This window comes from Coffea arabica, chromosome 6c (genome assembly GCF_036785885.1).
Source record: "Coffea arabica cultivar ET-39 chromosome 6c, Coffea Arabica ET-39 HiFi, whole genome shotgun sequence".
Classification (NCBI taxonomy): Eukaryota; Viridiplantae; Streptophyta; class Magnoliopsida; order Gentianales; family Rubiaceae; genus Coffea; species Coffea arabica.
In genome coordinates this window covers 22,786,218-22,930,396 of record NC_092320.1, presented here as the reverse complement: position 1 = coordinate 22,930,396, position 144,179 = coordinate 22,786,218, and the positions used below count along the sequence as shown (strand labels likewise).

Genomic DNA, 144,179 nt, shown 5'->3' with positions numbered 1-144,179 from the left:
TGGTGGTGGTAGAAGAGAGGAGAGGTAGGATTAAAGTGCTCTTAAGGTTTCATTTTGGAAAGGGATTTTCCATAAAAAAATCTCTAAGTTTTCTATGAACATATTTTCAATCACTTTTTTATTTCACATATATCAAATCGTTACAGTACATTTTCTATAAAAATTTCAAAAAATTACAATTCAAACACAACCTAAGAATGTTAAATGTAGAAGAATGGGAGAATTGGTTGGGAAGCCATTCCCAATGGAACACCCGCGATGGTGGCCAGCCATGTACCATGCGTGAGCAAGGGCTGGCGACTAGTGAGTTGGAAGAAAAGTGAGTGAACAATTTCTGCTTTTAGAAAAAATGGTATCCTAGACCCGTTTGGCAAATGAGTTTTTTTTTATATATCATTCGGTTTATAGGTAGGGCCATACACAGAGTTTCTATTTGGCAAATGAAATTTTTGAGTGTTTATCTAAAATTTTACTGCAACTTATTGTAGAATTTGTTAAAAAAAATTTTAAAAATTCGTAAAACTTTTTATATTTTTTCTTTTCTTTTTCTTTCTTTCTTTTTTCTTTTCTTTCCTCTTCTCTTCTTTTCTCTCACCCCACCACTAATCTTACTCCCTCCCTACTGCTGGTCGCCGATGAATGTTCAGCAACAGCTGGAGGAGAAGGAGGAGAGAGAGAGAGACAGAGAGAGAGAGGAGGAGGGAACGGTGTTATTGCCGGTGGTCTTATCTGTGAGAACCCGAAAATTTTCTTATTTTTATAGAATATTACTGGAATATTTAAATGATTATTCACTCATTTTCTTCGAATTATTTATTTCGACCATTTTAAATCCATTTATATGGAATGACGCCTCTTTATAATTTTAAAGCGTTTTGTTGAAAAATTTGCTTTTCGAAAATTTGTTTAGTCCGGAACGACGGGTGCACGTTTTTCTAGGCCATACTTGAATCGGGAGTGTATTATTTATTGGAGAATTAAGAACGATCAATAATAGATTAAGAAAGGTTAATGGAGGAATTAATACTCAATTCACGTGAGGACTCGTAAAATTATTATTTTAAAATCCCTAATTTTGGCTAAATTAATTATTTATTTAGATTTTTGCCACGAATAATATTTTCTAACCTTATTAGACCTAAGTACATGGTTTTATAGTTTCGTTATATTTTTAAAGTGTCTCGTTTCAAAAATTATTTTCTTATAAGCTTGTTTAGTGAAAAGGTGAAAACGTGTCCAAACACTTTAGCCAATTGAGAATAAAATAAGTTCAAAAATTTGAGACATATACAATGGTCCTAAAATAGACAATTTTAGGTTTAAGCACACAAGTGATAGCTAGTGGTACGATCGTTATAAGAATTTATCGAAGGTTTCATTTTATTGCGCCTAAATTGGAAATACGTGTTTTCACGTGCGCGCTTAATTGAGGGACTTTGGACAATTATTTTGGAACAATTAAGAATGAATAATATTTATATGAATGTAAGTGCCCTAGAGGTTTAGTGCACTAGTGCAACAAACTTAAGGGAAATTGAACACAAAACGCGCGAGTAGGGCACTAGTTGCAATTAAATTTTTAGTACTTAAAATATTAGACGGTCGGCGTTCTTTGTACGCAAAAAGAAATCAGACTAACATGCATATCTGCAAGCTTCATGGATGGCTAGCAACTGCAGCAAAGAGCAACCGAACACTTCCACCATTTCCTCTACAAACTCCACCAAATTCAACCAAAACTTCACACACACTTAGCTCTTCACTTGGACAATCACTTGGACAAAGAAGGAGCTGCACATTCACGATTTTTCTTGGGGCTTTTGGACACCAAAATCTGACCTTTTAGCACACAAGGTAACCATGATCCACTCTTCAAATCTTGTTCATTGAAGGCCAACTCACACTTAAGAGCTTGATTATGCTTATGGGTAGCTTATTATTGTTAGAAATTGTTAAATGTGGGCTCTATGAACTCCCACTTTGAGTTGATGGCTATGATGATGTTTGATGATGATTTTATTGTTGAATTAGTGCTTAAGAGAGTAGATTAAAGGTGCATTATCGCCAGAAACTTCATTGAGCTCTTGAAGCAAAAAGTTCCTATTTTACCCCTGCTCTGTTCGGTCACTTTAATGCAGAAATTTGAGGATTTAATGGCTTGATTGTGTTGTTTATATGTTGTAGTAGTTGTGTAAAAATTTTCATTGAAAAATACTGAGTTTTGGTTGGTCAAACGAATTTATTCCCAAAGCTAGTAATCTGGAAAACGGTTTCGTCGTAATCCAGACCAGTATTCGTATTTCATCCATAACTCCGTACTTCGATGTCGAAATCAAGTGCCGTTAGCGGCATTTGAAACTAGACGTTCCCATCTTTCCAACGGTATATAATGCATGTTCTGGTTCCATGTGTGTGAACCGCACCACTCATCTGAATTCAGCTGCCCTGTTTCGCCGTTCTGCCGAAATGATTTGATGATGCTGCAACTTTAGGCTTAATTTCGAGCTAGTTGCATGCTGAAACTTAAAACGATTTCTTCTGTGAAATTATAGTCCTATGCATGTATTTTCTAACACTATCAACCATGCTCAAATCCGAGTTAAATTGAGTGAGTTATGATCAAAATACGGTGACTGTTTTGTTCTTGAAAGCCTTGGATTTGGACAGATTTGACGTGACATTTGTGGTGGTCTTACTAAATGAATTTCTTGATACTAAACACCTACCAAATGTACCATGAATGTTTCTTAAACTTTCCTTTCACATATGAACCATGATTGGAGGATTTTCTTAGCCAAACGATTGGATTTGGGAAGAAAAGGATTAAGGGCAGATTGCCTTGAGAATTTTTCCAAACTTTGGTTGATTGGTTAACCACCTTCCCGAAGGTATTTTTCCACGAAATTTGATAGAGAAATAGCCTTCATATAGGAGTACCATACTGCAAAATTTGGTGTCAATTCAAGTCCGTTTCGACACTTAACAAAAGGTCCAAAGTCGGAACCAAATCTGGAAATTTTGTAAGTCTTGAATTTTTCCCAACTTTGAGCTACCATATCTTGGTGCTCGAAACTCTGATTCTCAATCCGTTTGTTCTGCCCTAAACCTTACTTGCACCTCTAATGAGCTATAAATTTCAAGGGCTGGTTTGCAACGAGTGAATTCTGCCGAATTTCCAAAGTTAGCGAAAAACCAACCCCGGCTCAATCCTAGGTGATCTGGGACAGCAACTTTAAACTCATTTTTGAATACCTTCCATTTAGATTCGTGGAACAGTATCTTCTAAGAACTTTTAGTAATTTCCAAGAGGTTTCCAACGGTATAAATTTTTCCAATTTTAGACTTGTATCGAGTGAGATACGATTTTTCAAAGATCCATATTAAAACTGAAATTTTCCAACTTTCAAGGAAATAGAGATTTCCAAGAACTTTTTATTCTTTCGACATTATGCAAACATTTTAACCTCGATTTTCAACATAAAAACCCAAATGCTCCTGTACTTTAAGAAACTCTAATTGAATCTCGATTTACGAGTAATTGAGGTTCGATTTCGTGGAATTTCCTTCGATTGTACTAGTGTACAATCTTCCTTGATAATTGGGATATATGAATGATAATACGTTATTATTTGCCCAGGCACACACGAGGACCTTCAAGAGGATCCTACCGTGCACACTTGAACTTCCAGAAAATATTTTTTCTTGATTTGCTCGGTGAGTGTCAAGTGTATGACTACTTGAACTCTATGGACTTGATTCATGCTTGGCTTACCTGATTACATGCTTAGCCTACTTGGTTTTGAAAAATGGAGTCGAGTGTGTACTTTATCGCACTCGTTCTCATTTGAAACAAATGACTCATGCTTAACATGGTTTGCTTGATTTAGATGACCTGAAATACATGCTTAGACCTGTCAAATGCTTGAATACATGATATGGTATGCTATGGCTGCATACGTCGTTGGAGTGAATCTCCTCGACACTTACATGACACATGGGGGACGCCCAAAATCATAGGCCGACCTTGGAACTCGAGCCGGCATGGGCTTGGTCGGGAACCTCGGTGAGCCATGAGATTCACATGATAAGCTTGATCTATTGGAGAGATCTTGCTTGGCATACTCGTGGAGTATCGCCTCATAAATGTCGTGCGGGCCCGAAGTGGTGTATGGTGGACGGATGAGAAGTAAGTGGTGATCTACAGTTTGGAAATATCAACCCAGTTGACGGAGAGTCATCGCGGGAAGATATACGAATGAACTGGCAAAGCAAGTGGAACTTAGCTCTTGAGAGTTACCATATCCTTGAATCGTTTCTGTTTACATTTTGTTGGCATTGTTAATTACTTGCAAGTTATCACTTAAACTGTTACTTGGGCTTGTTACCTGAACTATGTGCCTGCATGTGTATTCTTGGCCTCACGAGCGTTTTGCTCACCCTATAGATTTGTTTTCCTTAACAGATTTGAACTCGGAGGCGTACTGGAAAAAACCTCCTGATGAGTTTTTGTTTAGAATTTCTATTATATTTTGGCTATGCCCTTGGTTTTGGGTTGTACTTTTGGAATTGAAATGTAACTTTTGGGGCGTGAGGTATATTTGGGAATTATGATGTACTTTGAACACCCGACGTTCGGGCTGGATAATGGATGACTATTGTTAAACTTGAACGCTTTCGCATTTTCTGTATTTAAGTTATTTACGTGTGTTAGGTAGAGCGATAATAAGCTTGAATGGAATTACTTGAGTCCTGGCGAGAGCTAGACAGGCGTCCCGCGGATACCCTTTGGTTCGCCTTAGGGAGAAGTGGGGGCGTCACATTATCACTGGTGTTGGTCTGGTGAAGCGAGGAGCTGAAATCCAAAGGAACTCTAGCGCCACTCTTTTCGCCTTTGTTTTCGCCGGTCTCCATCGGGTTTTGATGCGCGCGCACATTTTAAAGTTGAAAGTGACCTAATCCAAGAGGGATTCACTTCTAGCCTCTAGAGGCTATGTATAGGAGTTATTTAGGTCATTTTAATGGGGTGGAAACATTAGTTTTAGCAAGAAAAACACTTTCTTTCATCTTCTCTCACAGTTCCTCTTAGAGATCAAGAAAAAGCATGAGAGAGGGAAATCAAGAAGCACGAGGGAGAGAGTTGGCAACGAGCACTAAGAAATTCTTCTTCCCTCAAATTTTCACCTTTGTATTACTTCTTGAATTGCTGGTTTAATTTCTTAATTATGTTGCACTAAATTTATTCTAGGGTTAGGGTTCTTATGGAGGATTGATTAATCCTTTCAATTAAAATTCTTACCTTTTGCTATGATCTATTTATCTTGTTTTTAATTACGTGTTTATACTTGATCACTATGAACATGACTTTAGGGTTTGTATTGCATTGAGAAAGGAGATACAACCATGCACTAGATAGATAAACATACTTAGCCTAATCACAAGAGCAAGTTAGGATTTATATGATGCACTTATATCATCAAGGTTCTTAAAGGGTTTAATTAAATATTTGCAATCTCGAGAGAAACGTAGAATTTGATTAGGCACAATTTAGATGTATTGAAAGATAATCTAAAATACAATTGTGTGATGCGTTCAGAGCTTGACAAGAAAACAATTGGGAAATTAAGTCAACTTTTTGGATTAAAACCTGAACCCTACACTTGTTTAACTATTGTTTTCTCACTTCTTATCACTTTAATCAAATTAATTGCTTGTTCTTCTATGATCATATAAAATCTCGTCTCGTTCATTCTTTTGTGAGAATAATCAAAGTAGAGAAATTTGATTCATCTCTATGGGTTCGACTCTGGAATACTTCAGGTAAGTTATTACTACTATCAACCCTATGCGCTTGCAGGAATTCATCGATCACCACCCTGACACACGTGTTTCTAATTAGACAATAGATCAGAATTTCAAAGCTTGCTACCAAGGCGATCCATCAATTTGGCTCCACTATGGCCATAGGTCGATTTATTAGGCCTTACTTGCGAATTGGAATCTCTCCATCTTAGGCAAGACCCAGGAATCTCGTTTGGATTGTTATTTTATGAAACGATTTGATATATGTGACATAAAAAAGTAATTGAAAAATATGTTCAAGAAAAACAAAATAATTTTTAACAAAAGAAATTTCCAATCCAAACATTATTGTGTCCCATGAGTTGGATTTGAATGAAATTGCAATTTGGCCCTAACATTCAAATTTGAAAATGATATGGCGCTCCCTAAAAAAATGATATAAGGCACAATAGTATTTGATGACAAACATTATTTTCTATTGGTAAAATGAGAAAGCTAATAATTATGCTATATTAACTTTTTGAATGTGTTTTATATTATGGAATATACAAAAAAAAAGGTAGTAACAAAGGGATGGAGGAAATTGTGTGTTTGGATAGAGATTATTTGCAAAAAAAATATATATATATATTTGTTTGTATCACAATACATTTTTTAATTAAATATATTTTTTATATTCAACCACCTTTTTATCTCACATTACATCATATTATAAAAAGGTGCTACAGTAATTATTTCAAAAAAATGAAAATAATCTTTAGTCAAAACACAATAATTCTATGATTTTGAACATCCCAAACATGAAAAAATATCATTTGCGACCAAATTAAGGGGTATCAAACTTGTTATGCAAGTTGATACTCTAACCAAAAGAAAATTTTAAATAAAAAATCAATAACGAGAACTCTCACGGCCAAAAATAGTTACTCTTGTTATAGCATATCAATAAATCCATCAATTATTCAAAATTTGCTTCAGATTAGTAATATTGGGACTAAATTTGTTCTTGCCAAAATTTTAAGAATTAAAATTGCACAGGAGCTAAACATGAGGACTAAAACTGCATTTTTCCCATATATTTTTGGTCAGCATGGCAATTAAGAACATTTCTTTTCAAGTTTAGTAGAGTAACTACAGAGATTTTTGCCCATAACTTCTAAATAATATGTGTCAAATGCAATAGGATTTACCACGAAGTAGTGAAAAGATTGGGAAGGGCAAAGACTTTTTAGTTTGATCAACTACGATTACACAAAGGCACGTATAATTCATATTGGTCATCAAATTTTGGTAGTAATCTGGAAATTGACAAAGTTAAAACTTACAAGCAATTTCCATTCTCATTAACAAGAAGAAAGTTTGTTCTCATGTGAATTATTATCCAAAACAACTCTCTCAACTTGATGATTTTTCCATGCCAAACTGTGCATCACTTTTTTTTTTTACTGGAAAAAGAAATAAAATCACTACGAAATACCTTTTTTTTTTAAGGAAAATTTTATTCAAAATATGCAAACACAGAGAGAGGCGTTAAAACCTTTACAGGACGGCCTACTTGGAGCAAACTAACACTCCTACGTAGAACGGAGGTAAGGGTAGTGAACCCGGTCTAGGCTAACTATCCCCTTGACAAGGCGTGGTAGGTTGTGTGAGAGGTAGCGTGAGGAGGATTGGGTGGTACTGGCTTGGCGCGCTAGCGCGTCCTTAGCTGCATTGACTAGGCGGAAACTTTGCTGAAAATGAAAGTGCCCAGCCCAAGCGATTGACCTGATCTGGCAGACAACATTGTCTATGCGCCATGGGCATTGTGCTCTATCCTGAATAATATCCAACAAAACTTTGGAATCCATTTCTATACATACCTGGGAGCAACCATATGCCTGGCAGGTAAGAAGCCCTTCTACAGCACCCGCGCCTCCGCTTCTAAGCTTGTGCAATGTCCAAAGAACACAGAGAAAGCCGCTAGTACATGCCCTAAATGGTCCCGAAGGATACCCTCCCACCAGAGAGCCCGGGGTTTCCAACTGTGCATCACTTCAGACCAAAAGAAAGCAACATTCTTACAGGCCAAAAGTGTTGATAAACCTTTATCCATTCTTGTCAAATTGAATAATGTTATGTGCCTTTTTAGTCCATCTTAAGATAAATAATTAATTCTTTTGCACTTTGTGTTTGGTTTTTCGTGTGCTTGGCGGCAAAAGCAGGGAAGCAAAATTTTTCCCCTCAAGAATACAAGTAAATTTCTCATTGCCAAAGAAAAAGGGGCAGATGGTTAAAACAGTTCCTCACATTTTAAAGAATTTCTCATTACACTACAAGAAAACGGGCTTTTTGCAACGCTTTTGCTGTGGCACAAGGATAAAGTGCGGTAAATAAGCAGCAAATTTCAATTTGTGCTGCAAATTTCACAACGGTTCCTAATTTTTACATAAAAACGACATAGTTTTAATAAAACCCATAAAAGATAGTTTCCTAGCACAACGGTACCAAACAAGGGTGTCGTAATCCCAACTCCGTACGTCGTATATTTATCCACGTGAGGAGGACATAGTAATCACTTTCTGTGATTGGCTTAAGATTGCCTTGACTTGCTAAAGACAGAAAACATTTTCACTCGGATACTTTACTTTATTTGTAATCCACCCTTTTGAAATACTTGTCTCTATTTGCTTTTTGGAGGAAAGATAAATATTCTTTACAATAGTATAAATTGATTGTCTGGTTCTTTTTCTGAGTCCAGTGAGCCACCTGAGAAAAGCACCTATTGAATAGACAAATCCTTTCTCACTCTTCAGTACCCCACCTCACAATATTCAGATCTTAACTCTCCAAAGACCGAATTCTTCCGCTCATCCAAAACCACTGCAGTACGCAACTCGGATAAGAGTTTGTCAATTTTTTCACCATCTCTGCTTCAAATATAGTAGAAATCAAAAGCTCTTACGCCATCACTATTACAGAGAAAAAGGTAAAAATTCTTCCATATGATTTTCGATTTCTATGTTTTTTTCCCTCGTATGTCTTTGTGACCTGCACTCTTCTCTGTTGCATATATATTAATAACCCTAGGATCTTAACTGAATTTCGGTTAATAAGATTTGGCACAAAGCCCTAATTTGATTGGGCAAAGTAATTGGTCTTCCGTTGATTCTGAATTTTGTCAACCACAGTTGTCGAAATTCCTACAGCTGAAAACTCGAACAAATTGACCCAACCATTTGAGTCATTGACTTCAAAAATTAGGTCTCGCGGCAACTAGAAGAGTCTGCCCCACTACAGCCCCTGTTCGTTGATATTGGTGTGTTCATGTAAGTGTTTCTTGTAATTTAATGAAATGCGGATTATGAATCTGCATCCTTCATTATGAATTTTGCTTTAATGGATCACCATTTTCACATCAGCAATTATTAATGGATCATCATAATGAAAGCATTACGCATGGCATTCTCCATTCTGATTTCTGAGTGTTTTATATAAGCGGCATTCTTGAGACTACCAAAGCACTGGAAATGGACATCAATCTTGAAATACACTCCTTCTTTGTGTAGCTCTTTTCTGGATATTATTTTCCTATTCACTAGAGACTGGAGAGGCACTTTAAGGTGTCCTGAATCTCTTATCGGTAGAATTTGATCATGCAACATGAGGAGAGTATGTAATATGTAGTGCTTTGTTAAATTTCCATCTTTTCTACAACAATTTAGCAAGATATACACATAATATATATACACACACGTTTGTATATAGCTGAATTTTACTTCTCTCCGAGTAGATTTTGATTGGAAAATCCCTTTTACTTACTTATTCTCTCTCCACTTCCCTCCTTACAAATTATGATTGCAGCATTCTCAAATTATGATTGTGGTGATCCATTAATAATTGCTGATGTGTAAGACAATCTAGCTCCCCTGATTTATCTATGTTTCTTTTTCTTGCAAACAGAACACTGGTTTGCATATTGACATAAATTCACCACATTCTTTTGGCATTGAGAAGTTGGGTTAACTGTTAACATCGCATTCCACTATGAGCATAGCAAACTGGGATGCACATGCTGCACTTTATTTTTTATTTTTTTTGCATGTTAATAAATTTGCTATTTTTCAATTCTGTTTATAAGGTCTCTTTTCTTGCCTTCTCAATCTTGTTTCTTGTAGAATGGATGATAGGTCTTGGATCTTTATTGAAGACAGAGTCAATAATCCGTACTTTGAAAAGTGTCTGAGTGACTTCATTAAATTTGCCTACAAAAAGAAGGAGGTTGGGAGTAGAATATATTGCCCATGTAGGCGATGTAAAAACTCAGAACGAAGAAAGGAAGAAACTGTGCGTGCACATGTAACAATGAAGGGGTTTTTGACCACTTATACAAATTGGATTTATCATGGTGAAGATCCATGGGACTTCAATCAAGAAAATATGAACAATGGAGTGTTTAGGCACATTGAAAATGATGACATGAATGAATTGATACACGAAACACTTGGAAGAACACTTGAAGAGAATTCTAACATAAATTTAGAAGAACTTAGAGGAGCCTGTGATGAAGAGACTAATAAGTTTTTTAAGTTGCTGAAGCATGCCGAAACAGAGTTATACCCTGGATGTAAAAATTTTACTCTTCTATCATTTGTCATCAAGTTGTTGCATGTCAAGTCTCTTTGTCGATGGAGCAACAACTCAATGACAATATTACTGGAGCTTCTCAAGGAAGTTTTTCCTGAGAATGAATTATTTCCAAGCTCTTATCGTGATGCTTGAAAAATTGTTAAAGACTTGGGTCTTAGCTACCATAAAATTCATGCATGCCCCAATGATTGCTTGATTTATTGGAAGGAGACAGAACATGAAACCTTTTGCAGAAAGTGTGGAACTCCTAGGTATAAGCAAATTGTAAAACAATCTGATGATTCAAGTGAACAAGCTAACAAAGTTCCAGCAAAGCTTGTTCGCTATTTTCCTTTGAAACCACGTCTCCAAAGGCTGTTCATGTCATCAAAGACTGCTTCATTAATGAGATGGCATGAAGAGGAGCGCATCAAGGATGGAAAATTGAGGCATCCGGCAGACTCTTTAGCTTGGAAGCATTTTAATGACCGGTACCCAAGCTTTGCTAGTGATCCTCGCAATGTTCGTGTTGGACTTGCAGCGGATGGATTTAACCCATTCAAAGCAATGAACAATAAATACAGCACCTGGCCAGTGATTTTAGTGCCATATAATTTACCCTCATGGATGTGCATGAAGCAAACATCATTTATGTTGTGTTTGCTAATTGATGGGCCTAAAGCTCCAGGTAATGATATTCACGTATATCTTCAACCAGTAATTGATGAATTGAATGAGTTTTGGGATCCAGGGGTGCCTACTTATGATGCAGCTAGTAAGCAAATGTTTTACTTACGTGCTGCACTACTTTGGACTATCAATGATTTTCCAGCTTATGGAAATCTATCTGGTTGGAGTACCAAAGGGAAGTATGCATGCCCTTGTTGTAATAAAGATGTTCGAAGTCAATGGTTGATGCATAGCAAAAAACATTGTTATTTGGGTCATCGTCGATTTCTAGCTATTGATCATCCTTATCGTCTAAATCGAGCGCAGTTTGATGGGACAATTGAGAAACATTCTAGACCTGTTCGATTATATGGGTTTGAGATTTTAGAACAACTAAGAGATTTTAGAAATGAATTTGGAAAGGATCAACCAGTTTCCTCAGCTAGGAAAAGGTAAAGGAGGACTAAAGATAATAATGACTTTGAACAAAGTCCCATATGTAGGTATAATTGGAAAAGATTGAATGTATTCTTTCAGTTACCGTATTGGGTGGATAATTTGCTTCCACATAATCTGGATATAATGCATATTGAGAAGAATTTCTTGGAGAATCTCTTGTGGACACTGTTGGGGATGGGCAAGACAAATGATGACATTAATGCTCGATATGATCTAAAAGAAATGGGGATAAGAAAGGCACTTCACCCACAATCTAAGGGTGACAAAGTGTTTCTTCCACCTGCATGCTTCACAATGAGCAAAGATGAAAAAGAAATTTTTTGTAATGTGCTAAAAACTGTCAAGGTCCCTGATGGTTATGCATCAAACATTTCGAGGTGTGTGAATATTAAAGAACGACAAATCTCTGGGTTAAAGAGTCATGATTGTCACATATTAATGCAACAATTGTTATCCATTGCTGTGAGAAGAATATTGCCTAAACATGTTTGCAGAATTATCATTGAGTTACGAGATATATTTAGGCAATTATACTCAAAAGTGCTTACTGTAGCAGATTGTGAAACTTTGGAGGACCGTACTCCACTGGCCCTTTGTGAACTTGAGAAGATGTTTCCACCTCCATTTTTCAATATCATGGAGCATTTGCTTGTTCACTTGCCTGAAGAGGCGAAACTTGGTGGACCATTTCAATTTCGGTCTATGTATCCTATTGAGAGGTAAAAGATTATCAACTTAATCTATGTACATTGAAAAATCACCACCGATATTAATATAAATTCTATGCATAGGTATCTGTGTACTTTGAAAAATTATGTACGGAGTCGAAGTCACCCTGAAGGTTCAATAGCAGAGGGCTACTTGGCGGAAGAATGTATGACATTCTGTTCCATGTACTTGGACAATATTGAATCAAAGTTGAATCGCCCACCTAGGAACTATGAAGGTGAATATTTAAATAGACAGATTGGCCGTCCCTTAGGAAAAGAAGAGGTCATCTATTTAGATGATGTCTCTTGGGTTCAAGCTCATCGTTATGTTCTTGGAAATCTTGAAACTGTTGATCCTTTTCGCAGGTAAGTTCACAGTTTATCAAACTTAATCAATAACTCATGAATTATTGCTTTCATTAAAGTATTTAATGACTAATGTAGGGACCATAAGCATTTGCTAAAACTGGAAAAACCACGCATGTCAAACTATGAAAGGGAGAAAATTCATAGTGAAACATTTTACAAGTGGTTTAAGAAGCATGTAAGTTTTAAATTCAGTAGTGAATTTAATTGAGCTTCATTTTCATATATTTAATATTCTCTAGAGTTAACATACAATAACAGTTTTTGTTCAAAACTTGTAGGTTGCAGATTTGGAAAAATCTAATAGTTGCCATGATTATTATAAAGAAATTGCTTATTTGGCTGCTGGTCCTGATAAGTGGGCAAAAAGCTATTCTGGTTACATTGTTAATGGTTTTCGTTTCCATACTAAGAAGCGTGAGATGAGAAGGCAAACTCAAAATAGTGGTGTATTTGTGAATGCTAGTGCCAATAGTTTCGCTAGTACAAAGGATAAGAACCCTATATCTGGAATTTTAGAATACTATGGGGTCTTAGTGGATATTGTTGAGTTGAGATACTCAAATGACATTAAATTTGTGATGTTCAAGTGTGATTGGGTTGATAATGTCACTGGAATGAAACAAGATGAACACAACTTCACACTTGTTAACTTTGATCATATATTGTACAAGCAAAACACGAAGAATGATGAGCCTTTCATCCTGGCCTCTCAAGCACAGCAAGCTTGGTATGTTCGGGATGCATTGGAACCTGAATGGAATATAGTTGTCAAGATGACCCCTCGAGATCTTTTCATTATTGATCCAGAAATTAACATATGTGAAGATATCCAGGATGAGCATTCTGGATGGCAACATGTTAATAACAATAATTCTGAGGATAGTAACGTTTCATGGGTTAGGGAAGGTGTTGATGGAGTTATACTTGATGCACAAACTACAAAATCCAAGGCACACGTTGCTGAAGTTGATGATGGATTCTTCTCTGATGAGGATAATCTTGGGATTGACAATACGATTGATGATACAAGTGATGATGATGATTTTTTTGATAAAGCCCAACAAGGAGACAAGGCTGATGATTGACTCTAATTTTGGAATATAATCCTAACATTTTGTTATATGAAGTTTAGATATGCCAATATTAGATGAAGTTACTGATTAGTATGAAAAATATTAATTGTGGGATCATTTTCACTGCCTTGGATGTCAATTTATAATTCCTTATGTTCATATTAGTCTCCTTGATAACCTGCATTCTACTTCTTTTTTTAGCAGGTTGGTAATGCTGGATTTACCTTATGTTCAATTTATGATTCCTTATGTTCATATTAGCAAGCTAGTAATGTTGGTTTCATTGGGTTATAGTTCCTTAATATGTATATGTTCTTTGTGTTTGCAGATTTTAGAAACTTAAACTCCAAAAGTAAGATGATACAACACTCTCTTGCTGTTTATGTGATTGGTTTCTGAAAAAAGCCAGTAAAATTAATCATCTTACTTAACTTTGCCTTCAAAAATCAGAAGCTGCTTTTATAGGTTTTCCATGGCACCAAGTAAGAAGGGGCCCCGCAAAGTTGTTGGGCCAATGTCCGGAGCGCATATTGAGTCCACTAATAGTTTGAACCCTGCACTACAGTCAAGTTCTCAATCTTATCAGACTTGCCCCAGTCATTATTCAAAGCCTCCAGCACATAAATTCATTGGGGCAATGCCTGGAATACGCATAGACCCTACATCTAGCTCAAACTCTGTTTCTCGACCTAATTGTCAAGCGAAATCACATGACTCCAATTCAAATTCAAACTCAGCTTCTAGCTTTATTGCTGCTTCTCAGTTCAACTCTAAAGCCAATTCACATCAGTTGAACTCCAAGGCTGATTCTCAACTAAATTCCCATCCTAATTCACATATCGGTCAAGGCTTTCATTCTCAACCACTAGTAAACCATCGTGAGCAACCAGATTCCTTTGATAACAATGATTCTGAAACTGGATCAGGTTCTTCATATGATTCTGTAAGGCCTGGTGCAACCCAATGAGTACAAACAATATCACAATGATGCACAAAGATATATCAAATTTAAGCACAATAAAGAAAACTTAATTAAAGAGAAAAGATAAGAAATGCAAACCAAATATCAATCCAATAGCCTCTTCAATAGATGGCGATGCTAACCAAGATGTACAAGTGAAGGTTCACTCCTTCCTCACCCCAAACACTCTTTGGTTGAGCCAAGGAGTTTTACAACAATTCTAGTTAACCCTCAACAATCTACACTTGAAAGATCACTCACCCAATTAAGAACTATTTTATACAAATGAGGCAACCTTCACCAAGGTTTTACCACTCCAAGTGATAGGTTCACCTTCACCAAGGTTTTCACTTGAGCAACCTCACAACCCAACTTTCCCAACCCCTTATACAACCAACAAAGAATCTTTCTACTCAAAAATCTCACTTGTAAGCTTGTATTTTGTGTTGGCAAAAGTCTCTTGTCTTCTTGTGCTTTGGGGTGTTTATAGAAGGTGAGAAATGGCTTCAAAAGGCTCTCCAACGGTCAAATATTAAATGCTGTCAAAACTAGCCGTTGGCCTGTCGGACGTCCGAGACCTCCTGTCGGACGTCCGAACCCTGCGTCCGAACGTAGGCAGAGAGTCATCAAATCTTTGTGAAATTTCTCGGACGTCCGATGCGATCGATGTGCGTCCGAGGCGTGCGTCCGATCCTTCCGGACGTCCGATGCTTCCTCACGAGCGTCCGACAGAGTTTCCTTCTTGATGTTCTTCATCCTTTCGGACGTCCGATAGCGTCCGACATGAGTGCCCTGTTTTTGCTTCTTCTTTTATGCCACAAGAATCTGTTCTAACAAATTACTCACATAAAAACATTAGCCCAAATCTACATTTTGGTTTGTTAATCATCAAAACCAAGGATTGATCGACCAAGGTCAACAATCTCCCCCTTTTTGATGATGACAAACAAAATGAAGATTTCTTTTATCAAATAAGTTCAAATAAAGCTCCCCCTTAGAAAGTGCCAACATACAAAGAAATTTCAATAAATCATACTCCCCCTTTTGGTATCAATCAAAAACAAACTCCCCCTTTATTTTTCAAATCAAGACCATATTGAATATCAAAATTTTCAATTGTACTTACAACCATGTAGCACTTCTTGGATCAAATCATCATGATGTACCTAAATATGAGAAATTTCATTTGGTACCCTTTCTTTATAGGGTCCTTGGGAGTTAATACGACATGATCTAGCAATCCACATGGATTTCATGCCTTTTCTCATATTTTTCTTTACATAGCAATCATTTTGCATATGTCCAAATTTGCAACAAAAGTGACACATGATAGAAGTATTTTGCACATAGGTGGATTTAATGCAACTAATTTTCTTACTTCTTATCATAGCAAACTTATTTGTGCCTTGAAAAGATTTGCTTTCTTTTGTTTGAGAAAACTTTTGTTTTTCATTTTGGAGAAACTCGTTCAAGTCATTAATTCTTTTCTTTAACACATTTTGTTCCTCCAACATTTTTTCATAAAACTTTGTTTTCTCTTCTAACTTCCTTTTCAAATTATTTTTGCAATCAAAAACACTTTTTTGATTTTTTAAATCATCATTTTCCATTCTCAAACATTTGTTTTCTTGAAACAGTTTGGAGTTTTCTTCCAACAAATCATTTATTTTTGTTTTCAAATCTTTATTTTTAGCATAAGATTTTCTCAAACTTTTATGCATTTTAATCATAAGAATTTTCACATCATCATCTTCATTATCTTCATCACAAGAAGAGTGATAAGAACTTACCTCATCTTCTCCAACGGCCATTAGTGCCATTTGGGCCAACTCTTCTTTTTCTCTTTTTGAATTGCATTCATCACATGTAATTTTGCAATCTCCTCTTGAGCATCTCTTGTTGAAGATCTTCTTGAAACTTTTGATGTGAGGAGTTATATCATTGTCCACTTCCATGATTTCATTACCCATGAAGGATGGGTTATCCCCCACTTGAGATGCTTTAAAAGCTACGCCTCTCTTATACATTCTTGCATTTTCTTCCTCTTGCACTTTGAATTTCAGCTTTAATTCATAAGAGGTTAGGGTATCCACAAGAGATTCAATGGACATAAAATTTAAATCCTTTGCCTCTTCTATAGCATTTATTTTGTTTTCCCATTCTTTTGGTAAGGCATTCAAAATCTTTCTATTTTTCTCACCCAAAGAGTATTCTTTTCCAAACAATTTAAGATCTTCAATAATGTCACAAAATCTATTACACATCTTATCAACATTTTCAAGAGGATGCATTTTGAAAAATTCATATTGAGAAACAAGCAAAGATTTCTTTTGTTCTTTAATATCTTGGTTACCTTCATGAAATACACACAATTTATCCCAAATATCTTTAGCTGATTTACAACCTTTAATCCTACTAGATTCATTTACATCTAATGCATTGTACAATATACACATGGCCTTGGCATTCAAAGAAAGGTATCTCTTGTCTTTTTCATTCAATTCTTGTCTAGTCTTTAATCTACTCAAATTGGTGGTAGAGTCAACTATTCTAGCTTCATAAGGACCATCTTCTACTACATACCAAATTCAATATAAACGGATTGTAAGAAAATCATCATTCTTTGTTTCCACATGCTAAAATGAGAACCATTAAACATAGGTGGTCTATCAATAGATTGCCCTTCTAAAAAAGAAACTTTTATGGTTGCCATGATCTTTACTCTAAGCGGTTAAGCTTGATCAAAAGAGACCAAGCTCTGATACCAATTGTAAGGCCTGGTGCAACCCAATGAGTACAAACAATATCACAATGATGCACAAAGATATATCAAATTTAAGCACAATAAAGAAAACTTAATTAAAGAGAAAAGATAAGAAATGCAAACCAAATATCAATCCAATAGCCTCTTCAATAGATGGCGATGCTAACCAAGATGTACAAGTGAAGGTTCACTCCTTCCTCACCCCAAACACTCTTTGGTTGAGCCAAGGAGTTTTACAACAATTCTAGTTAACCCTCAACAATCTACACTTGAAAGATCACTCACCCAATTAAGAACTATTTTATACAAATGAGGCAGCCTTCACCAAGGTTTTACCACTCCAAGTGATAGGTTCACCTTCACCAAGGTTTTCACTTGAGCAACCTCACAACCCAACTTTCCCAACCCCTTATACAACCAACAAAGAATCTTTCTACTCAAAAATCTCACTTGTAAGCTTGTATTTTGTGTTGGCAAAAGTCTCTTGTCTTCTTGTGCTTTGGGGTGTTTATAGAAGGTGAGAAATGGCTTCAAAAGGCTCTCCAACGGTCAAATATTAAATGCTGTCAAAACTAGCCGTTGGCCTGTCGGACGTCCGAGACCTCCTGTCGGACGTCCGAACCCTGCGTCCAAACCACCTGTCGGACGTCCGAACCCTGCGTCCGAACGTAGGCAGAGAGTCATCAAATATTTGCGAAATTTCTCGGACGTCCGATGCGATCGATGTGCGTCCGAGGCGTGCGTCCGATCCTTCCGGACGTCCGATGCTTCCTCACGAGCGTCCGACAGAGTTTACTTCTTGATGTTCTTCATCCTTTCGGACGTCCGATAGCGTCCGACATGAGTGCCCTGTTTTTGCTTCTTCTTTTATGCCACAAGAATCTGTTCTAACAAATTACTCACATAAAAACATTAGCCCAAATCTACATTTTGGTTTGTTAATCATCAAAACCAAGGATTGATCGACCAAGGTCAACAGATTCAGAAGACATAGAGGATGTCTTTGATGGTACTTTTGATGATGATGATTCTAGTGAAGAAGGTCGGTTGGAAAAGAAAATATTACCACAAATAGTTTTGAGTCTAGCATTCCTTATTATAAGCTTTGTATAATATTTATAAAAAAAATTATATGAATCACAATTTCTTCTTTTGTATGTGTATGTGTTTTTTGTACACAGGAGACAATAGTGGTAGAGGACTAGCCAGACGAAGTGCTGGTTGGGGTGGTGGAAAGAAATTAGAGTTAGTTTGGAAATCACGGGGCCAAGTAATTGGTCCTAATGCTACACAGTATATAAGTCAAGTAGGAATCTTAGTAAAGGATGGTAATAAATTACCACTCACGTACACAGATTGGAGAGCCATGCCTGAAGGATCTAAGGAGAGATTTTGGGAAGATATTAAGGTATTTTGACTCACTATCAAAGTTAGCAACATTTTTTTTCTTTTTATTTCATACAATCTTGTAGCTTGTGAATGTTTAAACTTTTGTTTTGTAATTTTTGGTAGAGAAATACAAATATTGATGATACATGCAAGAAAGTACAAATGATAAGGGTCAGCAAATTGTGGAGAAATTGGAAATCAAAAGTCAAGAGCATGTATTTCACTCCTTATAGGAGGCACAGGTCATGGCTATTAGCACACTGTCCTGCAAGAGTTGAGGAGGATCAATGGCCTATTTTGGTTGATTATTGGAGCTCAGAAGATGTCAAGGCATGTATTTATTGTCACATCTCTTTTGCTTTTGAATTAAATTCTAGTGCTATTATGATTTTGATGTGTTGTTAACTACCTTTTTCTGTTTTGTACATAATTAGAAGCAAAGCAAGATTAATAGCAAGAATCGAAAAAAACAAAAGATGCCACATCGAACAGGGCGAAAAGATCATGTGAACCTCAGGGAACAGGGCGAACAGGACTAATTAGTCCGTTATATATCAAGGTGTAGATATGCTAACACCCTTTTCATCATAAATTCACATTTTATACAAATTTCGTTGCTAATAATACAAGTCTTGAAAACATCAAAGTTGTAAAATTAATATGCCACTAAATCTTGTCTGTTAGAGTTTGGCTCAAAAGGTTGTTATGTACTGCTTTCAAGGTAATAATTTGGATCAATCATATGATGACAATAACGACATTTCTAGGACTAAACTTTTAAAACTATGTGTTATATAGTTCGAAAAACTCGAGAATGGTGAGATTGCTTTGGAAATTCTCACTTATAGACATCCAAAGCCAAATTTGAAGACTTAAAAAAGACATTTGCCAAACTGCAACTAAAGTAGCAAGGGGAAGTGTTGGATGTAGAACTTTTACTGCATCCTTGAGTAGATTTGGATGGATTATAGGTCTAAAATAAGTTAAACTAGTTAAAACAACTAGAATTAGGCCCTTTTTAAGTTTTTTACTAGTTCAATTTTTTAAAGAGTGATTCTGTAATAAGTGAGGTTCAAAAGAAAAAAAAAAGTGAGGTTTGAAAGAGATGGAAATTGTTTTTGGACAAGTATTCATTTACCTTGAATCTCTAACTGACACAATTCCCAATATCTTTTGCCCTCAACCCACCTAATTGTGAGATCTCTTGCAGAAATCATGAAGAGGTTGTTAGGTACCTTAGGCCCTTGGATGGACACCCTGTTAAAATTTCCAATATTTAGGCGACTAAGGGCCTCTTCTCATCTTCTGCCTTCTCCTCGGGATCCTTGCTTCGATGGCAACGAGATCTAAATCCTGGAAATAACCAATTTAAATGCATTTGGTTTTCGTCATTCCCATCTTCAAGAAACCTTCTTCCATCTGCAATGCATTCGTCTGCACGTATTACCCCTTCATTTCCTGCTACTAAATCTTCAACTTTTTCTTCGAATTTTCTGATATTGGTCTCATAACTTCGATGGTAAGAGTACATTTCCAATATTGTAGGGGAAAATTGTCCTATAACGGTAACGATGAAGTCCATCGATTTCCTCTACAGGTTCCTGTGTGGTCTAACTGACAAACTAAGTGTGGTCTAATTAATTAAAAAAAAAACTTCACCTATAACATAGAGGCTACAGGTTCGAAGCATTAGAGGGTAAGTATTAAGTAGGGAGATTCTCTTCCAATAAAAAAAGTATAAAAAGAAGCCAAATATATGGGGATAAATTACTCCAACAGCCCTCACCAATGGTCCTATATGGTCCTTCAAATTTCAGAATACCTGTTAGGTTATAAAAATTTATGAATTTGGCTTTAATTGGTCCCTGTGGCCAAAGCCAATAAAGTCAACTTTCATTTTTCCCCTCAAAACTTTAGTTTCATGTTAGTTTCACCCCTCTGAAGTAGTCAAACTTTTATTAGGAATAAATAATGTAGACTAGATTAACTAATAAAAAATGACAAAGCAACTTCTTAACAAATGTTATTTAATCATTCTGTGTTAAAAAATGTTATTTAATGGCAAATTTTGTAAAAAAAAAAAGGATTAAAATACGTATGACTTTTAATACTTGTCCTAAACCCAATACTTAGGATAACAAACTACAATGAACTTCAAAGAACAGCATGAATACGATAATAGTAATTTTAATACTGTCACGACGAGGAAAACATCCGACCATATCTTTTTAGATTTTTATGAAATCATTCAGCCCAATCAGAAAACAAAAGAAGATTCTTAAGAAATCAAGATCACTATTTTAAATGAAATTTCAAAAACATAGGAAGAGGAGATATTTTAACAGTGTACCTTATACAGGTACTTATTCCAGATGAATTACTGTTGATGAATGGAGGAGCGATTAATTGTTTGAAACAGAACAACTCTCTTGCATTCTTCAGGATTTGTTCCTCTATTCCAGCTAGGGTCGAGCTTTCGAAAGTTGAGCTCTTTGAGATTAATGAATAATTTTGGATCCTCCACCCAAAGTTATCAGCTGATAGTGACCATGTACGTTCTCCAGTTACAAAACTAGCGAACTAAGGTCTAAAGGTTTAAGTCGACTGACCATGCTTTTTATACGAAAGACAGAAACAGGGCATAACCCTACAAAAATGTATGAAATTGGCCAGGCATTTCATTTAACTACAATTCTTAGTGGCATAGGCATTTCATGGAAACTAACACTAAGGGAATGAGGTGGGATAAGTTGTGTCTTTTCGGGTTGGAAGTACTTCCTTTGGTATTGCTGAACTTAGAAATAAATATATGTTGTTCACCTGGAACAAAAAATAAAAACAAATATGCAAAAAAAAAAAAGGATTAGACAATAACAATATATTAATACTCAAGTGTGGAGGGTTGAGGCATGAGTATCTTGCTCTCTTTAAGGTGATTTAAACCTCTGCCAAAGAATCAACTCCGGTGCAGCAGGTTCTCTAACTTGTTACACCCAAGATACAGTAGTCCAACCACATTTACTAACACTTTCTATAGACTGCACAGCTAGAAGAGTATAGCTCTACAAACAACTTTTGTTTCTTGTCTAACTATGAGATAGAAAATAGTGAATTTAGGCTCAAAAGACATAAGTTGTTGTAGTAGTATTTTTTTCATCCCAACTATGCATATTTATAGGTGAAGAAAAATTAGAAAAACATAACCTACACTACTAATAAGACACCAAGTAAATGCTGAAATTATTGGCCATTCAAAACACATTGAGTTTGTTTGGACAAAGAAAGTTTGCAAGATTTATTTCAGATTTTGTTTTGCTTACATCACATACACAATTCCCAATTACCTTTTTATCTCACATACATCACATCACAAAAAATGCTACAGTAACTGGATCAAATAAATCATCCAAATAAATTCTTATCCAAACAAACTCATTGAAATTTGTATTGTAGGTTACAAAAACTTATTGTAATTAAAAAATCATAATTTCACATAATAATTCTTTGGTCAATACTCATTCAATCCAAATTTGAATTGTAAGTTACAAAACCTCAATGTAATTGAAAAGCCATAATTTCATACAATAAATCTTTAGTAAAAACCATTCAAACACCTATAAATTTCAGAAAGTTTTACCAGTTTATTTCCCTTATAACATGCACATTTAATTGAAAATTTAATTATTTTATTAAAATACTACAACAATATAGTATTTTGTCAACTCGAAGCAAGAGCCAAGCTTTTTCATAAAATGTAAAGAATTACCTAATACTCTTTCAGTTTACTTCCTTATACTATATAAGAACGAGTTTAGGACAAAGACGGTTTTTAGATTTCAATCGCAGGGGTGGTGCTATTTTAGGAATGTGAGAGTGTTTGAAGTGCAATTGGAGTATTGAGTACAACTTATTACAGCTTTAATTTCGCTATAATTACTTATATAACCTTTCAGACATTTAAGGTTAGGGGCAGGTTTGGTAGATTACAATGTTTGGTGCCAAGTTAAGTATCAAGTACAACTGAATTAAGCTTGTGTTTTGATAGAATTACATAAAAGCCCTTTTAATCATTTATTATACTAACATCCAAGCCTTCCAATTTCCTAAAACCTTTCTCATCCGTTAAGGAATTAGTTGGATGTTTACATAATTGGATTTTAATTACAATTAATTAACCTAATTATTATCTGAACAATCATTATCATATTTATGCGCCCATGTTTAGCCGATACCCTTTCTTCTTTTTCCGTTTCACCTCTTTGATTTTATTATGGTTATTAAATATTTGGTGGAAGGCATAACTTTTCCTTTAAATTGAGGTGAGTTCTTTGGATTTGTTTTCTTCGAATGTAGTTTTTTTTTTCTGATGATTGGTTTATTCAAGAACTCCATATAGTTTGCTTTTTGATACTTCTAATTCCAAAAACTGACTAATTGTATTGTTTTCCTTAGTAGATCCAGAGATTCTGTCTCTGGTCAAAGTACCATTTGAGATAATGCTGTCACTTTCTAAAATAATCAGAAAAGCAATTTTATCATCTTCTCCTCCTTGGCCAAGGTATTATCTCTTTATTTAAGTCAAATAACCTTATTTCTCATGAACTTTCTCCTATTGTTCTCGACTCCAGGAATCTGTTGACTACATTCCAGCAGTTATGTTTTTACCATAACTATCACGAAGCAAACAAATATGCAGACATGCTAGCGAACTGGGGAAGAAGCAGCAATGAAGACTCCATATTTTTTTAATCCTATCCTGATTTTGTCCTTCCCTTACTTTTGCAAGACTTAAAAGGGTGTCAGCAACACACAGATGACTATACTTTAACTATTACTCTATAGACTTTGACTTTGTTTTAATGCACCTTTATTTTACCAAAAAAAAAAAATTTCTGGTATGTCATGATTCACCACCTACAAATATCATCGCATACTATATATCACTCAAACTCAACCATGCAGAAACATGATATATTTTGATAGTTCTCGAAAGAAAGGAGTCTGAATTTCCAGAATTTCCAGTGTCTTGCTGTTATCAAGTAGCTAGGAATCCAAATTCCCAAGTGGAAATAAAAAGAAGAAAAGGGTATGATTCGGCAGTTAGTTATTTTTGACATTTTCTTCTAAGGTCTCAAATTGCTTGAAGACGCTAATCAGTATTGTTGAAACTAAGGTATGAAAAATCGATGAAAGCGATTGAAACTTGAGGGTCTGAGGCAATAGGCTTATGGGTGTGGGTGTTGCAATAAGTATAGCAAGAAGGGATGGAGTCAAGGCTTGGTGATTCCGCCAATAGTTTAATGCTTGCCAAATTTTTTGATGGTTGAACAAAATTATTATGGCATTTTATATAATGGATAAAGTATGGTTCAAGTAGTTATTTTTTCATGTAATATGATTTGAAATTCAGCTTGTGTCTATTTTAATTGGAAATTTTATGATTGTAAAATTTATTAACTTAGAATTTTGTACTTTATTGAAACTAAAAAAGAAAATTAATCATGCTACATAGTATTAAGATGTCATTTGCACTCTATTTGCTTTCCATGTTATGATCTCGTTCTTGTATTCTACTGTTTATATGGTTTCAAATACAAAAAATTTGCTTTTTATGCTATCTAAAAGAATTTGTAGTGGAACTTGATGAGTTTAAATGCTTTAGCTACAACACCATTTTGATTGCATTGTATTAATTCATTTACTCATAATTGTATGATGTACAATGATAAATAATGTTTCTTGATTTGATTGAAGCAACTATTATCCCTAGTTCAAACGAGTCAATTAAGTAGAGTTGCTATATTGGATACTCATACAAGTAAACATTGGAAAATATCATTAAGCAGTTTCTACCTATAGTTTGCAATTCGAATTCATATGAGGAATTTCTTTTGATTTTAGTTAACATTTTCTACAATTTCAAATTTAGAAAATATTATTTGCACCAATTTTTTATAATCAAGATAGTTTCAAATCAGATCTTTAACAATAATGCAGATTTGAACTTATTTATGAGATTATAAAGAAATGCCCCTAGCAAAAAACACCAAATCTAAATAGTTTCTACAAATCTTTGCAAAAGTCCACTTAAATTTCTTATCTATCTATCATTTTTTGGCATTATTATCTCTATAAGAAACATGTGATTAAGTCGTATTATGCCCACCAAATTATATAAATAGTTAGTCTAAAATAAAATTATTTTAGACTAGGTTGGACGCAAAGTGATTGATGGATAAACTTGACTTGATAATTCAGGTTGAGCTTAAGTCAAGGGAGAAATCAGAAGCATTGCTTGAGGGATCTTTCACGAACATATATAGATTCGAGAGATGAGGGGTCCAATTAATACTTTAAAAAGTTTTATCATCTTGGATAAGTTTTAAAAGATACTTTTGGATACTTTTCAATTGCAATTCAAACATTCTTACATTTTCAAACTACCTTTATCTTTGCGATTGAAATTCATACATAACCTTTGATTACAACAGATTCTTATATAGTATAAGGATAAGGATGTTTCATTGCACATTATTTTATTGACTTACTATGTAACTTATGATTTTTCTGTTAAAATCACATGATAAAATCATCATACTTCAGTTCCTATACTACAAAATATTAAACAATAATTATTAATTATCTTGAATAACAAGCACCAAATTCCCGCGCATCGCGCGGGCTATCCCTCCCTAGTTAATACTCACTTAATGAAGTAAGACAATCCCATCTTGTCTGAAATATAAGATTAACTAATCTGACCGCGTAAAAATTAATGTACAATGATACGACAAGGTAAACATTCACATGGCACCATCTTAGGAAACCAATGATACTTAAAATGATCAAAATAATGTACCAAACTTCAGGTACAGTTTGAATTATAGTTATTAAACACGACTCAATCAGTCCCACCAATCGAACCGCTTGGTTTGATGAACCGGCCACTAGGTCACACCGAGCTGCAATTCTGACCAATTAAGGAAACGGCTTGGTCGAACTCAGTAGAACCTGTTTGACTCATTAGTCCAATTGAAATTCCAATTTTGAACAATGTTATTAAACTCGGACCGGATGACGACTCAGCTAAACTACTGGGTCAGGAGTCAACTAATCGAATCAGTCGGACCGTTCTCAAAAGCCTACTGACACTACTGACACTGGCATGATGTCATAATTATTTTATATTTTTTTATAAATTTAGAAATATTGAAATTAAGTTCTTTGTTATATTTGCCAATCATAGAAAATGTTTCAAAAATATTAGACTTGCTATCAAATATACACCTAATAATCATATATAAAAATGTAAATTTATTGCTAAAAGATGTCCATTTTCCAAAACTACTTTGAAAACCAAATTAAAAAAATTAATTCAAGTTGGAATCACTAATGCTAAATTGATAAGATCATAGGGATGAAAACATCTTGATTTAGAGATCATTCAATAAAACGAGTGATTTTGATATTTACACTAAGTGAATGACATCATTTTCTTATTCCTATTAATAAATGAAAGTATTACAATTTAGGTAACTCAAATTATATTTGGAAAAAAGAATAAAGAAAAGTTTGAAAGCTAGGTCAACAAGTCGGATCGAGTCACTAGTTTAACTGATTTTTTATAATTTTTTATCAAAACGATTTTGTGCTACAAACCAATTCTAAAAAAAAAAAAAACCAGTTCACCATCGGACCGGTCGAATCGATAAGCCGATTCGGGTCTAACAACGTTGGTTTTGAATGACTTAGACCACTTAGTGGGTTTAAGTTTTTAGACCAGTCCAACCTGAAACTTTAGTTTTGAATGACCCCAGTGTGTCTTTGTTTTTAGACCAAAATGTAGATGTTTTGCATGATTTGAATTTTGGACCTCCCTCTATATGTGCAACATGCTTTGTCATTAGGCTAAGTCTTTATTTGTTGGTTAAGTTTTTTTAAATATATTTATTTACTCTCTTATTCTATGACTAATAACTTCAACTTCCAAACTAAAAATGGTATCGTCATATAACAATAATTAAGCATTTAAAGATATATTTTATTTTAGAAAAATAAAATAATACTCTCTCCTTAAACGCTTGTTATATTACTAAACAAAATGGTATTTTTTTGAATCTTTGACGGCATGATCTAAATTCATAAAAGTATGATAAAATGAAATTGAATATATCTTTCTAAATACTACAATTAATATTTAAAAGTACTTTATTTATGAATTATACATATACTCAAATAATTAATATATCACATGCACTTATTAAATTTTATTTTAGTGATTCACTAGTTCTATAACCTACTCACCGATTAAACTAGAGACTTATTGACGCAATCTCTTTGCCACGTGCGTTACTTGGCCGGATATAATAACTATATGATTTGAACAAGTCTTACCAAAGAAATAGGAAAATATTGTGACAACACATTCATGTATGGATACAGTTCATAGTGGGGGAGGGACTAAATTCACATCCATTCATCATAAATCTACATATTAAATGTGTTCACGACTTCTAAACGGTGTGGATGTATATTTACTGATTTAGTATTTCCCTTATGATTCATTATATATCAATTAAACATTCAAAACGATTAGTACTTCATATTGTTGCTTGCTAATCATCAAAATTACAATACTTAAAAGGATAAAATATAGAAAATCCCCCTGTAGTTTTGCTAAAAGTCAGCTGGCTCCCCTATAGTTTCAAAATGTCCACTTATTGTGGCTGTTTTTTATTAATCAATGATTAGGTGTGAAATATAACCAACAATATATACAAAGATAATAGCAAAATTTTAGCCCGGCATACTGTAATACAACGTTGATTCAAAATTGTACAAACAATCATTGATTTTATCATAATCTTACAACACTAATTCTATCCTAATTGTATAGGAATATAAAGCAAAATTTTAGGATATAATACAATCATATATACCGCAAGAATGAGTTAGAAAAACTATAGGAGAGGAAATAGGAATGATATATGCTAACCAATGTTTTGAAAACCGGACTGGGCCGATCGATTCAATTAAAAAACCAAAGAATTAATTGAACCGGTCAAAAACCGGTAAACACCGGAAGGTTCCGATTTTTATTAAATTTTTATTTTCTAAAATAAATATTTTAGTTTTGTTCAAAATTCTTAATACTAAAATGAATAACAAATTATTAAACCTTTGAACTCGGTTGAACCGATTGAACCGTGAACCGAAAGGTTATTCGGTTCACTCTCTTGTTTGGGTTTAAAAACATTGATGCTAAACATGAACGAAATGTGAAAAATACAGGATGAGGGATATTTTAACCGTGTACCTTATTTTGGTCCTGAACGGAGCCGAACAACTCTCATGGCATTAGGAGGGCCCCCTAAGCTAGCTCTTGCCTTCTTCAAGATTTGCTTCTATATTCCAACCATGCTCGACGTTTTGAAAGTGGATGTCGTTCGAATCAATGGATGATTTTGAATCTTCTCGACCCAAAAATGAAAAGGAAAAAGAATCAGTCAATAGAGTCAGCAAGTTTGTTCTCAAGTTGCCAAAAACTAGCAAAATATCTAGGTATCAAGGTTTGAGACTGTCCATACTTTTAATAGAAAAGATAGAAATAGGGAATAGCCCTTCAAAATGTAAAATTGACCTGGATAGAAGCAATTCTTTAAAAATATTTTTTCTACGTAGAAACATTTGTTAGTAGCGTAGGCATTTCATGGAAGGCAACGAGATTGGATAAGTTGTCTTTTTGGTTGGAAGCACTTTCGTCTGGTACTGCTGAATTTAGAAATAAATATTGATGGTCAACTCGAAGCAAGAACCAAGCCTTTTCATAAAATGTAAACAATTACCTAATACCCTTCAGTTTAGTTTAATGCTCACTTAATTTGGTTGAATCTTGAAGCAATACAACCTTGTCTGATCAGCAGAATAAGATTAAATAATCTTGCCGCATAAAAGTTAAGGTATTATTGTGATTGCAACACATAATTTCAAAAAAAAAACATTGGTTATGGATAACTATGACATTGAAATCCTCGTCGCAATTGAAAAGAAGTTTGATCCAAGGAATGTTTAAGATTTGAAGAAAATAGTAGTGATTATCACATCCTAAAAGCATTCAAGATAACACCATTATAGAAAAGATTAAAATCCAATTTGGGTTTAAAAAATTTATTGCCTAACTCAATTTTATTCATACTAAGCACAAAAGATTTAAAAAAAAAACCTTATGCGCCTTTACGACTAAATGTACATGTATAAATGATCATTAGAACAAAAAAAAATTAAAAAGCACTCATCAAAAGATATTATATTTGTGCAGATCAAGAAACAAGCTTCAAAAGATGCGGATAGCCAATTATAAAGGGTGGTACAATGACACTTGGAGTAAACCTATCCATGTTTTTTCCTTCCTAAAGAAGTAGTAAAATATGTGCATTTACAAAGTCAATTGCGTGTACAACATAGGAATGTATGTACACCCAAATTATACATATGCAAACAGTACTAATTCAACATAATATACTATTACACAGAAGTATATTTTGTTGCTTTTATACAACTATAATACCTATTCATATGTTTCGCATTGTTTCATATATGAATGACAATATTTGTGTAGTTAACATCTTGCACAAGTATACAATATACTTCAATATGAATGCATCTAATGTATAATCCAGGATGATTTCAATACATTTGATACATCTACGATTATGTAGGTTCAAAACAATTGATACATCTACAATTTTGTGCCTTAACAGACTGACTGACAAAGCTCAGTCTATTAAATAATGCAAATATTGAACTAATTAAAATGGATTAGCTAACTTCCAAAATTGACCTTTAATTTGCACATAGATTCATTGTACCTCTTCTTCTTATTTTACTTGCAAAAAGCTTTCAGTACTTGGTGCATCACGCAGTAAACGAGATTCATTCAAAAGGTTCCAAGTCAAAAATTGTTCACATTTTTGCCATTTGGTGTCAGGCAATTAAACTAGTCAATTACTCTTTGCCAATCCAATTAACAATTGCAAACACAATTAATCTTTTCTTTTCTTTAAATGTGGGTAAGCAAAAAAGCCAGAGGCAGCATAGCTAGTTGCATAGTCAAGAGTAGGGTTACAAACGAGTCGAGTCGAGTCGAATTTTGGCCTAATCGAGTCGAGTCTCGACATAATTTCATTGAACTCGAACTCGAGCTCGATCTCGACGAGCTGATAATTTCAAACTCGAGCTCAAGCTCGAAAAAAATAAAAAAATAATTATTTTATTTTTAAAAAATAAATAAAATAATATTTTTTTTCTTAATAAATAATAAAATATTAAAGATTATATGTAATTTTACTATTAAAATTAAAAAATAAAAAAAATATATATACTTAAAATAAAAAAATAAAAAATATATACTTAAAATAAATAAATAAAATATATATATACTTAAAATAAATATATATATATATATATATACGCTCGAGCTCGCGAGTTGACGAGCTTAATGCCAGCTCGAACTCGACTCGAGCTCGAGTCGAGCTTGACTCGAGCTCGAGTCGAGCCGCTTGCGAGTCGGTTCGTTTGCAGCCCTAGTCAAAAGGATTTATACCACTAAATTAGACAAGTGTACTACTGCACTCACTGAATTTTTTTAAAAATAAGAAGCACTATACTTCTCGTGAGATGCACCAGTCGGAGTTTGAATTCCCAACCTAGTGCATAAAAGAGCTTTAAAAGCTCTCCCTCACCATTAGACCAAGGTCCAATGGTTAACTTTTTTCTTGTCTCTCACCTCTAAAGTAGCATATTTACATCTTACACCCACTAATTTAACTCGAAACTCTAGTTCCTATGACTTTTTTCACTTGAAACCATCAGAGGAGGAACATTTAGTAAATTTTTAAGGGGCATAAAAATCAAATCAGAGACTCAATCCAGCAATATGCTTCTAATCAATTTCAACGAGTTCGGTCATGTTATTGAGTTTTTTTTTTTAGTTGAAATTCTCGAATTGACATTTTTGCCATTTTTTTTTTTTTGCCACTTTGAAATACACCACCTGCTCAAGTGAAAACCTTGTGACGCTTTCACTCCAAAAAGTGACCAAATCGGAGTTTAGGACCAAATCAGTACAATCCATCATTGCGGCGGTATAAATGCATAATTTTAAAAGTAAAGAATAAAAAGTAAATTTGCGAAAATGTAAGGAATGTTTTTGTGGATTTCACTTCAAATGGCAGTCCCCAAGATTTTCAAGTCTCATTTTTCACCAATGGAAAATTACATATTCCTAAATATTCTTGACAAAATTAAGGACCCTCTTCCCCTAAAATGTTTCTCATAATTAATCATGGTCTCAAATCTCCTATACCAATATGCTTCATCCATGTATCATCTAAATCTTGGTTTGAGTTCGTTATTTAATGTCCAGAATAGCAGGTAACGAATTAACACTTACATTTTAGCCAACTGCCAGTTGGGTTGGGCTGTTGGTCACAACAAAAACCTTTAAGTGTCTTTGTAAGGTGCGAAATCAAGAATTTAAATATTATCTTTCATTCATTGCCATTAATATATGACTTCTTCTATAATCCAAAATTCAATAGGTACTTGGTCTGATGGTAATTTAATTTCCATCGAATCCCAATGATCCAATTGAACTTGTCCCCTGCTTGTTTAGCATGTGTTGGTTCAAATAGTCGAATTGGTACCCGATGTATGACCCCAAAAAAAAAAAAGTAACACGTACATTTTGCTGGTCAAAACTCAAAAGCAGCATAATATCCAAGAAAACATTTTTTTACTCCTACTAACTCAATCACAACCTGTTGATTTCTCTTGGGCCATAACCGGTCATACACGGTGGCTAGAATGGTTCTCCGCAATATTAATAGTAATTAACAATCTTTAAAACTATTTGTTAATTACTATTTCTCCATTCTTTCCTGACTACTTCAGCTTCTACCCTTTTCAACGGTCAAAAACTCTACATGTTCAAATCAATCCTTCTCAGAATCCAATCATAAATCAATCTAAAATAAGGGCCTCAATCTCAAGTTACCATATATTCTACAGGACACCTGTGATCTCTCAATCGAACCCATGAGTGAAGCAGCAGAGAAATGAAAGCATAACATATTCTCTAAGCCCTCCACTAGAGAAAACCATGGCAGAAACAGCAAGTTTCAGCCAAAAATGACGGCCATTTCGACAATTGCAGCTGCCAGCCTGAGAACTCTGCGCACAATCCTCGACTTCCATTCAAGATCATTATGGCCCCGCAACGACTCTCCAAATATTGCTGATCAGAGCCCTGAACTGCGGTGCGTAATATGTCTATGCGATATTTCTAATGGTGAAAAATACAGGGTTCTTCCCGAATGCAACCATGGATTCCACGTTGACTGCATTGATGTTTGGTTGCAGAAGAACTCGACTTGCCCATTATGTCGGTGTCCTGTTCCTTACACTTCGACGAAATTGCAGCAGCATGACTATGAGCTTCAACTTTTGTATCTGTATGATGCTATTCTTTCTTGTTTCATTTTCTTGGTGGATCACTTCTGGACATGGTTTGTCGACCCAATTGGATTAGACCGAGCTTGTGAGGATAATTACCAGTCGCTTCCATGACTCTCCATTGATAGCTCAAGGAAAAAGTCGCACACTAGGGAGAAAGGAAGATTTTTAACGTTGCTTTCATTTTTTTTTTTTTTTTTTTTTGCTTCGTGTAGACAAGGTTGTACACATTGTCTACTTTTCTTGGTTGGTACATGATACATAATACCTGTCTAATTTATTTACCAAAACTTTTTTTAAAGATACCTGTCTAGTTTAGAACTGTATAATATACAATGAATAATGTTAGGTAATGATGGCCACAGGTATAAATTAATGCGGAAGATATATAATCCTTTCATTATATTGAAAACCGTCATGCTTTTCATTTTAGTTTATTGCTAAATTACAAAAAAAAAAAAAAAATATAGCACACCAGATTTTGCATCCAATAGTCTACGTGTAGCTCCTAGCCTCCTACAAATTCACTTTCTAAGTGCATAAGTTTGACAACACAATCAAGCCATTTGCTTCTGGGTTAGAATCCTCTCTATTGGATTCTCTATATATTTATATTTAAATTTATATATATTATAAAATTTTATAATTGTGTCAATACTTTTCTTTTGATCTCTAAATTAACATACTAAAACATGATTTTTTTTTAAGAATATTTTGACATTCAAGTTACATGAAACATTTGTATGAATCAAAATTGATTTAAATTCAAACTAATGTGACAAAATTTGTAATGATTAATCAAATTATAATTTGGAGAATTTCTTATGAATTTTTATGCATAAATGACACGAGTAATGAAACATATTATAAATGATATTGATTTTTTAAAAATTTTAAATTAATTTTATTAGAGTGTAATGGAGAGAAGCTCGCAATCAAGAGGAGCCTAGTCCCATGAATCCTATTAATGTATTTATACTCAAACCAATGAATGACCCAATTGAGCAATCAGTTCTAATTTTTAACAAGTCCAACTAGCTGAGTAATTGATTTTATGTGTTTTAAACTCAGATTGTCGAATTTTAACAGGTTCAACCAGTTGAGTAATTGAAATTATGTGTTTTCTTATTTTGAAATTACAAATTCTAAACATCACGCCACCATCGTTGGTCCTACGAGTTTTATAAGATCATGGGAGACAAGTATTTTTCTAAAGAATTTTTTAAACATACAAAAAATGAAGTTTTTTTTTAATTATACGTACGAATTGTATATTACTCTATGCGAACTTTTGGCGTACTTACAAAACTAGAGTTGTAGTCAATTCTTGGATAGCCGAAGTGTTTGTGGCTGTATAGGAACTTAATAAACTCCTCATATTTTTTTTTAAAATTAGTCTATAGTGGCCAATTCTGTAAAACCCAAGTATGACAAAACTTGGGGAAATAAATGAAATAATAGGCCAACTTTTGTACAAAAACCACTATTAATCCTCTAACCTTAGTTTTACAAAATGTGGTCCTTCAACTATTATTTTAAGCCAATTTAATCCCTCCGCAAGTGATCGACAGAGTGACATGAATTACATATTACTGTTAACCAGTGGGCAAAGTTGTCTATTCATTATGGTTGATCATTGACCATTGACAAAGTATTTCAGTTTGAGGGGGAAGAAAAAGAAAATTAGTCATTTTGGTATATTTCATCTTTCATAAGTTTAGGAGGCATCGTGTGTTTGTGAGGGTGGGGGTGGGGGTGGGGGCGGGGGCAAACACTTGGATAAATCCGATCTATGTCAACCATGTGCTCCAAATTTTGCCACATCTTATATACACATATACGTGTACTTATATAAATATATATATATACATATATACGTATAAAATAAAGTCATATTTTTATACTCATCTATTCACCTTATCTATTTTTTATTTGGCTTAATCAAGAAATGAGTATATCCAACGCACTCTCTAGTTAAACACATACTCGCATTCCAAGATTGTTTTTCACAAATTTCTCTCTCCATTCTATTTTCTATTTCTTCCTTTCTTTTTGTTCTCCAACTTCATCAATTTTAAATCCTAATAGCTAGAGGCCTAAAACTATTGACATAGCTATTAGGTCTTTTGTCAACACAAAAAAAAAAAAAAGAAGGCCAAAGGATGGCAATAGGGGCAGGGAGTAATGGTGCAGAGCACGGGTAGGATACCTTGCTTAAATTAATTAATACAAATAAATATTATACATTTTTTATATATTTATATAATCTAATAATAATAAATCTTAATTAATAATTAGACTAAAACTCCTTCACTATATTTACAATCATATTTAGTTTTTAAGTTAGTTTATATGTTTCAAGTTTTGTTTATATCCTAAACATAAAATATCAAAAATATTGGAAAATCTAAGAAAGTTGCTTATCTAATTCTCTTCCTCTTTTCTTTCTCTTATTTGTTTCTTTCTTCCACCGCATACGTTTTGTTTTCCATCCTTTAGCACTGGCAAGCTGTTTGCTTTTGCCTACTACTTGCTTTTCTAATAAGGATTTTTCTAACGGGTGCCCTAAGTGTACTCGTTAACACACTTATTATTTAATTAATCTACCATATATATATATATATATATACACATATTAACAACTATTATTTTCTCTTGTATTTATATATTTCCCTATTTAATCTTGTCTATCTTCCTTTGCATTTATTTATTTTACCTAATTAATCTTATATTTTCAAAAATATAACACCTGAAAGGATTTTTGTTTTCCATCCTTTAGCACTGGCAAGCTGTTTGCATTTGCCTACTACTTGCTTTTCTAATAAGGATTTTTCTAACGGGTGCCCTAAGGGTGCTCGTTAACACACCTGTTATTCAGTTAATCTACCATATATATATATATATATATATATACATACTAACAATTATTATTCTCTCTTGTATTTATATATTTTCCTATTTAATCTTGTTTATCTCCCTTTGTATTTATTTATTTTACCTAATTAATCTTATATTTTCAAAAATATAACACCTGAAAAATATTTTAACGGACCCATTAGACAAACCGTTCTAATAATAACAGTATTGTAGTAATTGTAGTCTTGGACTAGCTAGTGATGTATATGTATTGCAATTGCATTCAAATCTTGTAAAAGAGTCATGGCTCTAGTAGGATTTGATTTTCTATAATCCATATCCAAATTCAGACTCATACCAGACCATACTAGAGCCTACTCAAATCCATACATACATATATATACTATGTATGTATATGTATGTATGTATGTATGGAGGTATGTGTATATGTATGTTGAAAGCCCCGATGCAACCAAATACAACCAAAATACTCAACCAGACAAGTAGTCAAGTAAATACAATGACAAAGAATATAAGCAATTTTAAAACACAAAAATAGAGTAACAATAAAGTAAGAGAAATTCAAACCAATCAAACTCCCAAGTTTCTTCCAAACTTGGAGTTGAATCCACCAAATAGCTTCTTCAATTGATGGTAGTGCTAACCAACTTGAACAAGTGAAGGCTCACTCCTTTCTCACCCCAAACATACTTTGGTTGAGCAAAGGAATTTTACTACTCTCCAAGTAAACCCTCAACTAGCTACAATTGAAAGTTTACCCACTCAATTAAGAACTACTTTATACAAGTGAGGCAACCTTTATCAAGGTTTTACCACTCCAAGTGATAGGTTCACCTTCACCAAGGTTTTACTCCTCCTAGAGAGTAACCTTCACTTGAGCAACCTCACAACCCAACTTTCCCAACCCCTTATACAACCAACAAAGAATATTTCTACTCAAAGATCTCACTTGTAAGCTTGTATATAGTGTTGACAAAAAGTCTGTGTCTTCTTGTGCTTTGGGGTATTTATAGAAGGTGAGAAATGGCTCCAAAAGACTCTCCAACGGTCAAATATTAAATGCTGTCGAAACTAGCCGTTGGCCTGTCGGACGTCCGAACCATTTGCTCTGCGTCCGAACCATGCGTCCGAACCACCTATCGGATGTCCGAACCATTTGTTCTGCGTCCGAACCCTGCGTCCGATAGAAGTCAGAATGTTCAACTTTCATTCTTTTTGTGTCGGACGGCCGAAGCAATGAATGAACGTCCGATCCAAGCGTCCGAAGAGTATCGTCGTTTGTCGGACGTTCGATCCTCTATCGAGCGTCCGATCCTCTACGTCCGAACCTTCAAAATTCTTAACTTCTCTTTGATTCAAATCTTTTCATGTTAGGCCCAAAACAACCAATGCAAAGATCATAAACGAAACAATAAGTAAATAAAAGGAAAGGATTGCAAACCAATTAACTACCCAACTCCTCTTGGGATTGTAGATTAATTGAAACAAGCTACTTCAAGTTGATGAATTACAATCACTCTTGTGTACAAAGGAAGGTTCACCTCCTCCTTGCCCCAAGCAGCACTCGGTCAAGTCAGGACGTTTTACTATCCCTCAGGACAACCCTCACAGAGCTACACTCATGAAAGATTCACTCACAAATGAAAAGCTTACAATGAACCTCACACCACTAAGACTACAAATATTCTTTTTGGAGTATTTTCTCACTGAAATCTCTCTAGATCTTTTGTATCTTCAGTGTGCCAAAGTTGTTTGAAATATCTGACCAACCACTATTTATATAGGACCAAGAAAGAGCCTCATTAAAGCTTCCAACGGATAGAAAGTAGCTGAAGAGTCAACTAGCCGTTGGAGTGTCGGACGTCCGATAGCCCTGTTTTATGCGTCCGACAGCAGGCAGTGAGTTTCAGAGATTTTCTTTAATTCTTTCGGACGTCCGATAGGCTGGTTTTCTGCGTCCAAAGGTATGATGTAGAATTGGAAATTTTTCTTCAATTCCTTAGGACGTCCGATAGGCTGGTTTTCTGCGTCCGAAGATACTCAATGGTTGTCGGACGTCCGATGCAGTCTTTTTGAGCGTCCGACAGCTTCAGCATACTTTGTCTTCTTCCAATTGCACTTGTTCATGGAATCAAATAATTTCATAACTGAAAATATATCTTGAAGAAATATTAGTATCATCCATTTGTTTTGTAAACATCAAAAGATAGGGATCAAGATCAACAATCTCCCCCTTTTTGATGATGACAAAACAATGGATGGAAAGAAACAAAAATAAGTATAAGCTCCCCCTCAATCATTGCAACCAAAACTTTTAAGAGCCAAACTCATAATCTCATAATAACTCCCCCTTACACATTGCATCCATCTCTCCCCCTTTTTGTCATCATAAGATGAGAGTAATAACCATAATCCAACAACAATAACAGAAAATCCAATATTTCAAACAAAAATAGAGAAATGATAGCAGAATTCAGCAATACCAACATACCAACTTATCACAGAGAAATTAGCAAATCATCGTTAGATCAGAATAGTTCTTTTCTCTCCCTTTTTGACATCATATAGATTCAGTAGTATTCAAAAATATCATCGAAAACTCAAATCAAAATATCAGAAATATCAAAAGAAGAATATTGTGAACAAGAATCACTGCAATGATTAACAAAATCTCCTACTTGTTAAAGTTAGTATCATGTCTAACTATCCACATGTATTTCATGCCTTTTTTTATATTTTTTCTCACATAGCAATCACTTTTCATGTGACCTTTTTGACAACAGAAATTACACATAATCAGGGAATTATTTATATGAACAGATTTAATAAATCTTACTTGTCTTCTCCTATGGATAACAAACTCATTTGCAGCAGAATTTATCTTAAAATGAGGTTTTGATTTATTACTTTGAAAACAGTCCTGTTTTTTATGTTGAAGCAACTCATTTAAATCATCCATTCTTCTTTTCAAATCATCTTGTTCCCTTTTGAACATTTCACAAAAACTTATTTTTCTATCAAGATCCAAGTGTAAAGCAGTCTCATTTTTTCTGAAGTAATCATTTTCAGTTTTCAACTTTTTGTTTTGTTGAAAAAGATTTGCATTATCTCGAAGCAAAAAACTAATTTTCTGTTTTAACTCCTTGTTTCTAACATAAGATTCTTTCAAACTATCATGCAATTTTATAATGAAAGATTCAAGATCATCATCATTTTCATCATCACTTTCAAATTGAGAGTTAGAAGATGTTACCTCATCATCTCCAATGGCCATAAAAGCCAATTGAGCAGACTCTTCTTCCTCTTCAATTTCACCATCGGAGTTGCATTCATTCCAAGTGAATTGAAATTTGTTTAATCTTGGTTTTCTTCCTTCTTTCTTCTTCATCACTGGACAGTCACTTGCATAGTATCCAGGCTGTCCACATTCGTAGCATTTGTCCAATTGTTTCTTGTTGAATTCTTGTTTTCCTTTGTGCCTTGCGTTTGAAAATTGATTCTGGAATTGATTGCTAGGTCCTCCCCTTCTAAACTTCATTTTATTTAAGATTCTCTTGAAACTTTTTGTGATGAGAGCAAGATCATTGTCATCACAATCCGAGTCTTCATCATCCAACAGAGCTGGATCATCTTCACTTTGAGCTGCCTTTAGAGCTATGTTTCTCTTTGCTCTAGCGTCCTCTTCCTCCTGCACTTTAGTTTTCAACTTCAACTCATAAGAAGTTAGTGAGTTAATGAGAGATTCAATAGGCACAGAATTTAAATCTTTAGCCTCCTCTATTGCAGTCACTTTATTTTCCCATTTTTTGCCCAATGCATTGAGAATTTTCCTGTTCTTCTCTCCCAAGGTGTACTCTTTGCCCAACACCTCAAGATCTTTGATCAAGTCATTGAACCTGCAATACATTTTGTCAATATTCTCAAGAGGTTCAATTTTAAATGATTCATACTTTGTGACCAAGATAGCCTTTTTCTGTTCTCTCACGTTGTCACAACCCTCATGGATTTCTCTTAACTTATCCCACATTTCTTTGGCCGATTTACAGCCTTTTACTCTAATTGATTCATTTGAATCTAAGGCACTATAAAGAACATTCATGGTTTTGGCATTCAATGTGAGATTAGTCCTATCTTGAGCATTCATTTCAGCTCTCGTTTTTTGCCGAAGCAAACCTGTATCTGCATCAAGAAAGTTAGCTTCATGCGGTCCTTCACTCACAATAAACCATAATTCAATATCAATAGATTGCAAAAAAATAATCATCCTTTCTTTCCAGCTAACATAATTGGAGCCACTAAACATAGGAGGCCTAATAATAGATTGCCCCTCAACAAACATAGCATGACTGGTTGTCATCTTTACTCCAAGCCGCTTGAGCTTAATCTCTAGGAGACCAAGCTCTGATACCAATTGTTAGGCCCAAAACAACCAATGCAAAGATCATAAACGAAACAATAAGTAAATAAAAGGAAAGGATTGCAAACCAATTAACTACCCAACTCCTCTTGGGCTTGTAGATTAATTGAAACAAACTACTTCAAGTTGATGAATTACAATCACTCTTGTGTACAAAGGAAGGTTCACCTCCTCCTTGCCCCAAGCAGCACTCGGTCAAGCCAGGACGTTTTACTATCCCTCAGGACAACCCTCACAGAGCTACACTCATGAAAGATTCACTCACAAATGAAAAACTTACAATGAACCTCACACCACTAAGACTACAAATATTCTTTTTGGAGTATTTTCTCACTAAAATCTCTCTAGATCTTTTGTATCTTCAGTGTACCAAAGTTGTTTGAAGTATCTGACCAACCACTATTTATATAGGACCAAGAAAGAGCCTCATTAAAGCTTCCAACGGATAGAAAGTAGCTGAAGAGTCAACTAGCCGTTGGAGTGTCGGACGTCCGATAGCCCTGTTTTATGCGTCCGACAGCAGGCAGTGAGTTTCAGAGATTTTCTTCAATTCTTTCGGACGTCCGATAGGCTGGTTTTCTGCGTCCGAAGGTATGATGTAGAACTGAAAATTTTTCTTCAATTCCTTAGGACGTCCGATAGGTTGGTTTTCTGCGTCCGAAGATACTCAATGGTTGTCGGACGTCCGATGCAGTCTTTTTGAGCGTCCGACAGCTTCAGCATACTTTGTCTTCTTCCAATTGCACTTGTTCATGGAATCAAATAATTTCATAACTGAAAATATATCTTGAAGAAATATTAGTATCATCCATTTGTTTTGTAAACATCAAAAGATAGGGATCAAGATCAACATTTCGATTCTCTTTTAGATCAATGACCTGTTCTAACAAATTTCTCACATAAAAACATTAGTCCAAATCTACATTTTGGTTTGTTAATCATCAAAACCAAGGATTGATCAACCAAGGTCAACAATCTCCCCCTTTTTGATAATGACAAACAAAATGAAGATTTCTTTGATCAAATAAGTTCAAATAAAACTCCCCCTTAGAAAATGCCAACATACAAAGAAATTTCAATAAATCCTACTCCCCCTTTTGGCATCAATCAAAAAGCAAACTCCCCCTTTATTTTTCAAATCAAGACCATATAGAATGTCAAAACTTTCAAAAAGCCAATTGTAATTTTTTATAGGGTCCTTGGGAGTTAGTACAACATGATCTAGCAATCCACATGGATTTCATACCTTTTCTCATATTTTTCTTTACATAGCAATCATTTTGCATATGTCCAAATTGGCAACAAAAGTGACACATGATAGAAGTATTTTGCACATAAGTGGATTTAATGCAATTAATTTTCTTAGCAAACTTATTTGTGCCTTGAAAAGATTTGCTTTCTTTTGTTTGAGAAAACTTTTGTTTTTCATTTTGGAGAAACTCGTTCAAGTCATTAATTTTTTTCTTTAACAAATTTTGTTCCTCCAACATTTTTTCATAAAACTTTGTTTTCTCTTCCAACTTCCTTTTCAAATTATTTTTGCAATTAAAAACACTTTTTGATTTTTTTAAATCATAATTTTCCATTCTCAAACATTTGTTTTTTTGAAAAAGTTTGGAGTTTTCTTCCAACAAATCATTTATTTTTGTTTTCAAATCTTTATTTTTAACATAAGATTCTCTCAAATATTTATGCATTTTAATCATAAGAATTTACACATCATCATCTTCATTATCTTCATCACTAGAAGAGTGATAAGAATTTACCTCATCTTCTCCAAATTCCATTAGTGCCATTTGGGCCAACTCTTCTTTTTCTCTTTTTGAATTGCATTCATCCCATGTAATTTTGCAATCTCCTCTTGAACTTCTCTTGTTGAAGATCTTCTTGAATCTTTTGATGTGAGGAGTTATATCATTGTCCACTTCCATGTTTTCATTACCCATGAAAGATGGGTTATCCCCCACTTGAAATGCTTTAAAAGCTATGCCTCTCTTATACATTCTTACATTTTCTTCCTCTTGCACTTTGAATTTCAGCTTTAATTCATAAGAGGTTAGGGAATTCACAAGAGATTCAATGGATATAGAATTTAAATCCTTTGCCTCTTCTATAGCATTTATTTTGTTTTTTCATTCTTTTGGCAAGGCATTCAAAATCTTTCTATTTTTCTCACCCAAAGAATATTCTTTTCCAAGCAATTTAAGATCTTGAATAATGTCACAAAATCTACTACACATCTTATTAACATTTTCAAGAGGATGCATTTTGAAAAATTCATATTGAGAAACAAGCAAAGATTTCTTTTGTTCTTTAATATCTTGGTTACCTTCATGAAATACACACAATTTATCCCAAATATCTTTAGCTGATTTACAACCTTTAATTCTACTAGATTCATTTACATCTAATGCATTGCACAATATATACATGGCCTTGGCATTCAAAAAAAGGTATCTCTTGTCTTTTTCATTCAATTCTTGTCTAGTCTTTAATCTACTCAAATTAGTGGTAGAGTCAACTATTCTAGCTTCATAAGGACCATTTTCTACCACATACCATAATTCAATATAAACGGATTGTAAGAAAATCATCATTCTTTGTTTCCACATGCTAAAATGAGAACCATTAAATATAGGTGGTCTATCAATAGATTGCCCTTCTAAAAAAGGAAACTTTTATGGTTGCCATGATCTTTACTCTAAGCGGTTAAACTTGATCTCTAGGAGACCAAGCTCTGATACCAATTGAAAGCCCCGATGCAACCAAATACAACCAAAATACTCAACCAGACAAGTAGTCAAGTAAATACAATGACAAAGAATATAAGCAATTTTAAAGCACAAAAATAGAGTAACAATAAAGTAAAAGAAATTCAAACCAATCAAACTCCCAAGCTTCTTCCAAACTTGGAGTTGAATCCACCAAATAGTTTCTTCAATTGATGGTAGTGCTAACCAACTTGAACAAGTGAAGGCTCACTCCTTCCTCACCCCAAACATACTCTCCAAGTAAAGGAATTTTACTACTCTCCAAGTAAACCCTCAACTAGCTACAATTGAAAGCTTACCCACTCAATTAAGAACTACTTTATACAAGTGAGGCAACCTTTATCAAGGTTTTACCACTCCAAGTGATAGGTTCACCTTCACCAAGGTTTTACTCCTCCTAGAGAGTAACCTTCACTTGAGCAACCTCACAACCCAACTTTCCCAACCCTTATACAACCAACAAAGAATATTTCTACTCAAAGATCTCACTTGTAAGCTTGTATATAGTGTTGGCAAAAAGTCTATGTCTTCTTGTGCTTTGGGGTATTTATAGAATGTGAGAAATGGCTCCAAAAGACTCTCCAACGGTCAAATATTAAATGCTGTCGAAACTAGCCGTTGGCCTGTCGGACGTCCGAACCATTTGCTCTGCGTCCGAACCATGCGTCCGAACCACCTATCGGATGTCCGAACCATTTGTTCTGCGTCCGAACCCTGCGTCCGATAGAAGTCAGAATGTTCAACTTTCATTCTTTTTGTGTCGGACGGCCGAAGCAATGAATGAGCGTCCGATCCAAGCGTCTGAAGTGTATCGTCGTTTGTCGGACGTCAGATCCTCTATCGAGCGTCCGATCCTCTACGTCCGAACCTTCAAAATTCTTAACTTCTCTTTGATTCAAATCTTTTCGATTCTCTTTTAGATCAATGACCTGTTCTAACAAATTTCTCACATAAAAATATTAGTCCAAATCTACATTTTGGTTTGTTAATCATCAAAACCAAGGACTGATCAACCAAGGTCAACATATGTATGTATGGAGGGGATCTTTCCTGAACTCCCAGGAATAACTTCCTTGTCGCATCAATGCTGAGAACGTGGTGTCTCTTATTGCATCCATTATGGTCGAGCAGGCAGCAGCCACACGCGAATCTAATTCTCCTAGTCCACGTCTTTCTCTTGGACAGTTGGTGCCTGATCTTGATTTCTGGGGGCGAATAGGGGCTCTTCAAGGAAGTAGAATGTGGCATTCTACTTGGTGCAGGTAAGGACATCATTGCGATGCAGTGTGCATAAGTAGTCGTGGCAGGAGGAATTGGAACAAGAATTGCAGAGCATGATTGCTGGAATTAGGATATTTAGAATCGAGGACCAATATGGTTGGGCCTTCTGTTATTATGATAATGGGCCTGGTGCGAGGCCCATGTACATTTTAAGTGGCCCATTGGATAAAAAAATTAAGAACATTTTCGACAAGAATGGATTGGGCCTTATGCGAGGCCCAGTTGTCATTTAACTGGCTCAGTGGGTCAAGAAGTTGATAATATTTTCGATAAGAATGGATTGGGCCTGATGGGAGGCCCAGACAAATTTTAATTGGCCCAATAGATCAAGAAGTTGAGAATATTTTCATCGTAGATGGATTGGACCTGGTGCGAGGCCCAGTTACCATTTGATTGGCCCATCTGATCAATAAATTAGGAATATGTTGGGACTCTGTATAAGTGGCCCACAAAATGATAACCCTAATTCATCGCAAGCACTTCTATTCACTTATCTTCCCCGGCAAGCACAGTGGCACACAGCTCCTTTGATTTGTTAGATGAGAATATGCTCCAGCCTTATGGCCGAAAGCATCCATAATTCAAATAATCGTCGCCTCATGAATCATAATCTATTAGGATGGATGATTTATTTTGCACTTAGATATTGTGATTGAAACTCCATTACAAAGAGCATGAATGGGGTGGAAGACCGTCGGAGCACAATTCCCCTAACTTACTTGCGAATTGAAGCAGGAAGTGGAGAGAGTTGGTATTTCTATTGAACTACTCCCGTGTGCTTGCACTTGATGAAGATAAGATAACTGGGAAGGAAGTGTTTGTGTTTTCAGGTGAAATCTTAGGGATTCAGTGAAACGACGTCAATGACACACAGTGTGGAGCTCTACCTAGATGACGTCACTCAACCCAACCTGATGACGTCACCCAACCCATTGCAAAGTATTTGTTGTATTAGGTAGATTGGGTTGAGTACACGTGGCACATTGATAATGGTTGTATAATGGGCCCCTTTGAGGCCCCTTTCCTGAGCGTCTTATAATATTACAAAGACGTTCAGGGCGGACACGTGGACAGTCGAAAGGCTTCCATGTGTCAGATGGACGGTCTGGATTTGATCTGGTAAGGAGGGAAAAATTAAAATTCGAAATTTGAATTCAAATTTCCTTGGCCCGAGAAGTGAGCCTACCTCGGCACGTAGGCCGTCAAACCCTTTTGCCATATGGCCGAAGCCCACGGGCGGCTTTTGTAAAGGTGGCCCCCACACGGATGAATGGGATAGAAAAAGAATCGGGGAGAGGAGACCACTATTGCAATTTGGAATTCAAATTCAAAATTGAAATTCGAAATTATCCCGCCTGGGGCACGATTGCTACCACGTGTTCCCAATTTGATCGACAAGAATCGAGACACGTGGCACGAGAAGAGAAGGATAAATGCAACTGAAATCGGAGACTTTCAGCCTTCCTTCCGCAACACGCCCGTTTTGTAGAAGATTGGTTGATATGCTGCATTTTGAAGGGCTATAAGTTAATTCAAAGAAGTGTGAGTGTGGCATCAGAAGAAATGGTAAACATGAGGGACATGGCAGGATTCTTCAGGGTCGTGAGGGACTGCGTAGACATATACATATATATATGTAGATATATATATGTATATATTATAGATAGACACATAGTATATGTGTGTATATATATATACACACACATATATTTATATATTAGTAAATTTATAAAATAATCTAAATTCTATGACCATTGGATCGAATACTATAAGATTTTACGATTGTTTTCTCTTTTGAAACTAATTCTAGTTGTCATTGTAATTGGTACAAACTGTTTTAGGAAAAGGAAAATAGCAAAGGCAAACAATTAAAAGTTTAGGCATGGATATAGTTGAAATTTTGAAAATAAATAGAATCAGTCAATAATAGTTCATTTTTTGAGTTCATAATATTGTATTCAACTTCTTGAATATTTATTTTATTATTTGAAAATAAAAATTGAATGGTATTTATATTACTTTTAAACTCTATATAATTTTACTTTGGTATGTTAAAAAAATACAATGGATATCTATTGGGTACCCATGAGAATCTAGATCTGAACTTTCTTTTTCGGACCCATAAGAGTTTGGATTTAGGTCTGGATCTAATTAAATTAATAAATGGGTGGATTTGGATCAAAGAATTCAACTCAAATTCTGTCCATTGACATGCCTAATTAGCACCTAGTCAAAAAGACAAAAACCACCCCAACGTGAAACCAAAAAACATATAGAAAATCACTCGTGAAATTTATGTGTGAAACCTCGAAATAGTAGAGAAGGTTGCCCGCGGGAGAATCCAATGACAAATTGATAATCCGTTAATCACTTATGACTTTTTTCTTCATATTTAAAAGGATGAAAAAAGGAGCGAATCCAAATTTTTTTATTTTGTAATTATACAAGAAAGGAAGGTATTTCTGTCTAAAATCTTTCTAACATACTAGGTTCAACGGTGAGATAAAGTGCCTATTAGAATGTAAACCTAGTCTTTTTTGTTGGGTCAAAAATCAACTTTTAGATAAGTATAAACAGTAGATACAGGTTTAGTTAGACTGCGCAGCAGCTTTGTAAGAAACGGGCAACTGCCAGGAAATCTTTATGGGCCTCTCTATTAAGCCACATAAGAAAGGACCCTTCCACCAAGTTTCATGTAAAAGGTAGATAGCCAATTTGGCTAAGTCATGTCTACACAAGTTCATCTCTCTTTTAAACTAAAAAAAAGTACACTTCCAAAACGATCGGCTAAGCTGTCTGATGTCGTTAATGATCTCATCCAGTGGGGACAACCCATTGCAGCTTTGATTGATTCTCTCCACCACAGCTTTACAATCGGAAAGAATCAATAAATATGTCGTGCTTTCCTCAATAGCTTAGAGAAGTCCGGATGGTAATAGCCTCTTGTATTGCTGCATCATTAGCACATGTACATGGTATGGACCAAGTTATGATAATGTTGCCATTGCTTCCTTTCGCTACAATTCCCATCCCAGATTGAGGGTTACTCTGACTGAAGGCTGCGTCAGTGTACATGTGGTGGCATGTTGCATAAGAAGATCAGCTAGTATGCCTTGACTGTCATCCACATGATTGTGATCTTCAACAGCATTGTTTGCAATCCTATCAAACCTCTTTGAATTTGATCCAGTTTCCCACAGCTTTCTTGGAAATTTGATGGTTGTCTTTTTGCTTCTGGTTGAAGGACCACTCATTTATTGTTTTTCATAGCTGCCAGAGGAAGTTGGCAGTGACTTCAATGTGTTCCTAACCATCCAATCTTGATCTTGCTTCTTGCATGGATTCCCACCATATCCAGAAGTTCCATTTATGCTCACTAATGCCATCCCACACAATGGGGAACATGTTCCAGGCAAATTCTCTTGCTTTGCACAGGAGAAAAGCATGTTCCAATGTTTCAGGGGCTTCACCACAGCATTTGCACATTGGGTCTCCCTTTACCTATTCTTCTAAAAATCTCCTCATAGTGGTAGAATGTAGTGGAGGCACTTCCACAGAAAATGCTTAACTTTGTCTCTTAATGTTCAACCCCCACAGCTGATTCCAGACTTTGGATTTCTCGTTATTTCTGCTGGAGTTCACATGTGCTTTGTTGGCATATGATTTCTCCGTCTCTCTTTTGCCCTTGCATAACCTGATTTGGTTGAGCAGAATCCATTTGCTGTGTGTTGCCATCTGCACCTATCTTTTTTCCCCAAAGATGCTCAAATGAATTTGTAAGATACCTTCAGCCTCTTCCTTTGAGAACATAGAACGGATCAGGTTGCTATTCCACTACTATCCTTGAATCAACCTGCTAACCATCACTAGTTGGCAGTCTTTTGGTCTAGCTTAGATGATCTTCCCATTGCTAGAATATCCTACCCACCTATCCTCCCATATGTTGTCAGATTTACCATCTCCCACCTGTTTCCAAACACCACTTTCCAGCATATTTAGAAGCGATGTAAACTTTACCACATCCAAGAGACACCAGCCTTAACATTCGACTCAAAAATGAAGGTTTTAGGATATTACTTGCCTTTTATTAGGGCTGCAAACGAGCCGATCCGAGTCGAGCTTTGAGCTAATCGAGCCGAGCCTTAGCCAAATTTTATCAAGCTCGAGTTCGAGCTCGAGCTCGACGAGCTGGCAATTTTCGAGCTCGAGCTCGACTCGAATCAAGTCGAGTCGAGCTCGAGCTCGAAAAAAATAAAAAAAAAATTTTATTTTTAAAAAAAATAAAAAAAATAATATTTTTTTCTGAATAAATAATAAAATATTAAGGATATATCCGTAATTTCACTATGAAAATAAAAAATAAAAAATATATATATATAATATACGTAATTTTATTATTAAATAAAAATAAAAATAAAAAAATATATATATATATTCAAGATTGCGAGCCGGCTCGCGAGCTAACGAGCTTAATATTCTGAGCTCGAGTTCGAGCTCGAGTTTGACTCGAGCTGGCTCGAGCTCGACTCGAGCTCGATTAATGTCGAGCTCGACTCGAGCTTGACTCGAGCCGCTCGCGAGCGGCTCGCGAGCGGCTCGATTCGTTTGCAGCCCTACCTTTTATCACCTTGCTAACCAACAAGTTTGGATAGGTGCCAGCTAGGCAACATTGAAACATTGTATTACCCTAAAACCGAATCCTCCGTTACCTTTCATTTCAGAGAGATCATACCATTTTATCCAATGCATTCTCCTTTGCCCTTGGTCATTTCCCCACCAAAATTTAGCCATAATTCCAATAAGAACTTTGCAGAGGTTATCAGATAATTTGACTAATGACATAGCATAAGAGGGAAGAGCAAGAGATTTAAGGAGAACCTCCTTACCAACATTGCTACGCAGTTTACCTTTCCCATTCTGGACCCGGGCACTCATGTTATCCTTTATGAATCTGAACACACTGTTCTTAAATCTACCAATTACCATTGGCTTAGGTATTTCGTTTGTGTTGCATATTGTATTCCTCCTAACTGGTGCATCACATCCTCCACATTTCTAGGACTGGTATTCTTGCTGAAAAAGACAGCAGATTTACCAATATTGATCTGTTGGCCAAAGGCTTGCTCATAGCATTGTAGGTCTTGCTTAGCTTTGCAAAAGATCCAAGAGTTGGCAGCAAAAAATAAATGAGATACAGGGGGATTTTGTCTAGAAATTTTCACTCTAGTAAGCTTATTATTGTCGACAGCATTGTTAATGAGGTTAGAAAGACCCTCAGCACAAAACACAAAGAGATAAGAAAATGAAGGGTGCCCTTGCTTAATGGCTCTAGAAAGGCAAATGTAACCAGATTGAACAGCATTTATATTGAAGAAGTAAGACACAGAAGAAAGACAGCCATGAATCCATTTGATACAGAGTGGACAGAAGCCCATTTTGCTAAGCAAGACATACAAAAATTTTCACTCAACTCTATCATAGGCTTTAGACACTTCTAATTTAAGGGCCATATAGCCATCTCCCCTGCCCCCCTCCACCTTTCCCCTCTCTTAGAATGAAGACACTTCTAATTTAAGGGCCATATAGCCATCTCCCCTGCCCCCTCCACCTTTCCCCTCTCTTAGAATGAAGCCCGTGAATATACTCATGAGCTGTGATAACAATATCTAATATTTGCCCATTGGGTACAAATGCTGCCTAAGACATCTCCCCTGCCCCCCTCCACCTTTCCCCTCTCTTAGAATGAAGCCCGTGAATATACTCACGAGCTATGATAACAATATCTAATATTTGCCCATTGGGTACAAATGCTGCCTGAGAATTACTAATGCAATAGTTCAGGAGGGGCTTAAGTCTATTCACCAGGAACTTAGCAATGGTTTTATACAAAACATTCCATAAACAAAGAATACTTTATATAATTTTAAACAAAGGTTATGATAGACATTTCATACAAATAAATATTAAAAATATTCAAGTATATGTGTGTGAAGCTCAATTGAACTCAATTAAGCTTGACAAATTTTTGCCTCACATATTAGGTTCGAGTTTGAAGTTGTCACTTTATTAGAACTGTTCGAATAAAATGCTGAACTCCGTCAATACAACTTTAACCTCAAAATTTGACCGAACAAATTCATGAGTGACTAGATTGGCCTCAATTAGTATAGATTGCACCCTAACACTTAAATACTTCTTGATTTTATGGTCTCCCCTGCTCAAAGCCAATTGAATCAATATTGTGGCTTTTAGATTCTGACCCCACCACTGAAGAAGCCATCTGGAACTTTGGCAGATTTTTCCAAGGCCATATCTATCTTTACATCCCCTTTTCACTCCTAATTGACAATGTTACCATATTGGAAACTCCTAATTGATTAACTAAAATTGGCACAAAAAATAAATGAATTTGAAAATTAAAAAAATTAAAAGAATCGCGGCAATCATTAACAAAATTGCCATTTATAATAGCATTTTTTCTACTACAGCAATAAAAGACAGAATTTTTAACACTACTATTACCCAACACATCAAATAGACGTAGGAAGCAAATATAGCTTATTTGAATTCCTTTTGCTCTGAAATCCTGATTGTCGTCTTCCAATCGCAACCATAATATTGATCCTATCTGTTAAATGATGTTTGGTGAATTATAGAATGTCTTCTAACATTAGAACTTGTTATGATAAGCTACAATATTTTTCTGCTAATTTCCTCTTTAAGTTGCTCTTTTTGCTGCTAAACTTGTATTTCTATTTTGTTATCTTGCTGCCTTTATAATCCCAGAGTTGGAGTACTATTTGTTGCAACAATAGCTGTAAAATTACATCTATGCTGCAACTTCTATTTATTACACTTGCATCTCCCCTATTTGTCTTTTGCCATAGGTTGAATTTTGGTCTTATAAAAAGGTGAAATTCACAAACAGTTAGCAAGACTAAAGCAGCCAAAATTTTGAATGTTGATTCAAATATGTCAAAGGATCCAGCTTAACAACTCTCCCCGAAAAGAGGACCAAAAAACATTTGTAAGATGCCCCCAATACTCAATGGTCAATACCAGGCAATTCCATCCTTGCGACATACTACAAATCAGTGCCAGTGTCAATTGATAATGTCCACCTTTCTAGTTTAAATAATAAAACCCCAAAAATTCGATGAGACAATAGCGGAATTGTAAATACCAAGCTACCTAGAAATTAAAGAAAAAAAAACACACACACACACACACGCACACACACACAAAATGCCCTACCTAATTTTCATCAAATAGGGCTGCATTTACTACACATAAATAAAAGAGCAGCCTAGATAACAAAAGAAAATTTTTGTTGTAAGACAGCATATCTCTGTACGAGATTAACTCTTCAAAGGAAAAATAAAATGAAGCATGACCAGAAAAACTGAACATCAAGTAGCAATAGCAGAATAACCACACCATACCTAACAGCTCACATAGAGCAAGTATCTTTGACTGTTTTCTGACATTGGCAGAATACCAAACACTTGGGGTGGAATTCCAATTAATGCTCCAAGTTCAGTAAATACATTTATTTTCAGAAATCACCTCAACCAAAAGGACACCATTTTCTTCCCCTGCACCGCCCCTCATTTTTCCATATTGATTTTGTATCAAGAGTCAAAGATACAGTGATCCAGGTCATGAATAGTATCCCCAATTTAAATATAAAGTTAAAACTGCTGCTTACGGTAATCATACAGCAAATCAACATTAATGAATTTAATTAGGATTATGAGTCAATAAATGGAGCACAGAAAAAAATGTAGCATAGATTCAGGACCAAAAGGAGAATGAAAATAACCTCTTGACTCAAGCTGAATAGTGAAACAAAACAAATGTCAGAGAACTACTACACCACAAAGGAACTTTTACAGCTGCAGCCACCCACAGCAATTGGGTTTGTAGATACCTGCATACCAAAAAAACCTTGTTGCTGCTTTATGGACCAAAATCCTGTATAGTAACCAATAAAGGCATTTATAACCAGAATCTACAATCCGTTAATCCAAAAAAAGGCAGATAGAACACAGTATTAAGTAAATTCGACATGTACATGAAGCATTCTAGATCTAAAAACTGAAACTGGAAGAAGCCTGCCCCATATAAAGGAATCATGTTGGTCAATTATCTTTAAAATGTAATGCTGATGAAAGCACATCACCTAATACATCAGGAGAGTGAGAAAGTACTTTGTTCATGAACTCAAAGATGAAAGTTCTATGTAACAATGTTGTTTGGTCAGGCTAAGTCAGTCAATTATTTGTTTTCGACTTTTTATTGGTGTAGAATGTCTCATAAATCATCCCAAAGAACCTTAAATTTAAGGCTTAAATTACTCACTGCACACCAAAGCAGAGATATAGGCTTAAACCATTCTTTACAATTTGCTTACTCCAGTCAGTCAAGCCAGTTTGTTTCTAATCCACAATCGAGAGTCACAAACTTCTTGACTGTTTGCAACTCCGAAGCTTAAACTATTTTTTGCCATTCATAATAAAATTATCCAAGAAACACTGCAGCAAGGTTAATTTGGGAAAAAGATGCCTTTTGTTTTTTAGGACTTAACATTTTCCCCTGTCAACTATATTACCGGTAGGGCAAAGCGAAATGTAAAGCAGAAGTCCTATCTCCAGAAAATCAATTACTACTCAGCAGCTTATATATGCAACAGAAAAATACTTCATGCTGCAGAACCAATAATATGCAACAACAGACCTGGAAAGCTGAACGGATAAGCTCTTCAACATAATCAACAGTTGCACCCTTTACAAAATCAAGAGATATTTTATCAACTACCAATTTGACTCCTTTGCGCTCAAAAATTCTGCAAGGTCAAAGAATAGGAGGCAAGAATGTGAATGACTAAACCACAAAATAGTTGAAAATATCAAATGAAAAAAAGCAATAATCCACAGTTGGGAACTTATTCAAGTGGAAAATCACGCGAACCTGTCATCATCATTGCACTTATCATCAAGAGAGAAGTTATACTGAAAACCGGAACAGCCACCGGCTTCTATGCTCAATCTTAGCATCTTTTCCTTGCCTTCCTGAGATTGCAGATCCCTCATTCTCTGTAGGAAAGTGACATAACCAAATCTAGTCAACAAACAGTTAATATGTGAAACTAGCAAAAGCACATCAAACAATCAGAGTAACAGACTAACTACAATGAACTTAACAATGTAAATTTGCTCTTCTTTTCACTTTTTCTTTTACCTTTTTTTGGGGGAGGAGGGGATGGAGGAAGAAGGGGGGTTAGATGCAGTTGGAGATTAACGGAGCCTAAAATTGCATTCAACTTTTGGCTTGATTAGCCAAGATAAAATGAGCTTTTATTCAAATGAGCTAAATTCAAAGTTAAGTAACTTGACTTACTCGCATGTAGATTTCAAGTTATATGCTTATTGACCCTAGCTCACCAAGTAAACAAACACTAAAATCTATCGCCCTTGGTGAATCAATTAATGAACCAATAGCTCAAGCAAGCTCTAATCAAGCCAAACTGGAGTTGAGCCTGGAGAAGTTTGGTTCATCTCTCAAACTACAAGAAATACCAAATGGAAGCAAAGCTCACCACAACAGGACCATTTCATGCAAACTTCAGAAAGTGCCTTTAAAAGAAATATGGTACAGTAGTACATAACTTTGGAAAGCAGGCTAAAAGAAATTCTTAGTTAGCAAGCCAAATTATTTTTGTCATCACTCATCTTCTAAGATCCAAAAGAAAAGATGACAATATAAATGGACATAGTTTTATTGCCTCAGAAGTTGCCTCGTTCCCTTTAATTATTTAAATTACTAATCCAAAACTACAAATATTTGCATATTATTCAGTAGAATTTCAACAAACTATGAACCGAATATCATTTTAGACAATCACTCAATATCAATATCCGAATTGAAAGAGTAGGTTGTGAAATGAAACAATTAAAAATCAAAGTTACATAGTAAAGGGAAAACGAAAACAGAAAAAAAAAAAAAAAATGGGTTACACGTTTTGTAATTGCAAACTAAATAGAATAAAATGGAGCACCTGGACGCAATTGTCGGTCATGTGAACCGCAACTATAGATTGAGATTGACATTGAGATTGGGAATGCGAAGACAGCAGAGGAGGTTGTTCGTGGAGAGCAGAGGATGATGCCAATGTCGAACTGAGGAGTCTCAGGTGGTTTTCTCGAATCCGAGTTGAGAAGAAAGGAACCAGTCGACGAATCATCGAATGATACGGTTTCATAATCCTTACAATACTGTTTCACCCACCAAAGGAACCTAAATGAAGGAGACATCCATTTCCCTTTATCTCAACTTTGGGTTGCACAATGCAAACGTAGGGACACGACACGACAATTAAAAGTTGAAACAGTTGAGAATATAACTGAATCAAAGACTCGGTCGAGTCCCAGTCGACCGGGCTGAGTCCTCACCGCAACTTCCGCAACTGGTCCGTCATATACCGGAGACGGTAGACCCGGTGGAAACTCGTTCAAACTCGGAAGATTCGGGCCGAGTCGACTCCGGGACTCGAAAGAGCGGCCGAGTCTACCCGTATTGAGTCATCAGATGTCCATGAACGGAAGGTTTCACCATGATTTTCAGAGACTTTTAGGGTATGCACAAATAAATTTAAAAAAAATCCTTACCCATATCCGATTTACGAGAAATTGCACAGAAAGACAGAAATAACAAATCAATATTTAACCCATCATTCTCCTTTTGAACACTCTTCAGTAAACAGCAAGTGTGTGGCAAAATGAAAAAGCGAAGAAGGCGAGGAGGCTTTCATACCATATGCACGGCTGGTGGTTAGGGGCTGGCAAAATGCCGACTAATCCGAAAACTCATCGTATGGATTCGATCCTATCCAAAATACTCGAACCATAGTATTTGATCGGATCGAAAGACGATCAGGTACCTATTTAGACGCGGGACGAATTACAATCACGTAATCAAAAATTCGCAGGTACCGACACATCTCGTAAATATATTTTTTTTTTATATTTTTTAGTTTTATATACATGCTATAAAATAATATTTTTAAAGGTAAATAAATAATTTTATTGAATAAATTGCATTACAAATACAAAAGATTATAGTTTGTTTATAAGATTCATTTGTAAAAGTTATAAATTAGAAAAAATTTTAATTAATGTGAAATATATAATTAAAAGGTGCTACTTATTTTAAATTTTTTTTATTTTGATTTCTTTTAATTTTTTCCATTTTTCTTGTATTCTCCTCGCTTGTTTATTTCTTGGTGGAAGATTTTTTTGGAGAAAAAATCTTTAGTAAATCTTAGATGAATATATAAAATATAAAATTAACTTAATATAAATTTTTTTTAAAAAAAATAAACAATAAATGGGACAGAACAGGTATACATTGACCCGGCCCTATCTCAATAAATACCCAATAATCGAATATCCACTGATATGCGAGACGGATAAGGGTAAGATAATGATTTTGTAAGGTATGGGTCGAGTCAATCAAATGATGCATAAAATGGGTATCCAATCCATATCAACCCTGCGGTAGTGGTGAAATTTGGAGAGAAAAGAGAGGCAGGAACTCAGACAATTAAGGATGAAAGGCAGACTCGAGGGAGGAGATGACTATAGAACTCAAACAATTAATGTCAATGGCTATAGATGGTGACAATTGCAAAAGGTTCACTTGCCCCTATTTATTTTCAGTATAGATGGTGGCAATTTCAAAAAATATCGCTTCCCTCTATTACTTTTGGTATTTTGTGGAGTGTTAATCACATTTAATCCTCTTAAGGTGTATTTTTTGTGTTTTTTTTTTACATAGCAAAAGGTGTATTTCTTTGTGATTTATCACATATTAATCACATATTTTTTGTGATTTATCCTGCTTGTAACAAGCATATGTATTTTACAAATTATTACAAACTCAAGTTTTATTTTCGATATAGATGGTGGCAATTTCAAAAATTCTCGCTTACCTCTATTATTTTCAATATTTTTTTAGAATGTTAATCACAATTAATCCTCTTAAGGTGTATTTTTTGTTATTTATCACATATTAATCACATATTTTTTGTGATTTATCCTACTCGTCACAAGCATATGTATTTTACAAGTTATCACAAACTCAATTTAGTAACTTTTATAAATTAAGATTTTTTTCACTACTTTGGAACCTTTTTTTTTCTTAAAACTGAAATAAAGCATTCGTTTAAAAAACAAGGAATAATTCCGTGACTTTACTTCCTCACTCTTTTTTTTTGTCTCACTTTAACCCTTATTTGACAAAATCACCTTTCTACTATTCTAAATTCTTTTTTTTTCTCTCTTTTGTATTTTTTTCTATTTTTTGTATTTTTTTTCTTTCCCCTTTGATGAGAATATAAAGACCAAGACCCATTCAAGCACATGGGAATTTGGAAGATTCAAGTGAAGACTAGTTGATTGCACGAATGCTTGAGTTTAGTAGGATTATTTGATTTTTCTCGTTGATTTTGATTATTTCTCGTTTTAAAAAGTCTAGGTAATTAAGATAGTTTAATTGCGGCCCATTTGTTAGTAAGGCCAAAAATCTTCCTTAAAGTGTGTAGGGTAGTTTGGTCAACTTTTGGATTAGGGTTAATGCTTGTAAGGGGTATAAATAGCCCCACTTTCTCTTTGTTTTGGGGATCGGTTTTTGGCTATTAAATACAATTAGTGAGTTTTCACTTTCTCTTTGGCAAGGGAGTTTCCTTTGAATACTTGAGAATCTTCTCAAGTTATTCACCTGAACTTATCAATCGAGTATCTCCTTGATTGTGGCGTTCTACTACCTCCAATTTGATTCGTTAATTCGAGTAGTGACGGGTTGAGATAATATCAAAATTGTTCGTGACTTCTAGGGATTAGTTGGGTCAAATTTCCGCTGCCTAAACCATGGTGTTTTGGTTATCTAGATCGAGGCTCACATCAGTTGGTACCAGAGCTAATCGACAACCACCAGGTTATATCTTTTTTTTTCTTTTTCTCTTCGTTTATTTCGAGTCATATATGTTTATCCCAATCTGTTCGTTTGTTTAGAACCAAAAAAAAAAAAAAAAAAGAGTCACTATTCACCGGTACTGTTCACCCAACACTGTTCATCGTACTGTTCACCGACACTGTTCATCGTTACTGTTCACCGACACTGCTCATAGTTACTGTTCATCCGAATACAAATCTGTCCAGCCTTGTTGTTTGTGTTATCTAACTTGTTTATTTGGTTTTCAAATTTGAATTTTGGCAAAACTTGTTGAAATTTTGTGAATCTTGAAGAGAATTTACAATAATCTTGAGTTTCTTGCATTCTTGATCACAATCTTGAAATTTCTGAAGTTCCTGACAATTTCCTTGAAAGTTCTTGAAAGATCTTGGAGTTCTTGATAGTTATTATTTGTGGATTTCCTTGTTTTGTGTCGTGGTCGATAGTTGTAGTCAAGAAAAAAAAACAGAAAACAAAAACGAAAAGAAAAAGAAAGAAAAGAGGAATCGGTTGGCAAGAAAAAAAAAAAAGGAAAGGAAAGAAAGTGGCAACCGAATTGTTTTGAATAGGAAACCAAATCTGATTTGTGCAATCTTTCTTGGAGTAGAATTTGGAAGTTATTAAAAGTTGTTTCAAGAAGATTACCAAAGGTTGTTTCAAGAAGGTTACCAAAAGTTGTTTCAAGAAGATTACCAAAAGTTGTTTCAAGAAGATTACTAAAAGTTGTTCAAGAAGAAAAGGATTTTCAAAGGGTTTCCAAAAACTAACTTGTTTCCAAAATCAATTAGGAAACTAAGTAAAGCACTTGGATAACTCTTTGTACTCATTTGGACACTCTCTCTCCTACCTTTTTAGAAAACTTTCCTAAATTCTCTCATCCATTTTTTTAGGAAACTTTCCTAAATTCTCTCATCCATTCCTAAATTCTCTCATCCATTTTTTTTAGGAAATTTTCCTAAACTCTCTCATCCATTTTTTTTTGAAAACTTTCCTAAATTCTCTCAACCATTTTTTAGGAAACTCTCCTAAAATTCTCTCATCCATTTTTAGGACATTTTCTATATTCTCTCATCCACTTTAGGAAACTCTCCTATATTCTCTTCCTAGATTCTAGGAATACTTTCCTACATTTTCTCCTACATTCTTGTGATTACACTTGTGGAAAGGTTGGTAACGGTTGTTGGACTTGAGCAGCATTTCTCAACTACCTAACCCAACAGGTAAAGGTATTTGGTAAGTTCATTAGAGTGACATTCATATATACGAGTGTGAGTGGATACACGTAAGGGAGCGTGAAAGGCAATATCTTCGGTTTCATTGTTAACTTTTTGCATGTTCCCTCATACGTCATGACGAGTATAAGACGCATAAAAACTAGCCCACAACATTGTCTTCCTGATCCTAAGGGAGTCAAAGAAGTGGCATTACGTGGTGTAGATGAACAATTGGACCTCGTCAAATTTCAGTTGCTTGGTTGGTTTTATACTCGTTGCGGTGTCAAAGATAAAATTTGTAGCTTGGCCATTGATGGTAGTTGTGAAGTCAATCTTGCAAGTGCTATCATGGTTGAGAAATTAAATCTTCCAACCATTGATCATCTTCAACCGTACAAGTTGACGAGCACTCATAGGGATGTTTGGGTTACTAAGCACACACTTGTACCTATTCAAATCGGTAAATATATGGATGAGATGTTGTGTGATGTAGTCCCAATTCAAGTGACACATGTGTTGTTGGGCAAAGCATGGATGTCGAGGCGAGAAGTTAAAATTGTTGGACATACTAATAAGTATTCCTTCTTATTTAATAGTCGTCGTCTTGCACTTGTATCACTTACTTATGACCAACTTTGTATTGATCTAGCATGCATGAAAAGGGAGCTTGAGCGTTATAAAATAGAGAAAAAACTAGATGAGGGAATTGTGCCTGCAGAGGTAAAACCCGAGGAAGTTGAAAGTAATGAGATAAAAGGGTCAACTGTTGAACTAGAAAAAGAGATGGAAAAATCTAATGAGATGGGTGGTAAAAAAAAAAAAAGAAGAGAAAGTGGGCTGATCTTGAGCAACCCGGTGAAGGCCTATTATTTTCTTAACAAACTTACCTTTGCTTTGTTTAGTATTTCTTCTTTTATACAGATCAAGCAAAGGCAAGTTGAACTGATCTTGGTGTGTTCCATTCCAAAATCAATTGTAGACGTTGCAAGCCTCCATGGAGTTGGTACTCCAAGAGTTAAACCCCCTTGGTATCCATTCATGGAACAATGTCAACTCAAATCAGTCCACACCAAAGGGAAATTGATTCGAACTCATGTTGAAGGGAACACTCCATATTTTAGGGATGGTTGTGCACCAAGGGTTCGTTTAAAGAACAAGTACCTCAATGACCATTATGATTTTCGTCTTGCTCTTAGTCCACATGCAGCTCCAACATCACCAAATCCACCTTGGTGCCTTGCAAGTGTGTTCGAGTCGGAGTTCGATTTCACGGGATACACTTCATACCACTTTGAGGACCCTTACCTCATGACCACAAACAATAAAGTTGAGCATACATTGAAGATAGTTTGTGAGAGTCAAGGTTCGACGAGGGTTATTTTCCAACTTAGCACATGGACTTTGCATTGGATGCCATCTGTAGCCATCATAACAAGATTGAGTCGAAGGCATGTAACTCGTCTTGTCACCATTCGTGCTTCAATTTGTGGGCAAATTGCTTTTAAGAGGAGGGGAATGATGAGAATATAAAGATCAAGACCCATTCAAGCACATAGGGAATTGGAAGATTCAAGTGAAGATTAGTTGATTGCACGAATGCTTGAGTTTAGTAGGATTATTTGATTTTCCTCGTTGATTTTGGTTATTTCTCGTTTTAAAAAGTCTAGGTAATTAAGATAGTTTAATTGCGACACATTTGTTAGTAAGTAAGGCCCAAAATCTTCCTTAAAGTATGTAGGGTAGTTTGGTCAACTTTTGGATTAGGGTTAATGCTTGTAAGGGCTATAAATAGCCTCACTTCCTCTTTGTTTTGGGGATCAGTTTTTGGCTATTAAATACAATTAGTGAGTTTTCACTTTCTCTTTGGCAAGAGAGTTTCCTTTGAATACTTGAGAATCTTCTCAAGTTATTCACCTGAACTTATCAATCGAGTATCTCATTGATTGTGGCGTTCTACTACCTCCAATTTGATTCGTTAATTCGAGTAGTGACGGGTTGAGATAATATCAAAATTGTTCGTGATTTCTAGGGATTAGTTGGGTCAAATTTCCGCTGCCAAAATCATGGTGTTTTGGTTGTCTAGATCGGGGCTTCACATCACCCTTTTTCCCTCTTTTATTTTTTCTATCTCTTTTTTCTTTCTTTACTTTCCTCTTTCACACAAGAAACTTCAACTTAGTGATTGAAGCTAAAGAGGAATTGCAAAGATCTACGTTTCCCTCAAATGATCACAAAATATTCAAATCTCTCCCAAAATACCTTTTTTTTCTTTTTAATTCTTTTGCTTTTTCTTCTTCCTATCCCAATTTCTCATTTTATTTTCAAAAAGAATCACAAGATGAATTTGCGACCTGAATAATGATCATTAATTGTAATTTTGCAACACATATCATCGTATAAAAGATTGAAATTAGCTTTTAATGCCTTTCCAAGTTTCATCCATACACCTAAGTACAAACTTTAGACAAAGTTTTTATGTTGAAATGAAGTTGTCTAATAGGAAGGATGGAAGAGAGAAAAAGGAATAAAGGAAGGAAAAAAAAAAGATGAAAGGAAAAAAGATAAATGAAAAGTCAAAATAATGAAGGGTAATTTTGTCCTAAAGGGGATTATGTGACAACCCCACCTTTCCCTACAGCGAACCAAAGGGTTCGGCGACCGCCAGCCCAACTCTTGCCGGGACTCACTACAGTCCTCAAACAAAACAAGATATAACTTCGAGGAAGTGAAATAACAATTCCCAAACTCGAAACGTATACTTACATTCATTTCTATCTCAACCAGTAATACAGACCCAAATGTAACAAAAGCTTTAAGTTCCCAATACATTCAACCCTAACGGAGCACTAGAGCGAGTACAAATGCAAGAATTTCAAAAGAGCTAGACTATGCTATTCTATACAGGTCTCTCACCCTTGCTCGCCTCTCCTATAAGGAAAACAAAACTAACGGAATGAGCTAAAAGTCCAGTGAGGTTCCAAACATATAATCAAATAATTAAATCCAAAACATTTAAGCATTGAATAGCAAATAATCCAAAAAACATTTACAGTATAAAAATAATGATAACACATTCATTAAAAGGATACATGCTCACGTGGAGCCCTTCGTTCATTCGTTCCCCGACCATTTCCTTATTCCTCCAGCATTAAAATAATTTCATTTTTAAGTGAAAACGTCTCCATTTTCCTGCCATTAATTCATTCATTTCATTTTTCCCCTTCTAGCCAATTCATTGGCTATTCTCCATCAGATTTCGTGGTCATACTCGAGTATACCAAACATTAACCCAGGGTCACCAAATCGCCTGACCGAGTTCGCTTCTGACTTGAGTCGACCGGCAACGAAAGGCAAGGGCCCAATTCAACTAAAAGACTTACATTCATGCATAAGTAGTATTTAAACATTTAATCATTTAATCATTGTAAATTTCACATTCATTTAGGTCGAGTGTGATAAAGTATACACTCGCTTAGCAAAATCCATTTTTAGAAATCAAACATAACGTACAATTAGTCACATAGTCACAACAATCCACATAGTCATTGGAAAAATAACGTACAAAGAACACTCACATATTTAAGCAAAATAACGTCCAAAGTATCCTTCTAGATAACACCCTCAATCACCAAGGAATCCTAACAGTAACCAAGAAAACACATTATGCTTCAACCATCAAAATTTTAGGTGAAACAAAGAAAATCTGAATACCTACTAGTACAATGTATAAATATGATTTTTGGAATGAAAAGAGTACATTTAGACCAAGAGACATGAGTAACTAAGAGTTTTCCAAACCAAACATAAAACTAAACTCAAAAGGTTTTAAAAAATTTCATCGGAAAACAACTGAAACGGATGCCACATCAGAATCCGGCCGGATTCAAGGCAGTGAGCATTCCAATTTTTTTTCATCTTCCCCTATCAATCCGGCTAGTAATCCGGCCAAGATTTGGCCTAATATATGGCCGGATTGCTTGAAGGAGCATTTTTTTTTATTTTCGTAAATCCCTTTGTTTGGCTTAAAACTAACACACTTGCAAAGAAATAACATATAACAAGTGTTTTGAGTAAAATCATATGAAAAGGAAGATAAACAAACCCTAAATTCACACCTAAAGTCTCGCTTGATAAAATAGGTTTTGTGGCCAAAAAACCCTATGAAATTCCTTGTTGTTTTGGAAAGAAAATGAGCAAATATTTGAAGTTCAAAACTTGACATTTGTAACTAACCATCTTGGTTAAAACGGTCATCACATTCACCATGAGAAAAATGTATAAGTGTACATAACCTTTAACTCATCTAACACCACTATAGTGGACCTAAGTATGTCTAAGCAAAGTAAATCCAATCCATCACAAAAATCACATTTCAAACCTCACTTTCATTCACTCTAATTACAGGAAAATAAACTAACAGCATTTCCGCTTGAATTCCCTATTTTCCATCCTACACTTAACCACCAACATTCATCCAAAATAGCCACAATCACACACACAAATCATAGGCTGGTAAATACACTTCCTTAAGGTCACAATACCCTTCAATCACAATCAATTGGTAGCTTCACAACCAACCACAATAAAGCCCTAATTAGAAACCCTAATCTGAAATTTAAGTACATAAGTTGGAAATTTCTTTAGGCAAATTAAACTAACACCAAAACACTAGATTTTTCACATATCAAAGCTAATAGATCATGGCTAACCCTTAAGCTTCATATATGCGCAGAATATTCTCTAAGAAAACTGAAATCCACATATCACCACTTCTAACCAAGAAATATTGCATGAAGCTACGCAAAGAGGCAACCACAAGCCACTAATTACAACTACTAGGAACAAAGGAAGATGTTCTTATCAAATTACCTTGGAACCTCAAGGAAAATGGTAGCTTAGTCTTTCCTCCTCCAAAATAACTCCACCAAAGCCTTTAAGCTTCCTTGGTGAGCACTTGTATGTTGTAGTTTCCAATTTAGTTGGCTAAAACTCAAGATCCAAGCTAGCAAGTGAAGTAGAAAATGGAGTTTTCTCTCTTGTTTTTCTCCTCAAAACAGCCATCCAAGACAAAGAAAAATGGGAGAAAATTGGGTCAAAATTGGATATTTAGTAAAGGTAAGAATTAGGTCAAAGTCCAACTTCCAATCGGTTTGTGACACTTGGCACTTTAAGGGTTTTGTTCTCATCCTTTTATCTACCAATGGTTAAACTATCTAACTAACCTCTAATTATCTCCTAGCACCTTGTACAGTAATATCCCTTTATACCTCATCACCTAGTCGTCAAAATTTTATCACACTAGCGGGTCCCACGTCCATAATGCACTTCAAATTTAACGTACACTAAGTTATACCAGAAAATTGATTTAAAAATTGTACTTACTTATAAAAATGTATAGAAAATTTAATATTTGAAAGGAGAGTATAAAATGTAGGCAAAGAAATAAAATAATGCCAAAAAATGTGAAAATTTTCGGATTCTCACAGATTAATTGATAAAAATTAAAGGTTAGCAGGTAAAGTAAAAAATAGGGTATACCTTGAGGGAATAAATTGTAATTAACCTTTTTTCTAACTTTTGTAATCCAATTCAAAATATAATATTTAACAAGACAAGAGAATACAATCTCATCCTAAATTTAACCCTTTCTTCTGGTAGACTCTTAATTGTCACTAGTGCTTAATGCACCTCCCAAAAAGTATATAATATTTATGGTCATATATTTTAAATAAAATTTTTGTTATTGAAGTAAACTTTAATCTTTTAAATATTTTTCATAAAATAATTTTATATTGGTAGTTATGTTGAAAACATATATTTAAAAGTAAAAATAATCATGGGTAGTTATAAGTAGTTAAAGTAAAAATAGTTTTATAAGGGTAAAAATAGAAGTTCATAAAGTGACGATAAATATTAACCCCAATGTTAATCCAAAATCCTTTCCTCAGCCTTTACATATAGTATAAATAATACATTAATTTTATTTTAAACTTTTATAAACTTAATCAATATAGTTCTTTAATTAAAATTTAAAAGTTGATAATGCGGTCAAAAGACCGTCTAATAGTTTTTTATATTATTGATTTGGATGAGAAATATTAACATATCTAAAATTACAAATAATTTATAATACTTGTAAAAATAACTTTGAAATATTTTATAATAATGAAAATAACTTTGAAATATTTTATAATAGTGAAAATAACTTTCTGTACTAATTTTAAAACATCACAAACAAGTTTATATATAATTTTCAGCATTCTTTTCTAGTTTTCAAGCCATTGATCTGGACACAAAATAATTAAAAGATATTCAAGAAAGTGCACGTTTTATAAAACTCTTCTAATTAACTCAATACACATTATAGTAAAGAAAATGATACTTTTCTAACTTGCAAAAATTTCAAATAAACTTTGAAATATAAACTCTTTTATTTCAAAAGCATACTATATTTTTTTTATTAGAATTAAACTTTCATGCTTTTGGATGTTGTCTGTAATTTATTATTAATATACTCAAGTTTTTTACATTATTATATATGTTAAAAAATAGTACCCCTCCTTTAATTGTCGTTTCTTATCATTATATATTGGAGGTTTTGGTCTAATCTCCCTCTTTCCTTTATTTTTATGTATTAATAAAATAAAGGACCAGTAAAAGAAAATTTTTTGTATTAAAGGGGAAGACAACAAAAGGATAAATTTGGAATGAAATTATATTCTCTTGCAAAAGTAGATTTTTCAAATAGATTTCAAATATTACAAAATGTTTAAAATAAGAGAGGCAAGTGAGATTTTTCAAAATTGGTGCCAAGTGATGCTATCAAAAACCTCTCTTGAGGTTTTTGAAATTATCCCAAAGATAAAACTATATGTCTTTAATTTGCCGGTAGTGGATAAATTGAATCAATAAGCAATAGAAATAATAAATTAACTAGACCTTTTTTCTCGGATAATAATTATTTTGATACTCATACATGTAAAGCGGTAAAAAAAAAAAAAAAGAAACCCATTGTAAACCAAAAAAAATTATTTATAACATAGTACAAAATCAACTATTGAATTAATTACATTTACCTCCCTTGTAATTTGGCTAAACTATCAATCCATCCTTGAGGTTCAAAGAATAACAGTCATCCCTTTAAACTTTAACGGATGATAGGTAGTGTTAAACTTTTAGAGAAGCACCTCAAAAAATAAATAAAAGCTAAGAAGTTCTAGAGAAAGTCCAAATAAATCACCCATCAACTCCTTGTCTTCCTCCTCCAGATCCCCCTATTTGACAATTCTATCAACACAAAGAGAAAACCATGCCTATTTTTCATACATGTATCATGAGATTACAATGTAAAACTATGTGCTAAACATATACAAACCATCAATACCGATCCTATGTATCCAAATACCTCAATCCCAAAAAGAGTTTATGATTCTCGTATATCATCCGTCAACAGCAATGGAAGCTCGTATTATTTTAGAACAATATTCTAGCCATAGATCATTTTGTTTGCCAGTGATAATTTATATTATCAGAAAATAATTCAAAACGTCCCTCATATTTCACCAAATATTTTTTTTGTCCTTCACTTTTAAAATAGTAACTTTACGCCCCTTACAAAATCAAATCAATAAAATTTGGTCGCAGCCTAGGCTTTTGACCGCTTTTTATCCTAAAACCATCACATAACTAAAACATGTCATTTTTTCAGGGCAAAATGGTTAAATCTCATTTGTAGTTAAACAAATGACCCAATCCATAATTGTTTTACCCCAAAAAGAGTAGGAATTGACCTAAATCATATTCATTTTTTTTCTAATAAGTGGGATCTTATTTAATTCACATTCATTTTTGCCTTTAAAAAAGTGAGATTTGATCTTTTTGTACATAAAACATGACTACATATGGGTCATATGGTAATTTCAAACTAAAAAGTGGTTAGAAACTTAAATTGAGACAAAATTTTGCTAACTTGAATTGTAAAGGATATAAAATTAACATTTTAAAAGGGAAGGATGAAAAAAATTCATTTTCAAAATGTGAAAAACATTTTGAACGATTTTCCTATATATCATCTTACACCTTCCATTAAAGTAGCCTTATCGAAAGTGAGGAACATGACATCCAATTAACAGAATAATCTTATACAAAAGGGGCCAATTCCTATTTTGGACATACTAAAGTTATACTTAAAGTATACAAAAAAAGTACAAGTATTCAAATAAATGACTAAAAATTAAAATCTATACCCATTTATTAATTGCAAATTGCAATATTTGAACTTGTGTTCTAGAAAAAACTCCCAAGTCAAAATCAAGGCCATCTATACCAATGAGCGCCACCACTTTTACAAGGAATTTGTGTCCTACCACAACCATGACGATTTTATCACGACCACTATGGAACGGTGATGGTGGCTACTGCAATTGAAACTACGACTTTGAACTATTGTAGGGAAAGAAATATGCATTTTTACAACCATATATACATAAATGATTGATCAAATAGGATCCTGAGCATATTACGATGGATAAAAGCTTGTACAAATATGTAAAATAGATAGCCAACAATTGTTGGTAATTATTTTTTCAATAATAAAAAATAGAAAATGTCATTCTTCAAAAAAATAAAAAGGTAAAAAGAATTAATTAAGAATATAAATTTTTTACCGTTCTTATTCTTGTTCTTTTTTTTGGGTACAATCAATTGTTTTACATTAAAATATTTTTTCAATTTTAGTGTTGTTTTAATTAATTGTTCTTTTTAGGGGTGGAAAGTCAACTACACTATCACAAATGCAAATGATTTCTCTCGAGAAGCCTTCATGTGATTAAGAATCACATCAATGAATATCCTAGAGTTAAAGATGGAATTGAGGCTGAAAATGGAAGGATTATTCTTGTTCAAAAAAGAAGGTCATATGGTTGAAATTTTTCTCAAAGCATTGATAATGAATTTTCATCTTCCATGCAAAAAGAAATATACATATAAAAAATCCATCAGAAAAAGGTGCAAAACTAAATTTGTAAAATTCAAATAAAAATGATGAAGAAAAATTACAAAAAATAAAAGAGGATGCCAAGAAGTTTCTACACAGGACTAAGTGATAATATTGAGAAGAAACCAAATTTCGAGATATAAGGAAGAAAAAGATTAGTGTTTTCCTTGGAAAAGCAAAAAAGAGGAAGAAATTTAGTGAAGCATGATGCAAATAAGAGAGTAAGGATAGGAGATAATCTCTAATGGCCCGTGTTTCTAAATTTGGACCAAATCTATTGATTCGATCGATTGAACTAGGAATCATCTAGGCTTCCTAACCGAGTCTATTCCAAGAAACTCTTGGCAAAAGTTCGGTTAAATCTAGTAAAAAGTCGAGTTCCGCTGCAAACCAACAAAATTGATAAAAATCGGGATTTATTCATTCCCTTTTTTACTAACTTTTTTGTTTCTAACTATGGATTTCTCATTTTTTTACTATGTTCTCTTCATTTCTAAATCCTAATGCCATCTCTCTAACAATCAGATAAGACGTTTGAAATTACAAAGGAAAAGTATCAACAAAATAGCAAGAAAAGGAAGAAAATATAGATTTAAAAATCTATGATTGTCATCTTCCAAGATCCATAATCTAACAGAGAAGATAGAAGAAAAAGAACGACAGAGAATTAAAATGAAGAAAGGGAAGATTGGTCTAGCCTCATTAAGAAATTGAAAAATGAAATCGTCAAAAAATAGAAGAAAAAAAAAAGAAAAGGAAAAGAATGCTGAGAAAATTGGAGCCTAGAACCTGTCATTTGATGTTGATGATGATGAATGATGAGAGGATGAAGCATCACAAGATATTGCCTTTTAAGTTTAAAACTTTTTAAATAATTGGTTTTGAACCGCTGATGTTTTAAATAATAACAAATATCTCCCAAACTTCTATATGTAACATTAACCTTTATATTTTTACAAATGAGTCTCAATTCGTTCAAGACTTATACTCTTGAAAAAATTTACAATGTGCATTTGAATCTTAAAAACGTAAACCAATTAAATAAAAAACTTGATATTTGTGTTTTATTTAAAATTCATATTAAGTAATTGATATTGATTTATCATTTGTTGAGTTTGCAATTAACTTGTCTTTTATGAATTTGATGGGCAAGGAATATGACCGTTAAAATGAATAACTTCTACATTTATAATCCTTTTCCATGTTATTTACTTATATCAAATTAATATATATACACACACACACACATATATATATATGACATCATGATAATGTCACTCTATGACCGACCTGACCTCAATTGAGTCCATTGACGCCTAACCTTTGATCTCGAGCGAGTTGTTGTCCGATCCAAGTTTCAACTTTCAAACATAGCTAACAACAATGCTTAGTTTAATTTTAATTTAGTTTGATTAGTGTAAGGAAAAAATTAAAAAAGATATGAGGGATGAGATGGCCAGATGAAGAGATAAAGATAGGTTTTGGTATCATGGTATGTTGTGTTTGCAGAGCAAAGATAATTGACCAAGGTATAAAAAACTTGCATCGGTTTGGTCCACCAGCAAAACTGTAAACTCAGTCTTTCCCAACTGCTTTTAGAGAAGGAGGAAAAACACAATTACCAATATAGAGCTTCATTTTTTAAGAGATAAACAAAGCTACGTTATTCACAGCAAATCCATATATAAAAAAGTTCAAATGACACCCCAAATTGCTAGGTTATTTTGAGAGAGGAAGATATTCATCATCAAATCTAGATTGCTTGTGGGAGAGTAATGGGGTGGGGAGAAAAATTCCCCTCTCCTCTCCCCTCCCCCAAACTTTAAATGGGTTAAAGGCAGGGATAAGATACCCCCGCTCCATCCCCCACTTAATTAATATAAATAAACATCATATAGGTTATATATATTTATATAATCTAATAATAATAAATATTAATTAATAATTAGACTAAAACTCGTGATTAATTCTCTATATTTACAATCATAATTTGTTTTGTAAGTTAGTTTATATATTCTAATTTTGTTTATATCTTAAACATAAGACACCAAATATTGGAAACTTTAAGAAACCAATTAATCTAAAACCCTTTTTCTCTTTTCTTTCTCTCATTTGTTTCTTTCTTCCACAACATACCTTTTGTTTTCCATCCTTTAGCACTAACAAGCTGTCTGTTTTTGCCTATTGCTTGCTTTTTTACTAATATGGTAGTGATATTTGTCTTCAGCTAGCTGCAATGGTCACCTAGAGTAGCTATAGAGGTGAGAGGCTAGGTAATGGATAGGAGGAGTCATTTGGCAACGCTTTCCCGCCTCATGGACAAGGACTTAATGCGGCTGTATTTTGTGTGGTTTCATTCAATCATTATACATGTTCAAATTTTTGGTATACAATTAGAGTATAATGTTGTACTGAATATATGTCCAAATATTTTATCTATGTCCACCACTTTTAATCTAGTAAAATAGTGTAATGTAATTATACACTAAATTATATAAAAAGTATAACAACCGGACCAAACCGCATCGAACCCTAATCATCTGGGTCCTTTTCCCCCACCTGGTACTTGTCATTTTGCTATCCCTAGGAGATCCAATTCACATGGATCAACAGGCTGGCTTGAAAAATAACACAATTGGTATCTAGTCAAAAACCACCACAATTTGGAACAATAAAAAAAAATCACTCATAGAATTTTATGTATGAATCCTTGTACTAGTAGAAAAGGTTGCTATGGGAGAATTGAATAATAAATTGTTAATCCATTCATCACTTTTAACTTTTTTTTTTCTTGATATTCACAAGGGTGAAAAAAAAAGAGCCATTTGAAAATTTTTTTATTTTGTAATTATACAAAGGAGGAAGGTTTTTTTTTTTTTTTTTTGTCTACAATCTTTCAATTTGCTAAGTTAGTTTAACGGTGAGGTAAAGCACCTTGAAAACAACATTAGGGAGTAAATTAATAATATTATTATAGATATGGTGATAGTAAAGTGATAATAATTTTAAAGATTAAATATATCTTTTCACTTGACAACCAAACTCCATTGTTTTCGCTTGACTTAGAAAGGTTAGGACTTTAAACCCCAAGTAGTGCATTACAAGAAAGTATTGTGTTTCCTTTGTTATTCAAAGAGTGCAGCAGTGCACTTGTTTGGTCTGGTGGTTCACTCACAATCTTAATCGAATTCTAGTTGGGCTCGCCCTCCCTTATAGTATATGAATAGTGTTAATTGTTGCCATTAGATAAAAAAAATTAAATATAAGAAACACCGTTTATGAATTGAGAGTAGCATAGAACATTAGTGTGGTAAAGTGATTGGAGCAAATCTTATATGTACTGACACAATCACCGTTGGATTTATGACACATGTCCCAAAAGAGAATTTCTAATTTAAAATTTGTACAGTTATCATTTATGTAAAATTGACATTGTATATACTATTAGTATATAAAAAATTAATTCTAGTGATAAGAGTCCAAAGTCTTTACAACAAGGAAAAAATAAAGGTACAAGGTGCATATATGGAGGGCCTACTTGGATACTTTATATATAAATGACAAGTGCTGAACCTGTACAATAATAATAAATAAAACCTAACTACCATTTGAAGCAGTCAATAATCAATTCTAGTACTGGAGCAGGGACTTTAGGCGTGCAATGGGTTACTTGATTCACCCTACTCCCAAAGAGTTTGTTTAATCCGATATACTTAAATTAATTATTTAATTGATTCACTAACTAGTAGACAATGGTAAGTAGGATCGTCTCCTCAGGGACTAGCGAGAAATTTGTTTCTTTTCAAGTCAAGATTAATGGGGGATTTTGGGATTAAATGCCAACTAAATAAATAAAATGCAGAAAATAATTAATTAGAGGAAATAATTGGAGAAACTCTAGCTAAGGGTACACTTCAGAAATGATTCATACACTGATCATCGATGCACAGATAATTCCAGCATTTATTAATAGATTAGTTATAGTTGTCATGCACGCGATAAACAACCAACTTTTCCTTAATTTCTCGATAGTTAAGATACGACCATTAACTATTTCTCTAACCCAAAAACAATCCTAGGTATGACCGTAGGATTTAATTTCTAGATTGTATTAATAATTAGAAAGGCCCAATCCTAACTAATAAACACGCTACGAGGATTTATTTAAGTTAGATCATATGTTCCCCTGACATAAACCCAATTACACCAGTTGCTACTAAAGCAGAGCTAACGAACAATTACAGATTCAATTACCCCTACATAGCAAAATAGCCTATATGAATAATTAATTATTACGTACTAACCAATCATACGCAAGATTATAGCAATTAAAAGCAGGAAACATATAAATATCAATAAATGAAGAACATAATTAAAAATGGTTTAGATCTCACAGTAATTGTTGAACCAATTCGTCAATTGCTCCCTTGACTAGAATTAGAGAATTAGCCCTCCATTAATGGAGGACAAGCCACACATGTAGAATTGGGAAAAGTTTGCGAATCGGTTCTCCCACTTCGGTCAACCCCAGGAGGAAAAAGCACAAGATTTTATTGCGTCCAATTGTCTCCAAAGAGCCAATGTAAAAGAGAGTCTGATGCCCTATTTCAATGTCGGTCAAAACCAATTGAAAAGCAAAGCCAAAGAGTCAACAATTGCGGCTCTTATTCTCTTCTCCTAATTGCTAAGCAAGATATATGAGAGAAAGGTTTCTCAATTGCTTGATTTCTCAATTTGGTCAATTCAAGCATGAAGAGTTGATTTCCCCCAAAAGTCAACAATAATGGCTATTGTCTTCTGCTTTCTTTACAAAGTTACGGCCCACCCAAATCGCACAAGCAGAAAAAAAACGGCAGTTAAATCTTAGCCAAACGAAAGCTAAAAGTTGCCTTACTGACTTCCAATTCCTCCATTTTTGTTGGCAACTCCCGAAATTAAAGGAAAAGATTTCCTCTTCTCGAAATTAGCATTCAAAATAAACAAGACTTCCTAAAACGCAAATAAAATAAAGTCTATTATAATTAAATTTCTTCAACTTCTCAATAGGGCCCCACTGCTTGAAGTGCCCCACATACGACAAATCATCTAAATTTTGTTTTTAAGCACCTTTTAGCATAAATTCCTGCAATTAGCATCAAAATCATATCTGAGTAGAATCCACCCAATTAATAAAGATATTTAGTCAAATAATTGTGCAATAATGCCCAAAATACCCTACTAAAATGCACCCTATCAATCTTCCCCACACTTGAACTATACTTGCCCTCAAGCATAATTAACTCAGAAGTACAATCAAGATACTAAGCAATTCACAGTAGTTCATACCAAAAATGGCATTCCAAATTCTCCAATAACCTTATCGAAATCAGAATGTACCAAATCAACAATTCTCACAGCTTAAGGTGCACTGATTCACTCCAAAGCGTATAGGATATGTATATAGCATAACTCTCAAATCAACACAATAGAATGACACTACCATAAGCTTGCTCATATATTATATCGCCACCACTTACTTATGAATTTAAATGCAGCAATCAAGGGACTTTACAAGGTTGTAATGGGGCTAGGGCGAAAAGGTAGGATGAAAAGGGATTCAAAGGGAGTAAAAATGTAAAGAAAATGCTCAGAAATTCACTACACAGATTCTTGCACATTTGAGAATTCAAGGCACCTCAACAATCCCTCAAGTGAAGTAAAAATTGGCGCTTGCCAAAACCTTTGACTTTTCTTTTTCTCTTTTTTTTTTCATTCATCTATTGCCCCCCTTTTTTTTCTCTTTTTTTCCCTTTTTTTTCTTTTTTTTCTTTTTTTTCAATAAGTTCCAACACCATAAAAATCAACTCCACTCGTTGATTCCTTACACTTTTTCTTCTTTTCACAATTTTTTCTCTCGCTTTCTCTTGCTCTTTTTTTCTTTTTTTTCATATATATATATATATATATATATATGCAATGCCTCCCAAATAATACTCCACATTTCCATGTAATGAAATCAAAGCACTTCTTTACACGAGCTTCAAAAAAAAGTCTAAAAAGAGGGTTTACGGGTAAAAACTAAGGTCTCAAGCGAAAAATAAGGGTTAAGACTCAACTTGGCTCCCTAATGGTAAATGAACTACAGGTCGGTTTTTAAGAAAGTCCAAAAATAACTCAATCCTAGGTGTCCTATCGTTTCAATACATTAAACTCATTTAACTGTGGTCTTGACATGCATAATCGAGCAAGTTCTAGAATGACAAACCTTGTGCACTAACCAGTCAAACAGACGAAAAAAAATTAGGCCCAAAAATCGCACAAGTGGTTAACTTTATGTCAAGTTCAGCATATTCATCAATCAATTCATTATCAAGGAAAGTAGAACACCCCATGGCATGAACTTACCGCTTATACTAATATCTAAATCGCATTCATCACCGTTTAACTACTAAGGCAAGAAAAATACAAACCAAACAACTCAAAGCACAACTCAAAGCATAGTTAACCCTTCCCTACACCTAAACCTTACATTGCCCCAAATGTAAGAAAATAAAGATCAAAACAGAGGTATTAGGGCAACGACACTTCCCTGAAAAAGGAGGAGGGCAGAAATGAACTAAGGCTGTGGAGGGAAGGGCAGGCGGAAACCCATGTGATGGAGGTACTGCGCTAAATTCTGGGCCATTCTGACCATTTGACGCTTCATTCGTTCCATACGAGTGTCCATGTGCTGCATCTGGAACCGAAGAGCTGCAAACTAGCTATCGGCGGAGGAAGACGGTGGAGGTGCCGAAGAAGAAGGTCCGGGGGCATCCATGGAGGGACCACCGGTCTCCAAGGCGGTGGATTTGGAAGCTTTTCGCTTTGGAGCAACAGAGATTGGCCCCGAGAGGGCAAACTGAAAAACGCCATTCACCTGTTGCACAAGACCCATTTTTTCCAAGTAAACCAAATCTAGAGGTTCCATAGTACATGCTTGATGCAGATTGTGATTATTTAAATCCAAAATTCCTAGATTTATGGCTAACTGAGTGATATATGAGCCCAAAATTAATGGCTTATTTTTCTTACTTAAGACAGTTCGGAGATGGAGAGCAAACCAGCACCCCAAATTGACCTTAGTCCGAGCGACCATGCACCAAATGAAAAAGAATTCGGGTTTGGTCAAAATACCCGAACTATCCTTTCTATCAGAAAAATTGTAAGCCATAAATCTATGTAAATAACAGTAGACGGGGCTCTTAAGAAAAGATGCCTTAGACTGGCTGGAGTCATAGTTGTGTCGGTCAACCGACAATTCTCTCTAATAACCAATGTTATGAGAGAAAAATGGCTCCGCATATTCGCACGAACTGTGCATATATTCCTCATTCTGAGAGTAGGGAATGTCAATGAACCCAAGAACCAAATTAAACTCCGTAATAGATTGGGTGAACTCTCTACCCATTAGCCTAAACCGCACTACCCCGGAGTAGTAACAGAGAATTCGTCAGGGATATTAAATTCAAAAGTGACATAAAATTCCCAAGTTAATTCAGTAAAATCAGGTAAAATGATAGCAGCATAACGGGTCCAACTTATGTCAGTTAAATGCTTCGTGACCTCATCCCTAAGATGCAATATATCAAGTGTAGGGTCGTGGATATATTTACAAGAAATTATCTTCCTTGTGCAAGTCGATGCGTACCGCTCCTTGTCGGCAGCTCGGGTGAAGGTCAAGTGACCGCCAAAATGGACCGGAGAGGAGATATGAACTACCCTATTCCGCCCAAGGCGGGTCCGGGGCCCTCCCGGACCAGTCGTTGGGGCAGGTCCACCCAAGAGGACCGTAGGGTGTGGGGTGGAGGTGGAAGGTTTGTTTTTACTTTTATTCTTTGGTCTGGTCATTTGGTCTGATGGATAGACCAGAGGCAAGGTAAACTTTATCACAAAAGAAGTCAACAGGCAGCCAACTTAGTACAAGATCCCAATTACAGCTCACAATCATAGACAAGTGCAGAAACGGGCTATAAACTCACCCCAAAAATTAATTAAACATGTAAACAGTAGAAGTTTACCCAAATACTCGCAATTCAACCCCAGAAATTAATTAATTAGATAAACACAACAACACCTCCCCAAAAACTAATTAAACATGCAATCAGAGTAAAAACTTCCCCCAAAAATTAATTAAACTTGTAAACAGCAGAACACCCCCAAAAACTACAGATTTTACCCCAAAATTTAACAGATAATCAGCAATCAACCAGAGATGATATCACAGCACCCAAATCAAGTACAAAATTTTTGTACTCAGTTAAGAAATCAAAATCTGGCATCAGCTAATAAAGAACTAGTAATCTGGCCTCAGCTAATGAGCGACAGAAAATTAAAGAAGAAATCACTGGAGGGGAGAACAGGCAGTGGCTATGGTGAGAGAAACGCAGGCTGCAACGGAGGAGGAGGAAGGCGACGCGCGTGTGCTGCATGGGCGGTGACGACTGCGACTGCTCTTGGCTGCGCGTGGGTTGGCTCGCGCGGGCTAGCTGCTGGCGAGACGCGGCTGAGGGTCGCGCGAGGAGACGCGCCTTTTGGTCATGCGCGCCTCCGCTGGCTGTGGAGCGCTTGGTTGCTGTGTGATGGAAGAAGAGTTGGAGCTTGTGCAGGTAGGCTCGAGCTCGCGTGCGTTGGCTGCTGGGCTCATGCGACGTGCGGCATGGCGCTTGTGCGCTTGGTAGGTTGCGTCTGCGCAAGCAAGCGCACACCTGCACGATGGGTCGCACGCAAGCAAGGGAGCACGCTGCTGCTGGAGCTCGCAGATGGAGCTGCTGCTGTTGGCCTACACGCGCAGACAGAGGATGGCGCTGGTGTACGCTTGGGCTCACGCGAGCTTAGCTGCGCTGGTGGACTTGGTCGCGATAGTTAGAGGGCGGCGGCGAACGGTGGAGCTGTGGTGGCGGTGTGGTGCGACGGCGGACGAAGGCGGTGGTCAGCAATGGAGCACGGTGACGTGCGGCGGCAGACAAGGAAAAAGAAAGGGAAGAAGAAAAGAGAAGGAAGAAGAAGAAAGAAAAAGAAAGAAAAAGAAAAGAAAGAAGAAGAAGAAAAGAGTAGGGTTTCGGGTCTTTGAAATTTTTTCTCTTTTTTTTTTTTGAGTAAGGGCAATTTCGTCTTTTCACTCTTTTTTTTTTTTGTTTAAGGGACTCTTGTCTTAGGCGTGAGCACGTTTAACTGCTACAGAGTTTTCTGACCAATCTCCAGAAATTGAGTTCTTTAGGCGTGACCACCTGGTATGGGCATGCCTAACTACTGTAGAGTCTTCTGACCGCGGACGAAAATTTTCTTCCCTTAGACGTGATCACCTGGCATGGGCACGCTTAACTGATATAGAGTTTTCTGACCGTCGCCTTCCAACTCTTTTCCTTAGGCGTGACGACTTAGCGTGGGCACGTCTAACTGCCAACTTCCTGCCACCAAATAACAAACTACTAAATGACACTAACACTTAACTAAAACTTAAAAAATATACGCAAACTAAAATAAATAGTCTTGGGTTGCCTCCCAAGTAGCGCATTTTTTTAACGTCTTTGGCTAGACACGGCCGGAACCCTCAAACAAAATAAGTTGGATCCTTAAGGTGTACAACTTTCACTTTTTCAATAGAAAATCTTTCATAATAAGGTTTGAGACGATAGCCATTCACGACAAATTTCTTCTCCGTCTTTAAATTTTGGATCTCCACTGCACCATAATGAAACACATTAGAGACGACAAATGGACCAATCCAACGAGAACGTAACTTATCGAGAAAAAGTTTAAACCTCGAGTGATACAAGAGGACCTTCTACCCCACTTCAAAAGATTTCCTTGCGACTTGCTGATTATGGAAGATTTTACTCTTTTCCTTGTAAATCGTGGTATTCTCATATGTTTCATTCCTAATTTTCTCTAATTCTTGTAGCTGCAATTTTCTTTGAATCCCTGCTTCTTCCAGGTCCATGTTGCACTGCTTTATTGCCCAGAACACCTTATGTTCGAACTCCACGGGAAGATGACAAGCCTTACCAATGACTAGTCTATACGGTGACATCCCAATCGGCGTCTTATACGCGGTTCGGTACGCCTATAGTGCATTTTCTAATTTTAAACTCCAATCCTTCCTATCTGGGCGCACCATCTTCTCTAAAATTGATTTGATCTCCCTGTTTGACACTTCGGCTTGCCTATTTGTCTGCGAGTGATACGGTGCGGATACCTTATAGAGCACGCCGTATTTTCGAAACAGGGTAGTGATAGTCTTATTACAAAAATGTGTCCCTCTATCACTTACCACAACTCTTGGCATTCCAAAGTGGACAAAAATATTAGATTTTAAGAACTCTACAATCACTTTAGAATCGTTAGTACGGGTGGCTTTGGTTTCCACCCATTTAGAGACATAATCAATAGCAAATAAGATTATAGGAAACCAAAAGATGAGAGAAAAGGACTCATAAAATCTATCCCCCAAACATAAAAAATTTTCACAAACAACATGGGGGTTTGAAGCATTTGGTCCTTACGAAAAATATTTCCCACCCTCTAACACCTATCACAGGATTTGTAAAATAAGTATGCATCTTTAAAAAGGGTGGGCCAGTAAAAGCCACTCTCCAACACTTTGCGAGCTGTTCGCTTGGGGCCAAAATACCCTCCACATGCAAACGAATGACATAAATGTAAAATGGAGTAGAATTTATCTGCACTTACACATCTTCTTAGTACCTAGTCCGAGCATTGCCTCCACAGGTAGGAGTCGTCTCAAATGTAGTATTTGGCATCACTTTTTAACTTGTCTCTCCTAACCTTGGGCCAACCTGCAGGCAATTGGTTAGTTACTAAGAAATCACGATGTCGGCATACTAAGGTGCAGGCAAATCAAAAGCAAGTAGTTGCTCCTCTCGAAATGTCTCTCTCAATAGTTGCTCTTTCTTATGTGTTAGCAAACGACTCAAGTGATCAGCAACCAAATTCTCTGCCTCACTTTTATCGTTTATCTCCAAGTTGAACTCTTGCAGGAGCAGGATCCATCTGATGAGTCTTGATTTTGCATCCTTCTTCGTTATCAAGTACCTTAATGCTACATGATCAGAGAAAACTATTACCTTTGCACCTAACAAATAAGGTCTAAATTTTTTTAATGCAAAAACCACAGTTAGTAATTCTTTCTCCGTTGTAAAATAGTTAAGATGAGCTCCGTTCAACGCCTTCGATGCATAGTAGATTGCATGTGCCACCTTGCCAATTCTTTGCCTCAACACCGCTCCCATTGCATAGTCGCTCGCGTCACACATTATTCGAATGGAAGACTCCAGTCCGGAGATTAAATGACGGGTGATGAGGTTAATGATTCCTTCAATTTGTCAAATGCCATCTTGTATTTCTCGGTGAAGTCAAATGCTACCTCCTTTTGCAACAGCTTGAATAGAGGCGCTTCGATTTTGGAGAAATCTTTGATGAATCTCCTGTAGAACCCTACATAACCCAAAAAGAAACGCACTCCCCGTACACTTACGGGATAAGGTGAAACAGAAATAATATCGACTTTTGCGTTATCTATTTCTATACTCCTAGCCGACACTACATGTCCTAAAACAATACCATGCTCCACCATAAAACGACATTTCTCCCAATTAAGAACTAAATTTGTCTCTATGCATCGTTTCAGAATTAAAACTACACTTACGGGATAAGGTGAAACAGAAATAATATCGACTTTTGCGTTATCTATTTCTATACTCCTAACCGACACTACATGTCCTAAGACAATACCATGCTCCACCATAAAACGACATTTCTCCCAATTAAGAACTAAATTTGTCTCTATGCATCGTTTCAGAATTAAAACTAAATTATCAATGTATTCTTCAAAACTATCTCCATATACACTAAAATCATTCATAAACACCGCAATAATCTTTTCTACATATTCGGAAAATATACTTACCATACACTTTTGAAAAGTTGTTGGAGCGTTGCAGAGGTCGAAAGGCATCCTCCGATAAGCAAACGTGCCAAATGAACAGGTGAATGTAGTTTTCTCCTGATTCTCCGGTGCTATCGCAATTTGAAAATATCTTGAAAAGCCATCAAAAAAATAATAATAAACACGACCAGCTAATCTCTCTATTATCTGATCAATAAAAGGGAGGGGAAAGTGGTCCTTCTTCGTCACAGCATTCAGACGCTGGTAGTCAATACACTAGTGCCATCCTTTGGATTTTCTCACTGGGACCATCTCGCCTACCTAGTTCTCTTCTACAGTTAGTCCCGCCTTTTTCCGGACTACTTGAACTGGGCTCACCCAAGAACTGTCTGAGATGGCGAAGATAATTTCCACTTCCAGGAGTTTAAGTATCTCCTTCTTCATCACTTCCATTATTAGTGGGTTCAATCTCCGTTGCGCCTGTCTTACCGGTTTTGCATCATCCTCAAGTCGGATCTGATGCATGCATAAGGAGGGGCTGATTTTATTGCGTCCAATTGTCTCCAAAAAGCCAACGTAAAAGAGAGTCTGATGCCCTATTTCAATATCGGTCAAAACCAATTGAAAAGCAAAGCCAAAAAGTCAACAATTACGGCCCTTATTCTCTTCTCCTAATTGCTAAGCAAGATATACGAGAGAAAGGTTTTTCAACTGTTTGATTTCTCAATTTGGTCAATTCAAGCATGAAGAGTTGATTTCCCCCAAAAGTCAACTATAATGGCTATTGTCTTCTACTTTCTTTACAAAGCTACGACCCACCCAAATCGCACAAGCAGAAAAAAAACGATAGTTAAACCTCAGCCAAACGAAAGCTAAAAGCTGCCCTACTGACGTCCAATTCCTCCCTTTTTGTTGGTAACTCCCGAAATTAAAGGAAAAGATTTCCTCTTCTCGGAATTAGCATTCAAAATAAACAAGACTCCCTAAAACTCAAATAAAATAAAGTTTATTACAATTAAATTTCTTCAGCTTCTCAAGAGGGTCTCACTGCTTGAAGTGCCCCACGTACGACAAATCCTCTGAATTTTGCTTTTAAGCACCTTTTAACATAAATTCCTGCAATTAGCACCAAAATCATATCTGAGTAGAATCCACCCAATTAATGAAGATATTTAGTCAAATAATTGTGTAATAATGCCCAAAATACCCCACTAAAATGCACCCTATCAATAAACAGGAGGCGTTACCGCGCTGTACGCGGTATAGACAAAAATGTGTATGCCCAATTTAATATAAATAGCTGTGAAATACCTATAAATCCAAGGACATTATTATTATTTGAAAGATAAAGGAACTGGAGTGAAAAAAAAAATGTAACACAAGACCAAAAGAATCAAGAGATTATTGCTAGCGCACTTAGCGAACAATCTACAAATAATTAAAGTTTATAAAAGAAAAGATCAATGTCTTGAAGGACAGGTTTAATCAAAGTTCAAAAAAAAAACTCATGAATTGAAGAGGTTGGAAAAAGCAGTTCAATACTACTAGCGTTGTCATGAAAAACCGTAAATAAGAAAGTTGAAATTTCGAAAAAGATCACGAATGAAGATCAGACAAAGAATGTAATTGGGAAACTCAAATATTTCAAAACGACATTCGATTAACTTTGACAATTTCTTACACAAGGATTACAAGAAGGAAAAAGAAATATACTGGCAGCTAGCACTCTCATTAAGTTAAAATGGAAAAATTATCACTATGCTATTGTACTTGTTGATGGTACAAAGTAAGTACGGGGTCAAGAAACAACATCAGATCAGTACCATATAATTACCTAAAAATTCGAATAAAAATGAAAAAATAGAGAACAAAAATGTATAATACATAGAAGGTATTTCCTTGACTCTGTAAAAATCTAATGGCTGACTGATAGCATTCAACTTTGCAGGAAACGCACAAAAACCCCAACCAGTATTTAAATACAGGAGAACTAACTGTTTCACCAGCATATTCTACCTTGCTAAATTGTCTACAATCTTGATGCAACAAATTCTAACAGATCAAGATCCTTTCGATTTAATTCATCTGGTAATGGGCATATCACACATACAGACCAAACACTTGAGCTACCCTTCGTTCTTTCAACTCTGCATCAAGTATGGAAGAATTTTGTATTCTACAGAAATTGAGCCCTTGTCGATGCTTGATTCTTGATGTGCTGCTTACTCATGTTTCAGCAATGAATTACATTTTAGTGTGGGGTTAAATATTTCGGGAGATTAGCGAAGTTTCGGAGCTGTTGAATGCTTGATGCCAATAAAAGTTTGACAGGATCTACTCTGGCTTTGATTTCCTCTCAAATAACTGACATCTCAAATTCTTAACTATGTGATCCAACACACTAGAATTTGCAGTAAGAAAATCTTTAGCTTCCTCTTGGGTGTTCAAAGTTTTACCTTCTATGAAATAGCTACCACCTTTGTTCAAAATAATTCCATGCTCACAAGCCAATTCCAAAATCTCAGACTTACAGCAGATACCTCGCCTGAATTTTATTGTCAGCTCAGCATTTGTCATTGCAGATGCCAGTTTATTCCTAATTACTTTCATACAGATCCCAAGACCAGTAGCCTGAGCAGCATAAAAACTCATGAGAATGTAAAGCTCCTTGAAGGATCTCAATCGCAAAAAGAACAGAAATCAACAAAGAAATAGACCATTCTCATATGCATTTAATGTTTCTATGGGTAATGCAGCTCAGAGATAGTTGTTATTTAGAAATTTTCGTCCTAAGCAGGCAGAAGAAAATGAACTATATTTTAAAGGCATTTTACGGCAAATAGTTCCTATTCCTGGCTAGGATAGAAATAGCCTTGAACCTAAGGTGTTATTTTCATTCATAAACTTTATAGCAGGTCTTAACAACACCAAATTATACATATGACAATTCATCCACTTAGACCCCTATTTCTTGTGTGTACATGTTAAAATGTTGTTCATTCAGAGAAAAGTAAAGGGTCACAATGGTTCCAAGAAAATCTAAAAGGTTATTTGATGAAAATTCTCCAGTAACTACAGAACAATACAGTATTCAACCAGTTAAGATCAAGATAAATATCCCATCATCAGTAAGAGTTCTTTAGAGTAGCTGAAAACATGAAACTTAACAGAGCTTTTGAACTAAACATAGTGTGGACATGTGCCAAGCAAATGACAAACCTCAAACAAGTTCTCTTCAGCTTGTAAATATTAATCAAGCCAAAGAAAGAATATCAAAACCTAGAAAATGCTCTCTTGACATTCCAGTTACATCACATCTTTCAGCAATACTCAGGTTACATGAAAAACTATAATGGCAAACAAAAGGCTAGCAATTGAAATTTAAGAATTAATTTGTATGAGATATTAGAAAAGCCTTCTTTCTTGCAGCAGCAACACAATTTTAAGTACAGATAACATTCTATAGTGTTCTCGCAAACACGCATATGATTCAAGAGATAATGTTAAATACCACAATCAGAACCTCAGATAACATTCTTCTTCAAGTTAAAACACCATTAGATGGTGGAAGGTTGGCATGGAAAATTTAACTTATCCCGAGACTTTAGCAAAGCTTTCTTGAATAGTTTAATACGCACAGCAGCATAAAATGGTAAAGCATTCCCACCACAAGTTACCTGATCAGCTGGACAATTTCCCTGGGCTAACTTTAGATTTGCTTGCACCTAGACAGCGAAGATTCATAGATGGTAAACCCAGCTGCCATGCAAACATAATATGTAATGCTCAAAAAATTCTAATGCAGCCCAAATCTGATTAACAAATATGATAATAGTATAAGAATGGACAATGAATAATGAATTTTTCTTAGTGCTTTCGTCATTATTTGAGATTGTATGCCTTTAGTGGAGCCAACCTCAACATTGTCAATTTCAAGTTGCGGAATAAGAGTGGCCACCTATAAAATTAAACAAGAAAACACATTATGCAAAACACATATATGAATCAAGGCTGACCAAAGAGGAAAAGCATAACCTAACTGCAGGTGGCATGTTAACTTGCAAGGAACAAAAGAAATCTCCAAAAAATCAATTTGCAGAGCAAATTCCTAGCCTTGATGTGGGAATAAAAGAACAACATCTATATTACAAATAGAGAGATATGTTGTGCTTCTATGAAGTAGAAGTACAACTACATCTATCCTTCCATACATATGGAAAACTGTGCAAATTGACCAAACATAACTCAAAGGCAATCTGAATAATTTAAAGAAGTTAAAAAAAAATCATTTCGAGAGGGTCATAGGTTCCAGGTAAACTTTTGAACTACCTTGAAGTCCCAACATAATGGAAACTACAGTTACGTAGGAAGAAGCATGAACATGACAAAAAGACAACAAATAATCAATAAAAGCACAATAGAATAACCTTTTTTAACTTATTAGTCATAATGGTAAGGTAAGCTCAACACCATCTCTCCCTCAATGTTAGAACACAATCTATATCATTTGTATTCTAAGAATGCACAAGGAAATCTACAATAACTCAGTTAGAGGCACAGATTCTATTAATAGTACAATCTCAAGATATCTGTAAAACATATATTCCTTAAAGCACACTCAATCTTTTCTAAACTAATCTCTGGCATCATAACATTTTCCATCTAAGAATGTTCTTGTATATTTCTTTCGGATTTTAGAGGAACTTACGCTGTCAACAACAACCACAGTTATAGACTTGTTTCTTGTCAGTGTATCAATCATACTGAACAAATTCTCTGTAGAATTCGGTTGTGAAATTAGGGGGTTATTTGTATTTACACCGATAGATTCAGCAAGGGAAGGATTCATTGCATTTTCCACATCTAGATATGCACAATAACATGTTAGAAAAATAATTCAGCATCATGAACAATACTTCATGACAACAAAGGATTATCAAAATCATTGCAGCCTTTTCAAATTAAACAAATCTTTCATTTGTTTAATTAAGAACTGTAGTAGATGGAGTGATTCCAAAGGAATGTCAATCCCATGATGAAGTAAGCAACAGGAAAAATGGAACCTTTGTTTGCTTGCTCAAAGATTATTGTCATCAATCACTAAAAAGGGTACATGGTTATCAGTAACTTCCACTTAAAAGGGGACAAAACCTATAAGAAGTGTTGCAGCTTAATGAGTAATAGTAAGCCAAAGTGAAACTTCAAAACTTTTTGATGCACTCAAAATCATAAGCCACAAACCATAACAAGAGGTTAACAGACTACAAAGAGAAGAATATGCAAATAATTAAGCTGCCAATATCTAAAGCACACTTTCCTATGACAGTACTGGCATTTGTCCTATTCCAACTCTGGTCAAATAATTAGCTAAAGGACTTCTATAAAAGCAAAAAGGAATAATCCATCAGTAAGATATTCAAAGCCATTCCATATTAATCCTTTGGCAAAATGTAGTGAAATATAAGATATTTCCATCTGAAAAAGTACAATTATAATGTTCTTGATTATTTAGAAAATGGTCTGAAAAAAGCAAACCTTTTTAACTTGCTAAACCATCCAGAACCTTTTCATCCCCTCCTTCACTGCTCTCCATAAAAAATCCCTAAATTACAGCGCCAGTAGCAAATGCAAAATGAAAAAAGAAAATGCTCGCACAAAAACATCATAAAGAGCACAGTACATTACAGGAAAGACAAATTATTCCTTCTTAAAGCAATAATAAAAAACAAAAAAATAAATCTTAGAGATGTGGGTAAAAGCATATGAGAAAATGAATTGAGGGCTTTCAAGGTAAGGGAAAGTCATGGAAGACATTTACCTTGAATCTGGAGTCAAAGAAAACATTCAACCTTTCCACCTACAACACCATCAAAAGTACAATCAAGTATTAGGAAAAAAAATCCACAAAAATCACCGATGGAGATGATAATTTCTGAGGAGATGAGGAAAAGTTTAAAAGGAAAAACGATCTCCACATTTTTTTTTCTTTTATAATGGTGGATGATCCAACTCACTCATTATTCAGATGATGAGAGGAAGAAAGATTTGGGAAGACAATGGTGTAGAAGAAGATCAGAAATATGAAGATAAAATAAGGAGGGAAAAAATTTTGACATCTGTGGAGAAATTCTTGAGGCCATTGCCACAGCTGCACTGAAGGAAAAGTGGGAGAACAAGTGACCTTGGTAGAACTGTACGAACAAAGAGTGAGGAATCAAAGAAAACTTACAAAATCTGATTAAAGTGTTGGAGGAAATTTCTAATATTTCACCTACAAGATCAGAAATTTATGCATATTAGATAAATAAAAAAATATAAAAAGAGAGCAAGAACTAGAGAAGAGAGAAGCCACTGAGAGGAGGAGAAGAAAAAGAGGAACGGCAGAAGTCTCGAGAGAGAGAGAGGATAGTAAAATTTTGTAACTCTAGACATTTTGTATCAAAAAATCGAAGAGAGATTGGTGTGATTTGACATGGGCTGCTGTTTGCAAGAGCAGTTTACTTGCTCTCTGACCGCAGAGGAAGAACCAACAAAGAGAAATAGAAGAAAAGAAACAACAAAGGAAGTCGGAAAAGCAACCACTTTCATGAGTACCATCATGTTCAGCCCAGGAAAGAAAGAGAAAAAATCATGGGAAAAGTGTACGGTAGAACCCAAAATAGAGCTCCGGTGGTGAGCTCAAGGAAGAAGAAACGTAATTTGTAGCTATCCAGATATACGACAGAAGCCACATTGCCAACACACCCTTGATAAAACAATGAAGTCATATAGGTAGAATAATAGGTCGGGACGTAAATAGGCGAAGATCAAAGGGCTACAACCGTAATATTAACTAATCTCTGAGCCCAACGACCTATTACCAAACAATAATTCTACTGTTTGACCACAAAAGAAGAAGAAAAAAAAAACACAATCGAACACCCAGCCACATCATCACCAGCTAGCCTATCACATCTGGACACGTGGCGGACGACCACGCTGACGTGGATCCTTGGCTTCCACACTTAGTCTATATGGTTGATGATAATTCACATGGATCAATGAAAAAATAGGGTGGCCTGAAAAAGAAAATAACACGGCAGACATAGCACTTAGCAATCCTAAGCCAAGAACCACCCTAGATTTGCTTCAATTATTTGTCTCTTTCGGTCAGCCTTTTTCAAATTAGCTTATGCTATTTCAAAAATTTGTTGAGCTTCTCGTGGATTAATATTACTACCCTTCTCCGCATCATTTACTAAAACAGAAAGCGTCCGTTTGGATCATAGGATGACACATGATTGGATTAATCATTTTTTGTCATCCCATATTTAGTTACACTTTATACATGAAATGACACATTCTAACTAATCGAATTAATCCTCTATTTATGGTATAAAATAATCCCTTTGAGGAAGTGGTATTAGTCATCCCAAAATGACCAACAAACAGGATAATAAAATTTTAGACTAATTTATCCTTACCAATAATGCAAATTTATACTATTATAATTATATAATCCTACTCTCACACGATAATATAACATGAATAGACTAATTTGTCTCTAATAATTAATTTTAAAGTTTTTTTTGACTAATTTGCTTTGACTACTAACATAACAATATTTGGACTAATTTGCCCTTATAAATGATACAAATTTATACTGACTATTATATAACCATATTTTCACATAATAATATAATAATAAATGGACTAATTAGCCCCTACTAATTAAATTAAATTTTTTGACTAATTTTCCCATATTCATTATTCTAAAATTTTTGACTAATTTACCCTTATTAATTAATTTAAAATTTTTAACTACTTTGTCCCTACTAGCATCATAATAAAAGGACTATATTGCCCTTAGACTAAATTACTCTTACTAAGCTTATTTTCTTGACCAAATTCCATATAAATACATAATTCTATCAATTGGGCTTTATGAATGAGGACTTCAATAAGCTCAAACTCGACCCAAAGAAAAATTTTCTATATTGGCTTGAAGTCGGTTCATTTAAAGCTCATAAATGGGTTAGATTTTAATTAATTTAACCCCAATTTAGTCAAAACTTAGCCCATTATTTAATTGGATTTCAAATTTAGGTTCAAAAACTCAGTCAAACCTATTTTTAAGGGCCCAGAAGGGCGAAGTTTGAGTGAATGGAATTTTTTATATATCAAAACCCTTGATTTACTCTATAATTCAAAGTTTCAAACTACTATATTTTAATAAAAGTTATAAGCTCAAGCTTGACCCAAAGAAAATTTTTCTATATTGGCTTGAGGTCGATTCATTTAAAGCTCGTAAATGGGTTAGGTTTTAATTGATATAACCCCAATTTAATCAAAACTTGGCCCATTATTTAATTGAATTTCAAATTTAGGTCCAAAAATTAAGTCAAACCTATTTTTAAGGGCCCAGAAGGGCGAAGTTTGAGTGAATGGAATTTTTTATATATCAAAACCCTTGATTTACTATATAATTCAAAGTTTCAAACTACTATATTTTAATAAAAGTTATAAAATAATAAATTTATTATTATTATAGTAAATTATTTTATTAATATTTTATGAAATATTAAATTGCTTTATTAAAAAGAATTTACAAACTAAGGGGTATTTTGATCATTAAATTAGTAATCCTACCTTATCCAATCTCCAATTAAACATAGAATAGGATTATTTTCCAACGTATCTTATTCAACTCAGAATCAACCAAACATTGAATAATTTAGATTATTAATTCGAGAATAACTCAATTCAAGATTAATAATTTGAGAATAAATTATCTCTTATTCACCGTCCACGTATCTACGCCAAGTGACTTTGTAATATTATTAGATACTTGGATCGTGCAATATGCCACGTGTACTCCATACTACCCAATACAATGAATGACTGTGATTTAATGTGCATTAATCCTTCGTACTAAATCTACACTAAACTAAACCAGAAGGTGTTTGTCCGCAACGGATCTTCTGTACTACACCCTGTCTCACATCTTGTCTCACTCCTTATAATCTTGCCAAATGTCCCTTAATAAACCAAACCTTCAAACAACCCAACTTGAACCATGTTAAATTGATTAATCGATTAACCGCACAGAAAACTTAATCTCTTTAACCAAAATCAAGTAAAATAAAAACTCTTTAACCAAAATCACAATTTATCAAATTAAAAAACCCTAAAACCCAAACAACCTCTGTCCTCTCTTCATCATCTTCACCATTCAAGCAGACAACTTGATGATCCGTTGCGCAATTTAACATGCATCACCAACGCCCACAAACATTCCCGCACTAGACTATCTTTCTACCCCATTCACACACACAAATTTTGCAGACTAAAATCTAGCAGGAAAATTCAAGATTTCTCAGAGGAACCCAAGTTTTATTTTCCTTTTTCCTTGTTGGGTTTCTTCAAGGAACTTCCTTTCCATACCGAAAAGGGTTTGCAGGAAGATGCATTGGCATTGCACATGGGAAACATTGTTTTAAACGAAGATGAGATAAAGCCTGAAGATCACGGCGTGCTCATTAGACAAACGCACATCAGGTATATGAACAAAAACACGAGTACTTCGTCAAATTGTAGACTTGAAAACAAGAATGCAGCAGCTAGCTTATTAAATATCCACTATGAAAATAATAATTTTGTTGATTGGTAAACCAAATTTAGATTAAGTTATCAATATTGCCTCTGCCTCGTGGGTGATGAAGGAAAAGTAAAGCTATATGCATCATGCATGACTGGGACGGGGGATATAAAAACACGAGCAATGTAAACTGGAACATGATGATCTTCAGGTTTGTTAAAAAACATTTCTTTTTTCCTTCCAAAAGTAACTTGCCATAACTTCTAACCTCGTGAAGTAATTCATTCTAAACTTTTATTTGAATATTTTATTCTTTAGATGACAAAACTACATTGAAGATATATTTTGTCAATGATATTTTTAATTTGTGGTTGTCTCTCTTTAATTATATCAGGAATTTGGAATTCCAATAGAAGACATTTGCAATAGGCAAAATATTAAGAACATGACACAATTATTACAAGTGAATAGTATGCTTTTGTAGATATTATGTCAACCATTAGTTGCATGTTGTTTCTTATTTATCTTAATTTTTTCCAAGTATTATAGTTTTGCAAGTTTATAGCTGTTTGTTTGTATGTGTGGTCTTTTATTTCTTATTTTTCCGGCAGATGTTGGACCCTTCTACCAAGGCTATGATTTGATGTCTTCAAATTTAATAGCACAACAACATGCATCAATAAGTTTTGTCCAAGTAAGAAAAAACCTTGATTAATTATTTAATCTTATATATATTAGTTTGATAATTTATAATTATAATTCAATATATTTGCTAACTTAGCATTTGTTTTTGTAGGCACAAGAACTTCAAAATAATGATGATACTGATCAACAAGTTGCTAAAGATGAAATTGAAAATGGGAAAATTGAATAAAGATGTTTCTGAAGAAATGGAGGACGAGATTGTGGGATTGCGTTCATAAATTAGTTAGGCCTTTCAATGAAATAATACTTTGTGCTTATACTTCAATTGATTTTGATATTTTTGTTTAAGTTTGTGTTAATAAACGTTCTTTTGACTAAACTGTAGAAGAGAAGATATACTAGTTGATGCAACAAGTCAAGAGATTGCGTTTCTATTTGTTAATGGATTTGAATAGCATAATGTTTCTGTATTGATGCTTATACATTCAGCACCAGATATACCTGATACTTGTTGGTATAGAAGATTGAAAAATGCTCAAGGCCAAGGAAAAGTAAATCTCGGGTATGACGTGCTCTGGATTCTTGATGCATACAAGAAAGCGTTTTTGATGGTGTTTTCTTCTGGTTCTCTTTCTGTCAACTCATGAAACAGATGATCATTTACATTGCTCATTATACCAATTCAAATTGAGAAGTGTGCTAAAGCTTGATCTGCTGACCGTTGTTTACCAATGTGTTTACTTGCACATTTTTCATGTTTTCGGGTACATCAGTGCTCTAAAATCGACAGGTGGGAAGATGATAATGCAATAAGAGTGCCGAAGTACTGTGACTACAATTGCTGTATTTGATTTGTGCCAAAGTAAGAGAGCCTTTGGACTTTTTCCAATAATGTTTGAAAGAAACTATTGAAATTCAAAAGAAGATATCAAAAGGTAGCCTCCCTGGCTGCTGATGCTGTACCATGCATATCAGTATATGTCCATAAACCAGGCCCTATACACCTTTGCACCCTTCTCTTTAGCACATTCAGCCATCCAACTCATACACTGGCTCTCATGGTCAGACATAGTCAACATTCAGCCATCCAACTCAAGAACCTTTTCCTCTCCTGCACTTCTTGTCCATCATCAAGGTTGCACGAGAATGATATAGGCTTCCATAGTGAAAGATGCATTAACACGAATCTTTCTTGGTTTCTCCAAAACCAATCTAACGACTTTCCACAACGCAGAACAAATTCAAGAAATGAAAATGTTTTTCTTTTTTTTCCAATATCAGTAATTTATTCATTGGCTGAAATATTCAAGAACAAGAATAGAATAATCTAAATGAGTTTAGACTTGGTTTAAAAGAGGAGAAAGGGCAACTAAGCAATCAGCATCTATCAAGAACTTAATTAAGCATTTGTATCCAAACTACAAGACTTTTACCTAACTTTTCCAGAACAGTTTGGTTCATCTTCCTTTTAGGCATTTGATCGAACAGGTGGTGAGCTTCGTCCAATTGCCCATTGAGAGCACGAAATCTGATGAGCTTTGACCAAACAACAGAAGCTAAATTAACTTTGCATCCAAAAACAAAACTTCGGAAGCGGAAAAATCCATTACCCGGTGCAAATTTACACTAAAACCAAATATTTTTCTACAAGAAAAAAGAGCTAAGAAGAAACCGAGCAAGGAAACTGCAACATTTCGAGAGAAACTACTCGTTCGAGGCTTATTTGCAGCCATCAGAAAACTTCTGATTTCGACTCTTCCTACAAGAGGAAAAAGAAATTTCTGGAATTAGATACATGACAAAAATTAAGCTACCATATAAGACAGAAAGCTACAAAAAGGAACCCTCATATCTTAATAAATTAGTAATCTTTAAACTACAATTCCTAGGTTCTGGCAAAGAACTAGAGGAATTTTTATTGCAAAAAAAATAAAATAAAATAGAACATTTCGTCATTTCAGCATGCAGGTTTTCAAAGACTAGTTGTGGATAACTGATTGAGCCATATAACCTACGTTCAGAAACTACAGGTTCAGCTTCTCGGAGGCATTTTGTCAAGCTGTTGGTGTACAAAATGATCAAGCTAGCTATAACTTCACTAGGATTATATGTACACTCAGTTCAAGCCTCAGTACCTTTCTGTCGGAGAAGCCTGATGATATTACTTCTTTCTGGCTTTCAAATTGTGGTTCTTGAATACTTGAAACCCCCAAAGTTGGCAAAACAGAGAAAATGAGGCAAAGAGGGTTCCTCGAAGAAACCCAGCAAGGAAATAGGAAAATAAAACTTGGGTTCCTCTCAGAAATCTTGAATTTTCCTGCTAGATTTTAGTCTGCAAAATATGTGTGTGTGAATGGGGTAGAAAGATAGTCTAGTGCGGGAATGTTTGTGGGCGTCAGTGATGCATGTTAAATTGCGCAATGGATCATCAAGTTGTCTGCTTGAATGGTGAAGATGATGAAGAGAGGACAGAGGTTGTTTGGGTTTTAGGGTTTTTTAATTTGATAAATTGTGATTTTGGTTAAAAGAGTTTTTATTTTATTTGGTTTTGGTTAAAGAGATTAAGTTTTCTGTCCGGTTAATCGATTAATCAATTAACATGGTTCGAGTTGAGTTGTTTGAGGGTTTAATTTATTAAGAAACACTTGGCAAGATTATAAGGAATGGGACAAGATGTGAAACAGGGTATGGCACAGAAGATCCGTTGCGGTGTTTGTCTATCAATCATATTCATAGTAAAATAGTAAATCTATCAATCATATTCATCAATGGCGTCGACGAACCCTCAGCCGGTGGCTGCACTGCATAACGTGTTTGTCTACGGCAGCCTCTTAGCTGACGACGTCGCTCGTGTCCTCCTGAATCGTGTCCCCGCTTCGTCCCCAGCCATCCTCCATAACTAGTCAGTTATATCGCTTTTATCTCTTTCTTGCTCATCATTTTTGTTTATGACCATGCCGTATGATGCAATTGTTTTGAATAACATAGGCGATAGAGCTTGTTAGCTCTTCCTTTCTTTCTTTTTTTGTGGTTCTTGAGAAAATCTGTTTAAAGGGCTCGCTTGGGTCCTTCAATTATAACGAGTGTGCAATTTAATTTTACTTGCAAACCAGTTTTACTGACTATCGTAGCCTGCACAAAACGGTGTGCATTTGATATAAAATTTTACCTTAATTCTTCATTTAAACTGGCGTTTTCTTGTCTAAGATTAGTGGGGAGTTTTGCCGGATTCATTATATTATTGGGAGATTCTATGAAGGTATCATTGGCTTTAGTTGGATATAAGCTATTAGATGAACATATTGAAATGATAATAAATCAACGGTTTAATTGTATATAAAGGTAAGTGTGTATGGTAGAATTTCCCTATATTTAGGACTAACCATTTTTGGAACTGTAGGACTAGTTGGTAAACGCTTTTCATTGGATGAAATGCCCTATTTGATTAGCCTTAGTTGGCTAAGTAGATATTTCAGTATAGCTGGATAGACCCATCCGCTGGTTGAAGGCAGAAAAGAAAGCCGATTCTCTTCTTTGTGGCAGGATGAAGGGGGAACATTTATGGGATGCATAAATCTAATTCATATTCAAATATGCACCTCAATTACATGCAGCCGGGAGAACATTTTACAAATTTATAGGGGGACAAATTCTTCAAGCAATTAGGCATTGTTCGTTAACCAATGAAAGAACCTCTTCAGCCCAAACCAATAGCCTAGGGCCCTAGGGTGTCACCTTGATATGGATTGAGATATTGTACTCAAAGAGAGTAGTCCTGCCTATGTAGCAATGCTGGCTTAATGATCTACACTGACTGGAGTCTTCTTTTGCTTGCTTTGTTATTTATCAAGTGGGAGTGACTTGTTAAAAATTTAATGCAAGAAATTTGATTGCCTTGTTCCTGCAGCCATCGGTTTAGCATCAAAGGAAGAGTTTACCCAGCAATCCTACCTATTGAAAATAAGCAAGTATCTGGGAAGGTTGGTTTCTTATACCCTTCTTTTTAGCTTCTTAGCTAGTGGACTGGTAAAAGTTTTCTTGATCAAGGAAATGATTTTGTCACTCTGTGGACACGTTGGGTAATTCATCTATAACATGATCCCATTACATGAGTTGCTCAGTGACCATTTTCATTCAATTTTTTTTTATACTTTTCAGTTCTTCTTTGATACGAAAACAATGTTATGTTTCCTTTCAATTTTGATCTTATCTAGTGGCATCCCATTAGGAGTATTTGTGATATCCTCGAGTATCAAATGCTAAATCACAGATTGAGTTACCAATAGATGAATTAAAATAAGCACTTGTGATATCTGCATATATCAATATTATTACGTACAAATATCTGAATAGGGCATCATCAAATGCTACCTCATAGCAAATGGGAATGGAGGGCATTAATGTAGGATAGAGCTTGGTAAAGATTGATATTTTGATGTTGTGAATCTTGCCCTCCCTCCACCCCAGAATCATTGTTGCTCTTTCCATAATTCTGTGAATTTTGTTAATTATTTTTAGAATTTTCAATTTCTACATCATAGTTCTCAATATGAGCTTCAATATGGTATCATTCTTTTTAAAAAGTCAAATAAAATCATTGATTACAACAAAGGTTGCCTTGACCAAAAGCCAACAAGGCTGATAGGCTAATGGCACGAGGAGAGTATTTTGTTGTGGTACAATGGTACCTGCAGAATGGGGGTGGACTGGATTGTTGTGAAGAGTGATCAGTGGAGTGGTCTTTATTTGATTTTGCATTGGCTTCTCTAACAGAGAGCTAACCGATGGGGTGGACTGTGCATGTGGTTAAGCAAGATTATGCTCAGTTCGATGGGTCTATCTGAGGTGGGAAAAGAATATTGATTTGTTCTAACTAGTGGCTTTCTGAAATAGAAAGTGTTTTATAACTTTATAACATTATAGGTCATGGTTACACATATAACTTTATAGATTGGTTTTTTCCCTTTTTGGTTTTGTGAACATTATATAAGGGAAGAGAAAGAATGGCAAATCCTTTTGATTAACTCATTAAGAGTGAGTTAAACATGTTCATGATATTCTTGGTTTAAAGAAATACCCTTCACTTGTTATTTCCTGTAAATGTTAATTCAGGGATTCCCTAACTTGTCTTTGAATTGATAATATATTGCATAGAAATCTTGATTCTTTGGGTCTTAGTTACGAGCAATGAACTGGAACTTGAATAGAAAAACTCTAGAGTCTTCAAGTCTTCGGTAATTCTTGTTCTTCTACCTTTTGTTTTATATTATTCTAGTTATATATTGAGAAGGTAAGATATTGATAATTGGGCACAAAAGAAGTTGCAATCCTGAGTACAAAAGCTGCTTATTGGTTTGTTGAGTAGTGTGCTTTGTCCAGGAATTTACCAATATATTAGCAGTCCTTTGGCAACTATCAGCCAACCAAAAATAAAAACTATTTCATAAGGCAGTTTTAATGTGATCTAAGGTTATTTAAGTTCCTCAAAAGCACTGTTGTAATGTTTTTCCTTTCCAAAATAGCAAAAAGGACGCACACGGGAGCAAACCCCATATTGCACTTTGTTCCTGCACTTCCTGTGGAAAGTCCTATTCAGCAGTAGGCTTCTAACAATTCCAGACGTAGTCCATTTTATGCCAAAAAATAGCTTAATCTGGAAATCACAATTAGAAGCAGGTGGTTAATCATTTCCTCACTTCTCAGATATACTAGATGGCAGTTCATTTGTTCCTTGTTTCTTTTCCTTGAATCTTGTTACCTGTCAGAATATATTCATGGGCTGCTTTTCATACAAGGAAAAGTACTCTTTTGGATATGGCATGTTCCAATTTTGTTTCCAAGGACACTCCTGCTTCCTGGGTACCTTTTATTGTTTCTCATCGAGACAGCCCTTGTGAGAATCAACCAGCTCATTTCTGACATCATAGGATTATAAATCTCTAAGAAATTCCTACAACTACTGGTACTACCGGTCATGGGAGGTTCTATCTATATTGTTGCTGTTACAATGTGACCAGTGTAATATGGGTAATACATTTGAGTAAAACAGTCACTTCCTGATTGTCTGGCATTCTGAATAATGTTGGGTAGTTGTCATTTGATGGCTCCCTTTTCTTCCATAATCTTCCCAGAAAACTGATATTGCTATCATCCCCAAATTTAAAGTCCAATTGCTCTTCAAGTTCCCCCAATCCACTTCCTATACTTTTGCAAGCTGTAACTCCAAATGTTCCACTGATTGATTTAGTTGTCCACCTCTTTCAGCATCTATATTAGGCTGATTATCCACGTCCATAGGTTTTTCTCTTCCTAGGTGAATCCGTGAAGCCATTTCTAGAGCAGAGCCTTGTTGAAGTCCACTATAGTTGAATCCAGTTCCTCCATGGTTGAGAGGAAGCAGGTTTTATTGGATATCTCAGTGCTTGCATACTCATTCTTGCTTGAATCTTGTTGCAAGTTGTGATCCCTATGTGTGTTCATATTCATAGGATGTGGCAAATCTGTTTTTGAACTAATGTTTTGTTGAAAGTGGGAATGGAAGGATTTGATTGTATTTCCGTTGCCAGTGAAATATGATACATGGACTAATTAACATGCATGGGAACCTTTGTGTAACTGAAGAAATTTCTAATTGGTGACATCTCTGCTATCCTGATCTCCTTTCTTTTTACCCCCCCTTCTTGTGGGCCTTATAATTATAGACACTGAGTACTTTCAGTAATCCTTTACAATGGAAATGAATTATCTTGGATGGGGCACTTTCATATCTCTTGCTTTAAGTATGCTGATTGTTGAGCTATATTGAAACAAGGAAACCAGCCCTGCAGGTTTGCTATTGAATTGGAGCATTTGACCCTTAGAAAGTGGAACACCTTTTCTCTAGGTGATATGATACTGAATCGACCTAGCGTGTTTTAATATGTTGAGAAGCGTATGACTTGAGATTCATGTTGATATTTTTCTGTATAAGCAACAATAAATATAGGCAAGGCCAGATTGTCATAGGAGGTACTTAGAAAGATGTCTTTATTTGTTGATTACACCTATCTTATCTAGATTTTATTGTTCTGAAAGTTTTGTGCAGGTTCTTTCGGGCATTACTCCTTTTGAGTTGCATATTCTCGATGAGTTTGAGGATGTTGAGTATGAAAGGCAGACTGTCGATGTTTATTTGATGGTATGTCAAACCTAACAATAATTCATATCTTGCAATTGCATATCCTTCTCATTGTTACATCATAGAGAATGTATTAAAAAATGACATTTCATGGAGCATAGAATGTTACATGCTCCACGGCATTCAGAAGCTCTTGTTATTGGTGGGAACATCTTTGGTAGCTTCTTAGTGGTGCATTAAAAGAAGAAGTGTTAAAGACTTAAGGCAAGTAACTAGTGATTATGTTATGCAGGATTTTTTTAGGCTTCAGCACTGACATTGACATCTCTATTTTAGTGCCGGAGGTTAAAACTTACAAGGTAAATTGAATGACTTTGTAGGATAGCTCTGAAAAGTTGCAGGTAAGCACTTATGTTTGGAGCAACAAGACTGACCCAAAGCTATATGGAGAGTGGGATTTTCAGGTAATCTCTGGTCCCTCCTTTGGCCGTCATTTTGGAAGTTATATTCTGTTTTGTACCTATTCTATTTTGTGTGTTATTATGTTAAAGTCCGTGTTCCCTTCATGATTTGATGAAGATCCCTCAGAGTAGTCTAGAGATTGGCATATAGCAAGAACCCAAAATTGCTGTTACAAATTTGGGAACTTTTTTCATGCTGTAGCTTGTGATCTTTTGAGACATTCTCCCTTCAACTGCAAATAAAACTAGACTTTTGGAGGCTGGATCTTGGCACCTTAAAGCTAACTTGGAAAATTTGCAAGTAACATAGATTTTCCTGGGTCTTCATTGAGTATTTATTTCAAACGGTACTTTTTTGAAAAAAAAAAAGTCCCATCTTGCATATAAAGTGTGCAGAGTTCTTTGTTGAACAAGTTTTTTTGTGTTCCACTCCTCTGCCCCCATTGAAAAAAGGAGCAAGTCAGAGAGAGAGGGGGGGAAAATGAAAAAAGAGCTAAAATCCTTTATTTCCTCTCTGCCTTTGAATTCATAATTTTACCAGGAATGGCAACGCTTGCACAAGGAAGATTTTATAAAGATGTCACTGGGTTTTATGGAAGAACTGCAGCTACCTGAATCAAAGCCAAGGGTGACAACTTATGAATCTTTCTTTCAGCCAAAAACTGATGGTCAGAGTTGAGCACCTTGACATGAATCCTTAACATCATGCTTCGTGGATCATGACAGGTGATTCATTCATATGTGCTGCAATTTATACAGTGTATATAATTAGCCTATGAACTTGGGCTTTATTTGGAGGCCACTATCTAAGCAGTTGCAATAGGAGCTAAAATAACACCAGAGTGGTTTCATTTGCCTTGATCATGGAACCTGTCCTTGACATGGCCAGCAATATACAGTATCAAATTCTCCATCTTCAATTTTCAATAATTTTTTTTGCTCAAATTTGTATGAAGCATATGCATTGTTATAATGGCATTCACTGATGCGATGTGGTCCACATATTTACATAGTATACAGCAAGCCTTGTGCTATTCGATTCTGGTGTAGCCTTAACGATCTAGTGCATGCTTAGCTACAATGAACCAGTGCATTTATATTACATTGGAATGTTTATTTTCTCTTCTTCTTCTTCTTCTTGGAAATCATCACCCATTGGTCATTTATGGAAGAAAATGGTGCAAAATGTTTGTGCTACCCAGCCGTTCTTCCATAATTTATGGAAACCGTACTTGTCTGCATCCTGTTCTTCCATAATATTTGTGCTTGGCTGCATCCACGAGTCAGAATCTAATTTCCCTCTTTCTCAAGGGACGACCATGTTCTTCTCTGAGTAGTAAATGCGCATGTGATATTTTCAATTTAATGACAAAGTGAGGTAATAGGTAAAGAATGTATACTGCTGCTACCTGAGCGGTGGAGTGGGAAATGAGACTTCTCATTCTATCGCAATCATTTACATGGACAGAACTTAGATAGATAGCAGGAGGAAACATTCCAGTTGGACACTTGCTAATCTGGACTAACACCAACTGATTGAGAGACTCCAAGAACGGAAAAACACTATATTCAATATTCCAGCATATCACAATCATCAATCTGCAGTTCTTTCAAGAATTGGAGTCCTGCTGGAATCAAGTGATTTAGTACATCCTTTCACACCATTTTTCCTTGTAAACTAAAAACTTACGGTCAGCATTATCCTTATGGTTCTCTATCCACGTTGTCATCTTTCAAGGCTTCCATAATCAACATTTCCTTCACACCCGATTTATTTTAATTTACTTGAATTCAAACTCGAGCTCGATCATATGAGTTGAGTCGGAGCTTAAGTGATATAAATTAATATTTTGTATAATTTTAAACAAGAGACATAATAGACATTCACACTCATAAATAAAATTCAAATACACATACTTGAAACTCAATTGAACTCAAACTCAATATGAGTTCTTAGACCTTATGTTAGGCTCGAGTTTGAGTTTGTCGAGCTATCAGAGCTGTATGAAAAAAAGGTCTCTGTCAGCACAAACTCAAACTCAAAATTTGACAAGCAAACTTGCTAGTAGCTCAATTGAGCTCGATTAGTTTGCATCCCAACTCTTTGGTACTTCTTGATTTTATATGGTCTCCACGAGGGTTTGTGACTTTTAGATTCTGAGCCCACCACTAGTTTCTTGCAAGACATTTAGATATGGTGGCTAATAGGCGGCATCCGGTATTCTCAGAATTTTGCGATGCTACCTAGTACACACCTCCCAGTATTAGGCTAGATTTCACCTTTCATTGTTAAAGGTTAAAGTGAATGGCAATAATAATAAGAAGCAGCAGAAGATCTTCGAAGAGTGAAAAAGTTCATAACATAACCTATAACCCCGCAACAGGGTATAGTCATTTTACAAGCCAAATATAACACATTCATCTTCCCTGCAACATGCATATTTTTTATCAGGTCAGCAAGTGATTATTTGGTGGACTGTAAAATAACCTCAGTCCTTCGCTATACAACTATCACAAAAAGGTTATAAAGGGATTCTCTAATGCAATTTTGCACACGAAATATTTGAATGAACAAGACCATGCATTCGAAAGTGAAATTTTCTTGATATTAAATGAAACTATTAACATCAGTGAAATGTCATAATCCTGAAGCGCAGCCAAAGGTAAACATATCTGCTGCTCTGATCAAATGAAATTGGATAAAAAATCAATCTCTAACATCCACTGCTCTGAACTATACTTTCAGATGTGAAAAAAATTCAACAAATGACAGTTTAAACTAAATAGAACATATCATGCTGCAGCCAAAAGAGACTTGGCAGGAGGTAACAAAGCAACAGCTCCTCGTTCAGTGTTTGAGTATTTTCTGTAGATCACCTTCAGCCTATGTTCTGCAGCCATAGAATGGCAGCTAACCAGTAGCTTAGCGCAGTCTCTGATTAAACAAATGATGGAAATGACACAACGTCAGTAAATTGTTATCCATCAGAGAAAAACTTTTGCAACATCAGATTGCTCAGGTATTGACTTACAATATTTGTGTCTCAGAGAATCCAGTATGGAACTTCAGAGTCTCGTCCCAAAGAGGGCTTTTATTCAAGGTGCATCTTGCAGCATAGACTGCTGAGGCAGCAATCATAGATGGACAGTAGATAATGGTTGCATAATTCATCATTGCTAGCTCTGCTAAGAAGTAGACCATATTCTCCATCTATTTTCAATGACAGAAGTTAGTTTAACTTGTCAGAATGTTCACATAAATAAATTATCAAAATAACCAAAATTGGAGTTGAGAAAATGCGCTTACATTAGAATCAGGAATTGAGGCCTTGACAAACCGTACAAGGAACACGTATGGTGTTGGGACTGTTAGGTACCATTCCAGTGCACCAAGAATGCGTTTTTCCATAACCAACACCTGCTCATGAGTGTAAGCTCTATCTGACATGCACACAAAGTCATTCACCTGCATTATTATACACAATTCATCAGATTAACTGGCCCAAAAAAAAATCTGTAAAGATTCATTATTCATACACAACAATTTACCTCAGGAGCCCAGATTTCCTCATACTTGGAAGCTATAAGCATGGCACTCATACCAACTAATTGGAGTTCCTTCCTCAGAATTGTCTGGACAGCAAGGTACCTGTCAACTATGTTGATTGTGAGGTACAGAGTCTCCGGATTGAGCTCAAACTTATGGTGCACTTCAATCAGCCAATCAATCAGAATTGCCCTCATTTTTTCATTTATCTCAGGTTGTGAATGCATGTAATCACCAATTCTGCTCTCATTCTGCATCACGAAAAAAGACAATCATTATTGGAAACAAGGTACAATAGGAAAACCAAGACCTTTATATCAAAGTTCTACAAAAAAGATCAGGATTTTATATGCCTCAGCAAGCTTGTAGAATTTGTAAATATCTTCAACATATTCAACAACTGCCAACTCGTTATTCACATCAGCAGCATCAATATCCACTGTAATTTCCTTCTGTTTTCTACTCAAGCCACAGGCAGCCTTGCTTCTAGCAGTAAGGGTTGAAGATAGAGTTGAGGCTGTCTTCTTTGAGGCCGCTTCACCAGTCTTTTTCTTGTTCTTTTCCTTCTTGACTTCTTCAGAAGATGAACTGATTTCAATTACAGCTTCAGGCTTAGGTTTGGCAACAGCTTTCTTCTGAGTTGGTTTCTTTGCTCTACCACCCTGTGGCAAGACTCCATCAGCAACAGGGGCCCCTCCTTCCACATTAACTGCCACACATTTCTACAATATCCACAAAGAAACTCAATCCAAACTGTTAGTAAAACTGCAATTCAATCTGTTCATAATATCCACAAAGAAAGTAAAAAAGATTAACTCAGAGATAATTAACCCAACCTTCTGGTTTTCAGCTGCTGCTGCCGCCTGTGCATTGGCTAACAATTGTGCACAGAAACTCCTGAGACAACAAAAATAGAAATCATCAAATACAAACTAAACATATTATGATAGTCAATGAAATCAGGAAAAAGTAAAAACAGTGCAAAGCGAAAAAAGCAATATAATCAATTAAAACAAAATAAAAATTTTGGCCGAAATAGAAAAGGAGGGATGGAGATGAACCTTGTAACAGGTCTGGAGATCTGAGGAAGCGGTTTGCCTTCAACAGGACGGACAGTCACCATATTTCCAATGTCTCCAAGTGCACGACGATTTTTTCCTTCTGCTGCCATCTTCTTCTCTTTGACACCTCCAGCAACTCCCTCAACTTCAAGAAAACAAAATGTCGATCAAATGTTCAAGGAACTCAGCAATTTTGATAAAGAATTCAGAATCTAATAAAAATATCTGTATCTGCTCACACAGATTTGTAAGATTCATCAGTCGAAAAAGAAACTAATGAATCAATTTGGGCCATAAAGAAAATCCGAAACCAAATATAAGTTGAACATTTAGTCTAGGATCATTCAAGAAAATCCCATGTTCCGGGTAAATTTAAGGAAAAACTTTTAAGCGCAGGAAAACCTCATGAATGATAAACAGATTATATATGTTTTCCCAGAATTTAGTTCGAAAGAACAAAAATCAAAAGTATTAGATCATCGATATCCAGTGTCAAGAACCCCCTTCTTTCGCAGAAGAAAAAAAAAATTAATAGAAGAGAAAGAAAAAAATACATTTCGTCATCAGGTTTTTTTATCAGTTACTATTGCATCAACACAAGGAGCAATAACGAAGAAAGTATAATCTTTCCAAGCTTAGCATTGAACTTGTACAGAAAATATATTAACATTAAAATCTTCAAACCAAAAGGAGCCAAAAAGCCCCCACGGAAACCATGACCTTCAAGAAATATCAGTCCGTACAAAAACAGACGAAAGAATCCAAAAACCATGAAATTAAAAGAACCCCATCATAATGTTCTTGTTGTTTTTATGAAATATCATGAAACAGATGAACAATCAATAGAAACCAAAAAAAGCCCATCTCTCAAAATTTAACCTTGAAGCCAAAAGAACAAGTCTTAATCAATAATACCTCTGTTTTGTTGTTGAACAACTTGTCTTGAAGCCATTAAAATGAAAAAAGCCTTTCTTCTTCTTCTCCTTCTTTCTTCTTCTCTCTGGAGATCCCTTCTCTCTGGAGATCTCTTCCCTTCTCTTTCTCTTTCTGTCTATGAGAATTGGGAAAGCGGAGAAGAGTTCTCTTTTTGAAGCTGAAGAAGAGGCGCTTTGTCTCCAACGGTCTTATTTTTGTGGAAATCTTGACCGTTGGATTAAGAGGCTGATCCAACGGCTGTCAATTGGGTTTCTAAATAGGCTACTGCGCTCTCTGTTGCCTCTTTTTAGCCGTTGCGCCTGTTCAAAGTTACCGTTTGTGGGGTTAATTTTATAATTATTATAAATGGTAAGTCGGTTATAGCATGATTCTCTACAGTCGCTTCCACCATAGCTTGATGGATTTCGAAAAAGAATAATGGTATTTCGCCACGTGGACAAAGAAATTTATTTCTTGACGGTTTTAACCCTCATTTTGTCGCTGCTGCAACTTGGAGACCAAAATGGTAAACTCCGGCGGTGTAGCGTGGGCAGTTTTGTTATTGCAAGAAAGGGGGAAAATTGTTACTTAAAACTTGGATTAATTGCAAGAAACCCCACTAAACTTTTGGTGGATTGCAGTTTACACTCTCCAACTTTTTGAGTAAGCACTTTACCTCCATTTTAATGTTCGTAGACCAAAATATCATCAAATATTTTGTTTGTTTCTTTTTCTTTTCCTTCTAAATTCTAATCTTTCTTTCTTTCTATTCATTCTTCACCAAAATTCTCCAATTATCATAGTTATTAAACCCGACCCGAAGAGGAACCCGGTAAAAGAAGTGAGTCAATGGATTACTGGTTCAACCAGTGGGTGAGTAATCCAACCGGTGAGTCATTAAATATGCTTAAATATTATATTTCATAATTATTAATATGGTTGAAACTATAATAAACTATGTCATAGTAAATACTCAATTAGTCCAATTTATTATAAAATCATTAATTCTTATAAGAATTAACAAAATATAATTTTAATTAGTAATCCACCAAATTTCAAGTATAAAATTTTATCTAAGTATAGTTATCTAGTTTATTTACGAATTTTAAGTGCAAAAAGTTATTAAGAATAATATTTGTCTTTAAAATGAATTGTGTAATATGCTATTTTTTAAATCCATTCATAACTTATAGAATTTGGGGAATAATAAAATTTTATTAAAAAATTCTAAACAAATTTTGTTTTGAAGAAATAAAATAAGAATAAAGGTCTAATATATATATAGAAGGGCAATACAGACACCATATGACTTGTTGGTTCAGTGGTTAGCGCGCTTCATTCTTGTGGTTGAGGTTCAACGTTCAATTCTCCATTGCAATATCTTCTAAATATTTTTAACACAACAATCGGGTTCTTACAAAATCGTCCGGTTCAACCGCACTGATTCGTTGACATGTCAACAGATTTCTTGCACAAATGATCCAATTAACAACTCAACTCGGTTTCATAGCCGGTTCACCAGGTTGACCAGTTGAACCGCCAGGTCGGGCCGAGTTCAATAACTATGCCAATTATACTCAATTTATATTAGGTGTTTGTATTGAATTTAATGTTTCTTTACTTATCTTTTATGTATCTTTCTTTTCTAATTTTTACAGTTTCTATATTTCATTCAAATAAACAAAATATTCAATTAGAAATTCCTTTGTGATATTTCAATCTAGATCTTTGTGTATGGTAAGACCGTAAACAGACTTGTTACTATTGATACAAACCAGGATGTATGGTATTTGAAGTCAACTAGGTTATAGTTTTTGCTATTTTAACATTTTTGGGTAGAACGTTAAAAGAATATTAGCTTGTGATAATTAAAAAAAGTCTAGCGATGCTTTAAGTATTCAGTGGGAGGTAAAGATGTCTAAATGAAGGGAGGAAAAAGAAAGAAAATAAAGAGCAATGAAGGACCAGAAAGAAAATAACTGCAATAATAAAATAAGTTGCAGGTAAAGAGTAAAATTCCTAGATCTCGAGAGTCCTTGTGGTTTTCCATTTGAAAATCCACGGGGAAAAATGCAAGACAACAAAAGTTCATCAGTTTTATTGCAATTAACCCATCTAAACTTCTTTCTGATATAGAAAAATTTCTATTTACATTATTTTCATCTTTCTTTGGGTTTTTTTTGGAGCTATTTTCTTGTGGGTTTTTTTTGGAGCTACTTTCTTGTAGGTTTTTTCACTTAGGCAACTAGTTTTATTTATCTGAAATTATAAAAGGAGTAAATTTGAGAAAAAGAAAAAGGGGACACCATTTTTTTCCTTTGTGAACGGGATACCATTTTAAGTTAAGTTTTTTTTTTAATTAAAGTCTAACTTTTGATATGATAAAACTTTAAAGTATCTGTAAAAAAAATTATTATTCCTTTAATTGAAAATGTGTAAAGTAAATGAAATTTGAACTCATTATGCAAATAAATATTCGGTTTGGAATTAAATTTGCTAAAAGCATTTTCCACTTTCTTCTATTTTAAGCTAATGTAAGAAGGACTAAAACTCTGATCTCCTATTGGTGTATAAGTTATGATCACATGCTTGATCCTATTACTTCTAATTGGTTCTTCGTTTTGAACCTCCAATAGATTCAACATATAGTTCTTTATTCTAAGTTTTAGTTGTGTGATTTGTTTTCATAGGCATCAATGCTAAAGTTGGACAAATGATATAATATATACAGTTAGCTTTTTCTGCGAGTTCTTCCTTTAATCCCTGCGCCCATACCCGGAGGTGGCACTGAAGAGATTTTAATTAATATATTTAAAAATTTACAAGACAGCATTGCTCATATTCTATTGTTCTGATCCATGTTTGCGAAGAATTTTTATATTCTTCCTTGATCTTGAAGGAGTAAATTGACATTTACCCCTTTTACATGAATGACACTATTACCCCTTTGGCGAAGGTCCTGTTTGGATTGATATTTTCTAGAGACAAATTATATATTTTTTAGTTAACTTTTTACCTCGTACACGTTAGATTCTAAAAAGTATTACAGTAATTTTTTTTGCCTAAGAGACTCCTGAAAATTTGCAATCGAAAGGACCTCATAGCCAACATATCATTGAATTTGATATTGATGTTAAAACTATGTAATTTCAGTTCAACTAGAGTTAAAAATAAAATAAATTAAAATGTCAAAACATTGGTAGAGCAAGTCAAATAACAATGCTTGGCATAAATTTTATTTTGGATAATTATGAAACAGAATAGATTTTGATATCAACAGAAAATGTCCATAGCAAATAAGGAATAAATTAGTGGAGCAGGTTTTGGATTATATCAATTATTTTCGGATTTCTTATTTAAGGGGAGCAAATTGAAACTATTTATTATTGATACTAGAAAACTGTAAGACAAATTGCTATCCAAATTGATTTTAAAATGTCTTTATAATGTAAACAAAATCATATTTGAGAAAATATTGCTATCCATATATATTGATTACAGGCAGAAATCTGCACAAGCATAAAAGTAACCGATGTGTAAAAATTATTTAGACACATGATTTTTTTGTTGTTTCCTAGGTGATAGGTAACAAGTCTTTTATCAAAAAAGAAAAATATAATTTCTCAGATTATTTCAAACTTTTATAAAATACTTCTTCTTTTTTTTTTTTTATCAAAAACCCTCTTCAAGAATCAGATTGACAGTCATTTTACTAGATTCGCCATATCTAGAAAATAGAAATTAAAAGAAAATTAACATTTGTGGTTGAGGGCAAAAAATCGTGAATTTTGCGACTCTTGAATAAAGTCGCCATAATAGGCCTTCAGCCCTCCCTACCACACACAGAAAGGTCAAAAAAAAAAAAAAAAAAGAGACCATTCCTATAGAAGGCAATGAGCTGAAATAAACCATTGATGATTAGTAGATTTTGTTACAACCAATGATTAGGCTAACAAAAACCTTGCCTAGAGTGGATGTAACTAATTAGTGGAATCAATACAAACAAACAAGAAAATGGAGATAATCACACTTGAAAGCCTCATGCTACTCACATTAGTGGAAAAATTAGAAATTGGTTAAACTTTACACTAAAGCATCATCATCTGGTCCAGCAAGCATGACCTGCCATTCAGAATTATCACTTTAGTATCTATGAAGCTATAGACATGACAGAAACCAAATCTTGATTTGGCATTTACTCAGTTTCTTGAAGCCATAGACATTGACAGAAACCAAATCCTGCCATTCAGAATTATCACTTTAGTATCTATGAAGCTATAGACATGACAGAAACCAAATCTTCATTTGGCATTAACTCAGTTTCTTGGTTTTGGCATTTTTCTTTACATTAATGGACAAAGAGCTGAATCAAGCACTACAAAGAGTCAAGACTCAAGACATGTTGAAAGAAGACTGATTTACTCTCCCAGAGTAATATGCAAAAGGTTCTGATTTGTGAAGCATCTAGTGTTCTTGGTATGTTGGCAACTGGGAAAGATGTGATTGATCTATTTGGTACTGATGTGCATAACACATTAGAACGATCTGGGATGCAGACATCAGCTAGAGTACTAGTGACAGGTAGTGCTGACTACCTTGGTCCTCAACTCTCCATGCAAACTGTTAGAGAATTCACAGGCTCTGAGAATATGACACTAATTGTAGAAAAGCATTACTTGTATGATTTGGATCATTTGAATCTCATGAAAGATACGCTTATTGTAATTTGAATGGCAACGAGTGACTGCTTCTTATACCTTTCTATAGAGTCACAATAAATTTCATAAAGATTCGACTCCACAATGGATGATTAAGTATACACAGAAACTAATTCCTAGAAAGTTACATCTCTGAAGAGTCGAAACTCGTTAAAGGTCAAATCTGTTCCCATTCAGTGTGTGCAATATAGTACTTGGAAAAGGAGCAAAGCAAACACACTCGTGCGTTTAAGAAGTATTATGTGTAATAAGAGAGAGAGAGAGAGGGGGGGGGAACAGATTGAAACCAAAATCGAGTCAATGGGTGCTAAACTTTTGTGGACTAGACAAAGGGATTGATCGTTAAGAGCTAGTAGCTAAAGAAAAACCGTGAAGAGAGGATAAAGCTACTTACATTGGAATCAAGGGCATATTTCCTGGCAAGCATCAGGGCTCCATTTCTTTCTCTTTCAGATTCAAACACTAGAACAAAGGTTTGTCCTTTCCTTGGTTGCCAATACAAGGACTTGGCTGCAGAATTCCCTCCTCCTCTAAATCCGCATAGCTGAATCAGAAAAAGAAAAAAAGATATTATTCATTGCTCGGTTCTTTTAGCTTGTAGATTAACCAAGCGATGAATTGCTGGAGAGAAATTATACCTGAGAACCAAGAAAAGAAAAAGATTTTCATATATTATACTTCAGAAAGTAGACAGTGGGAAACAATGTCTAATTACTCAATAATTGGTAGAATAATACAATACTCAAGGGAATCTTTCCTGTAGCATCAAGCACAGAGCTCTCTGTATTGCAGTTTCCCTCAATAATGCATACGCGAGAGAGAGAGAGAGAGAGAGAGAGAGAGAGAAGTTGTATCTTAAATTGACATCTAAGAATTTTGTGAAGTAAAGCATGTTTCAGTAGGGAAATTTCAGCATGTTTGTCAGGATATCATCTAATACTGTGTTAGACAATTTTCTTGTTGCTTTGTAGGCCAAAACTGGATCATCTGTGTCTCTGAAATGAACATCTAGAATTGGTAGGATCTGACACCTCAGACCCCATAATGAGATTGACAAATGATACGTAAAAAACAACGCTACACATAATATAAAACAAACCAGTCAAGTTGCAATGAATTTCAATCCATAAGGAAGATCTGACTGCTGAAAGAAGAAAACAGAACTCATATCCTAATCCTTGGAAAATAAAAGTCCGAAAACACCATCTAACTACAATCCAAGTTGCACTCGAGCATATAGGAGAACTAAACAAGGCTATCAGAGAAAAAGTAGGAACTGAGTCGAAATTGCAGTCAAAGGACAAGCTATAACGGAATATCATGTACAAAATATAGGAGGCCTGCTGGCTAATTTGTTCCATGTTTCCATCCTATTTACTTTTAGAAGAATGTGAGCATTGCCCCTGTTTAGTACCTGCATCGACCCAGAATAAGAATCTCTAGCCTTCGTAATCCATCCTCTACAAAGCTTCATCCTCATTTTTCCAATATGAAATGCATGTGTTGAATGCGAGGAATAGTTCCTTCCATTCATTTGAGAGACAACAACCTGCAAAAAAAATTGATCTGACTAAGATCTGGACTGAATAAGAGCCATAACAAATAAAATAATAAGGTTTCATGTCCACAATGGACAAATTGAACTAATATCTGGATATCCAGAACGGAAAAATTGATTATTGAAAATTTCAATAAACAAACAGGTCTTGAAATGAAGAACAGTCAATCTAATAGTTAGCAGTTGATGAACAAATTTTGAGTTCTAAATGTTGTATAGAAGGTATTTCTCGTGTAAATATTTTTTGGTGTGACCAAGCCATGAAAAATCCTGCACAACAATGGTGATATCCAACCCCACCAGATATACTTTCTTCAGTGTGCATGACTACCTAAGCCACTGCAGGTATCTGACTAAGCTTTAAAACAAGTGATAAAGGCCACATGACTTAAATTGATTAAGTTGGAATATGACTGTAAGTTAAATATTGCCACTCAGCTAACCGTAAGTTACAGCAAATTCCTATTTTGAAATAGGTGGTACAAGTATGGTCGAATGGGTTCTGCTGGTAAAAACTTCAGCAGCAGGTATTACAGGAAACACAGTACAAATTCAACGATGAGATGTGTAGGAATCAATTGGAAAATACACTAGAATGGAAGCTCGTGGGGCAGCTTTTTTGCCAGTCATGGTAAGCAAAAACACATCCCAGATTATAAATGATTAAATATGGATTTGTTTCCATCTAACTCAGTAGCTGTTCAAAATCCCATGGATTTGCTAATGAGACAGAGTGAAGTTGAACATGAAAAATCACTGTGCATGTAAACTACAGACGTGAATCAAGACTAATTATGAAATGAATAACAATTTTGTAATTCTACATAGTTGCTAGGAGAATGGTATAGATGTTGATTGAAACACATTTTCAAAATTGGAGAACTCTTTCTTCCACCTGCTCCAAAATGCAGGTCCAAGACTCTATATTTGTAGAAATGCATAATGGGTGATGAATAATACCACCTATTAATGAATTACAGAAGTATTCTTCTCAGTGGATATCCCAATAGTATATTGGTTCTTGTGATTACTTTATGATCTTTTATAAAGACTGAAAAGATCCAATTTCAGTGTAACAGCATGTGATGTATGGATTGTAAAGAAATATACCTAGTAGAAAACCCGCAATGACTAGTGCATTAGAAAGCTATTCCACACCTAAACTAAAAAGTAAGTTGCCAAAAGGTAGAAAGCGTGGGTAAAGCATTACACTGTCCACAGAGTTTAATGCTATGCAGCAATAAAAGTCATTTATTAGCCGAAAGTCAAATGAGAAATAATGGGGACATACATGAAATTCAGAGTTTGACTTCCGCAAAAGTGTCTCAACATAATTCTCCAGTCCAGCAGCTGTAGGACAGTGCTTAGTAAGACTTTGCATTTAAAAATGAAATGATCACTGGGATTAAAAATAAAAATAAAAAACATAGAGAGCTAATTATTGCAAACAACTGGAAAATGAGAAGCACAGATAGGGAACAGAATTTTCGAGTCTATAAATGGTTAGGAGAAATGATTGACATCTGATCCACAGCATACAAACCAGGATCAATAGGACCAGCAGTTGTCACGGAAACTGTCTGGCCATTTGAAGTTATATCCACTTGCAAAACTCTTCCAATATCAATTGGCTCTGGAGCATATACAGATTTGTTGGCACCTGGTAGCAATTAACAAACTTGTCAAGACTATAAGCGACAACAATGAATCATTAGAACATTTTAAGTAGCAGAATTTTTAGTTTTCATTTATTAGGAGCTAATCATTAAACCAATAACCTAGTCTACAGGACAAACAAATAGGTTTTCCAGTATCTCTCAAATGGAAAAGAGATGCATAAAGAAAAGCATCTTTCAAGAATAAAACATGGAGAAAGAAGACTAGGAAGTATATAACTAAAGAGCATGAAAGGAAACAAAAGCAATGCACTAAAAATATAAAACAGGATGCAACATTAAGATGAGGAGCTTCCATGAAGGAGAAAAAAATCCATCACAAACATCTAAAATGAGATGGTTCAACCACTGCTCAGGATGTAACCAGATGCATTTCAACTGGCATGCACAAAACCAGTATTTGAGAGTAACATACTAAGAAAGATTACTACCTAAGATGGGTTCTCTTCTGCTGCACTCAGATGATAAACGATACCATTGGATTGAACATTTTGTAAGCTCAGTAGCTTCATTTGAGCAGGGTTGAACTCGTAATATTGAACCTAAAGTTTCAGATCCACTTATCTCGTATGGCAGGAATTTATTTTCCTCAGCTCTCTTGTTCATTAGCAGCTGCAAATTATGAGGACATAAGTCTCTTACAGCTATTTTATCATTTAAGAGCAAACAAATTTCTGATTTCAGTGGGAGGAGTCAGAGGGCAGCAAAAGCAAAGAAAAGCATTTGGACAACACAGAATAGTCTCATTCTTGAGCTTCCCACTTTAGATTTTCATGTTCAATATGGTTATAGTAGGTAGTGGTTGAACTGTCTTTTTTTTTCATTCAACAAAAATTCACAATAGAAATATAGCTGTTGAGATATCCTTTCTGAGCCAGATGAACTTGAACAAGAGGAATTGATAGTTGACTACACAGCCCGAAACATCTCATGATGGGATGCCATTAAATGTGATAAATATCTAAAAACCCATTCTTCCTGAGGCATTTTCATCACAGTGTGCCTGGACAATAGACTATAACATTATATAAGCTGATGAGTGGCTTGAATTACCGAACATGAGCTGAAATTGGACCAAGCAAAATAGAGTAAAGAGGAACAGAATAGGTACTTATGGGTGAAACAGAAGTTGGAACAGGATATATCCAGCAAATAAGTGGCTCCAATGATAAGTTGTGGAAACTAGTTCCAGTCAGCTTAACAAGTAGAAGTATAATTAGATATCTCCTGAGTTTGCCTTCAAACAATGAAAATTTTCATAACATTTCATGGGACAAGCATATGGTGACACAACTCATAAGAAAATTGAATGAAGAGAATTGCAGTTCAATTTGTACGAGAAAAAAGCATAAAAGAAGCCAGAAATTCTAGTTGACCTCTTTTTGAAGGTTAAATGAAATTGAGGACTTCTCTCTGATTTCAATTCTTAGTGCTCGGACTTCATATTCCATGTCCATCACCTACAAAATTGATAGAACATAATTGCTATTTATAGATAATTTAGCTTCAGAAGAGGAAACTTTCCAACATTTCAAACTTAGAAACAAAAAATATGATAAAGAGCATAATCTAAGAAACAACGAATAAAGATAAATTAAGCACATCATGAATAGAGTTACTTTGCCTAGTTGATCATCACCTGAAGCACAGCCATCTATACACAAGAATTCGCTGTCATATTATGTTGACAAAATCAGTAATATCAGCTGGAAACTAAGACCTATGGTTAAAGTCCATAAAACAACTCTCACAAATCAGGTTAGCCGATGGGACAGGATTCACAGCTCACCTTTTGCAGTTAAGTAGGCCTTGTTTAGCTTGCCTCCCTCATTGAAAGAGCAAGGAAATGGCTACCTAGGCTTCGAAGCTGCAACTAAAGCTGCCCTAAAGAAGCATATTTATGGACCAATATTAAGCTAGATCTCAAATTATTTTGCTCCAAAAACTCATTCTGTTCTTCCATCAGATATAGATGAGATATTTACATAAGTCCAAAATACATTATTGTGCTTACTGCATACAAACAGCTACTCCCTCGCTACTGAGGTGAGATTAAGGTTGTCACTTCAGCAGGTGGGCACAATGTCTTAGGCATTCAGAAATTCTTTTCACTTTGTATCTTTATCTCACTTCACTATTGTGTTTAAAAATTGGGTCAAGTTTGAATTGCTAAGCTACTTACTAAGGGCAAGGTTGGAAAGTTGATAAACTTTGACATTCTCAGAAAGTAAGATTTCAATGGGACACCAAAAATAGCTAGTCTCACAACATTAATGGGACTTCGGGACTATTTTCTTTTAATGACTTGAGCAGCTAACTATTATATCATAGAAATATGCTGCAACCAAACTTGTCAATCTTGAAGGAGAACAGGTAGCTCAAAGAATAAAATGCATGAAAAATCAGATGTATAATTAAAAAAATGCCACAAGACCATGTAGAAAAGCATATCAGAACAAAATAGTAACAAACCTTGCTCGGCTGGTGCTTTAGTTTAATTCTTCTAGCTTCTTGGACCTCCTCCATCAGTTCCTCCATTTCCTAACAGCCAAACAAAATTGTAAGTTCTTGTACAATTGACATTGAAAGAATAATTTTGGCTCTTCATGGCTAGGAATTAAAAATCTGAATGCATATTACCAATTATGTTACTATGATTTGGCAATAAGCAAGATTATCACCTTAAAAGAAACATTAACCCGTACAATTACTTCAACACAACTGTTAATTTCAAAGTAAATGTGGTGATCCAGGAGGGCTGAAAATACATAATTCTGGTGTATTGCACCTAATTAACCTTCTGTCATGCTAGTGAAAAGAAAACTAGGAAAAAAATGGTCCTTACAGTTCCTATAACACTATGAATGAGATTGACTGGTTTGGACCTTTTTTGTGAAAGTAGGTAAGAGTAGAAAATTTCCAAACTCACAGACATTAGGTAGCAAAAAGATATCTTGATCATCAGCCTCGATATTGACATGATTTCTTTGTAAAACTCATAAAATGTTAATAGATATCCTGTGGTATAGGCTGCAAAATAATTGACTTAGTCTAAACTTGGACAGATTTCTAAAACAACAAGCCCATTTTCTGTAGATCTGAAGAATTATGTAATAACAAAAATATTATGACTCCAATGTTTCATAGTGGAAAATCCAAAGATAATCCATCTTTGGACCATGGATCAGTAGGTCAAAGTAAACAGAAGAAGATACAAAGTGAAACAGCATATTCAAGTAAAAGCAGTAGCCACGTTGTAGATAGTTAATTCTTTTGTAATCCTAAACTTGATTATTCTTTTTAAATTCAATTAAAACACAGCAAAATGATAAAGATGCCTGAAGTACCTGTTTCCCAGAAGTTTGGCAAGTACGCTCTTGTTCCTCAAGGGCCTCTCCAATTCTTTGGACAACTGCCCTAGCACTCTCAATTTCAGCACATGCAAAAGATCTTTCTTGATTAACCAACTTTTTAGCATCTTCTGAAGCCTGAAATAAAGAAACAAGGTCTAATATTTTACAGCAAATGCAGGACAGACCAAAAAAGAACAGAAAAGGAGCATTGATTGAGACAATGTTGACATGCAAAAATGAAAATAAAACATCCAGATGTTAAGATCATAGTAAGTAAAATTTAAATAACAGGCCGAAAGGACCCTCTCATAATTACGAGAGTATCAAATATGTCACAAAAGTACCAAGAAAAGGGATTCACCAACAAAATAGCTAGAATACATAATTGATCTTGATTAAATATAGCTTGCAGCAATATATTTTTGTACATTGACACTGATTACCATACCTGTTTGAGAAAGTTTAGTAACTTTTTCACTTCAAATTTCTCCTGTATTAACTCCCCTTCCTTTTGTGTTAACTTAACTGCCAAAGCTTCCACCTGCAAAAGTTGAAAACCGATAATAGGCATCTGTTTTATGATTTTTTTTATTGCACTGATTTTCTTTGCATATGTGACACAACTGACAGAAACACTTCGAGTCAAGCTAAGTTTCTAACAAGAAAACATTTATATTTTCAATTAGTAAAATACTGACAATCGAAATTGCTTTTTCCACGTCTTCCTTGTTTCGACCAACCATTCTGCCTTTCAAAAATTCCAATGCATCCCTAAGCTTCTTCAGAAGAACATGTCCCTCTAACGAAGCGACTTCTCGAAGTTTAGCCTGGTTCCACAAAAAGGTTAGAACATGTATCAACTGAAAGAATGTTTCTCATCAGATGCATAGGTTCTTTCCAGGAGTAAGGAGCTGAGACAAAAAATCAACTAGGGAAAAATTGGTGGTTTATCTATAATTACATCATGTAATTAAGTCTTTAATCTTTATCCTTTTGTTTTTCATGTTTGTGAAGAAGAAGCAATCATATGACTTTTTCTGCATCTCATATTCCCATTGGAATGAACAAAGCAGGAGAAAGCAATTCAAATTCTAAAAGGAAAAATTTACAACCTCATTGGACAACTTAGCAGCGGCAGACAAATTCTTGTCAAATTTGCTAGCCAGGTCTCTTACAGACAGACGCTTGTGCTGCTCTGTTAGCTCTGTAGTTTCTTGCAAGATAACCTCCTTCAAGGGTGGGCCTTTGGCATTCTCCTCTATCTCCTCCAAAACTTGATTATCAGGGCCTAATTTGTATTTGGGAAATTGATCACAAGCAAAGCTCACATCAGCTGACAGTGACCGAATTGTCTGCATTTCCACTTCGCCTCCAAATTCTGGACTTATCCTCGTCATTTTTCCAGTGTCCTGTTCCGGACAAGCATAACACAAATCAATTTCATCAAAAAGGAAGCTGAAGAGAACAAAGATAAGGAAAATTAGATAGTGAGTAGGCTAAATTTACATAAACAACAAACAGTAAATAACAAGGCAATTGCCTTTTCATCTTTACGTCAATTTTATGATAAATTAAAAACTGAGTCACAGAGATGTACATATATTCTCTATTTACTACCAAACCCTCATCCTTGTTTACCAAATGTTAGAGCAGAATTTGAGAAATCACTGATCACTGAACAACAGTCAACCAATTTAACCAATTTAACCATCTGAGGACCCAGATAAGAAACAGGAAAAAAGGAATAATCTTAGTGATGCATGTTAATTCCTACTAAATTTTAAGAGAGGACAACCAAACCTATGAATTTGAAGGACTTCACACAGAAGATAACAAAAAGTTCGAAGGATAAAACAATTCTTTGAAAAAAATATAGAAAAAAAGTAAAGGTAAAGGAAAAAAAAAGAACAACACCTTCTAACTCCCCTAAGTAAAACCATCACAAGGGGAAAAAAGAATAAAGAAAGGGAACATGAAAGTACATAGTACTTGTTAAAGAATAATAATTGGCATAAAAAAAGAAATACTTTTCTCCAACACTCTCAAGGAAATGCTAACTTGTAGTAGCAATTTTACCTTTTCTATTCTGCATTTCCAAGCATAGACTCACAAACTAATTCTAGTATTGATCAGCAAAATTTTTATGGATGACAAAGATACCAGAATAGACACATGTAAACAGAGAGACTTTCTGTGAAGAATTGAGACTCTGTGAAGCAAGCATAAGTCAAAACCACAATTGAGGAAAGAAGATCCCATGCTTCATAACTCAAGCAAGAAAACCAAAAAATAAATAAATAAATAAATAAATTCCAAAAATAACTTAAATTGAACCAAATGTAGAATTTCAAGCAGGCCCTCCAAAGAATTGAGGGAAAAATGCATAAAGAAAAACAGAGAAATGCTTGACAGCCCACCAGTCCTGATGAATTTCTCCACCAAACAAACCAAAAAAAAAAAAAAAATCACATCCCAGATGAAATTCAGCCAAGAAAAATGGGTAGAGAAGTGGAAGAGTGGTACTTACAAGTCAAACTTGGACAATGCAGAGAGAATATTGGTCTCAGAAATGGCACATGTTAGTTTATTCTTCAATGCAGAGTTAGCAGCCTGAGTTCTCTGTGGGAGAGAGAAAGAGAGAGAGAAAGAAAGAAAGAGAAAGACAGAGAGAAAGAAGGGATGATGGAAACAAGTGAGAAGGGGTGAGCAGAAGAAGAAGAAGAATCAGAGATGCGATATCTGTCTGCTTTTTGAAAAGCAAAAACTACTAGCAAAGTGAAAAGGAAAAGCTTCTCACTTGGATGATGGCCTTACTGGCCTGACTGACTTCTTACCAGACCAAACTAATCTCTCTCATGTTTGTTTCCCAGTCCCATTTTTTGCCCTTTTCATTTTTCTTGTATCCATTTCTTCATGTAAACATATGGGACATGTAGACAAGAATGATGTTTTACATTTGACCTTCTTGGAAGTGCATTTAGCAATTATCAAACAAAAAAAAAAAAAAGGAGGTGCATTTAGCAAGTCCCAAAATAAAAAGCTTTATAGTAAACGTAAATTAGGCCCATGGTAAGTAACCTCGCACGGGCCTGGTTTGAAAAAGATTTTCTATAAAAAAAATCTCTACATTTCCGTGAATACATATTTTAATCACTTTTTACTTTATATATATATATATACATATATGTAGATATATATATCAAATCACTACAATATATTTTTTATAAAAACTTTAATAAAATTACAATCTAGACCTTGTTGGTAGATAATAAATATAGAGTACTAAACATTAAACATGCATTTGTCAACGATCTCTTTTGCTTTGTTCTTCAGAAAAATAATTAGTAGAAATCATGTATTTACTTTAGCAGTGAATACATATAATAAGTAAATAAAAAAATGTGCATTTGGACAAGTTGTTGTTGGGAAAATATATTTATGTTATGAATTAAACACATTTTTTAACATATTTTTTAACTAATTTTTTTGGTCTAATATACATTGCATCACAAAAAACTCTACGTTGAATAATAGAATTTGTTATGTATAATCCATAATTCAAACTCAGATCGTAATTGTCTACAATCAATATGACTTGTGGTGAAGCTTTTTCTCAAACCAAGTTTAAGATTTCATTTTTTTCATTGTTAATCTAGAAATTTATGAAGCTACAAATATAGCATTGATCGTATTAATTATCTTCGTTCTTTGAGATACCCTTATTCAAAACATGCACATAAATCCATCTTCAATATAAATGAGAAATTCGATGTACTTAAAAGGTTCTATTCGGACATATTAAAGTAAAAGTGCACCTATTAAAAATGACTCTAAATTACAACATTCTTAAACAATAGGCATAAACATGATAATCTCTAAAATCAAGAAAGTGAATTATTTATTAGTTTGTTTATATCATTTAAGTCACATGTCTTTCAGTACAAAATGTTACTTAAATAATTGATTTCATCTCATATTTGAAACTACTTAATTTCCCATCCTCTATTAGTTTTTACCTCAAATTGTCCCTTACATTTTTGTTCCAAATTAAGTTCCAAGATCTTGAGTTTAGCCACAACATTTCTATATGTCATTTTGTTTAGACTTGGGTGTATATAAATATCCTTGGAGTGGAAATAGCAACAAAATTTGCATATGTCATATTGTCATGTGAATATGTAATGGTCCTAAGAAACAATTCAGAGAAAATTCTCTCAACTCATCATTGTAAATCTGTTAAAAAGTCACGGTTCAAATTCAATAGTTAAAAGCGACTCCTGCCTCCTCCACGCGCTGTCCCCACTCGCGACTCCTGTGGGTCCTACTTACAGCTCTACTCCGCGCGATTATCGATGGGTTGAATGGCGCGTGAGGAGATGAGCGTGCGAAACACCATTAACCAATTTTGGCGGGCCGTGTTTTGCGGTTATTTATGGTTAACGGAATCCGACACCGTTACAGACGTATCTACGGAAATGCCACGTCTGGTTACGTCAACCCAAATAGATTATTGTCTTCCATTGCTGACATACCGCTTTCAACAACGATAATTTCGACACCTCCAAGAAGAGGGTTTTCGCACGTGAGATGACACGTGATACTTGTCCACGTCAAAGAAAAGAAGAATGAAAAGAAAATTATTTGTAAAAACTTTTTTCAACCACTAAAATCGATCCAATGGTCAGAAAAGAGAACTTAGAGTCTTTCTTGCAATCAAATTCAATGTTCAAATTTCCGGTTGAGAGTGGGAAGGGTGCAGGGAAGGATGGGAGGATTTAAATTTTTTTTTTTTACACTTACAATCTAAATGCACGTCACATGTGAATGAGAAATTAGCGTGTTAATAAAGATTATAAGTAGTATAAAATGAAGAAATTTTTATTCATAAAAATTTATCCACTTTTATGCTTTTTACTTCATTTTAGGAATCTTTATCATTTTTTAAATGAAAATGAAAAAGAAAAAATTTACTAGGTTCTAGGGTGATAGGATACTGAATTAACTTTTTTGCTTTAATTAAAGGGAGGGATTTTTTTTTTTTGTTTGTTATGTGTTTTGTAACGAGGAAATAGTTGCGGGTATCCATATTCAGTTGATAATGTTTTGCATGTTAAAGATGAGAATATTAATTTGTCAAAGTTGATAGGGAAAATTGTTGAACTAAATAATACATTTTTTTCTCTAACATATAATTTAAAGGATACAAGGTGATCCTTGAAACTTCCAAAAAATAATGGAATACTTGTCTTTGGCTCCAATGAAAATTTTGATAATTTTGGTGACATTTGCATTGCATGGATGTATTCCATTCTAGACATACACGTGCATCTCTATGGCTACTATCTTAATGTTAAAAATTAACAAATTTAAAAGTGATTACTAGTTTACAATCCAATCAAGAAGTTAGAAATTTGATGAAAGATTGAGGACTAGTTGGTGTAGTCATGACTCATGAAGCTTAGAAGACGGTAATTGTGTGTAATCTTCAGGAATTTAGGACAGTTTATCCCCATTTATCTTACATGTTTTATCGAACAATATGTATGGATGAAATATCAAAGAAATTGTCCCAAGATCCAAAAATAGAGTAAATCTTGTGTACATTGACAGTGTATACACTATCACCATTGAATTCATGATATATGTGTAAAAGTTAGATCTTAAATTCAAAATTTAACATTATTATCATTCATCCAAAATTGATAATATATATACACTATCAATGTATAAAATATTAATCTGTGAAAATAATATATATAGGCTAGGTCTACTATATGTAGACATGTGATATCTATATATATACATACATATATAATAGTCAGATTGGCATGATAATATAAGAAAAGTGAAAGTTAGTGATTTATATATGATAATATAAAAAGAAATCACATAACTATTGTATGAATTATATGGTCTACTAGTGGACTCATAGACCAAAGTCTACCCATGAATAATAGCAATTGAAATGAAAAAAGTTACCCAAAAAAATTCTTGTAATTACTTTCTAGTAACCAAACTTTAAATTATGTCAAACTAAATTATATTCAGATTAATATTATCCTAACCCTGAAATGTTAATTGGGTGCCACAAATCTGGGTTTATATATCGGCAATTAAGAATTTATTCATCATTATTTTGAACAGACTTAACATTATACAAATTATTTCTAATGTCAGACTACTCGATTGCCAGTCATTTCATTCCATCAGCCACCTTAAAAGGGATCCAAGAAGCGGTTTGCGTCGTGAAGTCGAGCATGCTGCAATTATTTGTCCATGGTGGATCTTAGAGTACAATGTGGAAAACCCATCAAATATCATTCAGGTTATGAAAATTAGAAGTAGGCAAACTAATCTTACTGTCTCAAAAAAAAAAAAAAATCTGATAAACATTAAAAGTTATCATCAACAATTCCAGCTAGGCAGCTTCATTAGGATGTGTAGTCAATGGTATAATTCAGGTTGTCTTCACGTAATCTAGAAAAGAGGCAATCTCCATATCAGAAGTATGAAAGCTAAAAAGTGCTCAAGAATTGATTATCATGGGGAGTATAAACATATTTAAATATGTTTATGTATACGTATATGTACTTAGTGAATGAGCCCTTTATTTTGTGCCTTCTTTAGAAAAGATATGTTGAGAACCTCAGTCATGGTAAAGTCATCATTAATGGATGTCAAAATGGTTGTTTTGCATCTCAAGATCATGCTTAATTGATAGGCATAATAGTTTGCTCTAATCTGACTCATGAGTCCTCCCCTTTTTATTTTCCCTCCTAGGAGTAAGACTATAGATCTCTTTTGCGCCAAAAAGAGTGGTTGTTTTGCATAAATCATATACACATTTAGTTCTTTGCAGTATTGCTAATTGCTTTAGAATATGGTATCGATCATAATTTTTGTTACACAGTAATTATAGTCGTTGAATACTCGTACATTCAGAACTACACCTTAATTTATTCATATTAAAATGATTAAAAAAATGTGTGTGTGAGTATGTGTAGGTGTTACGTGTATATATATACACACACACATCTGTATATATGTTCATTCGTGTGTGTATTTGTTTATGTATACATCTATACACATACACGTACATACTTTAATAGATACACACATGTATATGCAGAATTTTTTTTATTAGTTGTCTTAAGGAAAAGTGATAAGCATATCAAATAAAAGGACTGGACCCATTATTAAAAATTTTTAAAATCACCATTTTTTTCTTTGAATTGTATACAATATTTCTGCAAAAAGACTTGTTCTTTATATGTAAAAAAGAAATGTTATATTAGACGCATTTCTTATCGTCTGCCCTTAGAGCATGAAATAGCAGAACCCTACGTATAAAACACACATATCATAGTTTGGTACACTATCAATGAATAATTATTGATGTTGGAGTGCTGGTTGTAAAAAACAAAATGTCCTGCATAAATTCTTTTGCAGTCTGTTGGGGTTTGCCAGTTGGGTTTGAGTGTTTGACAATAAATACTAGTAAATAGTCTCTCTATATATTTTCTAAGAACAGTAACAGACATCAATAGGCATGACCCAAACCCTATATGGCAATGAAAAGAGAAAAGGAGAAAAATCAATTTCTTCTCTAAAATGGTGGTCAACAACTCGAAGTCATTTAACACGGTCCCCTCCCACAACTACACCCGCCAAAATTAAAAGCAGAAACAAAATTGCATTTTTACTCTCTGCACTTAAAGCATAAACTTTCTGGTCTTTTACTAAACCAAAACTTAATCCACAGCTTCATTATGATATGAGTTGGAGATAAGTGCTTTAAGACATTGGGTTCTATATTCTCATGATTACACTCAAGTGAAGAATGTTTAGGGTACAAGGAAAACTTGCACTTTTGCGTGTGTTAGACTAAACTATTGAATGGCTAATGCTATTTCAACTAATTTCTAGTAGATATTAGTTCACCTAATTAATTTTTAATTTATGATAATTAATGTGTGGATAGCCAATTTGATATAAAAAATAGGTAGAAATGATCATTATTCTCTTAAAAAAAGAGCTTAGCAAAAAGTGGTTTAACACGTGTAAGCCTAATCTAAACTAATCTTTTTCTATTTGTTGAATTAAAAAGAAAAATGGTGGATAATAATTACACTTGAATAGAAAACGATATGAAAAACTTTATTAAATGTAGTTTATTGTCTGAATCACAACCTTGCTAGCATTATTGTTCATATTTTAGGATGAATTTCAGGGGTCAAGAATGCAAATCAGTACTGATGAATGCAGTTTGACAGAATTAAGAAACCACCTAACTGGCTAACTCACAAATATCGAAGAAAAGGAAACTATAAAAATAGTTGTAAATTTAACTAAGTTGAGCAAAATCCTATATGTATCTTATAAAGGGATTAGGTGAACAGTTTAAAAGAGATTAGTTTCACCTAAGGTGTTGTGGGGCTAACAACATGCTTTCAAATGATGAATTGACAAAGTTTATTTTCAACTTTTAGATTGTTTAAACATGTGGATGTGGGTGGGGAGCAATTGGTAGGTTGAATTGCAGAACTTATTGTCTATAATGATTCATTAACAGTTGAGTTTTGTAACCATGATTAAAGTGGATATAGATGTGACTTGGAATCCTGGAGACAATATTGTTTGTTCTTCCAACAAGTAGGGATCGGACCACCTTGTTTATGACAAAAGTTTAGGCTTAAGAAAAGTTAAGTTTGTATGAGCTGTTTTATTACTTTGATGTTCTTAACATTCTCGATGGCATGCGCCTCCAAACGTGACTGGCTATCAAGAAAATACGGAAAGGGTTAATTACAGCAAAAATCCTTTATGATTTTTCTATGTAAACCTTAAGCTCTTTTTCATTTTTTATATTAAGTGCTTCTCTATTTTTAAGCTAAAACTTGACCTCATTTGCAAGGTACCTACCGTAAGGAAGTTTTGTAACACTATAAATGACATAATAGTTGGTAATTTTGAACTAGCAATAAGATTACTACCAATCATGATGACATTATTGTGAAATGCCCTTCAACCTTTTTATGCCTCTTAATTTGCTGAATTAAAACTTGTTTGTGGTTATTTAGTAAAGAGGGAGATCAGTTTTGAATTATGATTTAAGCCAAGAAAAATGAGTACATGATTTGTGAAAATTATTATTCCTTCTAGAAACAGTTGGTAATCAGATGCACATTATACAACATGTATCTTTCAATTTTCATTTAGAAAATGAATAACCTTTATTGTTGATTATCGAATTTATTAGGTATATTACCATTGTCAAGGACTAGTATCCTTTCCTACTGCTAGACATATGTTGGACGGATGCAATTACCATTATTTGTCATGTTAAATGTTTTTACCTATTTTTTAGCAGCACACTGAAACTAGCATTAAAGGATGATGTACAAAACTTGATAATCTTTTGACATGCTGCAACTCCAATGACAATTATCTCGTTTGGCGAGTTTTTTGGGTATTTGTCTAAAACTTTACTGTAGTTTACTGTAGAAATTTTAAAAAAAAATTTTAAAGTGTGTGTTTTTTTTTTTTTGAATATTTTGAAGTGTATAGTTTAAAAATTTTGAAAAATTTTTTGAGATTACTGTAGCTAAAGTTTTTAAAAAACTTGTAGCAAACAAACTTGCCAAAAAACTTGAGTTCCAAACAGGAAAAATGATTCCCAAAAATTAAAAGAAGAAATGATTATCCAAAACATTATCTTTCAACCACCCTTTGTGTTTGGAGAACTAACAAATTTTCCTATTGATGTTTTGTCCCATATTTCATTGATTGTTCATTGCCTAAGAAACCAACTTACTATTAGTATGTTACTAACAAATGTTAACAACCCTTTTAATGGTGATGACAACCCTTTTACTGTTACGATTAGATGTTGAAACACCATTACTATTTGTTTCTAATAAATGTTGACAACCCTTTTATTGTTTGTTACTACTAGATGTTGACAACCCTATAACTGTCTGTTACCATTTGATTCCATATTTAGATGCCAGAGTAGAACTTTTATTAGCATCGTGAGATATAGATTTTCTATGGCAATTTCACTTACAATTTATAATATTTCACTTGATATAAGTTTGAAATTCCAAAATTACAAAATAAGTATACAAATCACGTACACATATAAACATATTATGCATGAGAGAAACAAGAGCAAAGGACCAAATCCACATGCATCGATTCCCAAATTATTCAGTTTCATGAATTAAATACTTGGAGCATTACCCACTAGAAAAAAGAAAAAAAAAATTTTGGTCATTGTGATTAAGACTTGTCAATCCTTAATCTTTTCGTACCTTAATGACTTACATTAATATGATTAAGGCCCAATTTGATAACCAAATTTAGTACTTAAATTTAATGAATTTAGATCTTAATATATTCAGATACGTTTGATAATCAAAAATTGAACATCTAAATTAATTAAGTGACATTAAATTTTCTAAGCAAAACTTGCTTCCAAAAATAAGTGATAAGCTATTCACGTATCACCGAATGTGAAATACACTCAAATGTATTGATTTAACATTTAATATTCAATAATTTAATAGTTTTAGATTTTAGATTTTAGTTTTTAAATTTCAATTTTATCAAACGCACCCTAAAACTTGTATAATGGTATGAATGGAGAATGACGAGTTTCATATTCAACTCAATTCCAAGAATAGAAAATTAGTAGGTATTTTTGTTAAAAAAAAAGTAAATCCAAAGGTGCTAAAATCTCGAATGAGCAGTATGCTAGAAGCAGTCGAAGGGTATTGAGATTGTTCATTAGGGTAATAGCTTGGTAATTTTTTATTAAGGAGATGACAACTTCTCAAACGTCAGTGTGATATCTTCTTCTGATTCCTTCCTTAAGTAAATCGGAGTTCATGTTTACAACTTTATTGTAATTATTCTCAACAATACACTAAAGGATAATTATACTTACACATGATTTTTAGTTTCATACACACTTTTATACTGTATTTTGCCCAAAAATACAAGCTTGTCATTTGAATATAAAAATGTTCAAAGGGTGCAGAAGAAGGTAATTGTATGCACAATACCCTATATTAAATGGAAGTAGGCTGTTTAGCTTTAAAGCACGTACAAATTGATCATATCTTGCTGTATGTTGATAGTTACATCATTAACTATCAATGATAAGTCAAGGTGCAGTATGTAATCACATGTGACTAGAAATGAAGCATCTCCATCAATCATCAAATATGGAAGAAGATGAGGTAACATCTAAAGATGGCTAGGCTAAATTGAAAGCTTGTACCTATTTTTGAAGCACCACATGCAGATTAATAAATTATAGTAGTCTATTAAAGTCTTGAAATAAATTGAGATCTCCGGAGGGCAAAACTTAATAATTCATCCAAAGAATTTGATTAATCTTGAGTTAATAAATATTGTAAAATATGAGGGTTTGCGGTTTATATAGACGAGTCAACATCAGAGAACTCAAACTTTTAAAAGACAGTACTTTTTTCTTTGTCCTCCAAATTTTTTGCCCCAAGTCCTAATGGATTCCTTTATGACTTCCTGTTGGTTTGTGGCAGGAAATGCTTCGAGCAAAAAGATCATTGAGTGAATGAGACTTTATAGGTAGGACAACTCTCTTTAATTTCTTCAATATACTCATTGATGTAAAGCTACTGAAGCGCTTTTTTTTTTTTTTTTTTTTGTTCTGTCTTTTTTCTGTTTCCAGTAATTATAATCTTTGTTGGAAAACTCTTCCATGCTTTTCCTCCTTGAGTTAAAATTTTCCCAAAATCAAGAAGTTTGTGTTCAAGTTGTCAAAGTAGCTACAGCTAGATCTTTATTTCAAAAAGGACTGCGTAATTTTCATGTATTTGAGAATTAAACGTGCCTTGCATTATCAGGCAGTCAACCGCACCACATGGTAGGTCCAAATCTCATGCAAAAATCTACTGGACGACTTGTCCCCAAGCAATTTTAAACAGGGTTTTTGGCATTATTTCCCTTTTTGTTGGCCCTAGTGTTGGAATTTATCAGGTATCCCATCTGCATTATTCCATCATGCAAAGACGGAGACTTCGTACCTGCAAAAGGATGTTGTGTTTTCTCTTTTTTTTTTTAAAAAAAAAAAAAGAAAAAGAAAAAGGATATTGCGTTTTTGGAAGCCCAAGCCGGGGATTTCTATGTGGCTGTGTTTTTTCTTGAAAAGTCCTGAGATAGAATCAACCTATACCCTTACTTTCACAGTAGGATTTGATGCTTGGAGTTCTTGTGTCTTAAGATATTAAAAAGGAATTAAAATTCAACATTTGTCTTCCAAATGCTATGAGTAAAATACTTGTACCTTTTAATATAAATACTAAAGCTAGCATTCCCTTTTTTTTTTTTTTACTAAATAAACTACCTAAATTCATTGACGACTTTCTCATGCCATGTATTTTTGAAGTTGTATATTGTAGTAAAAAGGAGGTATATAGATTGTAGTAATATATTTTTTAACATGATCTTCATGTGTATAATAGATTAACCGTGTATCAAATTCTTCTAGCTTTGAGTAATAGACTTTTGTACTGTTACCACTAAGAAAAAATTGGATATATGGGTGGTTGAAACTGATTTATAGACAGATCTCCTACCCAAGTGTTTCCAAAGCCAGGATTTACTTTAAATTCAAGAAAATGTAATTGTACATTGCAAGAATGATTTGTGTAGGTAAATATTACTTATAGTTTATTAAAAATTTGTGGTGCTATAATTAATTTTGGACCCTCAATCGTCTCAACTGGTAAAGACCAACAAATTCCTCAAACACATCCAAAAAGAAATGCTATTTTTTTTAAAAATGCAAATTTATTTTTGTTTCAGAATTGCTGTGGCTATCCTAGAAGTTCTTGATAACATATAACTATTTAGTCCTCAAATTACAAAATGAAGTGATTTTTTTTCTAACTCTCATACTTTTGGAAGTGTACTATAGTATCTAACACTAAGATTCATCCACCTATAAGAGAGCTACAATGCAAAAGGATTTGTTGTTTTCTTCCTCAATATAGTTATGTCTTGATATGCAATATATCTATTTGCCTTTTTTTTTCTTTCAAATTAAACCTACTGGTCGATCATAAAATATTGAAGTGTACAACACGACATGCATCTACTTGCTTCGTAAAGTTGTCACAAAATAAGGCTGTCAGCAGCGTATAACTTGTTTTTAATAGTAATAGATGTTAGCTCCTAAAAAATAAATGGAAACTAATTAATCTTTGAATCGATTTGCCCTATGGTGAATTACCATTTGGTGCTTAATGACTTAATTCAGTAATTTGTTAAATTAGTATTCATCTCACTATTTATGAATTACTTGATCATAATATCGTTGAGTTTTAATCGGCTTGTATAGGTCTCAACATTCCTGAGCCACTTGTAATCTTAGGTCAGCATCAGCCTTGTGTTATCTATGAACACTAGAGGCATCTTGGCCGTGCAAAGCACGGCCTGTGCCCCTTAGAAGTTTAGTTAAACATAAAGCAATATATCTTTTTGGTAAATATAGGAGAAAATTTGAGCATCAAAACAATTAAAATTTGCTGTGAAGAGAAATTTCATTTATGAAACAAAGATTTTTGAACCAATACTATGTGTGCATAATAATACCAAAAAAAGGAGAGATAATAAGTACACTACATTATCAATTTAATAGCAGCATACTTTAATGGTGACTAAACCAAAAGTAGTCATAATACTTCTAGCACTTTAATAATTAGAAAAGGTTTAGAAAGTCACCAAAATTTGTCACAATTTTCAACATCAATAAAAAGATACAAACTTGCACATTTTTCTATCCTTTTCAAAACATACAAACCTACACATTGGTTTTTTTGTCTTTTTCAGAGAAAAAATGAGTTGTTAATCCATCCATTTAAATCCTTTTTAATAGCATTACAACAGGTGATAACATTATCTGTCAAAAAGCTTGAGGATACAAATAACAATATTAGATAAAAATATGTACTGCCATGTTTGCAAATGTACATATACAAATTCGAAACCAACCATTTGTTTGATCGCAAAAATGTCTTCTTAATCAAGATTGAATTTTTTAACAATTTTTTTGTCGAATCACACTCTAGGCTAAAAGTCACAATTTTGACTTCCATCACCAATTGCAATTCCTTAACAACAGTAATCAATTCAACTACTTGAGTTTACAAAAATTTATCAACTCCTTTAGCCAAATAGTCATGATATATCGAGTTCCACATCTAGCTTATATAAAAATACAAATTCATAGAACCAACTTAAGCAAATGATTTTAAAATCTAGTTTTACACTTTTTTTTCTTCTCAAACTATCATGCAATGAAAATAAACCACTTGTCATGGATACAAGTCAGTAACCTAAAATGAAGAGATTATACGAAATATTTTATTCATATCCTAAATTGCTAGCCCCGACAATTCCTTTACATATCATCCTTCTCATCTAATAAATAACCATTTTTCACTATTAAGAAACTTTAAATAAATCAAAATATGGAAATATAATTATCTATCTATAAATTAAGAGATTTTGATTAATTTTAAATTCAATAGACCTCTCTATTTCCTTCCGAGTCATCATTCACCTTGGATCTTCACTTGTCAAATTCTTCCTCCTCCATCCCAGCACTATCAGCCTATTGTCAAATAACCATTTTAATAAATGAAAACTAAAATTGGAATGAAAATAAGTTGAGGAAAAATTGTTATCTTCCCTCAACAAAAATTGCTATCTTCCCTCATCCACTCAAACAACAAAACCCATTCATTTAGTTAATTATAGAAAAATTGAAAAAAAATGCATCAACTAATTCAATATAAAAAAAGAGTAAATGATTAAGGTGAAGGAAAAAAAAAGAGAAAAAAATGAAAAGAGTACAGAGTGAAAATTGAGCCTGCAAATAATAGTGTAGATGAGGATGAGGGTTCTTGTGGTTGTCTTTGCCAAAAAGGAAAGAGGAAATGAGGGGAAAAAAGAAAGCCAAAAGAAAAAGGGAAAAAAAATAGCTTCCTCAAAGGATTAATAAGCCGCATGTCAAAGTAGATAGGAGCCATTTGGCAAGCCATCATTCACCTTGGATCTTCACTTGTCAAATTCTTCCTCATCCATCCTAGCACTATTAGCCTATTATCAAATAACAATTTTAATAAATGAAAACTAAAATTGGAATGAATATAAGTTGGGGAAAAATTGCTATCTTCCCTCAATTAAAATTGCTATCTTCCCTCATCCACTCCAACAACAAAAACCATTCATTTAGTTAATTATGGAAAAATTGAAAAAAAATGCATCAACTAATTTAATAGAAAAAAAACAGAGTAAACAATTTAGGGTGAAGGAAAAAAAGAGAAAAAAAAAATGAAAAGAGTACAGAGTGAAAATTAAGTATGCAAGTCATAGTGTAGATGAGGATGAGTGTTCTTGTAGTTGTCTTTTGCCAAAAAGAAAGGAGGAAATGAGGGGAAAATAAAAGCCAAAAGAAAAAGGGGAAAAAAAAAAGATATCTTACTCAAAAGATTAATGAGCCATGTGTCAAAGTAGATGGGCGCCACTTGGCAGCCATAGAGATTGCTACAGCAATCTCACTTCTCTCTTATATAATAGGTAGACATACACACCTATAACAGTAATGCGTGGTGGGAAAACTTTGTAGTTCTGGCTCTTTTTTTTTTTTTTTTAGGTGTGTCTCGCAGGGAGTGGACCCCGCAAACTATTCACCACCCTCAGCAACTTGCTGGCAGCAAGGTTCGAACCATGGACCTGAGGCTCCATTTTCAGCAACCTCAACCACCAGACCAAGCCCCTGAGGGCTGTAGTTCTGGCTCTTTTATTTGACGCATTAAATAAATAAAAAATTTAACTAAAAAAATAGCAAATAATAAATAAATAAATAATGTTGTTCTTGAATTGAGATATGCTATGAAAAATTTAAGATTCTCTCAAATTCCTTTAAATTGTTTGAATTACTTGAAAATATTTGTATTTGGCAATTCACCAATTATTTAAATACATTTAAAAAATCCAAATACGTCCCAATTTATCCATACAATTTAAAAAAACTTTAAATCTTTCGTCAAATTCCTGAATCTGAACGAAGCAGTGAAAAACAATTTAGTTTAATGCCTGAAATGGACAGGACTAGAAACAAGAGGTCTATAACAATTTCGGTTTCACGGGATGTGTACTAGAATAGATATACAAAACGAATATATTCATTCCATGTACTATACTACTATCTGTCCATATGCAAGCCTGTGGGCAACATTCAAAATTTGCGGGTCACCAAAATCAGAGCAAGAGGATCTGGAATTCGTGGCTCAAGACATCATCACGTTCACCTCTATGTTAAATATTAACTTACTCTACATTCAAAATTTACAGAAGAAATTGATAATTGTTTTTCTTTGTCTCCTTTTGTTTATAAGTAGAACGTGAATGTTTGTTACTATCCAATGACAAAATAATACTTTCTTGGGTTGCTAGCTCGTGACTTGTGAAAGGGCATAAAGCCAACAGGACCAAAACAACTGTTACTATTGATAATACAAAAGCAACTGATGACAAATGTAAAAATAATTGACTGGTTTTATCAATGGGAAGTTTGCTCATAAATAATGAATTAAGGGTTAGATTTCGCTGCTACATATGCTACAAATTAACGCAATTTGTTTCCTCCCTTGTAATGATGCTGGAATAATGTCTGCATATTCTGGGTTAACACTCTATAATGATCCACCAAGCCACTATCACGACATGGAGCTTCGTATTTACAGTTCTTATTGCCTACAGGAATCTTGGAATGGGACTATTTAAGTATCTTGGAAAATGCCTTTATCTTTCTCCAAAGCTTAACCACAAGGCTTGTTATAGTACCAATTCTGTCATAATATCCAGTCATCCATGATCCTTGCTTCTCTCTAAAAACTCTTCCAAAACTATGAGAAATCATGCAAGGTAGTTAATAATATTGGAAGGAGAGAAGAAGTTCAAGTACAGTCCAGTTTTAGCAGTCTACTTATTTCATATATAGAGTAATTATTTAGCAGTTTCTTGTCTCAGTAGTTTCTTAAATTGAATATATATATATATAGGTATTTTAATATTGCATTTAGTTGAGAAGAATGAGAGAAAAATTAGGAAAGACTAATGAAAGTTTTGGTGTTTGTAAAACCAATTTTTCCTGAAGTTAAGGTCGATCTTAATATGAGAGTCAAATTTTTTTTTTTATTTATTTGTGATGATTAAACTTCTCTTTGTATATATATTTATATATATTTATATGTGTCAAATATCGGCGGTTGTGCGATTTTATGTGCTAACAAAAGGGGGCCTTGTGACTGACAACTAAACATAAATCGGTTCACAGATTAGGAGAATTCTGTCTAGGCACCAAATTTCAACATTCACGAGAGATTTGGTGCAACTTAAAACCTCTCTCAAAGCAATTACCAACCACATTTAATTATCCATTCCATTCAAGAAGACGAATAAAAAAAACAAAGAAACAGAAAGTATTAAAGAACTGAAAGAATGCCCCTCTTGTCTCCAAGGAGCAGATGCTTGTCCTCTTGCTTTGTCCACTTATCGATGGTAGTTGTGTGCATGATGATGACACATGAGCTATTTGCAGAAAGGCTAATCATATTGTTCTGGAATCCTGCCAATAATTCTGACTGCCATGGAGCTACATTAGGTTGTTTTATTAATCTTTGCGACCCCCTCGTTTCTTTTTCTTCTTTTACACTGTTTTGGCTATCACATAGGTCAAACAAAAATGGTATCCCATGTCAAAATTAAGCTACTTGATTCTCTTCTACAATTGTCTTGAGCTATTCATACACTCAAGATTTTAATTTGTAGATCTGTCAAACAATGAATTTTCTACTTATGAGGTTTTGATCTAATGAATAAAATTGAGGTTTCAAAGTCTCTAAATTCTAAATTCCAATTCCTCTCTCCCTCAATTCATTTTTCAAATCTTTTTTTTTAAAAAGTGAAATGTTTTGAATCTAAAACCTTCTACTTATAAGGTATAGGCTCGCAAACTTGATTCTTTTTATACAAGTTGTTATGGATGACTAAAAAGAGAAACTAAAGTAGTCACATATTCTAAATAAGTGCATAATAGATTCTTTATTTTCTAATTTCTCTGCTCAAATAAAGTAATCTACGCAATAATATGCATTCAACCTATACAAAATTTTGCTGCACAACCTTATAACTACTTTGCTTTCAATCTAATGCACTTTCCTGAGTACAGCTAATGGGAGGCCTTATTGAATTATTACGGATAAGTTTTCTTAAGATATCGCCATATGGGACACCAACCTGTAATAATAGAAGATTCATTATAAGGCTTCCTAATTGTTACTTATTTATGTGAGGTATCTTCTCTCTTTTTTTCTTTAAAATTTTAATTTTGTGTACCTCTCATCCATTCAATGTAGATAATTTAGTATGTCAATGGACTAAGCATTACTCAGATTCAATCGAGACCCAATATATTTGAGTAAGATTTGGATTTAATTTCTCAAATTTAAATCCTACATAGACCCAGACCCAAACCCTAGAAGGGAGTCACGGGTTTGGATAGGATCCGATTTTCGATGATTCCATGTCCAAACATCCCATTCTTAACCTAAGAAAAATCACATCTTGAATATTAAATTTATTATTTAAAAATAAAAATTGGATGGTATTTCTATTATTTTTGAATTCTATATATTTTAAAAATATTTTGCTTTAATTTTTCATAGTATGTTAATAAAAATATTCACAAATTCCTATTAGATACTCAAATGCACGAGTGTCCAAATCTGGATTTACTTTTTCAAACCCAAAAGAGTTTGGATCTGAATCTGAATCTAACTAAATTTAGTAGGTCTGGGCAGTATTATAGTGATCCAACTCAAACTCTACCTATTGACCTATTGACATACCGACTGACAATATATATACTATATGTATATAGAATATCACTCCTTGTAAACCTAAAATTTTAAAACTATTTAGTATGAGACTATGAGAATTCTACCCGTGTAACTTTGGTTTGGGCCAATATTCATCATTTTCCCAAAAAGGAAAAGTTAGGCGGAAATGTACTGCATTTGGATAAGCCGAAGAAAACTATGGGCACTTGAGAGTTGGGCCATTTTGTTGTGCATTGTGATTTAGGTTGGGTACATTCGGGCTGTCCCTGCAATACGTTGCATTTAGTCCAACGCATACAATATTCACAAAATATTACACACGGTAAAAGCTAATGTGATTTTGACCCCAAAAAAAGAAAATTGCACAAATCATCCCTCATATATTAGCGATATTAAAATTTAGTCCCTCAAAACGAAAAGGAGTACTTTCAATCCCTAAAAAATAAAAAACAATCAATTTTGGTCCCTGCTAGCTTTTCTGTTTGAATTCTTGATGGGCTCAATAACAAGAACATCACGTGACCTATTTTTGAAGGTTAAAAATGACAATTCACCTAGATATTGACCAAAATGTTAGGGACCATCTGCTTTTCTTCTTCAATCCCCTTCAACTATTCATTAAATAATTTTAGTGTTGTTTTCTTGTTATCTAACCAATTGATATAGGCTGGGAGGAGGAGGAGGAACTGAGAGCAGAATAACCAGATGATGAAATCAGTTGATGGGCTCACCTTTTTCTTACCCTGAATAGCGCTAACCCCATCCTCCACGTTCTCCTCCAAACCATCTTGTATTATGCCCTCTACTTCTACTATTGTTTTTCTCTTCAATTTCCACAACTACTACAACTACTTTCCCCTAAAATCCCAAAGCCCACAATTTAATCTTCGCAAGAAATGCTTGATTTTGGTCTGGGCATTAGATGACAACAAAAGTAATAATGGGGAAGACAATAGCAATCCATTGGGGCAAGGAAGGGCTCAAAGATAATACTAATAGCAACGGAATCGATGGTGATAATGGTAGTGAGAATGGGAAGAACTTAAATGGGAATGAACAGTGCTTGAATTGAATCTAAAATGGGTTGATTTGCTCTTGGACCCAGACCCAGATAACGTGGTGGCAATTGGGTTGATTGGGGTGTTGGCCTGGGCAAGCGTGCAGGTGTTGTGACAGATGTTTGTGATTTCAATAGCAATCTTGCTAGTAGTTCTCAAGTACTCCGTCATTGCAACCCTCTACATCTTCATCCTCATTACCCTCCTTTAGTACTACTAGGACCCTTCTTCTCAACAAGTTGTCATTTCTCGCTTCAACTTTGTACTTCCTTTTGTGGAAATAACATATTTTGCAAATGTAATGTTGACATACTACATTCTCTTTTCCCCTTTTCTTATACCAATGTATATGTAATAGATCTGAATGAACTTCTAAATGAATAGTTGAAGCTGTAGTGGATTTTTTTTTAGATGTGTTGTACACTTGTGCTAATTGAAGTTATAGGGACCAAAACAAGACATCCCATGGCAACTTCAAGTTGATTTAGGGATTTAATGAATAGTTGAAGGAGATTGAAGAAGCAAAGTAGTTGGTCCCATACATTTTGGTTAATATTTGAGTGATTTGCTATTTTTAACCTTAAAAAATAGGTCACGTGATGTTCCCGTGATTGGGTCCATCAAGAATTCGTACCAAAAAGCTAACAAGGACTAAAATTGAACATTTTTTTTAATTTTTTGGGGACTGCAAATGCTCCTTTTCATTCTGAGGGACTAAATTTTCATATCACTAATATGTGAGGGACGATTGGTGCAATTTTGCCAAAAAAAATGAAAGTATAAGCTGGTTGGTTGGTTCCTTGTCATAGTTCTAAAAGATCATTGATATTTATCTCATACATTGGCATAGAATAATTTTTATTGTGATTAGTTATGAATCGATGCAAGACATAAATAATTCATCAATAATGTTTTTATACATTATTCATATATACATTAGCAAATTATTCTATTCCAAACATCAAACTACCATATTAGCCTTTAGAAAATTTTGAATTTATTAAAATGTCATAATATTTATTAAATAGTATGATGCATAAAAGAAAAGAAATAACAGGTATTCTTTGAGATGGTAATTAAATTTTTCCATGAATATAATTATATATCAACTCATAATCTCATATTTATCTTTAGTTGAAGAAAAAAAATGTAGCAATCTATTTTTATATAAGTGATTTATTACTTTCTATCAAAGTTAATTAATTTGCTAGTGTAATAATTAAATTGACACTAAGGAGGGTTACCATAAAAAGTAGTTCAAATTATTAAAAGAGATAGAATATGCACACACACACATGTGTGTGTGTCCTATATATGTGTGTATATATATATGTATATGTATGTATGTATATGTATATAAAGTAATAAATCATTTATATAAAAATGGAGTGCTGCATATTTTTTTGTCCTGAACTGAAAATGAATGTGATTGGGTATTTTATCATTTTCATGAGAAAATTTAATTGCTATCTCAAAGAGTACTTGTTATTTATTTTTTATCCATAATACTATTTAATAAATATCACCACATTGTAAAAAATTTACATATAAAAATTATTAATACTAATATGGTAGTTAAATATTTGGAATACAATAATTTTCTGATATAAATATGAATAATATGGAAAAAAAATTGTTGATGAATTATTTATGTTTTTGCATCAATTCATAGCTAATCACAATAAAAAGATAATTTGTGCTAATGCATGGGTTAAATACTAGTTGTAAGTAAAATTGATTGGTGGAGAGTTAGATCCAAAAATAAGTAAAATTTAAGTATCTATTAACCTGTTAACTCTTTTCAATTAGGCATGCCATTTAGAAGAGAGAAAATGATTAATTGAAATAAAAGTTCACACACACACGCACACACACATAATCTATATTACTTTATGTAGTTAGATGGATTTAAACTTACTATTTCTTTAATTTGCTGAAAACATAACATACATCCATGGCATTGTAGTGAGTGTGTATGGTGCATATCTTAGAATATATCTGTAGAATCTCTCATACCATAAAAAGCACAAATGGTTCCAATTTGAAGGATTAACAATTTAAAATACCGTTGATTTAGTTTGACATGATTTAAATATAAAATTAATTTCAAAATGCCAAAAAAATTTTGTGAGGAACTTTACCTCTTAATTTCCTATAAAAAGTGATTCTTGAGTTGTCTTGTCCATATATAAATCATGTCATGCTTGGAAATTTGTTGGACTACTCCCGTTATATAGATAAACACCAAGAAACTTGTACTAGATAAGCATTAGAATCAAAGTAACTAAACATCATTATTTATTGTTGCAAGATATCTGTCCTTTGTAACCTTAAAAGATGCGAAATAGAAAATAGAGTCATATGCTTGGTATAATGAAGTCAATTTTCAATAATTATAACCGATTGAACGACATTAAACATTGAAAGACTCTAGTTAGCATTCTCATGAATTGTTTGGAACTCCTAATGCATTGACTGCTACAAAATAATGTGAAGTTATAAGCATTGATTTCATGTTGACAAAAATAATAAAATCTGAAATTAGTAAAACGATTATTTTTCATCCTAAAAAAATTATGGTTCAGATTAATACAAACAATTCTCGACATGGAGCAAATTTGAACTATGCAACCACTGTCTTGTGATTTATGCTTTCTTTTGCTTATACTAATGTCAGTTGAATCAACAATTCTATGTTTGTGGACCTATGTACTACTTTCTTTGAGACACCCCCACTTCTCCCTAAGGTGAACCAAAGGATATCCGCGGGACGCCTGCCCAACTCTCTCCAGGACTCAAGATAATTCCCGTTCAAGCTTAATGAAAATACCAGCCATCATGATAATATAAGTAAGAAAGGAAGGTCACTCCCATAAATAACATTCAAACTTACATCACAAGTTCCAAAATACATCAAGTATCCAATCCTTACATCAAGTTCACAAAGGTTACATCAAATCCCAAAATATGCAATAATCTAGAGTCTAACCAAATACATTGAAAAGCCTAACACAAAAGTACATTCGAAAGGGTTTCTCCGAGATTCACTTTCGATCCTTTCCTGTTAAGGAAAACAAAACTACAGAGTGAACAAAACGCTCGTGAGGCCAAGAACACACATGCAGGCACGTTGTTCAAGTAACAATCCCAATTTAATAAGTAGAGCAATAATATTTCAATAAATAACAATTCGAACGAGAAAAGTAAACAGAAACAATTCAAGGATATAGAAGCTCTCATGAGTTATTTTCCACTTGCGTGATCACGAACCTCCACGAGTTGACACTCCATCAATCGGGTAGGTTTAGTCCGTAGAACTTCACTTATCATGTCTCCTTTCACCTTACATACCTCTGTATCGGGCCCGCCTGTCTTTTGTTTGAGGTGATACTGCTCGAGTATGCCAAGCAAGACCTCTTAATAGGTCAAACTTTTATTTTCTCATGGTTTGCCAAGGAGCTCGACCAACCCCACGCCGGCTCGAGTCCGGGGTTAGCCAGTGAGATTTGGGCGTCCCCTACTTAACACTTAAGAGTCGGGGAGACTCATTCCCATCGACTTATGCAGCTATAGTATATTTAATCACTTAAACACTTTACTTAAATTCACTTAACAAGTCATTTCAAGCAATTCAAGTATTTCATGTCACGAAATTCAAGTACACTTCGTTTAAATGAGAACGAGTGTGATAAAGTACACACTTGGCTCGGCATTTTCAAAATATTCTATTATCAAAACAATTAACACGTTTTCACACACTTGACACTCACCGAGTGACTCAAGTAACAAATACAAGCGATAAATTAGGCGTCTCCTGTAAGATCCTCTTAAAGGTCCTCTTGAGTGCTTGAGCAATTAATAATAATCTATCACTCATAACCCCAATTATCGAAAAAGATTGTACTAGAGTACAATCTAAGAAAATCTCATGAAAATTAGCCCTATTTACTTGTAAATCGAGGCTCAAAGGCAGGGTTTTAAAGCACAAGAGAAATCTAGTTTTCATCTCTAAATTCAAGTGTAAAACAATCAAGTGATATTGAAGAAAAAAAGAAAATTCGAAAAACTCCATTTCCTTAAGTTTCGAAAATTTCAGTTTGGATACAAGATCTTTGAAAAATCGTATCTCACTCATTACAAATCCAAAATTGGAAGACTTTGTACCATTGGAAACTTCTTCCAAAGTAAAGTTCCTAGAATACACTTTTCCATGATTCCAAATGGAAGGTATTCAAAATTTAGCTCAAAGTCACTGTTTTGGCTTGCAAAATAGTTTTGGGTTGGTTTTTGGCCAATGTTGAAAATTTGACAAAATTCACAAAATTTGAACTAGCCTCTCAAATTTGGAACTCAATTAGAGTTACAATCAAAGTTTAAAACAAAATAAGCGGAACAAGAATTGGAGTTCTGAGCACCAAGATATGGCAGCTCAAAATTGCTGAAAAATGAGACCGTTGGGCCAATTTTCCAGATTTAAATCGCTGACTTTGGGACGTTGGTTGAACATCGAAATGGACTTGAAATGACACCAAATTTGGTGGTATTATCCTACCATATAAGGGCTATTCCGCTATCAAATTTCATAGAAAAATTCATTCAGAAAGTTGGTTAACAAAACTATCAAAGTTTCCAAATCTCCAAGGCAAAGCTGCCTTGCACCTCTAGTTTTCTTTTTCTCAAACCTTTGGCCAATAAAAATGGCTAAAACATGTCTCATTTATGATAACCGGGTCTAATAAGGATCTAAGATACATTTAGTAGGTGATTTACACCAAGAATTTCGAATAACAAGTCCCAAGTCAAGATTGGTTACGAATCTGTCCAAAATGAGGGTTTTCTCCCACAAAGTCAGTTTCGAAATCTGGTCATAAATCAGTCAATTCAACTCAAAATTGAATGTGATTGGTGGCGTTGAAAACTAGATTCATAAAGCTACAATTTCTTAGAAGAAATCCTTTTTAAAATCTATCCACAATTAGCTCATATTTGATCATCAATTTGTAGCTCATGTCCTGCCCTCCAGTGAACCAGTGAAACAGGATAGTCAATTTTACAAGGTTGGTACGGATTTCTCAGGTGGAATCAAGACATGCATTTTATACCGTTGGAAATCTGGGAATGTCTAGTTTCCACTGCCATAAACGGCACTCAATTTTGACATCAGAGCAAAAAGTTATAGCTATTTGGAAAACACTGCCAGAGCAGTTACGGGAAAAATTCTAGTTTTGCTAGACTTCCGAAATCACAACATTTGGCCAACCAAATCACGAAATTTTTTTATGAAAGTTCATACACAACCTATATTACACATATATATCAGAAACAAGTCATTATAACCACCAAAAATGCACTAAAGGTCACGGGAATGAAAGGGGGAGAAATGGAAAATTTTCCCTCTTCACATCCTTTGAGTTTCCACCAACAATACAACATTATTCCACTAGATTAAGCACTAAACCAACATTAATAACATCATAACTCATCAAATCAGTCTATCCAACCATAGTGGGAGTTCATAGAGCCCACACATCAACTTTCCAACATAAATAAAGCTACCCACATGCATGCATGATCTTATATGTGCAATAGAACTTCCATAAATCAAGATTTTCAAGGTTGATCATCACTTACTTTTGTTGGTAACTTCAAGCAGAAATTTCGGTCCAAAGATGCTCAAGAAAAGCCGTGGAAATGAAGCTCTTTTGGTAGCTTAAGATGATCACCAAGTACTTAGCAAAATATGGTTAAATTTTGGTGTGATTTGGTGGAGATTTGATGAAGAAATGAAGAAGAAATTGGAAGAGCTTTGGGGTTATTTTTCTTCTCCTTTGGTTGGCTGGAATGGAGTGAAGAGAGAGAGAGAGTTTTGATCAAAATGAAGCTTCCAAGAGAAGCTTTAATGTGTCGTCCAAAATTGAGCAAAAGTCAACTCTCCCTCGCGCGCGCATGCTCGCATTTTGTGTTCGATTCCTCTCGAGTTTGTTTCACTAATGCACAAAACCTCTAATGCACTTGTATTCATACTATTATTATTCACTCTTAATGGTCTAGAAATAATGGTTTTAAGTCCCTCAATTAAATCGCGCGTGTGAAAACGCGTACCTTCGGTTTGTGCGCGGTAAAGTGAAATCTCCAATAAATTCTTATAACGATAGTATCACTAACTAATACTTGAATATTTATATATAAAAATACCTATTTTACAACTAATGTATAAGTTTCCAATTTTCCAAACTCATAATACTCTCAAATCGGGTATTGTCTCCAAACGCGTAATCGCTATTCTCACTTAACGAGATTCAAAAAATTAAATTTTGAAACGAGTCATTTTAAAAATATCATTAAACTATAGATCCATGTAATTAGGTCTAAAAAAGTTAGAAAATGATATTCGGGGCAAACAGACAATTAAATATTTAAATAAACTCGAAATAAGAATTTAAAATAATAAATTTTTGCGAGTCGTCACATTCTTGCTCAAGGAAGACCTGGTTACTCCCCTATGTACTGCTTTCTTGCACAATTACAATTTATTTGTAAAAGGAATGCAAATTATAATGGGAGTGTTTGGATAGCACAAATATGTCAAATAATATTTCATTTGTATCATAAACACATTTTTCAACTTACCTTTTTATATTTTCAATTAACTTTTTATCTCACATACATCATATCACAAAAAGTGCTACAGTAATTATTTCAAATAATACTCTATCTAAATATTTGTTAGTGTAATGCCACATGCCTGTCACCCAATACCTTTTTGAATTGAAATCACGAATTCAAAATGATTAATCTAAAGTTATTAGTAATCTGATGGGCACCAGACATTGAATACAATTCTTTTTCATTTCTTGAGTTCGACATGGGATATCAATTAGCACACTAATTGAAAGCAAATACTTAAAAACAGTTTGACTAATGGGATGCCTAGCCCTCATTAGAAGGGAGGTGTTAATTTTTTTTAAATGTTTGTTCATTTAGAAAAATGTCTAAATATAGGAGATACAATGCGAAACGGATCTTCTGTCGCACACCCTATCTCACATCCTATCTCACTCCTTCTAATGTTGCCAAGTGTCTCCTGATAAACCAAACCCTTAAACAACCCAACTCGGACCGGATTAAGTTACTTAATCGATTAACCGTACATAATCAATTAAAATAAAAACCCAAAATACAAAACCCAAATTTATCAATGGAAAAAAAACCACGAACCCTAACAAGAAAATTATCCGCGTTTCATCATACCCTCTCTTTGCATAAACAAATTAGATAGGGAAAATCAGTTTTTATTCATTGGGCAATTTTTTGTATTCAAAAGTTCTATTGTTTATCCAGAGGATTTGGCAGAGATACTACCATATCCTCACGAAGAGAGAACTGACACGGGTAATTTGGTTCTTGGCTTGAAACCCAGATTATTTTGGTTTTTGATTTGTAATTTTCTTCCCTTTCTTTCTTTTTTTTGTTTGATGGTTTGCTTCTGTCTACAATCTTTTAGTCGCTTTTTTTCCAACCAATTTTCTATTTATGGTCAATGATGTTGGAGCAACATAATGTAACGTTGTTGTGTTCAATTTATCACGATCAAATTCTGGTGTAGATGTCCTGCAATTTCTACAATACTGATCAAAATTCCTTTTCTGGGCAGGGTCCACTCATGGGGGGCCATTTGTTTTACTGGGCGGCGGGCATGCTTAGCTAGCTGCCATGAATTTATTTATCTTACTTTTGATTTTTTGTTTTTATTTTTCGGAGCCACTATTACATATCAGGAATATTTATGATGCTCAAAGCCATATTTAGCCAACAATTAGTGCTAGCTAGCAAGACATATTACAACAGCCTATTATTTGCTACGTATAACTACTGCCTATTGCTTATCGCCGACTAAATAAATTATGTGATGAGTAAGTCAAATAATCATTGTGGTATGAGTGAACTTGTATAGGTTTGGAATCTTATAATGAAGCTAGTCAATGGCATCAACTTTCTTTACTTCATTTTATTTTTGGAGTTGATGACTTGCTGGAGTTTTCTTTTATTATCAACGAGGTTTGTTGATGGTGACAGTATGTTCTTTAAAAAAGAGTGGGAGCAATGTGAGAAAAGGGGGTTTACTTTGGAAATCTAAGGTTGTTCTTTTGAAGTTCAGTATGCTGAATGATAATTTTCTCTTAATGTTTGGACTTGGTATTGTTAGGTAAACTGGAGAATTGAAATTTATGGGCACCCATTGAAGATTTATGGTAAAGATTGGTATCCAATTTCTGTGCTTCAAAAAACTTAAAAGGAAAAGGAACTATTTAGATTCCCTGGGTCATTTGGAAATTGATACTTTGCTATGCTTTACTACTTAAAACTACTCCATCTATTATTCTCCAACTCCAACAACCGGTCCTGAAATTCTTAGAATTTTCTTTTCCATTAGAATTGCTTTATCTGTAATCTTGTGGTTGACCACATTGGTTTTGAATTACTAAGGAAATACCTGCCGTTGATGTTGACCAAGATAGTGTTGAAGCCAGGCAAGGTTCAGACTTCTGAGTTCTTTAGGCACCTAGTTTTTCAATCAGTTTCTGGAGAATAGATGCTCAGAAGGTGTACCAAAATAAATTTTTAGCATTCATAACACTGAAGTAATGGAATTTGATATTCTTGCCTATTCTCTAGCAAAAATCTGGACTTTATTATCTGAGCATCCTAACGTGAAAAATTCTTGAGACCCAAATATTTGCAGTCTGTTATGTGTTAGTAAGGCTTATTCATTAACAAAAGGCTTGTTTTTGGACCATCTCTGGGGATCTTGTGCATATTTGTCGGAGGATCCCTATGGTGCGGATCTCTATCTCTGCTATTGTTTTGTAACTTTATTCATGGAATCATTTTTATCTTTGTTTATAATATTACGCTTCATTGCTAATCACTGGATGAATTGTAATTCAAGGTCGATATTTAGGAATTGTTTCTTTTGACTGTCGGATGAGCTTTTATGCTTAAATTACTAATTTAGTCTGAAATAGAGAATGATGTTTTAGTCAGCACTTATGATATTACACTTTTTTTTAAATGAAAAATGAGTCAGCTTTTTCTTGGGTTGTAGGTAGAATCATATCTGAGCATTGTTGTAGACCCAAAGCGTCCTTTAACATTTCGTCAAGTAAGTTTTCCAATGTTTTAGTTTGACTTTCTTCATATTATGCATCTTGCAGTGACCAACATGCAAATTTCTTTCTGCTTTCATCTCCTGAGGTCTATGACACAGGTCATTTGTTGGGTTTTGAGGAAATATGGAGAATGATTTGCCAATTCATGAAATCCAATCATGTTGTAAATTGGACTTTGAAGATGTTGACTTGGAGGAGATAAATGATAATGCCTTACCTCTTTGTATTACTGATGGCAGTCAAGGAAATCAAAATTTTCTTCCTTTGGCTATACCAGATGAATTGATCCTGAAATTTGGCATGGAATTCGATATTGAAGTAGCAACTAGATATTTTTACCAAAAATATGCCAAAGCATCTGGTTTTGGAACTCGATTGAGTAAGGGACATAAAGACAAAAATAGTGATATGATGTTAGATAAAGTGTTTTGCTGCTCCCGTGAAGGAAAAAGGCCAAAAGACAAACGCAATATGAGTGTTAAGTGTCCTCATCCAGAAACAAGATGTGATTGTAGTGCAAGGATGAAAATCAATTGTAGACAAGCTGGAAAATACCGTGTTGTGCAATTTATTGCTGAACATAATCATGAGCTATCAACCCCAAGCAAAACTCATTTATTCAAATCTCATAAACACATGACAATAGCACACAAAGCTGAAATAGAGATGGCCCGAATTTGTGGAATTGCACCAAAACAATCAATTGAATTGATGTCGAAACAAGTTGGTGGACGAGAAAATCTTGGATTCATTCGAGATGATTTAAAAAACTACTTACGATGCAAAAGATCCATACCAATGATGCAAGGTGACACGGGAGGAGTCTTAGAGTACTTACAAAGGATGCAATTAGAGGATCCAAATTTTTATTCTGCCATTCAAGTAGATGAAGATGACTTGATAACTAACATATTTTGGGCCGATGCAAAGATGAGAACGGATTTTGCTCATTTTGGTGATGTGGTTTGTTTTGATACAACTTATAGAAAGCACAAAGATGGGAAGCCAATTGCATTATTCGTTGGTGTAAATCATCATAAACAAAGTACAATTTTTGGAGCTGTTTTATTATATGATGAGACAATTGGAACATTTGAATGGCTGTTTGACACATTTGCTAAGGCTATGATAGGAAAAATACCAAGAACTATTCTTACAGACCAAGACCGAAGAATGGCAACGGTTTTGGCTTCTCAATGGCCAACAACGTATCACCGCTTATGTATATGGTATATCTATCAAAATGCAGCAACACATCTAGCCGATGTCTTTAAAGATTTCCAAAATTTTGCTGCAGATTTTAGTCACTGCATATATGACTATGAAAATGAGAATGATTTTTTTGCGGGATGGAGTGAAATGTTAAAAATGTATGGTCTGGAAGACAACAAGTGGTTGAAGAAAATGTTGATCTCTCAATTTGTTGAAGGGATTTTTATCAATTTCTTTTTTTCGGTCCAAGGATTTGTATTACCTTACCGCTTTCTTGAAGTTGAATGATGCGCCAATGAGATTATAACCATATCCGTACGAATGACCACACCTCTACTTCCAGACTGTGGGAT

At 34.4% G+C, this 144,179-nt stretch overlaps 10 protein-coding genes and 2 long non-coding RNA genes across 50 annotated transcripts; 6 read left to right on the top strand and 6 right to left on the bottom strand.

The window, feature by feature from the left end:
* The first annotated feature begins 9,957 nt into the window (after positions 1-9,957).
* On the top strand, positions 9,958-11,532 carry LOC113693163 (uncharacterized). Its single transcript, XM_072053540.1, has 2 exons — positions 9,958-10,405; positions 10,574-11,532. The coding sequence occupies exons 1-2, from the start codon at positions 9,958-9,960 to the stop codon at positions 11,530-11,532; spliced, it is 1,407 nt and encodes a 468-aa protein (XP_071909641.1).
* Positions 11,533-11,558: 26 nt separating this feature from the next.
* LOC113693162 (uncharacterized) lies at positions 11,559-13,851 on the top strand. Its single transcript, XM_027211735.2, has 4 exons — positions 11,559-12,254; positions 12,327-12,611; positions 12,690-12,789; positions 12,893-13,851. The coding sequence occupies exons 1-4, from the start codon at positions 11,659-11,661 to the stop codon at positions 13,697-13,699; spliced, it is 1,788 nt and encodes a 595-aa protein (XP_027067536.2). The 5' UTR covers positions 11,559-11,658; the 3' UTR covers positions 13,700-13,851.
* A 4,826-nt stretch (positions 13,852-18,677) lies between these two features.
* Positions 18,678-19,320, top strand: LOC140008016 (uncharacterized). Its single transcript, XR_011815432.1, has 3 exons — positions 18,678-18,820; positions 18,925-19,131; positions 19,236-19,320. It is a non-coding gene; the product is annotated as an uncharacterized lncRNA (long non-coding RNA).
* A 12,669-nt stretch (positions 19,321-31,989) lies between these two features.
* LOC113693161 (RING-H2 finger protein ATL8-like) lies at positions 31,990-32,427 on the top strand. The gene has a single exon (XM_027211733.1). It carries the CDS (start codon positions 31,990-31,992, stop codon positions 32,425-32,427), a length of 438 nt encoding a protein of 145 aa, XP_027067534.1.
* Positions 32,428-46,287: 13,860 nt separating this feature from the next.
* Positions 46,288-54,663, bottom strand: LOC113692598 (iron-sulfur assembly protein IscA-like 2, mitochondrial). Of its 7 annotated transcripts, XM_072053318.1 has the most exons (7): positions 54,472-54,663; positions 54,111-54,225; positions 53,717-53,955; positions 52,630-52,754; positions 52,396-52,504; positions 48,277-51,589; positions 46,288-47,740 (listed from the first exon to the last, which is right to left on the bottom strand). In XM_072053318.1, exons 3-6 carry the CDS (start codon positions 53,918-53,920, stop codon positions 51,530-51,532), a joined length of 498 nt encoding a protein of 165 aa, XP_071909419.1. In that variant the 5' UTR covers positions 53,921-53,955; positions 54,111-54,225; positions 54,472-54,663; the 3' UTR covers positions 46,288-47,740; positions 48,277-51,529. The 7 variants fall into 7 exon arrangements, with proteins under 7 accessions (XP_071909419.1, XP_071909414.1, XP_071909415.1 ...); XM_072053313.1 differs by having other exon boundaries at positions 48,277-49,196; positions 49,268-51,589; positions 53,717-54,663; XM_072053314.1 differs by having other exon boundaries at positions 54,063-54,663.
* LOC140008687 (uncharacterized) lies at positions 47,551-48,645 on the bottom strand. Its single transcript, XM_072053539.1, has 2 exons — positions 48,346-48,645; positions 47,551-47,625 (listed from the first exon to the last, which is right to left on the bottom strand). Exons 1-2 carry the CDS (start codon positions 48,643-48,645, stop codon positions 47,551-47,553), a joined length of 375 nt encoding a protein of 124 aa, XP_071909640.1.
* Positions 54,664-79,672: 25,009 nt separating the features above from the next.
* LOC113693160 (DNA repair protein recA homolog 2, mitochondrial-like) lies at positions 79,673-85,551 on the bottom strand. 32 transcript variants are annotated; one of them, XM_072053309.1, is made up of 6 exons: positions 85,382-85,551; positions 84,621-84,659; positions 82,719-82,760; positions 82,480-82,527; positions 81,259-81,433; positions 79,673-79,918 (listed from the first exon to the last, which is right to left on the bottom strand). In XM_072053309.1, the coding sequence occupies exons 1-6, from the start codon at positions 85,400-85,402 to the stop codon at positions 79,836-79,838; spliced, it is 408 nt and encodes a 135-aa protein (XP_071909410.1). In that variant the 5' UTR covers positions 85,403-85,551; the 3' UTR covers positions 79,673-79,835. The 32 variants fall into 32 exon arrangements, 5 of the variants coding, with proteins under 5 accessions (XP_071909410.1, XP_071909408.1, XP_071909409.1 ...); XR_011816020.1 differs by lacking the exon at positions 79,673-79,918 and adding an exon at positions 85,032-85,073 and having other exon boundaries at positions 80,633-82,561; XM_072053307.1 differs by lacking the exon at positions 79,673-79,918 and having other exon boundaries at positions 80,633-81,433.
* Positions 85,552-89,840: 4,289 nt separating this feature from the next.
* LOC113693859 (uncharacterized) lies at positions 89,841-91,603 on the bottom strand. Its single transcript, XR_003449169.2, has 2 exons — positions 91,160-91,603; positions 89,841-90,783 (listed from the first exon to the last, which is right to left on the bottom strand). It is a non-coding gene; the product is annotated as an uncharacterized lncRNA (long non-coding RNA).
* Positions 91,604-91,711: 108 nt separating this feature from the next.
* LOC113693858 (AIG2-like protein D) lies at positions 91,712-97,547 on the top strand. The gene is made up of 5 exons (XM_027212605.2): positions 91,712-91,926; positions 92,932-93,004; positions 96,109-96,201; positions 96,522-96,605; positions 97,144-97,547. Exons 1-5 carry the CDS (start codon positions 91,793-91,795, stop codon positions 97,279-97,281), a joined length of 522 nt encoding a protein of 173 aa, XP_027068406.1. The 5' UTR covers positions 91,712-91,792; the 3' UTR covers positions 97,282-97,547.
* Positions 97,548-99,182: 1,635 nt separating this feature from the next.
* Positions 99,183-102,359, bottom strand: LOC113691847 (G2/mitotic-specific cyclin S13-7-like). The gene is made up of 8 exons (XM_027210171.2): positions 102,126-102,359; positions 101,211-101,355; positions 100,986-101,046; positions 100,503-100,871; positions 100,152-100,400; positions 99,910-100,068; positions 99,635-99,813; positions 99,183-99,537 (listed from the first exon to the last, which is right to left on the bottom strand). Exons 1-8 carry the CDS (start codon positions 102,160-102,162, stop codon positions 99,396-99,398), a joined length of 1,341 nt encoding a protein of 446 aa, XP_027065972.1. The 5' UTR covers positions 102,163-102,359; the 3' UTR covers positions 99,183-99,395.
* A 3,650-nt stretch (positions 102,360-106,009) lies between these two features.
* LOC113693617 (stomatal closure-related actin-binding protein 3) lies at positions 106,010-116,328 on the bottom strand. Of its 2 annotated transcripts, XM_072053306.1 has the most exons (14): positions 116,228-116,328; positions 115,958-116,049; positions 114,543-114,839; positions 114,129-114,257; positions 113,879-113,971; positions 113,425-113,565; positions 112,550-112,618; positions 111,454-111,537; positions 110,509-110,689; positions 109,945-110,061; positions 109,693-109,751; positions 108,258-108,392; positions 107,238-107,387; positions 106,010-106,247 (listed from the first exon to the last, which is right to left on the bottom strand). In XM_072053306.1, the coding sequence occupies exons 3-14, from the start codon at positions 114,825-114,827 to the stop codon at positions 106,209-106,211; spliced, it is 1,482 nt and encodes a 493-aa protein (XP_071909407.1). In that variant the 5' UTR covers positions 114,828-114,839; positions 115,958-116,049; positions 116,228-116,328; the 3' UTR covers positions 106,010-106,208. The 2 variants fall into 2 exon arrangements, with proteins under 2 accessions (XP_071909407.1, XP_027067971.1); XM_027212170.2 differs by lacking the exon at positions 116,228-116,328 and having other exon boundaries at positions 115,958-116,203.
* Positions 116,329-142,737: 26,409 nt separating this feature from the next.
* Positions 142,738-144,114, top strand: LOC113693159 (protein FAR1-RELATED SEQUENCE 5-like). Its single transcript, XM_027211732.1, has one exon. The coding sequence runs from the start codon at positions 142,738-142,740 to the stop codon at positions 144,112-144,114; it is 1,377 nt and encodes a 458-aa protein (XP_027067533.1).
* Positions 144,115-144,179: the final 65 nt, after the last annotated feature.

Coding starts and splice junctions, on each gene's coding strand:
- LOC113693163 (XM_072053540.1), top strand. CDS start 9,958: ATGGATGATAGGTCTTGGATCTTTATTGAAGACAGAGTCAATAATCCG. Junction 10,406..10,573: donor AACAGAGTTATACCCTGGAT/GTAAAAATTTTA, acceptor AAATTGTTAAAG/ACTTGGGTCTTAGCTACCAT.
- LOC113693162 (XM_027211735.2), top strand. CDS start 11,659: ATGCATATTGAGAAGAATTTCTTGGAGAATCTCTTGTGGACACTGTTG. Junction 12,255..12,326: donor TCTATGTATCCTATTGAGAG/GTAAAAGATTAT, acceptor TTCTATGCATAG/GTATCTGTGTACTTTGAAAA. Junction 12,790..12,892: donor ACAAGTGGTTTAAGAAGCAT/GTAAGTTTTAAA, acceptor CAAAACTTGTAG/GTTGCAGATTTGGAAAAATC.
- LOC113693161 (XM_027211733.1), top strand. CDS start 31,990: ATGACGGCCATTTCGACAATTGCAGCTGCCAGCCTGAGAACTCTGCGC.
- LOC140008687 (XM_072053539.1), bottom strand. CDS start 48,645: ATGGTAATTGGTAGATTTAAGAACAGTGTGTTCAGATTCATAAAGGAT. Junction 47,626..48,345: donor ACGGAGGATTCGGTTTTAGG/GTAATACAATGT, acceptor GTTTGGAAACAG/GTGGGAGATGGTAAATCTGA.
- LOC113692598 (XM_072053312.1), bottom strand. CDS start 53,920: ATGAAACCGTATCATTCGATGATTCGTCGACTGGTTCCTTTCTTCTCA. Junction 52,755..53,716: donor TGACCGACAATTGCGTCCAG/GTGCTCCATTTT, acceptor ACTTTCCTACAG/AGAATGAGGGATCTGCAATC. Junction 52,505..52,629: donor AAGTGCAATGATGATGACAG/GTTCGCGTGATT, acceptor TTGACCTTGCAG/AATTTTTGAGCGCAAAGGAG.
- LOC113693160 (XM_072053307.1), bottom strand. CDS start 85,402: ATGATGGTACTCATGAAAGTG. Junction 84,660..85,381: donor TGATGGTACTCATGAAAGTG/GTTGCTTTTCCG, acceptor ATGGTGTTGTAG/GTGGAAAGGTTGAATGTTTT. Junction 81,434..82,479: donor GAAATTGTCCAGCTGATCAG/GTAACTTGTGGT, acceptor TATGCTGCTCAG/GCTACTGGTCTTGGGATCTG.
- LOC113693858 (XM_027212605.2), top strand. CDS start 91,793: ATGGCGTCGACGAACCCTCAGCCGGTGGCTGCACTGCATAACGTGTTT. Junction 93,005..96,108: donor ATAAGCAAGTATCTGGGAAG/GTTGGTTTCTTA, acceptor AGTTTTGTGCAG/GTTCTTTCGGGCATTACTCC. Junction 96,202..96,521: donor CTGTCGATGTTTATTTGATG/GTATGTCAAACC, acceptor ATGACTTTGTAG/GATAGCTCTGAAAAGTTGCA.
- LOC113691847 (XM_027210171.2), bottom strand. CDS start 102,162: ATGGCTTCAAGACAAGTTGTTCAACAACAAAACAGAG. Junction 100,069..100,151: donor AGGAAATCTGGGCTCCTGAG/GTAAATTGTTGT, acceptor ATAATAATGCAG/GTGAATGACTTTGTGTGCAT. Junction 99,538..99,634: donor TTCTCTGAGACACAAATATT/GTAAGTCAATAC, acceptor TTGTTTAATCAG/AGACTGCGCTAAGCTACTGG.
- LOC113693617 (XM_072053306.1), bottom strand. CDS start 114,827: ATGACGAGGATAAGTCCAGAATTTGGAGGCGAAGTGGAAATGCAGACA. Junction 113,566..113,878: donor TACTAAACTTTCTCAAACAG/GTATGGTAATCA, acceptor TCTTTATTTCAG/GCTTCAGAAGATGCTAAAAA. Junction 110,062..110,508: donor CAGAAGAGAACCCATCTTAG/GTAGTAATCTTT, acceptor AATTGCTACCAG/GTGCCAACAAATCTGTATAT.
- LOC113693159 (XM_027211732.1), top strand. CDS start 142,738: ATGGAGAATGATTTGCCAATTCATGAAATCCAATCATGTTGTAAATTG.